The sequence below is a fragment of the Cryptomeria japonica genome, chromosome 7 (assembly GCF_030272615.1).
Source record: "Cryptomeria japonica chromosome 7, Sugi_1.0, whole genome shotgun sequence".
NCBI lineage: Eukaryota > Viridiplantae > Streptophyta > Pinopsida > Cupressales > Cupressaceae > Cryptomeria > Cryptomeria japonica.
The window spans coordinates 620,091,270-620,235,448 of record NC_081411.1 but is presented as its reverse complement, the minus strand read 5'-3'; the positions used below and the strand labels follow the sequence as shown (position 1 = coordinate 620,235,448).

General features: G+C 37.4%; 1 protein-coding gene across 4 annotated transcripts; it reads left to right on the top strand.

Annotated features, from left to right (window-relative positions):
• Nucleotides 1-24,359: 24,359 nt before the first annotated feature.
• LOC131035841 (meiotically up-regulated gene 184 protein) lies at nucleotides 24,360-142,335 on the top strand. 4 transcript variants are annotated; one of them, XM_057967584.2, is made up of 8 exons: nucleotides 24,361-24,820; nucleotides 25,082-25,133; nucleotides 28,128-28,201; nucleotides 28,370-28,644; nucleotides 28,763-28,822; nucleotides 100,847-100,898; nucleotides 101,019-101,086; nucleotides 140,805-142,335. In XM_057967584.2, exons 4-8 carry the CDS (start codon nucleotides 28,399-28,401, stop codon nucleotides 141,648-141,650), a joined length of 1,272 nt encoding a protein of 423 aa, XP_057823567.2. In that variant the 5' UTR covers nucleotides 24,361-24,820; nucleotides 25,082-25,133; nucleotides 28,128-28,201; nucleotides 28,370-28,398; the 3' UTR covers nucleotides 141,651-142,335. The 4 variants fall into 4 exon arrangements, with proteins under 4 accessions (XP_057823568.2, XP_057823567.2, XP_057823571.2 ...); XM_057967585.2 differs by lacking the exon at nucleotides 25,082-25,133 and having other exon boundaries at nucleotides 24,360-24,820; XM_057967588.2 differs by lacking the exon at nucleotides 28,763-28,822 and having other exon boundaries at nucleotides 24,363-24,820; nucleotides 140,805-142,332.
• The last annotated feature ends 1,844 nt before the right edge of the window (nucleotides 142,336-144,179 follow it).

The window sequence follows — 144,179 nt, the reverse complement described above, 5'->3', positions numbered from 1 at the left end:
GTATAAGGTGGTCAGAAACCCTAGCTTGAATTGATGCACAGTGAATGTTGAAATTCACATTTCAATTTAGAGGTGGTGTTTTCTTTTCATGATACTAGTGTTATTCTTTCATGCATAAGCATTATAAATCAAAATCACCATTGGAAATATTGTTAAAATTTAGATTTCATTTTAAGCACATTAGAAGAAAAACTTTGCAAAAAAATAAGAAATAATGAACACCATTATCATTCTTGCATAACTATCAGACAATTGTTGTAAAAGATCCAAGATGTCGCAAGCTATGTATATGTATTTATTTATATGTTGAATGTGTACAAGTATATGTATATATTTATGACCCTTAACATTGTATTGAAAAATTTCAAAATGGGTCTTCAATTTTTTTTTTAAATGGTCTTGACAAAAAGAAATGAACTTGTTTCAGGCACAAAGCGGTAGGGAGCCATTATCATCAAGTTTGAAGGCTATCTCCTCCATCATCCTCGTCCTCAATGTCTTCATCCATCTCCAACACAACCCTCTTAGTTGGCAGGTTGTTGTCACTATCCAACTCCCATTTGTCCACCAAGAACCAAAAATCCTCCAACCATCCCACATTGAAGTCGTTCACGTCTCTAGTCGCCTTTTTGGGAATGCATATGCATGGGTGAAATGGTCTCGATGATCTCCAATTGAGAAGACCCTAAAATTGGCCACAAAAAGAAACTATGGCACCACTGCATCCTTCTCCACATATGCTTTCAGATTACTTGTAGTGGGGATGCCAACCCCATACTGTGCCACTATCAGAACCTCGTCTAGCCCATTAGTATATTCATTTCCAAACAATCTCAGTCATCCTTGTAATTTTGTCTTTTGGTGCCTCCAAGTCAAGGAAGGGGCCCACAAAGTGAGATATAATGTCAGTATTCACCCGGTAGTAGTCCTTATTGACCATAAAATCCCCTCCTAAGATCACTTGACAACAACAAGCACTAAGTCATTTTCAATGTTAATTAAGCATTTCAACTACAAGTCTATGATTAATCCTAGGAACGTTCATTGTGCCTTACTAACAGTTAGCCTAATTGGGGTGTCCATCTCTACTTAAGCTTGCAAATTATATTGATACTCCTTACTACACATGTTTAATTGCTAAGTTTGGAATGACTTAATTAGCAAGGTAATTGCCTTTTACCAACAATTCTTGCCCTAGTGCACATGCAAACAACTATGCCTTTGCATTTTGAGGTGAGTGATCATGCATTGGAACAAGTTTTGAGGCGCTAGGATGGTGCACTTATACACTCCATATTCAATAAGTTTTAAATTTTAAATCTCTTTACATGACAATGAGGATTATAAAAAGGTACCTTGCATTTTCAAGTTAAGTAAAACATTAATGCATTTATTTCTCCTATTTATAACATGAGATTTGGCTCAATTTTACTTAAGCTTCTAATTGTCATGTCAGGGATTCTCATACCACTGCTAGTAATCTTGTACCGTTGCTAGTCACATTGTTGGTTTGTGGGTGACGTCCATAGGTTCACTCATATAACACATTTAATATTTCCTTAATGTGAAATATTGTAGGAGCATGTGACCTCTTTCAGTGAAAAATCTAAAGGTTATCATCACTCCCACTTTGGTTTCCAACCTAGCAACCTAGTTTTATTATCGATGGAATTAAGATTAAAAATGAATGAGAAAAAGCTCCAAGGACATAATGTACAAGTTAAATCATTCTATACCCAAATGACGTGAATAACTCTATTGGGGCTATGGATGCCCGACTAGCAATAAAGCTATGTTCATAGAAAACTAAAGCGATATCCTTGCCAGTGCTATGGATTGCTATTTGCCATCAAGGCTCTATCTAATTAGCTATGAGGAATAACCCAATTATGTAGCTTGATGCAAACATGTCTTCTTCTTTGTTTCACCTTGTAGAAGGGGTAAATAATGAAACACAATGCACACATGAATGATGGGACCCCCACATCTAGTTTCTTGACTCTCTGTGGTATAGATTCCTAATGTGGTGAATCGTTATCTTTGATAGATTATTTCAAATGTTTTTCTATAAATTAAAGTCCTTAATGCATTAGTTTCTTATTTTTCTCCTAAAGGCAAGAATCTTTTGTATTGGTCCTTAATGAGCTTTAGGTCATTTGGCTGGAATTGGGACATCATTTTATCCCCTACTGAGATTGTTGGAATTCGCTACCAAATGTGTTTTCCCATTATCTCAAGCTGGTCATCTCATTTTGTGGTCCCTCGTGTTGATAGTTCCGAATGTTTTTAACATGTACACCTTGTGTCATCTCACGCGTGTTTTTGAAAAATGTGGTGATCTTCTTTGAAGAAAGTTTTCTCTAATCTCCTCCCCACCTAAAAAAAATTGGTTTGTATCTGTAGGCACTAAAAAATGGTTAATGCTTGTGGTGTCATACTTTAACATGTTTGTGTTACCTTCTTTTAGGTTTTCGCATTTTACTAACACTTCCTCTATGTTGCACATTTGATCTTTATCATTTGTTAACATTGTGTCATTCTTCTACATTCTTTTACTATTTGATCCTATTTTCTTGAATTTGAATTAGGTCTTCTCGATGTCAATCTCAATTGTCGTTTCATGATTATGATCAACTTTTAATGTTAATCAATCATCATTTATCATTTTCCATCATTATCAATTTCTATCAATCTTGATCGATTCATTATCGATCCATATCAATTATCAATTATCAATCATCACTTATCATTATCAATCTTTGAAAATTTTCATCAATCATTGTCAATTTTGATTGATTTGTCATTGGTCCCTATCATTATCAATTTGCTTAATTTTTGGTCCTTATCAATCGTTTTGTTGATCATGTTCATTATCATCGTTGTTAATCATGTCAATCCTATCATGTCATCATTTAACCCAATTCATTTTTCATTCTACTTAGGATTTAATAATTCTTCAATTATTTTTCCTTTATCCTAACTAATTTGTTTTAGGATTTATGAATTAGTTCATTATCGTAATTCCCTTTTTCCTATTTTGCAATTAAATATTATTTATTTAGTTGCCTAATTATGAGATTTGTGGGAAGGGAGAAATTAATAAATAAATAATTATTAATTTATCCCCCACTTCTTCTCCTCTTTATTAGCTTCTCTCCTTTTTTTTAGCTTCCCTCCTCTTTTCTAACCTTCCACTTTCCTCATTTTCGAATAGCAATTTTCCCTCCACAATTCACTTATTTTGTCATAAATTGACATAGAAATTTGTCATATTCCTTGCATAGAAATTTGTCATAATTTTGTCATAATCATGTCAATTTTGAGTTCAATTGCCTCTTTCAAATTTCTCATTCCAATTTGATGCCTTAATCAATTTCTCTATAAATTGAGTCCATTTCTTCATCAATTTTGGAACCATATTTTGAGTATCCTTACACTGTCACTTTCAAATACATCTTCTTGCAATCCAACTTTGTTTTTAATCACTTGCATTTGTAGGTGGCATCCACAAATTTGAAGGTGAAAGAAAAACAATGAAAGTCAATTGAAAGAGATGCTTTTGTTGGTTTGCATGTTTAATTTACATCTTATCTTCAAATCTTCTATTAAGTGTGATAAGACTTTATTTTCATTGCATTGTTAGGTTTATGATTCCCTAACCATTATGATTTGATGCCTATGCCTATTTCCTGCCTCACAGTATCTATAGGTTGCATCTTTCATGTCTATTATGCTTTAAAACATGAAACAAGAGCTAGGTTTATTAGGCTGAAGCTTAATTTAAATGATTGACATTCTAACTTTTGCAAGATTTGTCTGCAGATTTCATGAAGCTAAACTAAAGGAGTGAGCAAAGTAAACAATATAGACAAAGCTATAGACTAACTACCAATGGTTGTTGTTTTAAGAGAAAGCATCACATTAGTCTAATGCTTAATACTGCTCAAGTCATCGATGACAATCAATCTACAAAATTTGAAATGAGTCGACAAAGACAATCCAAAAACGTGTTTTGTCCATCCTCCACAAGCGAAGGTCCCTTGTGAGTTGCCAAAATTTGTATATTCTATCCACAACTAGATTGGGCCGAGCTTCGATTTCAACAATCATGGTTCCACACTTTCTTTTTGTTTTACTCCATACGTGCGGCTGATAATCTTCTCATTTACATAAATACTCGTAGGCTTGCAATAAAAATTTCCCACGCCCTCCTCAAAGAGTCCACAATTCAAGCAAACAAATGGTGAAACGCTACACATGGGGGCTTCATGGGGAATCAAAGCAAGGAACAAAGGGGAGCCCTCAAGAATCCCATTGGCATACCATGTGTTCCTTCCTATTTTCGAAAATGCTTCATCTTGCTTATAACATTCACGTTGAAAGTAAGACATGTGTAGGCTTCATGAAAGTTTAAGGTTAAGCCAAAAAATATCACCCGAGAATCCCCGCCAAGATATCGTGTGTTTAGAGCACATGTGGGCCTCACTAGCTTATATGAAACTTTTAGGCACCGACAAAAAGATGCCACTTGTCAAGCAAGCGAGGAATTCAAATAACCTTGAGCACAAGGGGAAACATTGGCATACTATTGTTCGATGAAAGAAGAAATGAATATAGACATTGTGTGACCAAAGTAAGAAGAAGATGCTAAAAATAGAGAAGAAAACTCCATACCAAATGATTTTAAGAAATTATGAGACATCCAGGTGGTGCTCATGCCATATGGTTGAGAAGGGGCAATAATGCAAAAATCCTTCATGCGCAGAAGCAGTTGCAATGACCATCATGATAATATTGACATGCGGTAGATGTGTAGACAATACGTGATAGTGTAAAAATCTTCTCTGTTAGGGGAAAACAATTCTATTTAAACTCGTGGGCATTCTGTATTAGGGAGGATAATTTTTATTCTGATGTTCGATTCTAATTTCAAAAATTAGTCATTCAAACTTTGAATCCTCTAAACACGAAATGAATAGTATTTTTCAGAGCTTGGTAGATTGCGTCTAGATCATACCTTAGCATGTTTATTCTTAGATAAGGCATGGGGTTGTGCCTTTGCTTGCCTTTTACTTGTCTTGTTTAAGTTAGCATACTCTATGTCGTTTTGATTACTAAATAATTACTACATGCTCATTTAAGCTTTCCCATTCCTTGATAAACCTGTGAATTATGGATCATGTGAGATTTTTCACTCTTCCATTTTCCTCAGGTCTATAATTAGACTATGCTCTTTGAAAATAAATTTTAAAAATGGTTAATTATTATGAAAATCGCAAAGGATTTAGCTACTTCTATCAAGCCCTGATAGATGCTTTCCATGGGAGGATTTGAATGTTATTCCTTATGTTTGTGTAACTTAACACATTTTTCATTTTCCTCTTGATAATCAAGGGTTGTATTGTTATGTGCTCATTTTACGGAACCGATATTTCCTTATGATTTTCATAAAAGGAGGTTTCGAAGGGTTGTAGGAGCTTTGCATTGGTTGTCTTTCATGTTTCACCTCTTTCCCTTTCCATTCTCCAAAAATGAAGAGTCGACTTCTAAAATATTGAAGGTTGTTTCACAAAATGCAATCAAGTCCTAGGTCCCATGTCTATGAAACTTTCTTATTGCCCTTGGTAAGGTGCAAGCCTTTTAGGGATCAATAGTTGGTTTGTGAGTATAATTTTCTAAAAGGAGTTAAAAATCTTTGATCATATCAACAATTGGGATCTAAGGTTTAATTAATTGTACATGGGGGCCAAATCCCCTCGTCTCAAGGGCTTGGATCCCCTAATTCCTTCTAGACTAGGGGTTACACCATATAGACTAAGTGCTTACCATTGATCCCTAGAGCACCACCTCTATTAAAATTTCATGCCCATCCTTAGTCATTTTGAGCATTGTTACTTCAACTGTCTACTCCTTTTGCTTGAGCCAAGCTCTGCCCTCCATCCATTGTCCCTCAACCCAAGCTAGGGTTGTAATTCTTTGGTCATCCAAATAATGTCAACAACCCTTTTTAATTGCATAATGGGATAGTTTTTTGGGAGGTATAACTTAGACACACATTATCAAATTTTCACATACAAATAGGTGTTTGAAAGTTGGTTCCACATATTTTACAACCATCTATTTAGTTTTTCTTGATTTTTCTCAAGTACTTATTGTCATGCCTGTGAAGTGTGATACCTATAGCTGCAACACAAAACACTCAATAGATCATTGCAAGCATGGTTAGCAAATTTAAAACAAATAAAGATAAAACCATGGCTAATTGGTCTATCGCCTCTTAATAAATGCGAGTGTAGATTTGCTCTTAGATCTGGATAAGCAAATTCCAGTGACTTGACTACACCTAGATGGAGGATTTAAGATGATAATGATGCATTTAAGCTAGAAAATATAATGATTAAGCTACATGATTCAACAATTATGCTAGAAAATAAGCTAGATCTAAGATGCAATTGCCTATAATAACAATGCTCAAATGATATGCTAAGAGATATATGCCTATAATAACAATGCCTGAAATGCAAATGAGATGGGATGATTATTGCTCCAAAATGGGGTCTATTTATAAGATTTCCAAGGCCAGGGGTGAGGTGGCAGGAATCAACGGTCAAGATTAAGTCTGAAGATATCAATGGTGAAATTGGAGGAGGTTGAAAAAGAGGTTGGATGAAAGGGAACATTTTCCATCTCTATGGTGACAAGTGTCAAGAAGCTTCTAGAGAGGTTGGATGGAAGGGAACATTTGCCATCTCTATGGTGACAAGTGTCAAAAAGCTTTGCTCATGAGAGGGCAAGTGTCTAAGGAAAGGGGACATGTGGCCCAAGAATGCCATGTGTCTCAAGGGAAGAGTAGGTTTAATTAAATGCAGGGTTAGATGGAAGGGATTAGGTTTAGAAGGGGTTGGGCAAGGTGGTTAGAAGTTAGGAGACATGTGGGTAATTTGAATTTTAAAATTTAAATAAGACTAATTAATTCTCAACAACTCATAAATTGATTTGTTTTAATTAATTAGGGGATTAGAAGAATTAATTGAAGATGGGGGAGAATTAATTAATTTGAATTAATTAATCAAAGGGGATTATGAAAATGAACCTATTAAATAAATCCTTAGATTTATTAATAAGTAGATGAAAGGGGGAATTTAATCAAATTGCTTAGTGAATTCAATTAAATTGGGAAGGGGGATTAATTAAATAATTGCTTATTTAATTAATTATCTTCAGACCATTTTTAGGTGTATACATTTTGCCCCTCTTTGAAGTGAGGTGTGATGACGCGTTGATTCAAAGAAGAATCTCATTTTGATGATGATATTGGTTCTATAGGATGCCCCAGCTCTTGATTGATAGATTGCGGTACGATGATGCCCCCTCGGGAGATCAATTGAGATAATTGATCTTTGGAGTTTTGCGATTTTTTGCGAAATTGATATTTCGATTAGAAATGATTTGATTTATGCAACTGTGGCTGATGAAAGTGTGATTTCTACGATCACGGTGATGTGGTTCTTGATTATTGATAAATCTTGATTGATTAGATTGATAAGATCGAGATTCAGTCCGGTTTCAAGAATGACACCTCCTATATAAGACAAATATAATCAAAGCGTTTGGTTTCAGGAATGATATAACTTGTATAAGACATGATCATAATGTCTGGTTTCAGGAAAGATATATCCTGTATAAGACATGATAGAGTTGATTAGATTTGATTGATAGAATTGATAAGACTGATTGGATAAAGAACTGTCAATTTGTTGATATCAAGTTGTAGAAAGATTTAGATATGGTGATATTGATTCCGTTGAGAGGATAGCATAAGATTTTCGTTGGGTCGACAATATCTGAAGAGATATGAGTCATCAGTCTGATTGCGTATACACTTATGATGATACCTTGATGATTCCTGCGATAGATTTAACCTTGGATAAAAGGAGCATGTAGGATCCCATACAAGAATGAAATGCAAGCTAAATGCAAATGCAAATGCAAAGCTACGACCGGACCAGTCACTGGAATATTGCGTTTTGTCATCATTGAGCTTTTTAAAATGTGGGAAGTGAGTGCAAACATCGATGGTCTAATCAAACCATGATGACCTGAGCACAACTTTCTTGGATTTTGATATGGTAAGTTAACACAAGCATCGAGGTATAATTGAACCGAGATGACTTGAGTGTTGCTTGCATAAAACAGGTAGTATTAATCATTTCAATACGCAAATTGGAAATGTCTTCGATGATACTCCGATGATTATATCCTAAGACAAATTTGCACATATTAATGATTAATTTTCAGACAACAACCAAAAAAATATCATGTTTCTTCCTTGTTCCTCTAGTCAAAGACATCCTGGAGTCACTCATAAATCATGATAGCGAAAATCAATATAGAAAAAAAAAGTTGAACAATCATGTTAAAATCATTATCCAAAAGATGTCATTCATGCATTTAGACTGACTCTGTGATAGTTTGATGGTTGATAAGTTGATCTCGTGTTCAATGTTGGATATGTCTCAGTTTTCACTTGATAAGAGTTGTCTAACCGTTTGTTCTACATGTCTGATTAAGCTCAAAATGATCAAGAATTTTGTCCCCAGCTAAATGCAGGATTTTGCCCCAAGCCTAGAAACAAAGTCATTCTGATATACCCAATGATCCAAACCATGGTGAGAGATTAACTAGGATGTCTGCATATGTACAAGGCTTTATTATGCATATGAACAACGCTAATGAAAAAGAATGCAAGCGGAAAGATGCATGAACTAATAGATGGAAGAGCTAGCGGATAGATAGCGCCTGTTTGCCAGGTTTTCACCATCTGTTTTATTGCACTTTTTCTCATATTTGATTTGATTTTTATTTTTTTTTCATTGTTTTTTGGTTTTTCTGCTTTTTCACTAGTTTTTGGATTTTTCTGCTTTTTCACCGTTTTTTGATTTTTTTGCTTTTTCAAACATAGAATTTCTTCAGATGCATGTTATTGATGGGTTCTTCAAGCTAATCTTCGTCTTGTGTTGATAGCTGATATGCTCCAGACCCAAATATTATTGTGACCACAAATGGACCTAACCAGTTTGGTTCAAACTTTCCTTTCTTTTCTTGATCTGCCTGGTTGTGTGGATTTTCTTTTAGTACTAGTTCTCCAACTTGAAAGACGCGGGGTTTGACCCTATGATTATAGCTCCAACACATTCTTTGTTGATATACTTTTAAATGATCAAAGGCATTTTGTCTTCGTTCATGGATCAGTTCTAACTCTTGCAGTCTAGATACTCGTTGTTCTTCATCTGGTATGAGACCTTTTAATGATACTTGTAGAAAAGGTATCTCTACTTCTATTGGCAGTATTGCTTATGATCCATAAATAAGAGAGAAAGGTGTGGCCCCTGTTGGTGTGCGGATACTAGTACGGTAGGCCCATAAAGTAGGGTTCAATTGAATATGCTAATCTTTGCCAACATCGTTCACTGTCTTTTTGAGAATTTTCAAAATAATTTTGTTTGATGCTTCTGCTTGTCCATTTCCTTGTGGATAGTAGGGTGTGGAGAATCTGTGTTGGATCTTGAATTTCTCACATAGTTCTTATACATCTTGATTCTTGAACGGTTGCCCATTATCATTGATAATGGTCATTAGTATTCCGTAGCGACAGATGATGTAATTCAAGATAAATGCAACAATTTGTTTTCCTTTGATATTTGTGAGAGGTACTGCCTCTATCCATTTTGTGAAATATTTTGTAGCTACAAGGATGAATTTTTGACCATTAGATGAAGAAGGATTTATCTTTCCTACTAGACCACGACCCCATTGATAGAAAGGCCAAGATGTTGCTAAAGCATAAAGTTCTTGTGTTGCTGCATGAATCAAATTCCCATGGATCTGACATTGTTTGCATGTTCTAGCTATCTGAAAAGAATCTTGTTCCATAGTTGGCCAATAATAGCCCAAGCGTATGAGTTCTTTTGAAAGGGTAAGACCACTTGAATGAGTGCCACAAATATTGTTATCGACTTCATGTAAGGCCCTCTCATATTCTTCTTGTTTGAGACATTTTAAAAGAGTACCGTCTAGACCTCGTTTAAACAGGGTATCTGTGACAAGAGTAAAATGGGAGGATTGGCGAATAAAGTTTCTCTTTTGATTTTTTGATAAGTCGGGAGGTAGGGTGTTATCTTTCAGGTATGTGTAAGTTTGGTCGTAACATGAGGAATCATGCACCACAAGGTGACAGATAGTTTGGGAATTAGGACAATTATGAGTAGGGTAAAACAACTCTTCCACCAAGAGTTCATAACATTGTTGATTTTCCTGTGTCTAAAGTAGATAAGAAAGTGTAGCCATGGCATCTGCTGCTTTGTTGTCATTCCTTGGAATCTACTGGAAAGTTATTTCTACAAAGTATTTCTTGATATCATCAACCATCTTTTTATAAGGCATTAATTTTTCGTCCTTTGTTTGATAGTCATCATTAATTTGATTGATGACGAGCTGAGAGTCTCCAAAGACTTGAAGTTGTGTAATGTTCCATTCTATAGCCATTTTGATACCTATTACCAAAGCTTCATACTCTGTTGTGTTGTTGGTGCATGGAAAGCTTAATTTGTATGCTTTTGGAATTGTGTGACCTTGTGGTGTGATGAATAGAATACCTACTCCTGATCCATGTTGTGTATATGAACCATCAAAGTATAATTCTCATGTTTTTGTGGTGACTGTTAGGATATCAGCATCTAGAAATTCAATCTGTAAAGGATGATCCTCTTGAAGTGGTGCCTCAGCTAGTTGGTCTGCAATGACTTGTCCTTTGATAGCTTTTCTGTCAACATACTCAATATCAAACTCACTCAGGATCATGATCCATTTTGCTAGTCGTCCTGTTAATGTTGCCTTGCTGAGTAAATATTTCAGAGGATTGATTTTAGCTATTAACTTTATGGAGTGAGATAGCAAATAGTGTCGTAATTTTTGAGAAGCAAAAACTACCACCAAGTATGATTTTTCTGTTGGTGAATAGTTGATCTCGTATCCTACTAATGTTTTGCTGATGTAGTAGATGGCTCATTCTTTTCCTTCATTATCCTGTTGTGTGAGCAAAAATCCTAATGATGCTTCAGTGGTTGATACATAGAGTAACAATGGTTTTCCTGGAATTGGTGACATTAGGATGGGTGGTTGCATGAGATAAGCCTTGATCTTGTTGAATGCGTCCTCACATTGATGGTCCCACTTGAAATGAACATTTTTGTGCAATAGATGAGTAAATGGTTGACATTTATCTGCTTGTTGAGCAGCAAATCTTCTGATTGATTGGAGTCTTCCTTGGAGTGATCTTAGTTGACTTATATTCTTGGGAGATGCCATTTCCATGATTGCTTTTACCTTAGCTGGATCCACTTCAATACCTCTAGCTGAAACAATGTATCCCAATAGCTTGCCTGAAGACACCAAAGGCACATTTCTCAGGATTTAGCCGTAGCTTGTATTGTTCTAACCTGTCAAAGATCTTTTCAAGTATCTCTATATGTTCTTCTTTGTTGTATGATTTAGCCAAGATGTCATCCACATAGTCTTCCATGAATGTATGCATCATGTCATGAAATATAGTTGTCATAGCTCTTTGATATGTAGCACTTGCGTTCTTTAATCCAAAAGGCATGACATTCCAACAAAAAGTACCCCACGGACATGTGAAAGCTATCTTTTCTTGGTCTTCGGGTGCTATTTTGATCTGATTGTATATGAAGAAATCATCCATTAAATAGAACATGGAGTGTCCAACAGTTAAATCTACAATGATGTCGATGTTGGGCAAAGGAAAGTCATCCTTTGGACATGCGTTATTAAGATCTTTGAAGTCTGTACATATTCTGATGCCTTTATCTAGTTTTGAAACATGAACGATGTTGGATACCCATTGAGGATATGCTACAGGTCTGATGAATCCTACATCTAATAATTTCTTTAGTTATGCTTTGACCAGGAGAGCGATATGAGGATGCATTTTCCTTAACTTTTGTTTGACTGGTTTGGCTCCTCGACTAACATTCAAGTGATGTATAATAAGCTCTGGATCCAACCTTGGCATGTCTACATATGACCAGGCGAAATTGATTTGCCGTCGTTTGAATAATTCTATATATTGTTGCATTTCTTCTTCTGATAGAGAAGTTGCTAGATGAAGAATCTTTGGTTGCTCTGTTGTGCCAATGTTAACTACCTCTATTGATTCGATCAAAATGGATGACCTTTCTTGATAGTGCTCAGGTAAAGTGTCAAATCTCCCATCTTTCGGCACCTCGAGGAGGTTTTCACCATTAGATGCGTCCTTTCTTTTTACTTTTTCCTGATCTAATGTTGCCAAGAAATGGTTTTCAGCATTAGACCTGATATTATTTTCGTTATTTTCACTTTTGCGACTAGGAGATTTGGCACCCACTTGACTGGAAGATGCGTTGTTGAAATTCCTGGTGAGAGTTGTTATGGGTTCAATTGCGTTAAGACATACAGATATAGCATGTTCATTCGGAAAGGAATCAATGGCAGTATGTCCTTCATTTTACCAATCAATAAGCTCAAGGTGGAGTAGAGGTAAGGGATCTTCAGGTTGAGATGTTTCAAAGGTTTCAAGGGGCATGATATATGTATCAAAGTTTTCAATATGTATGTCGATGTCTAGAACGGTACTCTCATCAAAATGACCTCGCATAAGAAACTCTTGATTGTCCTCGGTTAAGTCCAAGTCAACGAAATGTGATTCTAATTCAAGTGAACTATTTCCTGACGTTTGTCCTGCATACGTGTGAACTACATCGACTCCTACATCTCCTTCAAAGCAATTTTCTTTAGCTGATTCTTCAGAGTGATATGAATCCCATTCCCATTCATTATAATCTATATCACTTGCAGCTTGCAATCAACAGATTTGTTCATATAGTATTTGACTTGTTTCTTCAACTTTTCTTGTTATATCTTTTCTTCTTTCATATTCAACTTCTTCAGGATTGAGTTCTGATTCCATTATCAATCATTTTTCCAAAACTTTGATTTCCTTGCATTTTTAAGTAATAACTCATTTGATCATTTAAGTTGTCGATGAATATGTCCATCTTTTCATACTCTGGCACTGTATGAGGATACCGCGAAGCTAATCGTCTCCATCGTTGCAAAAATGTCATGAAAGGTTCTCCAGCCTTTTGTTCGGCATTACATAGGTCTAGCATTGTTACTTCATGTTGTATGTTGTAAGAGTATTGTGAAACAAACTTATCCACCAATTCTGAGAATGATCTGATTCCACGTGGAAGTTTGGAGAACCATTCCATAGCTAATCCAGTTAAGCTTTTTGGAAATAATCTCATCAAGTAGGTATCCTCATGTGCAAACTCCATACTCATTGTGCAAAATTCTCGCATATGATCTTTAGGGTCAATGCTTCCATCATATTTTTCGTATCTAGGAGTTTCAAAACATATAGGAAATGGTATCATGTTTAGATTTCTGTCGAATGGATAAGGACAAATTTCTTAAAGTGAGTATCTTCTAACATTTCCTCTTTGCATATCTTGAATTTGTGTTTGCAACTTGTTAGTAGTTGTTGTGTGAGAGTTATGACAGGATTATCAACATGATTTGTTCTTGCATAACCATGATTTTGTATTCTAGGAGGATCTTGATCTCGTCTTGTTTCATCTCTAGTCCTTCTTGTATCTTCGTTAGATTGAATGTTATTCAGAATTTCTAGTTCATCTCTTTTGGGAATGTAAGTTTCTTCATTGGTTCTAGTATTATTAGGAATTGATGTGTCATTTATTTTGAGACCAAAAATATCCTCATATTGTTCGTTATTAGGGGGAGGATCACTTTTCTTTGGTGTCAATTTGTTCACATCAAAATCTTGGGGAAGTGTAGCACCAGATTTTGCTAACATTAGGAAATATTTTTCTTTTTCTCCCTCCAATAATTTCTGCATAAACTTATCGAATTGAGGATCATTTTTTATGTCTCTGATATTTTGTTATGTTATTTCTCCTTCAACATGTATTTCATGTTCATGTTCCATGGTTATATGCTCTTCAGTTGTTTCCAATGTTTCAATTTTTCGTCTCTGCGATTTTTTCGTCTCTGAGCTCTGGTTAAAACGAGCATACATGTGTGTTATTTTGCTAGGATTCGATTGTCCAAAAAGTTATTTTAATAAGTGATCAATTGTCAATGTAAATGTGATAGCGCGATATGACATGAAAAGATAGTTCAAGTGTTTTAAAGATTTGCAAGTTTTTCGATCTTCGGTTCTGGAGTGCAATGATGATGATTTGATAAAAACCAAGTCCAATAGGAATGATATATCCTACGATTTGGGACAAGATTATCCTGACCAAACATTTCAATTTTGTGATAGATGTTAGAATATTTAATCTTTTCTTGGCTTAGGTTTATTTGTATTTAGTTTAGGATATTCCTTTGGAATTCCTACATGTAATTTGTCCTCTAGTACATGTGTGAGGACAAGTCATTTCTTTTATTTTCCTTTATTAAGGAATATTAGATTTCCTCCATAAGAGGATGTGGACACATGGCACACACATTTTATGAATGGTGGCATTCATAGATTTGGGAGTTACTTTGTAACTCCTCTCCTCATCTCTATTTAAGAGATGTCTCCTCTCTCATTTCTTCTTAATAATATTATTGTAAAGAGCTTCTCTCTCTCTCTCTCTCTCTCTCTCTCTCTCTCTCTCTCTCTCTCTCTCTCTCTCATTTTAAGCATTGCCTCATTCATAATATCACAAGGGGTTTTTCTTTTTTTTTCCCCTTTCAAAAGTTCTTGTGCCTCCTTCTTCACATTTGGATGATTGCTCCCAGGTTTTTGCATTTCTCTTGGTAACATTTACTTCATCAATAAACTTACTTGGATTTTGTTTTTATTTCCTTTCTCTTGTATTTCCTTTCAATAGAGGATGATAGATCCTGATGAGAAACTATGTTTGAGTGATCAGTTTATCAAATAGGGTGATAATGCACTTTGAGATGTTTAGATCTTGAACTTGTTGAGGGTGAGCACTTGAAAATATTGAGGTGTTTATGTTCTAAAGTCTAATTTCGACGGAGGATAACTTGACCAAGTGTTAGTGAACAAATTTTGCTCTTTGCATTCAAATGATTAATTTTAGGACTCTGTTACCTTCTTTTAAGAACAAATAGTTCACTGAACAGTTGGGTCGGCGTTTGTTCAATCACCTCCCTCTGAATTTTTTCCTAGGTACAACTCCCTATCTAGATTTTTCATAAAGTATGTTTTTGTTTTTTTATATTTATATCCAAAATGAAAGCTTTTAACCAGAAAGCGTATAAGGCCGCCTATATCATTCTTGGATGAAAGGCTATAACTTTCTTCATATCTCATAAATAACGGAAACTATCTTCTTAATTTTCAAAGTATGTAATTACAGTAACTGAAACAAAGTTCAATATACTTCTTCCAAATAAAGATGAACAGATTTAGGGAAAATGAATGCACCCACAAACATGAATCTTTTCCAGAGTAAACAACACATTCAAAGGAAAGAACATCAGAGGGATAATGAAAAACTGCAATGAAATAATCAAATACTATTTCCTGATCGGATGAACATATGCAAAGACAAGTTATCCATTCGGATTCAAAATTCACAGATCTTTCTTCTCCCCAAAAACAATATCACCAGATTTCATATATATATCTTTATGTAATCAAAGACATAACGATATATCTGCTAATCTTTTTCCACCACAGATTTCAACCATCTAATTCCTCCTTTGATTAGGAATGAGAAAATATAAAAACAAACACACGTTCCAGTTTTCTTTAAAATTAGTTACTAAAAATCTAACCCTTCTACCATCGATTCTACTTAATTTATAGTATAAACAGGGGGGTCTCCTTGAAAACCCGACCACTCCCCGATAAAACAGTTACGAAACCAACAGAAAGTATTTTGGGACAGTTGTCCCGAAGTTTTTGCATAACTATGAAAAATGTTTTGTTTTTAAAAATAAATAAAACAAGCCCAAAGTGGATGCATTATGTTATATCTCATCATCACCCTCTTCTCCATCTTCGCAAGCGTCATGAGCAGCCGTGAGTTCTTGGATCATTGATTGGCTTGGGATTTTCATTGCATTAAGCTTTGCCTTTGCCACCTCTTTATTCCACCTGTGTTGCACCATTTTCTCTGAGTGCTTCGGCAGCTGATCATTCCCAATGAATACCATTGATTCGATCCTAGCCACTTTGGTTATATCCTCCGGCGTGAAACTACTCCTAACTCTGATCTTCTCCATATTCAACTAGAACGACTTGACTACTTCCTGTGTACTTGCCCCGTAGATTCCTAGTTCCCAGTCATAATCAGGATTAACCACTTTATTATCTTTGACAATACTGCTCTGCAAATCCCGGAGTTCATAGACGGAGGTTTTCGCATCCGCAATTACCGACTGAAAGGTGAGCACCCGCCACATGATAGTTTCCTTAAGCACGAAAAGTTGGCATTCATCAGATACTAGCTTGATTGAATGTTTAGTCATAAATCTTGCAGTTCCGTACTCTTCGATTTTGGTAAACAAAGGCAGGACATTTTGCCATTTGTGCTCTTCCTTCTCCCATGGTACAAGTTGATTTTGGATTTCGGAAATCAAGCCCTGTACCTCATCACACAACTTCCCGGAGTCGGTAATGTATTTTTCACCATCTTTGATTACTTGTTCAATCCATTTTTCAACTGCTTCAGCTATGCTCTTAGCCCGTTGAACTTGATCCATCAACTTCCTATTTTTCGAAGAAGTTGGGTCAAAATTCTCAGTGGCATGGGATATTGGCATTGCTCCAAGGCAACTGATGCTCTCGATGAACTGAGCCAAAACACTTATCTGTCTTTTAAGTTCTCTTTTCTCCCGTCCATCCTTCTCTGACCGAGTAAGCATCTTCTTCGCCGACACTTGAAAAAAATGGTTATCTGTATCCCTGCTCATCTTTCCCAATTCTATTTTTGTTATTTCAAAATCATCAGAACCGGCCTCTTTGTTCTCATCTCTCGGTTTGTAAGAAGCAATTTCCGTTGTCCACTTACCAGTTTCCTCGTCATTGTTTAGGTGCGCGGTGGTCTTGAACCTCTTTGGCTTTGGATTCTTCTCAGAGTACTTGGCAACCATCTCCTGAATTGGAATGGTCACAGGAAGAGAGCTCCTTTTCTTGTTCATTGAGGTTGTTAACCATTTAGGAGTCGCAGCAGAATGAGAAGTTCCTTCAATCATTTTTGGGGGTGGTGTCATTGCTACAGTCACCGTTTGAGAGTCTAGAGCACAAGCAACTTCACCATCCAAATCTTCAATTTCAAAGATCTGAGCTTCAAGTACGGCATCTTTGGCTCCCATATCCTTGACCTGATCCATCCTCTTCTGGGTGACACTACGTGATCGAGTATGCCGAGGGGTACTGAAATCCAAAGTTGGGCTAGGTCTGCGTCTAGGTTGAGCCGACTTGATTTCCTTACTTGCACGAACAGGAGCACTGTTAGAAGGACGTTTTGGTGAAGACATACTTCTCGTAGAAAGAGGCTTGGCATCTGGCTTCATTGCTTTCTTCTTGGTCACCCATGCCACTGTTTTGTCCAGAACTCATTCGGTTCTCGATTGAATGTCATCATTTTTGTCTTCATCCCAATTAATTGGGGGCATTTCAGTCTCTGCATGAGCTAAATACCCTGGTTCAAACAGTTCAAGATAATCTTCTTCAAGCCCTTTAATATCTATCTTTATTTGCAGAGAAATAACCTGTTCCAGCACCAGTCTCATATTTTCTCTTTTGAAGACTTCAAGTTCATCTGAACAGTCTTCCCAGAAATCTTCTAACTGTGGTGTGGGAAGGTAAGGCATTAAACCAAGGCTCCGAGAAAATCCTTTGTTGTCAAACCCTTTTCTTTCAACATACAGAGAGAAATTAAAATTTCGAAGGTCCGCTCCTATACTTAGTGCATCAAACCCTTTTCTTTCAGCATACAGAGAGAAATTAAAATTTTGAAGGTCCGCTCCTATACTTAGTGCATCAGACATTGAATTACAGGATGACACTCCCAAATGTATTGGAAAATGACCTTCCCACTTGTCCTTTGGCTATGCTTTCTTGACCATGGAAGTCAGTTGTCTGCATAATTCTGCTAGGACAAAACAATCAAAACAGAAATGCGGAAGCTTGAAGGGTTCCTCTTCAAAGCCTCCCACTCGTATATAGCAAAAGCGTGGAAACTGGATGTAAAAGCTTCTGAACTTCTTAATCAAAGCCTGCACCTCATCTGAAATCCGTTTGGCTTTTGTACCTTTCAGTTCATGACACATATCGCCCAGGAATGCATTATGTACCCTTCTGAAATCTTGTAGGGCATTGTCCTTTTGTAGCATTGGATAAAACTCATACACTGGAACATCTTCCTCAGCGGGCTGCTTGGGTATGCCGGTTAACTCCTTAACACAGGCCAGACAATACAAAAGATACGAGGACATGAAATTTTTTTGTTGAAATTGCTTGGCTAGACTCAACTGCTCTTTCATCGAATCAACGATTAACTCCGCCCAATCCAGATATTGTTTTCCTTCTAGAACTAATTGTACGTAGCAATATATCCAATCATCAAAGCTATAAGCTTCGACAGAACCTCTAGCTCGATGTAACAGAAGCATTACATCATGGATATGCGACAACATGTGGTTCTTGTTAGGATTTTTAGGCAGTCTAGAACCAACTCTATCCGCATTGAACTCACTAATTGACTGAGCAGGGGAGAAATTAGAAAATTGATAATCTGGTATTTTGAACACTGAAGCAATCACTTCACGGTTAATGGCGAGAAGGGTTTCGTCGTTATCCCTTTTGATGGTTTCAGATACAGGGTCGTATCTGGCAATACACTCTCGAACAAGCTCTGGACAAGGGATTGCCGGAGGAAAGGCTGCAGCTTCTAAAAGTCCCCTACTCAAAATCTCTATACAGAAAGACTTATCAACACCCCTGAACACCCTTTCTTTCAAATCTTCAAGGTTCTCACCCTTGAGGTCAGTATCACTAACTATGGCTTCTATGGACGCCATGCTAAAGACGTTTCCAAACAAGTGCAGGGTGGACTTCATGATTTGTAAACAAGAAACCCAAACTTGATTGCAATGAAACAAAACCTCTGTATGAGAGAAAATGCAAGGGAAAACACTGGAGAGAATAAGGGAAAAACTCACCTTCACAGCTGTATAATCGGACGACGGCTATCGGCAAGAAAAACTCCTATCCAGGGACAATATAAACACAAATCCAGCAGCAAGAGCAAATGCAAAACACAAATGATTTTCATACCTTATAAAGAAAGGTAATAATGTAGACACATTAAATGCAATGATTTCACAATTTCATTCCGAACGCGGCAAATTGATAGATTAGACCCCTGCACGCATGCATTGAATGCATGGCCGTGTACTTTAAGAAACTGCCAGTTCCCGCAACATTCACTTACTTTGAAAAAACCAAAGAACGACATCACTTTACAATATGGTTCTGTCTGTCCGTATTTAGCAATAAATGCACTTCCCGAAACATTTGAAACCGCGGGACCCACCAGCATCGAACCTGTGTGAACATCTTAAACCAACTTCTTGAGTGTTCAAGTAGTTCAAGATGTACGTTGCGTCAAACTGTTGACCACTTTGCTGTGTTGAACACATTGAACATATTTGAGCCCTTTGAACTTAGTTCAATAGGTTCAATACAAATATTATGTCACCGAACAAGAAAAACTTTATTAAAGAGCCGCTGCAAAAACTTTAGAGAAAATGTTATTACGAAGAACCTTTTCTGAACACTTCGGAACCTATTGAACCTAAATGAACATCTTGAACCTAGTTCAGAATGATTCGACGTGTTCAAGGAGTACAACGAATTGTCCAAACTTGAATGAAAATGACTAGAGAAAGGACTTGAGACCGCATTTAAAGACTTGAACCAAGGTAATATGGTATGAACTAGGACTCCAACATAAAAAGGAAATTATGACCCATTCTCGGAATGAAGAATAAATGACGCGGTAACACCAAGCGAACCAAGAATATAATCCAAGCACATAATGACAGAGAACAGGCGTTTATGATTATTGCAAATTGATCAAGCAAAAATAACAGATCTAAAAAAGGCATGCAGGACACAACTCTGGATTGGCAGAAATAGAGACTTGTACGACAAACTATACAACCCCAAACGACAAGAGATACAAGGCCATACGACAAACTAGGATTTTCATGTGAAAAGAACAGACTCGTACGACAAACTTTTCTGAACCATACGATAAAACAGATTCCTCATACGACAAAGAATACTAAGCAATACGACAAATCACCAATTTGTACGACAAACTTTTTTGAACCATACGACAAGATAAATGCCTCGTACGACAGAGAAAAATGTGTTTGTTTGGTCGAATTTTGATCATTGAAGTCTGATGTTTTGCTTATGTTTTCCAGTTTTAGATGTCGGATTTTTTGATTTAGGGATGAATACACAAAAAACACGCGATATGATAAGTGACCTCAACCATGCTAAACCCTAAGGAAGTTGGCTAAGAGAGAAAACCTTTGCTTGCAAGCTTAGGTACACACCCAATAGCTAATCAGAATACGGTCGCTGAGTCTCACACAATGGATTCTCAATGCCGTATTATTCGACTCCAAACGCTAATGGGGGCGCGATATGGAAATTGTCTTGGGAGAGTTACTATCTCTCTTGCACAAAGATTATCACCCTTTCGGAGGTGAATCGGGTAGCTTCTAATTTAACCGACACTACTAAGGGATCCGTTCGACGCGTCGGGGTATAATACTCAGTTAAGAGGTCTCCCAGCCTTGAAAACCAAGGTGTGCTATACCCGAAGGTACGAAGGAGAGCTATTCCCGAGCACTGCCGTTGACTTGATTTTCATAAAATCACATTTATTTTATAGTGGGTTGGATTACTTGGCGTTAGCCGTTCCCACTTAGGTCGTTCCCCTCTCACCGACGTTAATGGCTAAGAGTTATTAGCTCCTTGGGAGGGCAGGCCCGCTAAAGATATGCACTAATGAAAGTAAAAGATGAGTCTAGCTTTCTGATCACCTAAGAAAGGTGAGAGCATACTCGCCTATCATCAAAAACACAAAATACATGATTGTTCATTCCTTTAGCAAAAGACAAGTGTGCCTAGAAAGATTAAAGAAATACACAAAGTTTTGTTGAATTCTTCTTAGACAACTTGCAAAATAGATCCATTAGTAATCATGATGTGTTTGGTTGAAATAAGTCTTTGGCTAGTGTATCTTCGACAATCGTCGTGCAAAACTAGTTAGACTGCCAAAAAGCTCATAAACAAATCAGGGTTAGCATTAATAATGATCGGATTAAAATCTGAAAACCCTAAAATGCAGTCTATTTAAGAAAAAAGAAGCAGAAAGTCGTACGACACGCTTTACCAGCTCGTACGACGAAACTTTAGATCTCGTGAGAATGCAGAAATAGGTTTGTACGACATAGAAATTAGCTAATACGAGTAAAGAATGACTATCGCCCCAACTCATAAAGGAGTTCGTACGAAATTCTGAACCAGACCCGAGCAGAGATGAATGCTGATGAAGCTTGAGAGGCCAAAAATGATAATTTCGGTCCCATGGTGGGCGCCAAAATGTCGTGCCTGTGAAGTGTGATACCTACAGCTGCAATACAAAACACTCAATAGATCATTGCAAACATGGTTAGCAAATTTAAAACAAATAAAGATAAAACCATTGCTAATTGATCTATCACCTCCTAATAAATGCGAGTGTAGATTTGCTCTCAGATCTGGATAAGCAAATTCCAGTGACTTGACTACACCTAGATGGAGGATTTAAGATGATAGTGATGCATTTAAGCTAGAAAAGATAATGATTAAGCTACATGATTCAACAATTATGCTAGAAAATAAGCTAGATCTAATATGCAATTGCCTATAATAACAATGCTCAAATGATATGCTAAGAGATATATGCCTATAATAACAATGCCTGAAATGCAAATGAGATGGGATGATTATAGCTCCAAAATGGGGTCTATTTATAGGATTTCCAAGGCCAGGGGTGAGGTGGCAGGAATCAACAATCAAGATTAAGTCTGAAGATATCAATGGTGAAATTGGAGGAGGTTGGAAAAGAGGTTAGATGAAAGGGAACATTTGCCATCTCTATGGTGACAAGTGTCAAAAAGATTTGCTCATGAGAGAGCAAGTGTCTAAGGAAAGGGGACATGTGGCCCAAGAATGCCATGTGTCTCAAGGGAAGAGTAGGTTTAATTAAACGCAGGTTAGATGGAAGGGGTTAGGTTAGGTGGTTAGAAGTTAGGAGACATGTGGGTAATTTGAATTTTAAAATTCAAATAAGACTAATTAATTCTCAACAACTCATAAATTGATTTGTTTTAATTAATTAGGGGATTAGAAGAATTAATTGAAGATTGGGGGAGAATTAATTAATCAAAGGGGATCATGAAAATGAACCTATTAAATAAATCCTTAGATTTATTAATAAGTAGATGAAAGGGGGAATTTAATCAAATTGTTTAGTGAATTCAATTAAATTGGGAAGGGGGAATTAATTAAATAATTGCTTATTTAATTAATTATCTTCAAACTATTTTTAGGTGTATACACTTATTATTTTAATTTGAAGTTACTTTTTGGTTTTGAATTGTACTTTAGATATATCACAAAATGTGGGTTGATTTTTTTGTACTGAGGGTTCCAATTTCACATTTATTTTATCTCTAGTCTATATATGAGGAGTCTATTATTGTACAATCATGACTTTTCAACTTATCCTTTTATAATCACTTTGAATAAAGGGAACTATGAGACTTAGCAAGATGACATCCTAAAACATCTCAGGTGGCTTGATCTCTTACCCTACCTCTATGGAATTAACAATCCATGTTCTAAGACAAAATTAATCAAAGATATACATGAATTGTAGGGCTAGAAGATAGTAATAAAACATAATATGATAGATTTAGAATTTGATGTGAATGAAGAGATAACCTAAGGATATACTCTAGGTGGTGTAACTATGTCAAGGTTCACCAATTATGTGTGAAAAAACAAACACTTTCTATAAGTGATCTAGATATAATCAATTAATCAATTAATATGCATAAAAAAATAACATCTAATAAAAGAGTTGAGTAGCTAAGAAACTGAAGAATGATTAGGGTGCTTACTATTTCTTATTAGATGGAAGTATCAAATTTAATGATGACAATGATGCATTGCACTAAATATTAGAATCAATAGTTAGGTTGTGAATATGTGAGCAAAGCATAGTGAAATAATTGTTTAAATTAGTGTTGTTGTGTACATATGGCCATGTTGTGTGACCTACTTCTAGATAGGATTGTTTAATGTGTATCAGTCCCAATGGTGCAACCTAGTCCATTATAGACACAACCTTATGAGATCTATTCACCTTCAAGTCATAACCTACTTTTAAAAAGAGGTGTTGAAAAGAATAGTGGGGGTTGTTGAGGTGAGAGTAAAAAGTTATAAATTTGTCTTAATAAAAACTCAATCCTTAGATGAGGATACAAGTTCACAATCACACCAAACATGTGATGAATTTGCATTGATGTAATGATGTACATATTGTACTACCTAGGCATGGAAACATAGCTCTTGAATGTGTATGAGTTGAATGATACTACAATTCTATCTTGTTACTTCATGTTTGGTTATATCATAGAAATGTTTATAAAGATACATACTTAGTCACTTAATTCAATTTTTTTGGCATATAGGTTAGCATACAACTAGTTTTTAGAAGGGTTAGCCGTGAGTAGGAAATTTAAATTTTGGAGGTATATTGAGTTGTGCCACATGACTTATCCTAGGTAGAAAAAGGTTGTAAATGGGGGTTGGCTCAAACTAGGGGAATCTACAACAATGGCAAGCATATTGGGCTCTAGGGAGGAGTCATTTTGTTTGTCAAATAAGATCAAATTGAGCACTATAACAATATATATATGATGTGTGAAAAACAATATAAAACTAAGATGTAAATATATAGGATATGCATTTTTGTCCCCTCCTAATTTAACAAGCAAGATTTTAAGCCACCAAAATTTAAACATGTGTTTATTTAATTTTACATTAAGCAATTATAAGAACTTGAAAATTCTATGGAAGTCAAAACATCTTAATTAATTTAATTGTGACAAACTAACCTCAACTTATTTTAAATTAATTAAGATTGAATTATGTTAGAATAATGCTCCAAACGACTTTAGCAAACACCCGAATCCGCCACTGTTAATCAGCTTGTGCTCTATCTGTATAATCAGATCGGAAAACCCTTCCAAAAAAATAGAAAGATTGACATTAAAATACAGGTATTCAAGTTTTATAATTAGATCTTGATTCGCTCACTTCTCGAAGTAGAAAGATTGACATTAAAATACAGTATTCAAGTTTTATAATTAGATCTTGGTTCGCTCACTTTTCAAAGACTTTCCAAAAGTGTTTCTTCGGGGAGCTACAAACTAGCTGAACTGGGCTCATACAAAATAGTTCCTTCCTTTCGTACATCATCAATGTACGTGAAAACCAGAGAAAAAGATCTCAATTACAGATTCTGCATGGAAGAAATGTGGTTGGTTCTGAAGATTTTGAGGTCCGCATTTGGGGAAATGCTCAGATTTTTCGAAGAGAGAAACCAACTTGTTTCCTGGCACAGAGCTCCATATCTTAAAGGTGCAAGCTTAAAGCAATTGTATTTCTTCATGGTTTTCAATAAAATAATTTGAAACTATTCATGGTTCTCAGTATAATGTAGAAAATGATCCATGGTTTTATCTTATATCACAATTATTTTCCCATATCAAATTATCCAGTCTTTTGAGAATGACAGTTCATCTGGATCCTAGAAAATTTGTTTCGTTAAAAAAATATAAATTTCAAATTGTAGATTAAAAATCTGTTAAAGATTTTATGTGAGTACCCTTGTTTTCACAGGTTGGTGTGCTTCTTCTAACTTTCTGTGAAGTTAGTGGGATCTTCATTTCAGGTAATTCAGAATTTTGCTTTAGAATTTAATAACTTGTTAAATAAATTGAGAACCCTACTCTAGTTTTTTCAGAATGATGATAAGTACTAATCTTTATAAAGGAGGTGCACCTTTTTTTCTTTCATTTGGGTTGTACATGCTTTATTGCTCCCCAAAGTCCTGCAATCACCGGACAAATTGCTTGTTCCTTTGTCAGTGAGTTTTCTCTAGATGCTTTTTGGAAAAATAATTTGTGTCGAGCTTTGCAAGGCTATCTCTTGGGCAATGAATTTTTTTTGTGCAATTTTGAGTTTACTGGTATTTATAATGAACATGAGGTTTACACAGTCCATCAGAATGAATGCAACGCTTCTAACACAGGTTTTTCCTAAGCGTTTCATTTATTCACTTTTGTTTGTTTATCTTTGAGGAAAAATAAATAATGTTGATGGAGATTTTATGCTTTGAATCAAAACCAAGTTTCTTCTAGTGGGCTTAGTTTCTGTTCTCTCTGGAAAACAATATTTTTCGATTTTATTGATGGCATCATAATTTTTGAAATTCACTTGTTTTCTTTAAAAAAAAATTACTTTCTCCACTTGCAAAAATGAATGGGTCATTTGTTAGTTTGAAGCAAGATGTTTGAAGCAGGTTCACGTAGTTTCTTTTGGTGGAACCCACCTAGGCATTACGTTACCTTTGTGATGGCTTCTGACAATTTCGGAAAGAAAAAGTAAAGAATCGTGAAGAGACTTCACTTTGATTTCCAATGAAAACCAATTTTCTCTTAGTGGGCTTAACTAATAGTCTTTTTGTCATCTGATAGACTTTCTTAGATTTGGGAATTCAATTGCATTTTTTTGCACATATTAATGTCTTTCTATTATTTATGGAGCTAAGTGTTTGAGTCAGTTTGACATGGTTCCTTGTAGTTGAAACTCGAATCTGCCTAGGCACTGATTTCTTTCGCTATAAGTTCTGACAATTCAAGGAAGAGCTGCTGTTCTTTTCCTTTATTCATCTATTCCATGCCCACTTTGAGTTAGTGCAAATGATCCAAAGATGAAGCCTTTGGTTTGCATATGAAATGACAAATATCCTGTCACATGTGATAAGGCTGTCTGCTATTGATTTTATTTTGAAGATAAGATGCCAAGCTTTTATGATGATAATTTTCCACTTTGATGATGGGAGTTGCATCATATTATAACTAGAATTGACTGATCAAAGTTTTGAGGTTTCCGAAGTCCACAATAATGATCAAAGGCTTCTTGAAAGACCCAACGTATGAAATTTAAAAACAAACGATTTTAGAGTTTCACAGATTAACATTATATCATGCATTTGGATACCACCGTGTAAAGTTTTTGATTCCAATGTTTCAAGTTTTCTTCAAGAACCCTCTTTTGGGAATATACAAGATCACCAATTTTGTTTTTTGGATGCCTTTATTTTTTCTTAAGTACAAGATGTTAAGGTAGGTAGTAGAATTTGAAGATGATCAATGCCATATGTTTGGAATCTTGATGAAAAATTAATTGTTCCTGTTGTTCATATTACTATTGTTTTTTTTTTAATATTATTATTATTGTTATTGTTATTTTACTCTCATGTTGTTGATCAGCCATCCCCATTGGTCATCTCTATTGATATTGTTATCATGTTGCACTATTTTTATTGCTTCCCTCTAGTGCCTTTTCCTACACTGGTCTTCTCTGTCCAACACTTTTTCTTTGTCAATTGAAATTTCATTCCTTGTTGCAGATTTTTCCACTCTATCATGGTTAATATCTATTAATACTTCTTGATTGTCATTTGGATGGATCTACCTGTTTCCCCAATATATGATCTTCCACATGAACATTCTATGATATGCATTCCAATGCTCTTTTTTGGACCACATCCATCCTTTGCCAACCTTAACTGGTTTTTTAGTATATTATTGCGTACGAAAGTGGCCTATAACATTTTCTATTCAAATTATTTGCTGTTTGTTTGTGGTTTCCCTTATATATGGTGGATAAGCCCATAAATGTTTGATGTTGATAATCTTCTTTTCATTTGTTCTTTGGATATTGAAACACCTTGTTAATCTTTTTTCATTTTTTTCTAATACCCATTCATTTTTACTTTTTAGTACCTTCATAAGTGTTCTTTATCCAATTAAAAATGTTCTTCATCAAAGGTACTTAATGCTCTTGTAGCCAATTTTTTCAGCATGACATCTTTTGTGCAGAATGATGGTGTAAGCCTGCTGGTGGGCGTAGGTCTGTTTGCCTCTTTTTCTTGTAAACTTGTTTGAATGGTTCCGTATATTTCTACTGGAATGTACATCCAAAAATGGTACAGAACCATTTTCTTCTAATTCCATGGTGAACTCAGTGTGGCGAACTATTTAGCTGCATGATAAAATCATCAATGGAATTCTTACCATTATATTTGTATCATCTATAGATCTCTTTCACCATATCGGATTTAAAGGGTAAAATTCAAGTGCTCTCTTTCCATAGTCCTCCATGAATAGGTTTGCTACAATTGGAGATAAGGGAGAACCCATTGTTATTCACTCAGTTTTCTCACATATTGCACCTTAAAAGCTAAAAAATATTGAATTGATACACAATTTAACCAATTTCATAGTTTTGTTGTCAGTTATCTGGGCAATGATTACTGTTGCTTTCTTTGTGTAGAGTGAAACAACATCAATGCTAATAAATTTAAAAAGATTGAAGTTTCAGATAATCTTATATGATTCATCATCAAGATGTAGACTATGCAGACTTGTTCTCTCTTGGGGCAAAGGATCAGTTGTTGGCCTTTGTAGCTGTCATTAGATAAGAATTTTCATGTATCTTTGTTGCTCATTTGTGACATTTTTTCATGTTCTTTATTATTCTAATGTAAGTTGCATTGTTTTAAAAAAACAATGCTATTTTTGCAACATCAACTGTTTCAGCTTTCAATAGAAGCTTTCTTCACTGAACCATGGATAATGCTGCATTTTCTGATTCCCAGATGGGCAGATCCAACTCTATATTAACAGTGAGGGAGACTGTTGACGTTGACAGGATGAAGACATCGTTCTAGTTGTAAGACCAAATCCTATTTATTTTCTATCACTGTCCTGATTTATGCTTCCTAAGAAAAATGAGTTCACATACTCTCCTTCGTTCTTTTTAATTTAGTTTATCAATATGTAAGTGCAATTTTGTTTGCTTGTGCTTGTGCATGATTTCTAGTTATTCTGATTTTTGTAGGTCCCATATGTTGTGTTAGTCTTAATTTCATGGGAGAAGACTCTTGTGAAGAAGAATTGCAGAGAAAGTTGGAGTTTGATCAAGCCAGTGATCGTTTGGAGAAAGGGCAGTATGAGAGTTCTTTACTGCTATTGCAGAATCTTGGTCAACATGGTTATAAAGATGTTGCTGAGCTTGTGGCTGTGGCTGAGGTTTGGTTGGCCGCAACGAGGAGATCTTGTTTATGTACAACTTTGTATCAGGGCAAGAACCTTGACTGGTACCTTATTTTGAAGGTAATATGTCTTTTCTCATTTCTAATTAATAAAATTTTGCCTTTCAATATAAACAATTATGTATCTGTTTTTTGAGACACTGATGAGATGACTTTTAATGTCCTTTTGGGCAAAATAGTCTATAGGACCTACCAAAGCGCACCTACCGATTTACAAGATCTTTTCTTTGAGTCATCAGGTTTATAATTGACGCTTCAAGCTTTGATTTAAGATTTCATGTACTAGGTTATGATTTAAAATTCTTTGGTAACTTTGCTAATATTGTTGTATAGTGGGCAGATTAAAAGTAAATGCTTTCATTCTTTGTTTCGTTTGAATTTTACATCTTGCAGAGTATTTGTTTGTAATGTTTTTTGGGTAGGTACATCTATCAGTTTCACTGTCTAATTCATGTAAGCTGGTAAAATTACTCTAACTGATGAAAGCACATGGAAGTCATGGTAGTATATTTTCTGATTGATATCAAATCCATCAATGACAATAAGATTATCAATGCCACTTTTTTGATGCCTTTCTTCTTATTTCACATTTGTTTACAAACGTTATGGTCGGTGGAAGAAGAATTTTCTTTTTTTCTCTGTATTTTCCCTTGTTCTTACTCCCATTCTTTTTGTTTTTCACCACTTTCTGTTTTGTTCAGTATAAGGTCACAAATATGATCATTTTATATTCCTTCTTTCCTTAGCCATCTTTATTTTTACTTATTAACATCATTTGTTGCTGATAGTGTGAGGATTCCTTTTGGACACCAATCAGATAGATTTATATTCATATGCACACAAAAATACTCAAATCATAACATAGGAATAGCTACACTCTTTAGATGTTTGAAGTCTTAACAAAATATTTATCAAGTTATGAGCTACAAGAAACATCTTTCCTGGGATTCAATCTTGACAAAGGTTATGAAATTGTATCTACTTCACTGCCATCTTGAATTGTTAGAGGCCATTCTACGCTTTTTTCTTGTGATAGGTTAATACTTAATAAAGGCTTCTCTAGGGGCCTTCTCCTAAGAAAGAAAAGCTTCATACATGATCAGCTGGAAAAACAGGAAAATTTCTAAACAGTCATGAGGTTACAAAACCAATCCACCCAGCTTGAAGCAAATGGAGCCAGCATAGAAATTAAAACAACCCACAATACCCAAAATCGGCCCTCCTCAATGGCCATATCAACAAGAGGGACCTGGAGCCAAATCCTCCTTGGAAGACACCTAAACACAAGGCTCCGGGGAGGTTCTACAAAGTTCAAATAGCACAAGAAAGCAAGGCATTGGTGCCTAAATAGGAGACATAGGCCACAGTATTGTCCATACACCATTACCAAGGTGCACTATAATGCACTTGAACTCAACTTGCGATCCTATCTTGGGTTACATCCATTATGTAATATAAATGCTACAATTACTTTGGCCTTATCTCTTGCCACTGTTGGACGCATTAGATGTTGTTGAATAGTTACAAAGCAACAATTGAACCTTGGCACTGCCACTTTAGTTTATACAAATCAATCATTGAGATGTTGGTCAAGAAGATGAGGAATCAGCAAATTCCAGTATTAGTGAAGGCAGCACAATTTATGGATTAGGGAAAGTGGTTCTCCAAAGACCAAATTCATCAAAAGCTCCCTCATTTGGGGCCCATTGATTCTCAAGGAGGGACAAATGATTAGGGATCCAAGTGGAAGTTTGGGGTAGATCGCTGAAAATCTTTTTTTTTTTTTTTGCTTTCTTCAACATTTTTGTATTTTGTGTTTTTGAGGCCCTTTTGAAAGGAATTTGGTGATGTGATATTTAACATCGTTGCTAGATTCCTTTTGAACATATATAACTTTATAAGAAGATTAAAGAATAAAGAATTACATCTTTCTTGTAAAGTCACTTTACATCCTGTCTTCTTAAGGAAGTTTATTGTAGTCAACTTATACATTAATGTTGCCTTGCATCCTACCTACCTTCACAATAAAATCGACCAAGTGTAAAAGCATTCAAAAATTTTTACTTGAAGGGTAACCTTATCACGTGGCATGGTACTTAAACTTCTAATTATCTTTTGTTTGAACTAGTTTATGGAAAAATTGTGTTAGTTTTTTTAATGTAAAATAAAAATGTGAGCACAGTGTAATTTCAAGAAGCTACTTCAAACACATTTCGGAGTGTGAAAACTCGTTGTCTATTATATTAATTATCTTGTAAATCACTTTATATGCTTCTTTGCAGTGAGGTAACAAAGGAACAATACTCCACTATAATCAAACACCAAATAATAATGAAAATAAATCTTAGAAGGATACACACGTGGTGTGAGACTCTGAAGAGAGTTTGACATGACCACAGGGATAGTAGTGTCAACAAGGCTCTCTTGACAAAGTCATAGGAGCTAGGAATAAACTCAACATTATTACCTATAGATGTATTTATACAAAGTGAAGGAGATTAGACCATTGATGCTGACCCGACACCACTGCAATTGCAAAAAAAATTCTGCCAAAGGATGTTGAATGCCAATTTCACTCACAGATGTGGGTGAATGTGAAGGTAGCACATTTCATCATTAACAGTTGAAGTCACAAGAACATGATATCTGCTGAAACTATCAAGAGGTTGAACCGACAAAGAACTCATGTACATCTATATTCTATTGGATGGATGAGTTAGGGTAAAGGCATTTGTGTCAATCAACAATGTCATTTGTTCTACGTAGTTAAAGATTTAGTTTGCAAGGTAGTACTCTTAGACCTTTGTGATGTTTTGCTTTGACAACCTTACATGCAAAAATGTCATGGTGTTTAAGAGGCTAGACCTTAGAGTGTCATGATCAAAATTTGCAATATAAAATATAGGATACGAAAAGTGGCTTCCTATGAAGCCCACATCTTTAATTAGTGGGAAGCAGTGTCAATGCATGATTGCCTAAATTGGCACATTTGTCCTACTCATGATAAGATTTGATGAAAGACAAAAGATTGCGGCTACCCCTTATGCTAAAATATCAACTTTGATAGCATAACAAAAGCAAATGGACTAGATGCAATTAGGGTACAAAGATGTATTGCTAGGTGAAACATTTGATTGATCTTGCCCATGGCACACCACTATCCATGGTTACCAGACTTGAAAAACCTAATAAATTCATAGATTTTTAAGGATCTAAAACTTGTTTCGTGCACCCTTTAATAAATAAACCTTAAAGACACAATGACATCATCAAATAGAAGCTAATTTGATCACATACACAAGTATACACCGATCACATAAGTATAAACACAAATTTTAGCTAAAGGAAATAACACACTTAGATATATAAATATTTTTAAATGTATACAAAACTCACGTAATATGAAATCCATGGCATTAAAAAAAATATAAAAACTATAATTATAAGTCTATGGCTCAAAGGAGGTTGCATTGCTCATCCCAACATCACGATAAGTCATGCACTGACGTCTACGATAGGTCCTAGATGATGATGTAGCCATGATGATGTAGCCATGATATTTGCTTGTGTCTTTGTGATGTCCCCATACAGACAATCCACTAGTTCAATCACCTACATCTACACTATGAGCATCTACAGCAGCAAGACCATACACACGATAAGTATTTGATCGATTCCATGAGACGTTATAAGTGATGTGGCTGAGATAGAAGAACAACAATGAAGATATAATAATAATTAAAAGAAGAAGCACTAATCGGGGTGACATCGATTAAGGGATAACAATAATCATTAGTATATTGAAGAGATGCGATCTGTGGAAATACACACGGTTAGGGGAAGACATGTCTCTTACACATTCAAAAGATGTGACCATTTGATTTGCAAGGTATAAGTGGGACATCAATCACACTTCATCAAGGATGATTAGAAAACGTTGATATTTTATTTATCCTTTACTGGATCTGTTCGTTTGAGCATAAGCCTTTGGCCTACTCCGGTTGCATAGATCAAAAGAAAATATCAGAGACAACATCATTGTTGCAAGTGCAAATCGTCTACATCAGAAACATCAAGAATATAACTACACACCTGAAACAGCAACATACAGATGCCAGCGATATTAGCATTGTATATATATATACATTTTATATACTCAAGTGTTAGATCAGAAATAACAATTCATCGCTCTAGTTGATAGAAGGGCATATATAGTATATTTTCCATTGTTAAATTAGAGAAGGCTAACATCCGATTGAATATCAAGTTCATCTTGCATAATTACTATCAGACATATCAGATATAGCAGAGATAATCTCATCAAAGTGAATTGCACTAAGTGCCGATAAATAGATCACATCATTTGGTATACATGTAATTGTTCAATCAGAGTTAGCATTAATCAACACATAATCTCTCTCTCTCTCTCTCTCTCTATATATATATATATATATATATATAGTCCCTTGCATGATATTATTGTTGCATATATTATATCAATTATATAATTTGAAGTGTTATCAAAGATCAATTCCATAGTAATAATTGAGATTTAAAGGAAAGAAGTCTCTTGTAATTGATTTTGTAAGACAGTAGTCCCAAATTCACAAGTTATCCTAAAAAGGGGACATTACAGTGGTATCAAAGCATGATCCTGTCATCCTGCAGGGTAAAAAGATAAATCGAGAGTAACACTTTCATAATTACAAACATCATTGATTCTATTAGACATAGCAACATTGGCAAGAAGTTCATTACATGGTTCATCATCACACTTGCAAGAGCAATTGGAGCCAGTTGCAGATTGGAAGAAGATCATTAGCGTATTTACCAAAGACTACATTAGAGAGAACTATCTTTAAGAATGTATAGAGAATTAATTAAACCACCTAAAGAGTTAATAATGCATATGAGATAAGAGTAAAAGTCAGAATGAACAGGGTGAATAACTCAGAAAGAGGTCCATCATAGAACATTTAGAGCCTTAAAGGGCCTTAACTTAAAGAGATAAGCAATGCAGTCTCAGCAACCAAGAAAGAGGGAAGTGAGAATGGATGTTAAGCTAAGGGCCGCCAAGTAGATACTTGGTGTAGGAATGGCTCAATAAAGACCCCATTCCTTCCCAAAGAGTAGAAAGAGGAAAGTTAGAATGTGGACAGCAAACTTGAGCTGCCAAGTAGAGCAAGTAAGTCTCTTAGGCTTGGTGTAGAAATGGCTCAAATTTGGCTTCTCAACTTTCCCAAAGAAGGGGATGAGAATGGCACAAAGGCTGACCTGAGCCGCCAAGCAAAGCAAGTAAGTCTCTTAAGCTTGGTGTAGAAATGGCTCAAAGGAAGTCCCCATTCCTTCCGAGCAAGAGTAATGTAGGGAATGAGAATTGCATAAAGGCTGACTTGAGCCGCCAAGCAGAGAAAGTAAGTCTCTTAGGCTTGGTGTAGAAATGGCTCAAGGAAAGTCCCCATTCCTTCCAAGAATAAAGAAATGTAGAGGAATTATGACACAAAGAAGGTCAATCCTCTCTAAGTATAAGGGCTCAAGGAAGCCAATATGGGGCATCATGGCTCAAGGAAGCCAACACCCTAGACGAGTAGGATGACAAAAAGAAGGTCAATCCTCTCTAAGAATAAGGGCTCAAGGAAGCCAAATGTGGGCAGCTTGACTCAAGGAAGTCAACACCCTTAGTAAGAAGGATGACTCAAAGAAAGTCAGTCTATTTCATTCAGATAGAGATGGCTCAAGGAAGTCAGTCTCTCTCAAAATTGGATAGAGATTGCTCAAGGAAGCCAATCTCCTTCAAGTGGACTGAATGGCTCAAGGAAGCAGGTCCCTCTCAAGTTGGGCAATAGCTCAAAGAAAGCTAGTCCCTCCCAAGTTGGATAGAGATGGCTCAAGGAAGCCAATCTCTCTCAAATGGGGCATAATGGCTCATGGACGCCAGACCCTCTAAGTTGCCATAGATGTAATGAAAAATAAGTAGAAATTTTTTCTACCATTTATCATTACTTTAATTTATATGATTATATGTTTGTTACTACTAATCTATGTGCAGGTCCATCCAAGAAAGAAGAGAAGGAGGAAGGAACCATACAAGCATATTGAAGAAGTAGAAGTTTGAACATAGTATTTAGTTGATTTATGCTTGGCATTTGATTAGTATTTCTTTGTCTAACCTCAAGATAAATATGCATCTGTGTCTTTGTATATGTTCATATATTGTGCAGGAACTACTTACAAGATATTGTTTGATTCAAAACCAAGACTGCATTACTAAAGAGAGATTTATATGGCTATATGTAATCCTCCTAAAAGGAACGGTACAAAAAAATCAATCTAGATAAAGGCCCTCTTCCACTCATCAGGGAGGCAAAATCTATTTTACAAGGTTATAAAATTCATCGCAAGATTGTGAAATTGCTTGAGGACAAGCAAATTCAAGAGGGGGAGACTGTGATGCCCCCATACAGACAATCCACTAGTTCAATCACCTACATCTACACTATGAGCATCTACAGCAGCAAGACCATACACACGATAAGTATTTGATCGATTCCATGAGACGTTATAAGTGATGTGGCTGAGATAGAAGAACAACAATGAAGATATAATAATAATTAAAAGAAGAAGCACTCATCGGGGTGACATTGATTAAGGGATAACAATAATCATTAGTATATTGAAGAGATGCAATCTGTGGAAATACACACGGTTAGGGGAAGACATGTCTCTTATACATTCAAAAGATGTGACCATTTGATTTGCAAGGTATAAGTGGGACATCGATCACACTTCATCAAGGATGATTAGAAAATGTTGATATTTTATTTATCCTTTATTGGATCTGTTCGTTTGAGCATAAGCCTTTGGCCTACTCTGGTTGCATAGATCAAAAGAAAATATCAGAGACAACATCATTGTTGCAAGTGCAAATCGTCTACATCAGAAACATCAAGAATATAACTACACACCTGAAACGGCAACATACAGATACCAACACCCTAGTGGGGTTGAGGGGCAACGCCCCTCACGGGGTTTGAGGGCAGCAGCCCTGGTGTGTGCCCTGTTGTGATACAAGGTGAGGTCAAGGGGTGGAGCCTCCACTAGCCCAAATGAAGACCTTCAAAACCACACAGGCCTTCATGGCACACATCATTTTCATGTTTTTTAAAATCCTAGATGGGCATGTCATAAACCAAACAAGCATTGAAATTTTGTAATTTTTTTTTAATTAGAATTGCCGAGTCTCTAGGTCAAGACTTGCCAAGACTCGACGAGTCTAGCGAGTCTCTAGACTCAAAAAATTTGTGAAAGACGTGAAGGCTGAGACTCCCAAACTCAGTCAACCTAGCTCACCTCGGACTTGTTGAGACTTGAGAGTCCAGGCGAGTCTAGTTACTCCACTATCAAAATAGATCACTATACAAGCAATCAGTTTTAGATAATGATGAGATCAAGTGACAACTTCATAGATTAATTCAAAAAGAACATGTTTGACCAAGTGCCTCATCTTGTGGAAGTTCGATTATATTAGCCAAAAAGAAAATTGGGTAGTGGAGACTCTACATTGACTGTTGTGCCCTAAGCAAGACCACAATGAATAATTGGTGAAAGGGGCAATTCTTTTTAGCAAATAAAAGAGGTCTATGTAACTACATAAAGAGGTTGAGAAAGGAAAAAGAAAAATCAAAAGTTGCTAAGGAGCAAGAACTGAAGGAAATGTTCTTGAATGAGAAAATTCCCCTTAACACAAGAAGGGAGGATGACAACCAAAATGAGCTTAAAAGATAGAAACTTTGCTTTTCATGCAAGCAACCTTGGGAGTTAAGCCACAAATGCCAAGGCAGAGGTGAAATGATGTTAAAAGTAGAATCAAAATCAGAGGTACTACAAGCTATAGAGGTTGAAGGTGAAAATCCTATTCCATTGGTTGCAAGTGAGCTCTCATAGTGGGAAAATATTCTTTTTGATGAAGTTGAGGAATCAACATGCATGTTAAAGATAAAATAATTGAAGAGAAAGTTTTGATGATTCTTATCGATGTCTAAAATACACTTATTGACACAGAAAAAGAATGAGTCTTTTTCATATGAAGTGTGTTTACAAAGTAGCGGTGTTGATGAGTATGAATGTGTGAATAGTGTTGACTCTTGTCCCACTAATCTTCATTCTAAAAGTAGACACTTTGATGATTTTTTTCATAAGAAGGATAGTAGCGGCAAGGAATACATAGATCCCTTATATTAAGTTACGACCAACTTTCTTTGAGAAGCAGAAATTGTAGAAGTCACCACTCTTGATAGAGTATATATATTATAAACCCATTATACAAAGCAGAAATTGGTGAGGAATCCATAGCCTCAAAATTACACCAACAAAATGTATATCTTAATTAAATCAAGGTAAAAATTAAAAATATCACCCGTTGATTGCATTAGTGAGAAAGATGCTCTTGTTCTATACACACCCATCAATCTTCGAATGATTGAATCTATGCCATTAAATTGAAATTTGCAGGATATCTGTTAAAATGAAGGTGAGAACAATGATGGAGTTGGTTTATCAAAGGCTTCATTCAATACTATAACATGCTAAAATTTAAATGAAACATTTGTACAATATATAACTTGGAAACACGAAACTAGCCATTACAAATATAACCGTTAGCATGATCAATTTCAAACTTAACATAAAAGGAAGATAATTTAAAAAAAACAAAAAACAAAAAAACAAAACAAAAGATAACAATAACTAGAAGTAATTACATTGAACTAAATCAAACATATACGTAAAATAAGGAAATAAACAACATTGCATTAAATACAAGAGAGAGGGTTTAGAGAGTAGATTTCAACTAATGCTAACATTCTGAACTTCATAACTTTGTCATGATACCAGTGAGGAGGGAAAGTATCATTAGGGCGCTTTTCCGCCCAACCACGGACTATCTAGTCCCCCATGCCATATCCAATTGGATTGGCCCGACCCTTCCCAAGGAGGTAATGAGAAGAGGAACTCAATGCCATCTAAGACTTGGTGTTAGGACTTACACGCATTAGTCGGTCATACACTAAGGGTAATTCGCTACAAGTATGACGCTTCTGACTAGAGATGTATCTGGTACTAATGATCAGACGAATGCATGCTTTACGCAGCACCACCTTGGCCAAGGTTTTACATTGCAAGCACAAATTAATGCGCTATCAATGATCACACCCTTCTCGGCATGGCTTAAGGTCAGATGAGTTCGACTGAACTCATATAGGAACTATGACCATATGTATGTTTAATTCTCTTTGGTTATCAGCTCTAGTACTTTAAAAGTTACTTTTTATTTCTCCTCATTAAAGATTGCAATGATTTGTGATGGTTCAATTAAATCCTTAGCATGAGAAAATTGAGCATAAGAACCACCAGTTGTACCTCCAACTCGTAAGTATGGAATATAAACCTTGCTTGACATGACTCTGCCGTCCTAGGCATCTTGACATTAATCTCTCAATGGTGATGCTAGCTGCATCGAAAGTACAACGGTGCCCTTCTACCCTCTTTCTTCCTAGGCTAGGGCATTAGTTAATTTCATTAACTAGCGATGGTAATCACAATTAGAAAGATCGTCTGATACTACTGTTTAATGTATTTTAGTCTTAGATAAACTTGGAATGCTCATTTAAGAGGTAAGGAATCTTCTTATTCAGGTTAAGGAAGACCACCCTTCCTTATTGTTGACGTGTATTTTGTACACCATCATACACAGAATAAAATACCTAAAGGCATCTTATCCTCTCTTGAATAAAGTCTCTAACTGCTGAAGATTCGCATGAAGGATCAGTTAGGATGACTCCAATGTTCTGGTTAGTAGGGTCTCTACGTGTGGATAAGCTCCAGCGGTATGATGTGATTTGCTGTGTTCTTAAGGGGCCTTACACTCCGAAAGTCTTACTAAACTAAAGAAGCTTTTCAAAAATAACAAAAGGATAGGGTTTGCAAGAGGTCTAACCTAATCTAACCCTAAGAATGACTTCATGTGGACAGGACTTGGCAAGATTCTACCAACTTCAATTTCGCCATAAAATAACAACTCAATTGAAATTGATGCGATCTTCTAAGGTAACAAATGATTTTCAACGCATCAAAGATCAAAGACACTACCACGAAGGTACATATCCAAGATACAATAATGATTGAAGGTTAAGTGATTCAAATATCTCCAGTCGACCACGCAAGGCGTTCCTACAATCAGCAAGAAGCTAGTGGTTTGGATTACGAATCCTACCAAAGATCAAGTCTCACACTATGTCCTTCAAATTAACACACTACTTTGATTGAGCATGATTCAAATGAATTGAACAACCATGAAGATAACCAAGAAAGTTGCAACAAAACACCATAACTTCAATATTTCATTGATTTCAAAGTCATCATGTACAACAATTGCTTGAATTCCTTTCCTCAAACTCAATCTTGCTACAAAAGTAAAATTGCTTCTAACTCTAATCTCTCTAATACATCAAACTTTCTCTCTAATCTCTTAACTATCTCTATTACAAATGAAATGAAAATGAGGGTATAAATAGCATCCTCAATTACAATGAATGGTCCAGATTGAAAGCAGATCAACGGTCAAGATCATGACACCTAAACCCTAATTAGGGTTTGTTACAAATAGCCTCCTTTTATTGCACAACATTAAATGCATAGCCAATTATAAATTTGGCACGAAAATCTAGGAGACATAGACCAATGACAATTAGGGTGCCATGTCATCTATAACAACCTCTCATCTAGAATCTTATTTCCTTTCCAATGCTCCTTTTTAGCATATGCAATGAATCTTGATACGATTCCCTCGATCTCAGCAATTGGAATCTCAGGAAGATTCTTCATTCTTTCTTCCAAGTGGATGACCTGATCAAATGCATCTAGAAGAGCTGCGTCCCATGTAAGTTCAAGTTCCTTAGTCTTTTCGATCAGGAGCATGGTAGCAAACATCTGGTCCTGTTGCTCATCTGTGATATTGACGTCCTTGCAAAAGATGACCTTGATTCTATCTTCCAATTCTTGCAAATCCACATCTGTCTCAACTTCGATCCTCCTGCCAAGAATGGTACGAAGTACCTCAAATACTCTATCCTGGATCGGGTTGATCACCTCCTCAACATGACTGCATCTAGTACTGATGTCCTCAAAGAGAACTTCCTTCATCTGGAGTAAGGTTGACCACTGAAGTAAACTGTGAGGTCCTCCATCTATAATCTTTTCCTGCGCTAAGACCTTCCTTGATGTTTGTCTAATTACCTTCAAGACAGGAATGATAACATCCTTGGTATGAGCAAAAGCGGCTACCGTTATCATCAAATTGTGGATGATCTCAAGAACCTGAATAGCCCTATGAATAGTCTTCATCATCCTTGTTGCAAATTCTATGGCAACTGTATGAGATTTATCCATCCAAGTACTCATACGCTGGACCATACTCCTGAATCTCTCTGCCTCACCAATTGATTGAAGGGGAAGTGCCTGTATAGGTGATCTTGCTGGATCCTGACGTCCCAAAGGCTGATTGAGATGGCTGAAATATGTTCTCCATGCACCGACCTCCCTCTCGAGCTTTCTACTCTTCTCCATTTCTTCCCTAAGCTTGTCCTTCAATGCCTCAAAGGAATCTGTGGCATCATCTAGTGTCTGCTCGGCTGTGGATGGACCTAGCTCAAATGTCTCTACATCATATTCCTCTGCTAGAATCTCCCCTTCATACTTGTCCACCGCCGGTGTAGCTATCTGTAATTTTCTGGATCCAGTCTCATCTCTAATCATCTTGGACATCTTGGTAGCCTTTCTCTTCTCTGTCACTTCCTGGGAATGTCCAACAAGGCTCTCTAAATCAATCACATTGTCTTCGTCCTCGATCACAATCACCTTCGTTAATCTTTCCTTCAACCAGTCTGGGATGGCTGATCTTGTCTCTTTGACCTGTATTTCCTTATGCAATATTTCTTCTTCTTTGTGAGGAGATGTTACCTCGTCATTGTTCTTGTCTTCATGTAACTCACAATCTTGGAGAGATCCACTTGGCGACCCTTGAGGTACCTGTCCTTCTTTATCATTCTGAACCATCGACTCCATGGATTCTTCCACTTGAAGTGTCCTCTTCTCTGGTCTAGAAGAAGTACCGGATGAACGATCTCGGTTGGCCTCTTGTTTCTTCTTGGAAGATTCTCTCTTTCCAGGTCTTTCTTTCCTCTTCGAGCCTCTTGGATGGAGATCGCCTTCACTTGCACTTCGAAGGTTGCCTTCATTTGCATTTCTGGGATTAGGATTACCTTCGCTTACACTAGCTCCACCTTCGGCTGGTTTCTCTTCCAAAGTGAAAGTCATAGCTATGCCTTGCTCTCTCAACTTCTGATGCTGCACATCAACCCATCTGCGAGTACAAGACAAGACCGGAGCCATCAAAGCATCTAGATCCACGACCTCGGGCTCATTCCAATCTAACCTTACTGATTTGCTTTCTCGATCATAGGATGACTGGAGATGTCTGCCACTGTCCTGTGCTTGGTCGGCCACTCTGTAAATCTTGCATTTCCTAATGAAATCCAAAGGCAATCTAGAATGCATCTTTCGTTTCACTTCAAGATCATCTAAGAGATTCATCATAAAATCTTCAATTTGGTACTCATGCTTAAACTTCCTACCGACTGTCTCTTCTAAATATCCATGTGGATCAAAGCTCTCCCTCAAAGCAAAGAATGAAAAAGAATACAAAGCTAACTCCTTCTCTGCGTCATCCATGGCTAAAGCATTAGGACATACCTCAACTGAATTGCCCAAAATGATAGGTACCGGAACTCCATTTCCATGTCTATGTCTGAATGCCTTCGCATAAGCTGCCAACTGTCTTGTTACCTCAAGTAACACAATTCTGTCTGTCAGATATCTCGGCAACATGTATGGAGGTGAAGGACATCCATGAACTCTGATATAAGTAAACTTCGGAAATTGGATAAACCAAGCGCCGTACCTCTTTACTAGTTCCTGTGCATCCTGAGATAATCTGTTGTGAATCCCACCTTGCAATGTCCTTGTGATGTTCATCATGAAGGTATCATTAACTAACTTGTAGTTGCTTCCTGGCGGATGATGCAAGTGAACATAGGAATCACACACTCTGACCTCGCCGGGTCCTCTTCCAATCACTCCTCTGTGAGGTAGTCCTGCATACTCGAAGCTCCTGATCAAGGCATAGATGACGTATGAACTCATGTGGAAGGACTTGGTAGCTTTGAGTCTCCTCAACTGTACGTCCAAGCAATGGCTAATCATTCTAGCCCAATGAATTGTTCCTTTACCCTGAACTATCACCTGGATGAAGTAGAACATCCACTTTTCAAAGTAAAAAGCTTGAGGGGCTCCTGTGACTCGGTTGAGCATTGTAATCAAATCTCTGTACTCCTCCTGGAAATTAATCCTGTGTGGTGTGTTCGGTACCTTGCTCAGGCGAGGACGACTCTTGAGTAACCAGTTCTTGTTAATGATGCTTAGGCAAGCATCTGGATCATCTTCATACATTGACCTGGCTCCTTCTATGCTCTTGTAAATCATATCTCTGTGCTCTGGAAGATGGAAAGCTTCACTTATAGCTTCCTCTGAAAGATAAGCTAAAGTGTTTCCTTCCTTGACACGATCGTTCTGGATTGAGGATCATAATGACGAGCACACTCGATCATCAACTCATGACACTGTACTGCTGGAGGGAAGCCGGCCGCCTTAATGATGCCACTTTCAATTATCCTCCAGGCGACAGGTGATGGCTTGCCAATGTAAGGGACATCTCGAAACTTCTTCGTGCTGAAGTTGCCCAAGTTAGTATCTCCAATGTTGCTCCACTTAGACACGATCTTGGTCTCCACTTCTTCGGTCTTTTGATCTTCCTTTATGAGAGCTGGACGACTGGTGGATGCTCCCGCCTTAGGGGTCGCCATACCTACACAACATTTCATAATAAGTAACTAGATATTGCAATGCATAACATAGATTAGATTAATATTAGGAAACTTCATGATAAGTCCTTGAGTTATCATTTCCTAAATAACGATTAAGCAACTGGAATTCAAAATTTCAAAAATTCAAAACTTGAGCTATGACGATCAACAATTCAAAATTAAAACAATAAAACCATATCGCCATACCTCACTTGAGAGCTAACTCTAGAACGCAAAACAAATGGAATTCGCCTAGGCAAAATTAACGTTAGAAGGCTTCAACGTGATCTTCAAACAAACATCCTTCTTATCAACTTTGCCACCCTTGGAGTCTTTGATGTATTCTTCAATGTCTTTCGCCTTAATTCAAACTTCATGTTCGCACTCCTTAGATGATGTTCACGCCTTCCTTTGATGAAATTCGCACCTTGAACACCACTCGCACCTCCTCTTGAATGATAATTTCGCACCACCTTTGGATACTCGAAATCGCACTTGAATGTGGATGATAAAATGATAATGTGAAAATGAAAATCTTCACCACCCTTTATAAGCGCTCACACCACAATTACCTTGAGGCCGACTTGGTAAAAATAAGGTAATTAAAACGATTTTTAAATAAATAATAAGGCCGACCTTTCAATCCAAGCGCTCCATTTGATTTTTAATTAATTAATAATTAATTATTAAATGCCTTTGTTTTTTAATTTAACAAATTCGATTTTTTTACAAGGCAAAAATAATTAATTAATATCTTGCGCAAATTTTAAATGCTATTTTAATTGAATTTTTTAATTTATCGAATTTAGCATTTAAAATAAATTCAAAAAAAATGTTTGCTTTGGCGCCAAAATTTGAAGATGAAAAAATACAAACCTCATCGCCCTAGTCCCTGACTGAGGGACAGGAGCGATCTATCAACTTGGTCTTGATTCTTGCTTTTTTGACGTTAAAAGTCTCCATCCTTACGTTGAAACTGGCGTTTTTGCTATGAATTTCGAACTTGGGTGACTTGTCTTTGCAAATGAGTGCCTCTTGAGGTGATATCGCTCTGGTCCCTTGGAGAGGGACAGGAGCGATCCCTATGTTCTTACTTGAAATTCTTCGTTCTTGATTTTAACTCCTCGTTCATTACCTTTCAAACGGCGTTTTAAACCCTTTGCAACTTTGTTTTGACATGATCTTCGAAGGATAACAAGTGTTTTAGCAAATATTGCCCTGGTCCCTTGGTGAGGGACAGGAGCGATCCTGGTGTTTCTCTCCTTGATCTCGCTTCTTTAATCACCCATCCTCTTTATATGGCAAGCAATGACATAGTTTCTCCATTCCACGCTTGTTTCGCTTGACTTCTACAAGGCATATTCGTTATTTGGAAGATTATCGCCCTGGTCCCTTGATGAGGGACAGGAGCGATCTCCATGTTCTAGTCAAAACTCGCCATCTTTCAACCTTTGTTCTTCGTTCATTGCTTCCTAAATGATGTCCTTGATCTTGCCTATCCTTGCCTTGTCTTGATTTTGAAGGAAAATGAAGGATTTAATGAAAATCGCTCTCGTCCTTGCCTGAAGGACAGGAGCGATATAGCTTCCTTGGCTCAATTGATAGTCATTTGACGTTTGAAACCTTTGTATATCATCTTCTTAAGACACCTTAGACCTTTTACCACCTCGCACAACCTTGACTTAACGTGATTTTTGAGAGATTTGGCCAATATGGTAAATATCGCTCTGGTCCCTGACTGAGGGACAGTAGCGAACTTCAATGTCCTGGGCTCATGCTTGCTTTTAGCAACTTGCCATTACTTTCATCGTGTAAAATGAAGTCCTTTGATCCTTCTTGGTCGCTTAATACTTGTTAAACTTTCAAAATCTAGGCCTTTATGAAAATTTCGCTCTGGTCCCTGACTGAGGGATAGGAGCGAACTGGGTGTCTTGGTGTAATTCCTTCAACATTGGCGACTTTGGATACTTCGTTCTTCATTGAGATGCCTTGAAACGTCCTCACCACCTTGTACTTCGTCTTGGAGTGTCTTGAACTTGGAGGAAAGGCAATATAACCATCATATCGCCCTGGTCCCTGACCGAGGGACAGGAGCGATCTTGCTCTTGTAGGCTTCATCTCACTTTGCTAACTTCAAAAATTATCTTCAATGGTCTTGTAGTGCTCCGTTTCACTCACCTTTGGCTTGGAAATCATTCAAACTTGGCAAGAAATTCGTCTAAGGCAAAGATCGCTCTGGTCCCTGACTGAGGGACAGGAGCGAACTTGGGCATCTGGGTTTATTAGGTGTCTTGCAATCTTCAATATGTATTCAACGGATTCATTTCACCCTCCTTTCTTGCCTCAAACCTAAAACTTGCTCAATCTTCACCCAAATTTTGCCTTATGAGGAATTTCGCTCTGGTCCCTGGGAGAGGGACGGGAGCTATCACTGTGTTCGCCCTGGTCCCTGACTGAGGGACATGAGCGATTTTACATTTTGGTTCATTTTTCCTCTTGTTCGCGTTTCCAAATTATATTCAATTGATGAAATGTATCTCCTTTGACCTCTTCAAACCGTCAAGTTGTTAAAATCCTGCAAGGATGAGGTGATGTTTGATTTTAAGCTCCGGTCCTTCACTGAGGGACAGGAGCGATTTTGCTTCCTGAGGCATTTCTGTGTTCGTGAAATTCTTCAATTTATATTCAACGGAAAGATCACGCCTTTCTCTACTACTTCCATTCGAAAAATCATCTTGATCCTGCAGAGATAGTAAGATTTTTGAAAACGAGCTCCGGTCCTTCACTGAGGGACAGGAGCGATTTTACTCCTACAGGCCAAAATATCATGATTTCACAAGTTTAATCACTTCACAAGGCAAAAACAAATCATTCCCCATGCCCAGGATCAGAAATCAAAAAACTCAAAATTTGGGTCAAAATTAGTCAATTGAATAAAATTCACATTTTCATCATCAACACTTAGACAAATTAAGACTCTGCACTCAAAATTCCAATTGAAAATAGACCATTCTGGCGAATTCATTCCATTCAAAATTGCATCCTACAAAAGGAAGCTTAAAAAGCTCTCAAGACTGACTGGACTCTGGCCTGAAAAGACAGTAACGGAAACCCTAAGGCTTGACCCTAAATCCAGACAACTGACGAACTACCAAAACCCTAAAAAGCAAAGCGAAAGGCGAGCAAAACCGAGCAAAAAGAGGGGGTCCCCATTTTAAATGGGGCGATGTGTGAAATGGTCACAACACTTATCTGTGAGGTAAGTTATAAATCTTTACTAATTCACCCTGTTGTTTATCACTTAATAACTTTGCTGATATATACTTAGCGGTGCATGTTTATGTACATGTACAAGGGTACACATGTACAAATACTTCCACATACACGTTAAGTCTAACCAGTTATAAACCATACTGGTATATACTTACCGGTATATGTCAAAGTACATGTACAAGTATACACCTATACCGCACCTTCACATGTACGTTAATTATTTTCAGATGCCTCAGATTTAGAGCTTAGTTTACTTTAAACAAACTTAACGACTGCCCTATTCGAGGGTTTCTAAATAAATTAACTCCAATTCCAAGAAGAATGCTGCTGCAGCCTAAAGATTACAATAGTGAGAGTATATTCTACAACTAGACATAGCGAAGAATGTTTAACTAGAAGTTCCATAAAAGAACTCAGAAATTAACATAATATCCCAAATTTCATGATGGAGCAGAGATTCTGTGGATAAGATTTTTATTTCAGTACATAGTTAAACTCAATGAAACATGTAAATCTAACACATAGACTTGCAGTTTGTCTTTACACAAATATATCTACATTTAGAGATATATATACACACTTAAAAGGGTTTATTAATATATATATGAACGTGGACCTGCTATTTACTGTTTTAATGCCAATTATACTTGCTATACTTGTTGAAGAATTTATACCTCCTAACTGGTGTGGCATAACAGTAGTATTCCCACCATAGGGGTATTTGGGTAAATCATAGAAAATGCATACTCGAGCTGTACATACAGCTATAAATGTATATATATATGTTTTATATAACATACAGAAAGAAGAACTGGTTAAAATCTTTCAAACCCTTCTTAAATTTTAAACTCAGAAATAATTTTGGAAATAATAGCAGAAAATCAGAAGTGCAGATTCTTTTATCCTCCCCCATTTTACATCAGACTTGCAAAGACCGATGTATAGGTTTTTATACACACATATTTATATATACCCTTATGTATATACAAATATATACGTATATAAACCTATTACATCTTCTCATAGTAAAAGAAAATACAGTCACAACTATAAAAACCCTTCTTCATCGGTTATGAGCAGATTTAGAAGAATAAAATTTACTTTCTATATTTCTTTCAGTAAAACCAAATATCTAACACTTGATACCATAACACAAATTGATATATCTCAGTATTCCATTTACTTCCATTCCCATGTCACTATACTTTGAAATTTAAGAAGCAATGAAGGAATATTAACCAAAATCGCAGGGTTTGGTATGATTACATGACCTGTAAAAGGAAGAAAAATGTCTGGAATGTATTCTTGTAACCTATCCCTTGTCAAACCCTCGGTTCTGGAAATGCACAGCAGAAGAAAAGAAATTCGCAAAGCATAACCCTTATTTCCACGACTGCCAGGAGTATGAAAGAATGAATCCTTCTTTTACCATATTGTTTAAGTATGTGAAAAACGTTTTCCCTTGTTGTTAAACGCCTTATTACCAGGTGGTTTTCATGAAATAACCAGGAAGAGTCGCGTGAAAATCATTGCATTCCCTCACGCGTTCAACATTTTGGCTTCTTGAAGAAGCTTTTCGGCACACAAAAATAATGCCCGTGAAAAATATCTTCCCTCTATTCTTCATATCATATGAAGTTTTAATCATAAATTAAGTCTCTCACTTTCTTTTAAATGCCCGATAGAAAATTATGACTTTTCATATCGATAAAAGGATTACTTCAAATTCATTTATACCTCCAAATAAATCAAGGTTAGGCGATAATAGTGTTTTATATGCCTATCATTTAAAAAAAAAACAAAAACTTTCTATAACTTGGCCGATAAAATATATCATTTCCAAGTGATATACAAATTCAATGAATCACGCCATGAAGGGGGTTGAAATATTTGTTTTATTATCTTGCTATGTGCCACTTAATACACTTTGTGGCCTAGATAAAAGTTTTCAAATTTATTATATGACAAGGCATCCCCTTTAATTTTATTTACTTGTCTTATTGAAATTGCCAAATAAAGTTGTCTCGATATTAATTTATTTATTAAAATAAACCTTGTCTTTGCAAAATAATTAATTGTGATTTAAATATACATATTCATATATATGACTTATATATCTTATGTATAGTTGACTGCGGGAGCACGCATACGGTCATGTGTACGTACTCTCGTACCCATGTATTTACATGAGATATATATATTTGATATATATATATATATATACATATATATAAATATATATACGATATAAACATTAGTCACTGCAAAATTTGATTAATAATTAATAAAATAATTAATTAATGATATTTAATAATAATAATGTATAACCGTGAAAAGCAACAAAACCTAGGGTTGTGAACTCTAAAATTTATGCGCGGACCATCTTGGTTACCTGACGCAATGGCTAACAAGGTTTGACAAGTCAACATAAGTTTACTTGACTTAGGTTAGGGTTTTCAAACGGCATTGAGTTCTTTCTTTCCCTTACCTCCCGACCTGATGATACTTTGCCTCCCTTCGTGGAGGACAACGGTCTCCTGCACACACTTAGCCAATGAAATCAGTTAGATCCAAATTTTGTCTTGTTCTGACAATTCATAATTCATTGACAAAGGTAAAACATTATATCACAATGTTGACTGTAAATTCATGAAATCATCATTATAAGCATAATTGTCATCATTCACATATGCATAATCATCTGAACATATTCGTCAATTAAAGCATTAAGAAAACTAGGGTGCATCCATTCCATTTAAACATGAAAACTAGGGCACGTTAAACATCTTGCAAGTATATCATAATTGCACTAGGGTAAACATGTATCAGGGCATAGATACTGCATATTAACAACTAGGGCACAAGTGGGATGTAATATATCCTTCCCGTTTTGAATCATGGTCCTAGATGATTTTAAGTATCATTTAAAACAAATATGAACATAATATTGTTTATCCAACATTAAAAACAAAATAAGTTTAGTCATTAAAAACATTGAACAGATTGGGGAAATGCGGATGGATTTCATTATAATCCTCCCAAGTGGCATTGTCCTTAGTGTACTGGTCCCACTGGACCTTGCACTGAGTAACTTCTTTGTTACATAAGCGCTGCTTATGTACCTCGAACACCCTGATTGGCTCGATCATGGACACCCCTGGGTCCTATACCTGCAAGGAGTTCCAGTCAATCATATGTGCAAAAACTGAAACATACTTTTTCAAATACGAAACATGAAATACATCATGCAACCGTGCAAGAGCTGGTGGTAGAGCAATTTTGTAAGCAATTGGGTTAATGATTTCCAGCACTTCAAAAGGTCCAACATATCGTGGAGCTAATTTGGTGGACTTTCCAAATTTTATGCTAGTTTTGTTTGGTTTCACCCGTAGAAGCACTTTCTCTCCCACTACAAACTGTTTGGGAATACGCCTTGCATCTGCATAGCTTTTCTGCCAATCGTTAGCTTCTGCTAACCTTTTTCTGATCAACTTAACTTGGTCCTCATTTCTGAGAGCATTTCTGGGCCGAGGGTTATCCTATCTTCCAACTTATCCCAGCTGACAGGAGTTCTACACCTCCCATATAGTGCTTCGAAGGGTGCCATCTTAATGGATGACTAGTAAGAATTGTTATAGGCAAATTCGACCAATGGAAGGTATTCCTCCCATTTGTACTATTGATCCATGCAATACATTCGCAAAAGGTCTTCTAAAACCTGGTTGACTCTTTCTGTCTGACCATCTGTTTCAGGGTGATAGGCTGAACTAATGTTCAATTGAGTTCCTAAGGTTGCAAAAAGAGTTTGCCAAAATTAGGATGTCATTCTAACATCCCTATCAGAGATTATTTTCTTTGGTACTCCATGTAACCGAAATATCTCTTGCAAGAATTTATAAGCTTTGGTAGGTGCTCCATCAGATAAGTTGCCTGGTATAAAGTGAGCCACTTTGGTTAGTCTATCCACCACTACTAGAATGGCATTATGTTTATTTTTGGACATGGGCAATCCTTGGACAAAGTCCATGTTGATTATTTGCCATTTTCAGTTAGGTACTGTGTTAGGTTGTAACAACTCTGCTGGGTGTTGATGTTCAGCCTTAACTCGCTGGCACTCAAAATAGCTGGCCACAAATCTTGCGGTGTCCTTTTTCATTCCTTTCCAGAAATATAAAGGTTTGATGTCAGCAAGTAGTTTGGTTACTCCCGGATGTCTAGAGTAAGGTGTAGAGTGTACTTCTTTCAACACCAATTTTCTCAACTCGATGGACTCAGGTATATACATCCTACCTTGGTATCTTAATAGTCCATTTGTTTCAAATTGGAAACCTTCATACCTTGGATCCTGGGAATCTATTTGTAGAGCTTCTTTTGTTGATTTTAAAATCTTAGATTAACAGTAAGAACAAAAATCAGAATTGTATCTTTGATAATGTTAATTTCCAGCTTATATTAACCTGTAGGTTAAATGATTAATAATGAACATTTAAACAAACATAGTAGAAGTTGAATGCATGAAACAACATAGACACATAATACAAGTTACCCTGGGAAACCTCCCTCTTGGAGGAAAAACCCAGCATGAAGTGATCTTCAGATTTAATTATAAATTAGATGTAACATTATGAGTACAACACTTATCTCTTAGGGCTGATGAAGATGATCAAACAACAATCTGTTTTATGCTCCTTTGATGGCTAGGTCTGCACACAAGATAGTCTTAGATTTGCACTTTTATCCGCACCAGATCTGCACTTTTGGTGCACTTTAGGTCTGCACCAAATCTGCACTTTAGTCGCACCTCAAGTCTGCACCAAGTTGCACACCGATCTGCCCTTCATCCTTGCATCCGCACTTGCTTGCACTGCACTCTCTGTGCATTGATTTGCATTGCACCAGCCTGCACCAAGGTGTGCATCAAGTGCACATCCATCTGCACTTCTTCACACCTGGGCTGCTCCAAGTGCATACACAGTTCGCACCTTTGGAAGATGAGATTTGTGCTCCAAGTGCACACACAGTTCACACCCTTAGAAGGATAATCTCACACCTTTTCTGGATAACTTTGCACCTACTAGCTGAGATAATTCGCACATATGACTGAAGAAGTTCGCATAGAGCAGAGAGGTATTTCACCTTGATGAATAGTATTAATGACTCGCAATTGTTGCTTGTATATATATGCAAGATGTGAGACCCATCTTTTGGGTCGGCTCAATAACTTTTGGGGCCAAACAATATTTTAGTTTACACGCCACATATGGGTCCTATCTTTGGCGCCTAAGTTACATGTTAAATGATAGGACTTTGGGTCCATACGTTTGACTAGGTGTGGCCTTTTGTTTTGGACATAATACAATAAGGATAGGGTCCAGCCCTATAAAGATTCACATAATATTGGAATAGGGCCCAACCCTATTTATAATGAATTCTAATGTTGCCTTTGGCAATTAGAATTCACCTTTTATTTTGCTTCCTAGTTACAAACAAATCAACATCTTTTACCTGTTGGTAGAATCAATCCCCTCCTAACAACTGTAGGACACGGTTCTTGAAATTTGTATGCACTGCAGTGATGGCATTGATATGGCGTCTACAACTCAATACGTGTGCCACTCGGTTTTCTTTACCCTTGATGTAGCTGATCTCAAAATCGTAATCCGAGATTAGTTCTAACCTTCGTCTTTGCCGTGTATTAAGATTGGGTTGAGTGAAAATATATTTCAACCCTTGGTGATCTAACCGAAGCTTGAATGGCTTGCCTAGCAAATAGTGACGCCACATTTGTAGAGGATACACTATTGCTGTGAGCTCTAGATCATGCGGTGCATAGTTTTGCTCATAATTTTTGAGCTTCCTGGACTCATAGGCAATTACTTGTCCTCTTTGCATCAGGACTCCACCCAGTCCTTCCCCTGAAGCATCAGTCACTACTAAGAATTGGTCATCTGGATCTAACACTTTTAGAATTGGTGCCATGGTCAATTTCTCTTTAAGAAGTTCAAAAGCCACCTGGCATTTTTATGACAATTCAAATCTTTTGCCCTTCCTTTGCAATGATGTGATGGGGTGTGCAATGCGCGAAAAGTTCATTATGAACTTCCTGTAATACCCAGCTAACCCCATGAAGCTTCTAACTTCATGCACATTCCTTGTAGTTGGCCACTCAGAAGTAGCTTTAATCTTGGCCGGGGTCTATTGCTATTCCCTTGGCTGAAATAATATGCCCTAGGTATTGTACTTCCTTTTGGAAGAAAGTACACTTGGATAATTTTCCATATAACTTGATTTCTCGCAAGCATTGCAAAATAAACTGCAAATGCTGCAGGTGTTCTTTCTCATTCTTGGAGTATATTAAAATGTCATCTAAGAACACCAAGACAAATTTGTCGAGGCAGTCGTGGAATACTTTGTTCATTAAATTCATGAAAGCAATCGGGGCATTGGTGAGTCCAAATGGTAGAACAGTGAACTCGTAATGCCCATAACGAGTTCTGAAAGCAATTTTATGGATATCCTCATCCTTTAACCTCAACTAATGGTACTCTGATTGCAAATCGATCTTGGAGAAGACTGCTGCTCCACGCATTTGATCAAATAAATCATCAATGCGAGGTAGAGGATACTTGTTTCGGATGGTCAGTGTATTCAACATCCTGTAATCTATGCAAAGTCGGAGAGTCCCATCTTTCTTTTTGACAAAGATTATTGGTGCCCCCCAAGGCGACACACTAGGTCTTATCAATCCTTTATCCAGAAGTTCCTGGAGCTGGGCCTTTAACTCCATTAACTCGACCGTTGTCATACGGTAAGGAGCTTTGGATACAAGAGCTACCCTTGGTATTAATTCAATGGAGAAATCGAATATCTTTTTTGGCAGTAAACCAAGTAGTTCCTCTGAAAATACATCCCGAAAATCTTGGAGGCAAGGGTATTTCACTTCGAAAGGCTCTTCTAGTTCCACATCCTCACCAAACTCCTCTGCATGATGATTACAATTCTCATACATCATCATATCATCCTGATATTGGACATCCTTTGCTTCATTAATTTCTTCCATTTTTACTGCAAATACCTGACATCCTTTCTTTTGCTACACCTCAACTACATGGCAGAAAGTTGTCGCAATCTGATTTCCCGTTGGATTCCTTGCAAAGATACCTTGTTGCCATAGTCATCCTGACACTCCACTAACTTGTCAAAACAATTGACCTTTGCCCTATGCTGTCCCAACCACTTCATACCTAAAATGACATCATACGTGCCTAGTGGTGCTACAAACAGGTCAACTTTGGTGGTGAAGTTCAGAAATTCTACTCTTGCCCCAAACAGGCATTGCTCTACCTGATCTCTTGACTGGTTGGCATATTCTACTGTCCATGAGTTAGCCGTATAACCAACTCTCCTAGGAAACTTACTAAGTAGTTTTGGTGAAATAACATTCTTAGCTGCTCTTGTATCAATGAGTATAGTAATAGGGATACCGTATAATGTACCTGGAGTCTCCACTGGGGTGAACTGATACTCAGCTTGACAGTTATCAACCGCTGCATGAATTCTCTGTTGGAATATTGCCTGCTGAGGTGGCAGTGGGTTTCTCTGTTGTTGCCCTCTTTGTGGTTTAGTGGGGCATTGGTTGGCATAATGGTCACCACCACAATTAAAGCAACCTCTTGGTGGTCCTTTCTTTCCTGATTTGTTGTTATTTTCACCATTGTCCCTCTTGGGTTTGTCGAAACCTTTTCTATCCCCTCGGTTCTGCTGACCTCCTTTGTACCCCTTGTTGTTCTTATTGTTGACCCCATATTTATCTCCCTTCTTCTTGAAGTTTCGAGAAGACTGTACCCAATTGTTCTTTTTCCTGTTTCTATCTCTTATGGAATCATCCTTACGGAGTTTCTGTCTTTGTCTAACTGCTTTTTCATAGTCTTCATCCATAGTGGTAGGGGCTAGAACATCTTTTGAACCTCCTATACAGTTATTTAAACCCATGATAAACTTTCTGATCTTATATTTCTCGTCTACCTAAAAGTGAGGTACATACTTCAGGAGTCGGGTGAATTTTTCCTAGTATGCATGAACAAAAATTTCTCCTTGCTTTAAGTCCTGAAAGTCTGTCAGCTTTTGCTCGAAAAATAACTGGGGCAGCCACCTTTGCCTAAACACCTCCACAAATTTGCTCCAAGTTATATTGTCTGATTTTAGGCCAAGTTTGGTCTTTTTGTTTTCCCACCAACTGGCAGCTTCTACGGTTAGTTGATAGGCTCCCCAAACAGCCTTCATGTTCTCAGTATAATCTCTGATCTCAAAGTACTTTTCCATGCTCGTAAGCCAGGCTTCAGCGACATCTCCTCTTTCAAACCCATCATACTGTGGAGGTTTAACTTTCTTCATATCATCCGATATGACCCCCATAAGTTGTTTATCCTTACGGTTTTGGTTGTGGGTTTGTGTTTCTTGGAAACCACTTTGACGAGTGTCCTCCTATTCAGTATGTTTGTCTCTGAATTGAGACTCATATTCAACATTGGGTGTTTTTGTGTGACCACTTGCTCTCTACTCCAAGACTTGGAGCCTGTTTTGTGTGTTTTGAACCATTTGAATGAGTTTATCTAATTTATCATTTGATGTTTCTGGACCTCCGGATTCTCCCCCACCTTCCTAGTGATGAGACATGTTATAGTTTTCTTGTTAAACTTGGTATTTCAGAATATGAAGTTTAGTTTTCTATCTAATTCCATCAATAAGAGTATGAAATGAAAACATAAATTTTACCATCTAACTATCCACACACACACACATATATATATATATCATGTAAAATGTTATCTGAAATTGTTGTCAAAAGTAAGGGTGGTTTTATTTCAATATATACAATGTAACCCTATCAAAGAGTTCTCTCAAAAATAGTTTGGGGTTAGTTTTCATTATATACAAGTAAGGCTCTCTCTCTAAGAGCTACTTTCCAATTCTGTGACGGGCTCTTCTTGCCCAGAAAAATTGGAAAAGGGTACCAATCGGAAACCGGGTCTAGATATCCGAACCTTCTTTGGTTTCTCAGGTTCGGAATGGATGACAATTGTCTTATATTTCATCTCTTCAGTTGCGGTTTTAACCAATTTCGGTGCTTTGTTAGATAATAATTTAGTTCGTATTGTTGCCTTCCTAGCAGTAGTCCAGGGTTGTCTTTCCGTGACAATCCTTTTTAGGGCATCAACTAGGGTCTCGTCATCAAACGACATAGAGCAGTATGAGTAATCATACTTGTGATTGATTACCTTCCACAGTTGAAGGTAAACTGGGTCATGTGCTTGTTTTCGTTTCGTTGTGTGAAACATCCTGGACAATGCCAAAATATTTTGTTTCAGTTTTCTTAATCTAAGTTTTTTTTGTTTGCTGATGTGGTGAGCCCTAGGTTCAGTGTCGAACCCGGTGCTCTGATACCATGTGTCACATGCTAAAATTTAAATGAAACATTTGTACAATATATAGCTTGGAAAAACGAAACTAGCCGTTACAAATATAATCGTTAGCATGATCAATTTCAAACTTAACATAAGAGGAAGAGAATTTAAAAAAAAACAAAAAAACAAAAAACAAAAGATAACAATAACTGGAAGTAATTACATTGAACTAAATCAAACATATACGTAAAATAAGGAAATAAACAACATTGCATTAAATACAAGAGAGAGAGGGTTTAGAGAGTACATTTCACTTGATGCTAACATTCTAAACTTCATAATTTTGTCATGATTCCAGTGAGGAGGGAAAGTATCATTAGGGCGCTTTTCCGCCCAACCACGGATTATCTAGTCCCTCGTGCCATATCCAACTGGATTGGCCCGACCCTTCGCAGGGAGGTAACGAGAAGAGGAACTCAATGCCATCTAAGACTTGGTGTTAGGATCTACACGCATTAGTCGGTCATACACTAAAGGTAACTCCCTACTAGTATGACGCTTCTGACTAGAGGTGTATCTGGTACTAATGATCAGACGAATGCATGCTTTACGTAGCACCACCTTGGCCAAGGTTTTACATTGCAAGCACAAATTAATGCACTGTCAATGATCACACCCTTCTCGGCATGGCTTAAGGTCAGATGAGTTCGACTGAACTCATATAGGAACTATGACCATATGTATGTTTAATTTTCTTTGGTTATCAGCTCTAGTACTTTAAAAGTTGCTGTTTATTTCTGCTCATTAAAGATTGCAATGATTTGTGATGGTTCAATTAAATCCTTAGCATGAGAAAATTGAGCATAAGAACCGCCAGTTGTACGTCCAACTCGTAAGTATGGAATATAAACCTTGCTTGACATGACTCTGCCATCCTAGGCATCTTGACAGTAATCTCTCAATGGTGATGCTAGCTGCATCGAAAGTACAACGGTGCCCTTCTACCCTCTTTCTTCCTAGGCTAGGGCATTAGTTAAATTTCATTAACTAGCGATGGTAATCACAATTAGAAAGATCGTCTGATACTACTGTTTAATGTATTTCAGTCTTAGATAAATTTGGAATGCTCATTTAAGAGGTAAGGAATCTTCTTATTCAGGTTAAGGAAGAGCACCCTTCCTTATCTGTGAGGTAAGTTATAAATCTTTACTAATTCACCCTGTTGTTTATCAGTTAATAACTATGCTGATATATACTTACTGGTGCATGTTTATGTACATGTACAAGGGTACACATGTACAAATACTTCCACATACACGTTAAGTACAACCAGTTATAAACCATACTGGTATATACTTACCGATATGTGTCAAAGTACATGTACAAGTATACACCTGTACCCGCACCTTCACATGTACGTTAATTATTTTCAGATGCCTCAGATTTAGAGCTTAGTTTACTTTAAACAAACTTAACGACTACCCTATTCGAGGGTTTCTAAATAAATTAACTCCAATTCCAAGAAGACTGCTGCTGTAGCCTAAAGATTACAATAGTGAGAGTATATTCTACAACTAGACATAGCGAAGAATGTTTAACCAGAAGTTCCATAAAAGAACTCAGAAATTTACATTATATCCCAAATTTCATAATGGAGCAGAGATTCCGTGGATAAGATTTTTATTTCAGTATATAGTTCAACTCAGTGAAACATGTAAATCTAACACATAGACCTGCAATTTGTCTTTACACAAATATATCTACATTTAGAGATATATATACACACTTAAAGGTTTATTAATATATCTATGAACATGGACCTGCTATTTACTGTTTTAATACCAATTATACTTGTTGAAGAATTTATACCTCCTAACCGGTATGGCATAACAACAGTATTCTCACCATAGGGGTATTTGGGTAAATCATAGAAAATGCATACTCGAGCTGTACATACAACTGTAAATGTGTATATATATATGTTTTATATAAGAGACAGAAAGAAGAACTGGTTAAAATCTCTCACCCTTCTTAAATTTTAAACTCAGAAATAATTCTGGAAATAATAACAGAAAATCAGAAGTGCAGGTTCTTTTATCCTTTCCCATTTTACATCAGACTTGCAGAGACCGATGTATAGGTTTTTATACACATATTTATATATACCCTTATGTATATACAAATATATACGTATATAAACCTTTTACATCTTCTCATAGTAAAAGAAAATACAGTCACAACTATAAAAACCCTTCTTCATCGGTTATGAGCAGATTTAGAAGAATAAAATTTACTTCCTATATTTCTCAGTAAAACCAAATATCTAACACTTGATACCTGTTGTGACCATTTCACACATCGCCCCATTAGAATGGGGACCCCCTCTTTTTGCGTTTGTTTTGCTTTCTCTCTGCTTGTTCTTGTCTCTGCTTTTAGGGTTTGAGTGAGTGAGTTGTCTGTCTGGGCTAGGGCTAAACCTTAGGGGTTCTTTTTTGGCATCATTCAAGCTAAGTCCAGTCAAATTTTGGAAAATTGTTAGATATCTCCTTGAGGAATTGAGATTGATGGAATGAGGTAAACCTTTCAGGAGAGCCAAATTGGTTAGGTCAGTGGAGTCAAATAGGTCTCAGGTTAGGTCTTGATTAAAAGAAGGGTTTTTAGGGTAAGGTCCAGTTTGTTTCCAAGTCAGAGTCAGTTGAGCATGGTCGGTGAGGAAAGTGAGTCTAGTGGGCTAAGTTAAATAGGTAAAGAAATAGATCAAGAGCCTAATAATGTCAAATTCGCTCCTGACCCTTGCCGAGGGTCCAAGACGAAATTCTTTGTAGATTGGATTTCCTTCACAATTTTGACTAAGTGTTGACATGTTCCAAGAAGATTTTGTGTGTTCTTGCCTGGAGAGGTTTTGATCAATTTTTGGAGAGCAAGATGATGCCTGAAATATAAAATTCGCTCCCGACCCTTGCTGAGGGTCCAGGGCGAACTTCATCCTAAACACAATTTCTTGTTTTTTGATGGATTTGCTAACTAGTTCCTGGCCTTGAAAATGACCTGACTCTGCCTTGTGAAGTGGTTTGAGACTTAAATTTTGAACAGTTTAGCCTAAAATGAGGATTTCGCTCCTGACCCTCTCTGAGGGTCCAGGGCGAAATTTTGATTTTCCTCATTTTGCAATGAAAAAAGACCAAGTTTTGAACATGAATGGAAAATGAACGACTCCCTCCACCCGCCTGAAAGAGTTTTATCTTGAAATGATGAAGGAGTTGTCCTAAAACCTCAAAATCGCTCCTGACCCTTGCTGAGGGTCCAGGGCGAAATTTTCCATTAGAGTCATTTCTGGCCTTGTTTGGTAAAATTGAGATATCAAAGGTATGATGAATGGTGAAATGATCATGGTGAAGCCTCCAAACTTGTTTGAAGATGAAGAGATGAAGGAGTTTTGCCCAGGAAAGGTAATTTCGCTCTTGACCCTTGCTGAGGGTCTAGAGCGAAATTCTTTATAAACACATTTTTTGACCTTTTTTTGGGCATGAAAACCTATTCGTAGCACAATACAAGATGACATCTTCCTTAGCAAAGAGGTTTTAAGATGAAAAGGTGAAGCATTTTGGTCACAATTGCAAAGTTCGCTCCTGACCCTCTTTGAAGGTCCAGGGTGAAATTCTCAAAAACACATTTTTCTTGCAAGTCAAAATGATTTTTATGATTGGAATGGATGTAAGGAGGTATGTTTTACCCATTGAAGATAATTTGGATGGCCAACAAAGAAGCAATCAAGCCAAGTAGGGAAAATCGCTCCTAACCCTTGTTGAGGGCCCAGGGCGAAAAACCTAACATTGGACCTTTTTGTCCAAGTTTGAACGAAGCTGAGCCTAGGCATGAGTTTGCAATGATGTTTGAATTGCCTTGAAGTGAAGAAGGATTGTTGAAAGTGGAAATTTTGAAGGCAATTATCAAAATCGCTCCTGACCCTTGGAGAGGGTCCAGAGCGAATTTCCAAGGTTCTCTCCTTTTTTTGTTGAATTAAGACAAAATCTTGCTTGGATAGGAGAAGGACGTGATGTGTTATGCCTTAGAGGTGATTTGAAGTCAAAGGAATGAAGGGATATGCTTAAAATTCAAAAGTCGCTCTTGACCCTTGGAGAGGGTCCAGGGCGAAAATCATGAAACCTACCTATTTCTTTGAAGATTTTGCTAAGGCAAGGATGCACTAAGGTAAAGATGCCCTTTGAGATCATGATGAATAGTGGTTTGCTTCCAAACTTGATGATTCTAGGCCAAGAGAAGAAAAATCGCTCCTGACCCTTGGAGAGGGTCCAGGGCGAAAATTTGAAAACCTCTCATTTTACCTTGCAAAAACAAGACAAATTTGGATGGAGTGGATAAGGAAAGACATTACCTAGTGATGAATAAAAGTTTCAATGAAAAATGACGATGGCTTGAGCCTAATTTGCAAAAATCGCTCCTGACCCTTGCTGAGGGTCCAGGGCGAAAAACTTGGAAAGAGGATTTTCTTGCTTAGTTTGGAGGCATAAACATGATCTTGCTTGGTGAAGAAGTTTTTTTAGACAAGGAAATGAGGATTTTTAGTCAAATTTGACAAATCGCTCTTGACCCTTGCTGAGGGTCCAGGGCGAAAAACACCAAAAACACACTTTTTCTCCTAAGTTGGATAGAGCTAAGACTGGAATTCAGTGAGAAGACCTATTTGAGATGTCTTGAAGAGATTTCGAACTTTGAAAAATGCCAATTTTGAGCCAAATTAGGAAAATTGCTCCTGACCCTTGTTGAGGGTCCAGGGCGAAATTCCTCTAAAAGCATTATTTCCTTCAAGATTTTTGGTGAAGTAACTTGGTGGCGCAAGGAAATGGATCTTGGAAATGGCGTTGAGAGTTCAATAATCAAAGCTAGGGTGGATTACAACCTAAAATGAAAAAATCTCTCTTGACCCTTGGAGAGGGTCCAGGGCGAAATCCATATTTCCACCTAAATTCCTCATGCAAAATACCAAAATTTGAAATGCAAGACCTTAACGGATATGAATTTACCCTCCAGGAGATTTTAGAGTCAAGATATAAAATAGTCAAGGCTAAAATTTGCAAAATCGCTCTTGACCCTTGGAGAGGGTCCAGGGCGAAATCATTTGCAAGCTTCATTAAAACCTTGATCAAGAAATTGATATTCTCTAGTTTGCACTAAATCGCCAAAATTGTTAAATTTGAGACATGTGGGAAATTAAATTTAAATTCACATTAATTTAAAAGCATTTTGCATTTAATAAATTAATTTTAAGCCTTGAAAAAAAATCGAAATTTTACTTTGGAGGCATCTAAAACTAATTTTTTTTAAAATTAAAATTTATTAATGAGCGCTCAAGGCATTATTGTGCCTTTATTTTGCAAGTCGGCCACCCTTTTTGGAGATTTTATTTATTTTTTTACCCCTTTTTTGCCAAGTCGGCCTTGAAGGGAGTAGGGTGAGCGCTCTATATAATGGAGGAGTGTTGCTTTGCATTTCAAATCATTCAATCATTCCTTCTAAGTGCGAAATTGAAGAGCAAATTGGAGGAGCGAAATATAGCTTGTTTGGAGCGAATTTCTACTAAGTGTTGAAGGCTAAGGAGGGTGGAATTTATTCTTTTGAAGCTAGAGGAGGCGCAATTCATCCAAGAGAGGACTATAATCTAGGCCTTGTCCCTCAAAGTCTAGTTTTCTTTCATCATTTTTTGAATATTCAAGAGGAGGTATGGCGAAATTATCTTAACATCCTTGTTCAAGACTTGATTTTTGGACGCTTTTTTTAGAAAAGTCTAAGTGTTGATTAGTTAATTAGGAAATGATAACTCTAGATTTATCATGAAGTTTCCTAATTAATATCTTAAATCTTCCTTTTAAGTCTTATTTTCTACCCTTTAATGCCCAGGACTAATTTTGAAATGTTGTGTAGGTATCAAGATGGCGACTCCAAAGGCAGGAGCATCTACTAGTCGCCCAGCTCTCATCAAGGAAGATCAAAAGAATGACGAATTGGAGACCAGGATCGTGTCCAAATGGAGTAATATCGGAGACACCAACTTGGGAAACTTTAATGTGAAGAAGTTTCGAGAGGTCCCCTACATTGGCAAGCCATCACCTGTTGCGAAGAAGATAATTGAAAGTGGCATCATCAAGGCGGCAAGATTCCCTCCAGCAGTCAAGTGTCATGAGCTGATGATCGAGTGTGCCTGCCACTATGACTCACAATCAAGGTTGATCGTATCCAAGGAAGGGAACACCTTAGCTTACCTTTCAGAGGAAGCTATAAGTGAAGCTCTTCATCTTCCAGAGCATAAAGATATGATTTAAAAAAGCTTAGAAGGAGCCAGGTCAATCTATGAAGATGATCCCGATACTTGTCTGAATCTCATCAATAAGAATTGGTTGCTCAAAAGTCGGCCTCGCTTGAACAAGATTCCCAATACACCGCATAGGATCGACTTCCAGGAGGAATACAGAGATTTGATAACTTTGCTCAATCAAGTTACAGGGGCTCCTCAAGCCTTCTACTTCGAAAAGTGGATGTTCTTCTTCATTCAAGTGATAGTCCAAGGAAAAGGAATGCTTCATTGGGCCAGAATTATTAGCAATAGTCTGGACGTGCAGTTAAGAAGGCTAAGACCTACCAAATCATTCCACATGAGCTCATATGTTATATATGCCTTAATCAGGAGCTTCGAGTATGCAGGGCTACCTCACAGAGGAGTGATCGGAAGAGGACCCAGAGAAGTGAGAGTTTGTGACTCTTATGTTCATTTGCATCATCCGCCTAGAAGTGACTACAAGTTAGTCAATGATACCTTCCCGATGAACATCACTAGGATATTGCAAGGTGGGATTCATAATCGACTATCTCTGGATGCACAAGAGCTTGTGAAGAAGTATGGTGCATGGTTCATTTAGTTTCAAAAGTTTACATACATTAGAGTTCATGGGTGTCCATCACTTCTCCACATGTTGCCGTGGTATCCGACAGACAGGATAGTACTACTTGAGGTGACTAGACAATTGGTAGCTTATGCAAAGGTATCCAGACACAAGCATGGAAATGGGATTCCCGTGCCCATCATACTAGGGAATTCACTTGAAGTATGTCCTAACACTCAAGCCTCGAAAGATGCAGAGAAGGAATTATCTTTATATTCATTCACATCCTTTGCTTTGCGGGAGAATTTTGACCCTCACGGTTATATGGAGGAGACAATCGATAAGAAGTACAAACATGAGTTTCAGGTGGAGGACTTTTGGATGAATCTCCCAAGTGATTTAGAGGTTAAAAGAAAGATGCATTCCAGGCTACCCTTAGATCTCATTAGGAAATGCAAAGTTTATAGAGTAGCTGATCAAGCTCAGGATAATGGTAGACATCTCCAGTCGTCTTATGACAAAGAAGACAAAGCAGTGAAGATAGATTGGAATGAGCCTGAGGTTTTAGATTTGAGAGTTTTGATGGCTCCTGTTTTATCATGTACTCGCAGATGGGTGGATGTACAGCATCAAAAATTGACAGAGCAGAATGTGTCAATGACTTTTACTTTGGAGGCAAGACCAGAAGAAGGAGAAGCAAGCGTGAGTAAGAACACTTCCCATCCTAGAGGTGCAAAGAGGAAAGAAAGACCTGAGAAAAGGGAATCTTCCAAGAGGAAGCAAGAGGCCAATCGTGATCACCCATCAAGCACATCTTCTCGACATGAAAAGAGGGCAAGCCAAGGGGAAGGTCAAGGGAAGATGGTACCTGAAGTTGATGAATCTATGAAATCTATCGTACAAAATGACAAGCTAGAAAAGGGACAGACACCTCAACATTCATCAGGTCAATCTCCCCAAGTTGATGAGCTACATGAAGAGAAGAATGATGATGAAGCGACATCTCCTCTCCGAGAAGATGAACCATTGCCTAAAGAGATACAAGTAAGAGAGACAAGATCTGCCATTCCGGATTGGTTAAAAGAGAGACTGACAAGAGTGATTGTGGTTGAAGAGGAAGAAGATGTATTTGATTTAGAAAGCCTCATAGGAAATTCTCAAGAGGTAATGGAAAAGAAGAAGGCCACAAAGATGTCCAAGGTAATAAGAGATGAAACGGGATCCAGGAAATTGCAAATTGCTACACCAATGGTGGACAAGTATGAGGATGAGATTCTTGCAGATGAGTATGACTTAGAGACATTCGAGCTTGGTCCACTTACCACCGAACAAGGGATGGAAGAGGCAACCGATTCATTTGAAGCACTTAAAGACAAACTTAAAGAAGAAATGGAAAAGAATAGGAAGCTTGAGAGAGAGGTCAGTGCTTGGAGAGGCTATTTTAGTCATCTCAATCATCCCTTGAGACGTCAGGATCCAACAGTATCTCCTTTACAAGCACTTCCTCTTGAATCAGTTGGCGAAGCAGAAAGGGTCAAGAGCTTGGTTCAGCTTATGAGCTCTTGGATTGATAAATCCCACACGGTAGCCGTTGAATTTGCAACAAGAATGATGAAGACAATTCACCGAGCTATCCAGGTCCTTGAGATTGTCCATAATCTAATGATAACTGTAGCTGCTTTCACTCACGCTAGAGATGTTATCATTCCTGTCCTGCAAGTAATAAGACAAACACCAAGACGGATCCTTGCACAAGAAAAGATAATGGATGGAGGAACTCATAACCTCCTACAGTGGTCAGCTCTGCTCCAGATGAAAGAGGTCCTTTTTGAAGACATCAGCACCAAATGCAGTCAAGTTGAAGGTATCATCCATCCAATTCAAGATAAGGTGTTCGAGGTGTTGTGTACCATTCTTGGTAGGTGGATTGAGATTGAGATAGATGTGGACATCCAAGAGTTGGAGGAGAGAGTCAAGGTCATCTTTTGTAAAGAGGAGAACGTCATCACAGATGAGCAACGAGACCTGATGTTCACTACCATGTTCCTGATTGAGAAGATCAAAGAACTTGAACCTGGATGGGAGACAACTCTTCTCACTGCTTTTGATCAGGTCATTCACTTGGAAGAACGAATGAAGAATCTTCCTGAGATTCCCATTGCTGAGATTGAGGGAATTGTGTCCAGATTCGTTGGATATGCTAAAAAGGAGCATAGGAAAGGGAACAAAATTCTAGATGAAAAGTTGTTATAGGATGATGTGGCAGCTTATTTCCCATTGGTCTATGTTTCCTCGATATTTGTGCCAATTAAATATTTGGCTATGCATTTAATCATGTTCATCTAAATGGGGACCTTTTTGTAACAAACCCTAATTAGGGTTTAGGTGTCAAAATCTTAGCCGTTGATCTTCTTTCGATCTGGGCCATTCATTGTATTTGAGGATGCTATATATACCCTCACTCATTTTCATTTTAATGGTAGTTAAAAGTTAGAGAAGAGAGAGAGCTTAGAGAAGAAAGTTATTGTGTAGCAAGATTGAGTAATGAAGAAAGAATTTTGAACAATTGTTGTCTATTTGGCTTTGAGATCAATAAAATATTGAAGTTATGGTGTTTTATTGCAGTACTTGTGGCTATCTTCATGATTGTTTATCTTCTTGAATCATAGTAGTATTTAAGTTTAAGTTTGAAGGACTAAGTGTTGTGCTTGATCTTTGGTAAGATTCATGTTCCAAACCACTAGCTTCTTACTGATTGTAAGGACGCCTTGTGTGGTCAACTGGAGATATTGAGATTGCTTAAACATTCAATCGTTGTTGAAATATTGATATGTATCTTTATGATAGTATCTATATCCTTGATGATTTGAAAATCACTAATCACCTTAGAAGATCGCATCAATTCCAGTAGAGTTGTAATTCCTTGGCAATACTGAAATTGGTAGAATCTTACCAAGTCCAACTTACATTGAGTCATTCTTAGGATTAGATTAGCATTCATCTCTTGAAACCCTTATCTTTTGCTATTTTTGAGAATCTGTTAGTATTAGGAAAATCCTGTTCCTGCAGTCAAACGAGAGTAACGCGGACCAACTTTCTCAGAAAGTGCGTAAGACCCCTTGAAGAAACAGCATTTACAACGACCACTGGTGCTTATCCACACGTAGAGATCCTACAACGAAGAACCTTGAAGTCACCCTGATTGATCCTTTTCGCGATATCTTCAGCATTCAGAGGCTTTAATCAAGAGAGGATAAGGTACCATTTGGGTATTTTATTCTGTGTTTGGTTGTGTACAAAATACACGTCAACAATACCATAACACAAATTGATATATCTCAGTATTCCATTTACTTCCATTCCCATGTCATTATACTTTGAAATTTAAGAAGCAATGAAGGATTATTAACCAAAATTGTAGGGTTTGGTATGATTACATGACCTGTAAAAGGAAGAAAAATGTCTGGAATGTATTCTTGTAACCTATCCCTTGTCAAACCCTCGGTTTTGGAAACGCACAGCAGAAGAAAAGAAATTCGCAGAGCATAACCCTTATTTCCACGGCTGCCAGGAGTATGAAAGAATGAATCCTTCTTTTACCATATTGTTTAAGTATGTGAAAAACGTTTTCCCTTGTTGTTGAATGCCCTAATTCCAAGCGGTTTTCATGAAACAACCAGGAAGAGTCACGCGAAAATCATTGCATTCCCTCACACATTCAGCATTTTGGCTTGTTGAAGAAGCTTCTTGGCACACAAAAATAATGCCCATGAAAAATATCTTCCCTCTATTCTTCATATCATATGAAGTATTAATCATAAATTAAGTCTCTCACTTACTTTTAAATGCCCAATAGAAAATAATGACTTTTCATATCGATAAAAGGATTACTTCAAATTCATTTATACCTCCAAATAAATCAAGGTTAGGCGATAATAGTGTTTTATATGCCTATCGTTTTGTTTTAAAAAAAATAAACTTTGCATAACTTGGCCGATAAAATATATCATTTCCAAGTGATATACAAGTTCAATGAATCACGCCATGAAGGGGGTTGAAATATTTGTTTTGATTATCTTGCTATGTGCCACTTAATACACTTTGTGGCCTAGATAAAAGTTTTCAAATTTATCATATGACAAGGCATCCCCTTTAATTTTATTTACTTGTCTTATTGAAATTGCCAAATAAAGTTGGATAGATATTAATTATACAAGTTCAATGAATCATGCCATGAAGGGGGTTGAAATATTTGTTTTGATTATCTTGCTATGTGCCACTTAATACACTTTGTGGCCTAGATGAAAGTTTTCAAATTTATTATATGACAAGGCAGCTCCTTTAATTTTATTTACTTGTCTTATTGAAATTGCCAAATAAAGTTGGATAGATATTAATTAATTTATTAAAATAAACCTTGTCTTTGCAAAATAATTAATTGTGATTTAAATATACATATTCATATATTTATATATATATGACTTATATATCTTATGTATACTTGACTGCGGGAGCATGTATATGGTCGTGTATACATACTCTCGTACCCATGTATATGTATACGTGTTGACGTGTATTTTGTACACAATCAAACACAGAATAAAATACCCAAGGGTATCTTATCCTCTCTTAAATAAAGCCTCTGATTGCTGAAGATGTCGCAAAAAAGGATCAATCAGGATGACTCCAAGGTTCTTTGATGTAGGGTCTCTACGTGTGGATAAGCACCAGTGGTCGTTGTGAATGCTGTTTCGTCAAGGGGCCTTACGTTTCCGAATTGTAGGAACAAAATTTCCTAAAACTAACAAGTTCTCAAAAGGATCAAAAGGTAGGGTTTGCAAGAGATGAATTCTAATCTAATCCTAAGAATGATTCAATGTAGGCTAGACTTGGTAAGATTCTACCAATTTTAGTATTGCCAAGGAATAACAACTCTACTGAAGTTGATGCAATCTTCTAAGGTGACCAATGATTTTTTCAATTCATCAAGAATCATAGACACTACCATGAAGGTACGTATCAATAGTTCAATAATGATTGAAGGTTTAAGCAATCCAAATATCTCCAGTTGACCACACAAGACGTCCTTACAATCAGCAAGAAGCTAGTGGTTTGGAACGTGAATCTCACCAAAGATCAAGCTCAACACTTAGTCCTTCAAATTTAAATACTACTTCAACCAAGAATGATTCAAGAAAGTAAGCAACCATGAAAGTAGCCACAAGAATTGCAATAAAACACCATAATTTCAATATTTTATTGATCTCAAAGCCAAAATAGACAACAATTGCTTGAAATTCTTTCTTCAATGCTCAATCTTGCTACAAAATAACTTCTAACTATCAGACTCTAATATCTATTTCTCCTCTTAATCTCTAATTACAAAATGAAAATGAGTGAGGGTATATATAGCATCCTCAATTACAATGAACGACCTAGATCAAAAGAAGATCAATGGCTGAGATTCTGACACCTAAACCCTAATTAGGGTTTATTACAAAAAGTTCCCCTTTTATTGAACAATATTAAATGCATAGCCAAATATTTAATTGGCACAAAAATCTAAGAAACATAGACCAATGATAATTAAGGTGCCACATCATCTACAACAACCTCTCTTCTAGAACCTTGTTCCCTTTCCAATGCTCTTTCTTAGCATATGCAATGAATCTGGACACAATTCCTTCAATCTTAGCAATAGGAATCTCGGGAAGATTCCTCATCAATTCCTCCAAGTGGATAACTTGATCGAAAGCCTTGAGAAGAGCTGCATCCCATCCAGGTTCGAGTTCCTTGATTTTCTCAATCAGGAGCATAGTAGTTAACATTTGATCTCTTTGCTCATCTGTGATAACATTCTCATCTTTGCAAAAGATGACCTTGACCTTCTCTTCCAACTCTTGAAGATTCACATCTGTCTCATCTTCAATCCTTCTGCCAAGAATAGAACATAACACCCCAAACACCTTGTCCTGAATTGGATGGATGACCTCCTCAACTTGATTGCATTTGGTGCTGATGTCTTCGAAAAGAACTTCCTTCATCTGGAGTAAAGTTGACCACTAGAGTAGATTATGAGCTCCTCCATCCATTATCTTTTCTTGTGCTAGGATCTTCCTTGGTGTTTGCCTGATTACTTGTAGAACAGGAATGATAACATCTCTAGTGTGGGCAAAGGCGGCTACTGTTATTATTAGGTTGTGGATGATCTCAAGGACCTGGATAGCTCGATGGGTGGTCTGCATCATTCTTGTTGCGAATTCAACGGCTACGGTATGGGACTTGTCAATCCAAGAGCTCATAAGCTGAACCAAGCTCTTAACTCTTTCTGCCTCGCCAACTGATTCAAGGGGAAGTGCTTGCACAGGAGACACTGCTGGATCCTGACGTCCCAAAGGCTGATTGAGATGGCTAAAGTAGCCTCTCCAAGCACCGACCTCTCGCTCAAGCTTTCTATTCTTTTCCATTTCTTCTTTAAGCTTGTCTTTAAGTGCCTCAAATGAATCGGTTGCCTCATCCAGTGTCTGCTCAGCGGTGAGTGGACCAAGTTCAAATGTTTCTACATCATACTCCTCTGCAAGGATTTCGCCTTCATATTTGTCCACTGCTGGTGTAGCTATCTGCAACTTCCTGGACCCTGTCTCATCTCTGATCATCTTGGACATCTTGGTAGCCTTCCTCTTTTCTGTCACTCCCTGAGAATTTCCTACAAGGCTCTCTAAGTCAATTACATTATCTTCATCTTCGATCACAATCACCCTTGCTAGCCTCTCCTTCAACCAATCTAGAATGGCGGATCTTGTCTCTCTAACTTGTATCTCTTTAGGCAAAGGTTCTTCTTCTCGGAGAGGAGATGTCACTTCATCATTATTTTTGTCTTCATGTAGCTCATTAACTTGAGGAGATTGACTTGATGAACGTTGAGATGCTTGTCCTTCTTCGTGTTTATCATTCTGTACCATCGATTCCATAGATTCCTCGACTTCAGGTACCCTCTTCTCTTGTCCTACATCCTGACTTGTCCTTTTTTCATGTTGAGAAGATGTACCGGATGAGCGATCTCGATTGGCCTCTTGCTTCCTCTTGGAGGGTTCCCTTTTCTCAGGTCTTTCTTTCCTCTTTGCGCCTCTAGGATGAGGATTGCCTTCACTCGCGCTTCTGGGATGAGGATTGCCTTCACTTACACTTGCTCCTCCTTCTCCTGGCTTTTCCTCCAAAGTAAAAGTTATCGGTACGTTCTGATCTCTCAACTTTTGATGTTGTATATCTACCCATTTGCGAGTATATGACAAAACTGGAGCCATCAAAGCTTTTAAGTCCAAAGCCTCAGGCTCGTTCCAATCTATCTTCATTGCTTTGTCTTCTCGGTCATAAGATGATTGGAGATGTCTCCCACTGTCCTGAGCTTGATCAGCCACTCTGTAAACTTTGCACCTCCTGATGAAATCTAAAGGCAATTTGGAATGCATCTTTCTTTTTACTTCTAGATCACTTGAGAGATTCATCTAAAAGTCCTCTACCTGACATTCATGCCTGTACTTTCTACCAACTGTCTCTTCTATATACCCATAAGGATCAAAATTCTCCCTCCAAGCAAAGAATGAAAATGAATACAAGGCTAACTCCCTTTCTGCATCATCCAAGGCTAGAGCATTAGGACATACCTCAACTGAATTCCCTAGTATGATAGGCACAGGAATTCTATTTCCATGCCTGTGTCTGAATGTCTTCGCATAAGCCGCCAACTGCCTAGTCACCTCAAGTAGCACTATCCTGTCTGTCGGATATCTTGGCAACATATAGGGAGGTGAAGGACACCCATGAACTCTAATATATGTAAACTTTTGGAATTGGATGAACCAAACACCATACCTCTTTACAAGCTCTTGTGCATCTTGAGATAACCGATTGTGAATCCCGCCCTGCAATATCCTAGTGATGTTCATTGTGAAGGTATCATTGACTATCTTGTAGTCACTTCCTGGTGGGTGATGCAAATGAACATAAGATTCACAAACTTTGACTTCCTTGGGCCCTCTTCCGATCACTCCTCTGTGAGGTAGTCCTGCATATTCGAAACTCCTAATCAAGGCATATATGATGTACGAGCTCATGTGGAATGACTTGGTAGCCTTTAGTCTTCTCAACTGCACGTCCAAGCAATGGCTAATAATTCTAGCCCAATGAATTGTTCCTTTTCCTTGAACTATCACTTGGATGAAGTAGAACATCCACTTCTCAAAATAGAAGGCTTGAGGAGCCCCTGTAACTCGATTGAGCAAAGTTATCAAATCTCTGTACTCCTCCTGGAAGTCGATCCTATGTGGTGTGTTGGGAATCTTGCTCAAGCGAGGACGACTTTTGAGTAACCAATTCTTATTGATGATGCTCAAGCAAGTGTCTGGATCATCTTCATACATGGACCTAGCTCCTTCTAAGCTTTTGTAAATCATATCTTTATGTTCTGGAAGATGGAGAGCCTCACTTATAGCCTCTTCTGAAAGGTAAGCCAAAGTGTTCCCTTCCTTGGACACGATTGATCTTGATTGTGGGTCATAATGGCGGGCACACTCGATCATCAGCTCATGGCACTGGATTGCTGGAGGGAAACCGACCGCCTTGATGATGCCACTTTCAATTATTCTCTTTGCGACAGGTGATGGTTTTCCAATGTAAGGGACCTCTCGAAACTTCTTCACACTGAAGTTTCCCAAGTTGGTATCTCCAATGTTGCTCCACTTTGACACGATCTTGGTCTCCAATTCTTCATTCCTCTGATCTTCCTTCATGAGAGCTGGACGACTAGTGGATGCTCCTGCCTTTGGGGTTGCCATCCTGACACCTACACAACATTTCATAATGAGCAATATATTTTTCAATGTAGAAATATAGATTAGAAAGGAAGATTAAGCTTTTAATTAGGAAACTTCATGATAAATCTTTGAGTTATCATTTCCTAATTAACTATGCAATTTCAAAAAAACTTGAAGTTCAAAATTCAAAATTTCAACATTGGGACAAAGGTGATCACGCCATACCTCCACTTTGAAAATTAATTCTAAGAAATGATGCAAAAAAAGGAGAATTTGCTAGGCGAAAGATATATCGAAGTCCTCCCTTTAGCAAAATGTGCTTCCTCTAGTCTTCACAAGCATCAATTCCACCACCACTAGCCTCCAACAAAGTTCGCTCCAGCTAGACCAGATTTCGCACTTCTTCCTAGCTTCTCCAAATCGCACTTGATACAATGAATGAATGATTGATTAAAATCGCTCAACACACCCCTATTATATAGGCGCTCACCACTTCATTTTCCCATAGGCCGACTTGGTGAAAATAGGCCAAAATAAACAAAAATTAATAAAAGAAGAAGGCCGACTTAATTAAGCAATAAAAATGATAACTCAAGCGCTCTATCTTTTAATTTTAATTTAATAATAATAAATTTCAAATGCCTCAATTAATAATTAAAAAAAATGATTTTCCAAGGCTTAAAATTAATTATTAAATGCTATGCGCTTTTCATTAAATGCCAATTTAATTGAAATTTTTAAAAAAAATATTTCGAAGTCTTAGTGAATTTGGCATCTAATGCGATTGGGAGGATATTGGTGCCCAAGCATGGTAAAACAATGAATGTTAATAACCTCGCTCTGGTCCCTTGGAGAGGGACAGAGCGCTCTTTCATTTCAAGCCTCGCATTCCTTGCTTTCACGTTCAAAATTTCAACCTAGGTGTCCAAAATGGCATTTTTTATAGGAGTCTCGAGTTCAATTTACTCGATCCTTAGGAGGAGCGTACCTTAGGACATTTTCGCCCTGGTCCCTTGGTGAGGGACAGGAGCGCCTTTTGTCTTTTGTCCTTGATCCTTATCTTCCAAATTGCCAATTCATGTTGTGGGGCTAGCAATGATCCCTTTCGTCCCTTCAGTGCATGTCCAACTCGTTTTTTGCAAGGCAAAATTGATGTTCTAGAGATTTTCGCCCTGGTCCTCCAGTGAAGGACAGGAGCGCCTTTTGCATTTGGCCTAGGATCATCAAGTTTTTAGAGTCAAACCTTTGTTCATCATGATTTAGAAGACCTTTCCAATCTCGCATCACCTTGTCTTGGTGTGTTTTTGGAGGGACATTATTGGTTTTACAAAAATCGCCCTGGTCCTCCAGTGAAGGACAGGAGCGCCTTCTAGTTCATTACACAAACTTTTGTCCTCATCAACCTCCAATTGCCCTCAAGGCGTAAAACATCATTCCCCACTCCTTCTTGAGTCTTGGAAACAAAAAATAGCATTTCAAAATGTTAGGCAAATAGGCATATGTGGGGATTTTGCCCTGGTCCCTTGGAGAGGGACAGGAGCGCTCTTTCCAATTGTCGTCGAAGTTTGTGGTCCTTGCAACTCCATTTCACCCCGAAGCACTTCAAGTATCATTCCAAACTTGTGCCTTGGCCTAGGTTCGTCCCAATTTGGAGAGAAGAGATAGTCCTTTAGATCTTTCGCCCTAGTCCCCTGGAGAGGGACAGGAGTGATTTTGCAATTATGAACTTATCTGTGCTTTGCTAGCCTTCGAAATTATCTTCAATGGACCAATTACGCCCTCTTTCATTCATTTCAAATACGAAACTTGCCTTACCTTTTCAAGAGATTTGCCTTGTTAGAAAATCGCTCTGGTTCTTTGGTGAGGTACAGGAGCGATTGTTGCCTTTTGGGTTGATTCCCTCCTTTGTGGCCCACTCAAATTATATTCAACGGACAGAACACGCTTCCCTTGGCCTCTTCAAATCGTAAAATCACTTTAATCTTGCAAGGATAATGTAAATTTGAAACTCAAGCTCCGGTCCTTCAGTGAGGGACAGGAGCGAATTTTGCCCTCTAGGACAAATCTTTTCGCTTTTCATCTCGAAATCTCTTTGCTCGGGAAGATATCATCCTGTTACAAGCTATGAACAAGAGTTCAAGTCCGAAAAAGGTCCAAAAAGGTATGTGTAAAGAAAATCGCTCTGGTCCTTCAGGGAAGGACAGGGGCGAATTCTTCCTAAACCTTCAAATTTCATCATTTTTAAACCTTCAAAAATCCTTAAAATCGTCAAGTCACGTCCAATTAGCTCCCCTGGAGACCCTGCACAAAACAAATTAAAAAAAGTCGGAGACCAAAATGCACTAAAAAACATTTTCGCCTTGGTCCCTGGGAGAGGGACAGGAGCAATTTTACCCTTTCTAAGCTAAAATATCCACAATTTAGATCTTCAATCATTTCACAAGGCATAATTAGGTCATCTTTAAGGCCGAGAACCAGTTAGCAAGCCTTCGCAAACAAGAAATTGCACTTAGAATGAAATTCGCCCTGAGCCTCCAGTGAAGGACAGGAGCGATTTCTCTGTTTCAGGCATCATCTCGCCTCCAAAATTTGATCAAAACTTACCTAGGCAAGAATATACAATTCCATCTTCAAAATGCTAACACTTAGACAAAATTTGAATTTTCCCTCAAAAAACCCTGACTAGACCTAACCTGAGACATATCTGACTTCCTGACAGGCTCATCTTATTTCAAAAATCGCAATCTTCGGGAGGATGCGTAATAACCTTCAAAATTTGACTGTACTCGGCTTGAAAATATCCAAAAGAAACCCCTAAGGCTTAACCCTAGCCCAGACAACTCACTCACTCACTCAAAACCCTAAAAGCAGAGAGAAGAACAGGCAAAACAAACGCAAAAAGAGGGGGTCCCCATTTTAATGGGGCAATGTGTGAAATGGTCACAACATCTGGCGACACCACTGAGAAATGTTGGTAAACATTTGGGAATCAATCTTTCTTGAAGAAAACTCAGAGAACCTCCCTCAATAAAACAAAGAGTTAAACAACACTTACAAGAAGAGACCTTCATATTGAGACCAAGTATCAAGTCCACAGTTACCCATGTGTGTGCAAATGAGTTAATTCCCCTCGACAAGACAATCATGATCCTCCAGGTTCCCCTGTGATAAGCTACGTAGTTTATCTGAACTCCAAAAGCATCCTGGATAGAGCCTCGCTACCAGTCAGCCGTCCATAGTCCCGACGAGGTTATCGCCGCAAGCTCACGAATATTGCTCCATTGCCAGTCAGGCGTCTATAGCCCCGATGGAGTTATTCGTATAGTCCCTTTAGCCAATTCGATATTTTCTTTTCGGCTCATTTTCTTTTCCTTTTGATTTTTTTTTTTTTTTCATTTTCTCATTTTCTCTTGGATACTGCTTTTTAGTTCCATCAATTCTTTTGGCTCGTGAGCAGTGAAGCTTCACTAGGGTTTGAGGATTACGGTGGTGCTGAAGTCAGATTTTAGATTTTTCACCGATCACAGCTTTGCCTGGAAACCACAACAACTCGGAGATTATAAGCGTGAAAAAATATAATAACTGAAGGACAATAATATCTAAGTTCAATAAGCTAATCTTGCTTCATTGCAAATACGGCTTGACTCAAAGTTTTATTAAAAGAAACCCCTTTGTATTTCCAAAAGATCTCATAATTGCTCAAATGCAACCAACAACCTAGCGAGAAGTCAGAGTGCTTCATGACAAAATCGCCCAATTTCAAATCGATATCCCTCAGGACAAACAACTAACCTAAGACAAGACACCTAAACTAAGACCCAAAAAGCAAAGCGAAAAGCAAACAAAAACAAACCAGACAAACGAAAAACGAAAGCAAACTAAACTAGCTATGTACAAGGGAAGGCCCTTTGCATCCTAAGACTGGAAATAATGTTTGAGATACCTCCCATTGACAGGCAATGGGACATCTTCTCCGGTTAAAGTCTTCAAACTGAATGCATTTTCTCCCAAAATCTCTGAAATTTGATAAGGGCCTTTCCAAAGTTTATCAAACTTGTCATGCTCTCCCCTTTTCTCGTGTGCTTTATCCCAGTACAAGACAAGATCTGAAATACGGAATGCCTTGACTCTAGCTTGTCGATCGAACCATCTTTTCACAACTCCTTGATGTTTTGCAAAATTTTCCAACGCTTGATCTCTCTTTTCCTCAAGATTCATTAACTGTGTTAATCGGGCTTGAACAGCATCAGTGTCTTCCATGTATTCCTGAATAAATCTCAAGGTCGGGATCCTGAGTTGCATGGGGAAAACTGGGTCTTGGCCATAAACCAGAAAGTAAGGTGAAATTCCTAATGCGTTCTTGGTCCTTATTCTGTCTGCCCAGAGGGCAAATCTCAATTGGGTATGCCATTCTCTCGGACTTCTTTCTAGCAGCTTCTTGATAACACTGAGTAGGTTCTTATTAGTTGACTCAGCTAACCCATTACCCTGAGGATAATAATTTGATGAAAATTTGAGGGTTATTCCATACTCAAAAGCCCAATTTGAAAATCTCAATGATGTGAAGGCGGAGCCATTGTCGCAAACCAATGCATAAGGACATCCAAACCTCGTGATAATGTTCTCTTCTAGGAATTTAATTACGGCTTCGGTAGTACATACCTTGAGTGCTTGTGCCTCTGACCATCTGGTACAATAATCAGTAGCTGTGATGATATACCTGTGTTGTGCCGAAGACGCGGGGTTGATGACACCAATAAAATCCATTCCCCATTTGGCAAATGGTCTTGCTTCGATCACTGGGTTCAATGGCATGGTAGGATTTCTTTCTTTGAAAGCTGTGACTTGGCATGTGTGGCAAGTCCTGATATGATTAAATGTGTCTTTGAAAAGCGTAGGCCAGTAATATCCTGCTCTCAGGATCTGATGAGCTGTAGCGAGGTTGGCCCCATGTCCGGTCCCAAACTTGGAATGAAAATGTTCAATTATTTGTTTGGCCTCTTCTTTGCCAACGCATCTTAGATATATCCCCTCGTGATTCCTGCGATATAGAACGGATCCTTGAAGCATATAATGTTGACACTTTATTCTTAGTGCTCTTTTCTGTGTAGGTGTCATGCGGGCAGGGCACTTGTTGTTGAGTAGGTATGTTACAATTTCTTTGTACCATTCATCAGGGGTGACATCCTCTAATTCATAAACTTGCTGGATTAATCCGGGTCCGTCAATTGCCAATGTCTGTGCCAAAGCTTGTCCTCGAACAAGTTTCATAGGCTGTATTTCAATATCAAACTCTTGGATAATGGTGACCCACTTGCCCCTTCTTTCTCCTAGTTCATTTTGCATGAGGAGGGTCTTGACTGCTGCATCTGGCACTATTGCATAAATTTTGGCCCTTAAGAGGTAATGTCTGAATTTTTTAACGGCCTTGACCAGTGCGTATGCTTGTTTTTCAATGTTGGGATATTTGAGTTTTGCATCTTTCAGTGGGGTGCTCATGAATGCAATTGGATTCTCGTCCCTTTCTTCACTTCTCTGGGTGAGAATAGCGGCACAAGTGTAGTCAGAAGCGAAGGAATACAGGTAGAAGGGTTTGAGGTAATCAGGACTGATCAATACTGGCGCTTCTGCGATTGCCGTCTTTATCTCCTCGAATGCCCTCTTGGCTTGTGGCGACCATTCGATCTTTGCATCCTTCTTCAACATTTCGTTCAAAGGTCTGACTATCTCAGCAAATCCAGTGATAAATTTTCTGACAAAGTTGATCTTGCCGAAGAATGATTTGAGTTCTTTCTTACTAGCTGACAAATTGATAGTAGATATAGCTTTTACTCTTTCAGGATCGATGGAGATTCCTCTTTCTGAAATGACATGTCCTAAAAGCTTTCCTTCTGTCACCCCAAATATGCATTTCTTTGGGTTGAGAGATACACCATATCTTTTGCACCTTTGGAAGACTCTTCTTAAGTCATCCACATGATCTTCTCTTTTTCTGGAGAAAACTGTGATGTCATCCATATATATAATAATGCATTTTCCAATTAAATCTCTAAAGGCGATATCCATGGCTCTCTGGAATGTGGCCCCGGCATTGATAAGTCCAAAAGGCATTCTTTTATATGCAAATGTTCCCCACTTGGTAGTAAAAGCGGTCTTTAGTCGATCTTCAGGCTTGACCAAAACTTGATTATATCCTGAATATCCATCCAGAAAAGACATCATCTGCGACCCATTGACAATCTGCAACACTTCATCCAACGACGGTAGTGGATAATTGTCCTTTTTTGAAGCTTGGTTGAGATTTCTAAAATCAACACATAATTTGATCTCTCCACTCTTTTTTCTGACAGGAACCAGGTTGGCGACCCACGTCGAATGCCTTACTGGGAAGATGATTTTGGCTGAGAGCAGCTTCTTAACTTCTTGATATATTAGGGGTTCCAATAAAGGATTAACCGGCCTCTGTCTCTGCCTAAATGGTTTGCTTCCTGGCTTCAAGGGGATGGTATGAGTGATAATTGCAGTGTCATAAGTCTTGAGATCTTCATAACTCCACGCGATGACATCTGGGAAATCTCCCATATTTTTCAAGATTCCATTTCTTTTAGCTGTAGTGCAGGACTTTCCAATGAACACATTCCTAACTTGTATATCATCACCTATGTTGATTGTGTCGCACATGTTTCCTTCCATACTGTGGCTTTTCATCTCTTTCAGTTTGTCGGGATCAAAGATTCTTTCTAACTCCACCATACCTTTTGGAATAGTGTTTGTCTTCAAATTCAAAACCCCTTCAGCATCCAATTCTGCTCCCTCCACTTCTTCTTCATTAATGATTTGAGCTAGGAAGACATCCGTGTTGGTCAAGAAATCCAGTATGTGCTTGTCATCTTCGAAAACTTGAAAATTGGTGATGTTATCCGGGACTGAAGGTACTGATGTTAATTCTACCGTAAACTTCTTTAATCCTTCCATCGCTAACGGTATCAAAGAGCTGGCAGCTTGTGCAAGGGAATTAGCCACTTGATTTTGATGCCTGTATATAGATTTGATGTTGAAGGCCTCGAAACTCTCGATGAGGTCTTAAACTCGATTTCGGTATCTGGTCAACCTTTTGTCATGGCAGACATACTGTCTCCTGATTTGCCTTATAGCTATTTCTGAATCTCCATACACTTGCAGTATTTTTGCTTTCTTTCTGATAGCCATCAGTAACCCATGAATCAAGGATTCATATTCAGCTACATTATTGGTGCAAGGAAATTGTAATCTATGAGCGGCAAGATAAGTCTCCCCTATTGGGCTAATTAATTCGTAGCCTGCTCCAGATCCTTGTTTGGACTTAGATCCATCGAACCTTAGTGTCCATATTACATTCTCTTGGCCTTCCGTTCCTTGGTCCTCCTGGCTTTCGGTTGATGTGTCCGATAGAATTTCGTCTTTTGAGGAGCTTTCATCTTCTAAATGTTCCATTTTTTCCACAATCAATGTTTGTGGGACTCTTTTGTATACTTGCTCTAATGCAGTCTGACACAAAGCACAGGATAGTTCTGAATGGACAGCATTATGTATCCTACACCAGTTGGGAAGGAGCAGATCTCGAACAGATGTCAGGTTACCAAGTTGCATACTTTGTTGTATGTTTCTATGTATGAACTTTCTGAAATTTTCAAACATTCCGTCATCTTCTTGGTCGGATCCTTGGTCACTTTCCACAACAATTTTTGTAGATTCCATCACCTCTTGCTGACCATCTTTGTCTTGCAGGTTTTGTATCATCAGGACCTCTCCCACTTTAGGCTTGTATGTCCCTAGATCTGATTCTAAGAACAGGACTTCATTATCTTCCCCATACTCAGTTATCATAAGTCTCAATCTTGGAGTACTGTCGATTTTGATTTGATTTGGGACTTCTCTCCATGGTAGCTACATATGTGCAAAGTCAGTTGACACATACCCATTCAACTTTCGTGACCAATCTCTACTCAGAAGCATCCCATATGAATCAGGAATATCCATGACTGATATGTCTATGAAATTTTGAACCCTTGGGTCCGCAGCCAATTGCATGTGGATATTGTTCAATTCCCCCATGACTGGAACTTCTGTCTTGTCTAGCTGAGTGACTTTTCTTTTGGTAGGAGCAGGAGTTATTCCTAGTCTCTGACAGACAGCTAGGGGCATCACATTACTAGAAGCTCCTGAATCATAAAGGCAATTGTGTAGTAATTTCCCAAAAATTCTGACTGATAGCAGGAATGGGGCCGGTTCATCTTTTCCTTGGGAAAGGACTGAGGAATCCCCACAAAGATGTCCAAGGTAATAAGAGATGAAACGGGATCCAGGAAATTGCAAATTGCTACACCAATGGTGGACAAGTATGAGGATGAGATTCTTGCAGATGAGTATGACTTAGAGACATTCGAGCTTGGTCCACTTACCACCGAACAAGGGATGGAAGAGGCAACCGATTCATTTGAAGCACTTAAAGACAAACTTAAAGAAGAAATGGAAAAGAATAGGAAGCTTGAGAGAGAGGTCAGTGCTTGGAGAGGCTATTTTAGTCATCTCAATCATCCCTTGAGACGTCAGGATCCAACAGTATCTCCTTTACAAGCACTTCCTCTTGAATCAGTTGGCGAAGTAGAAAGGGTCAAGAGCTTGGTTCAGCTTATGAGCTCTTGGATTGATAAATCCCACACGGTAGCCGTTGAATTTGCAACAAGAATGATGAAGACAATTCACTGAGCTATCCAGGTCCTTGAGATTGTCCATAATCTAATGATAACTGTAGCTGCTTTCACTCACGCTAGAGATGTTATCATTCCTGTCCTGCAAGTAATAAGACAAACACCAAGACGGATCCTTGCACAAGAAAAGATAATGGATGGAGGAACTCATAACCTCCTACAGTGGTCAGCTCTGCTCCAGATGAAAGAGGTCCTTTTTGAAGACATCAGCACCAAATGCAGTCAAGTTGAAGGTATCATCCATCCAATTCAAGATAAGGTGTTCGAGGTGTTGTGTACCATTCTTGGTAGGTGGATTGAGATTGAGATAGATGTGGACATCCAAGAGTTGGAGGAGAGAGTCAAGGTCATCTTTTGTAAAGAGGAGAACGTCATCACAGATGAGCAACGAGACCTGATGTTCACTACCATGTTCCTGATTGAGAAGATCAAAGAACTTGAACCTGGATGAGAGACAACTCTTCTCACTGCTTTTGATCAGGTCATTCACTTGGAAGAACGAATGAAGAATCTTCTTGAGATTCCCATTGCTGAGATTGAGGGAATTGTGTCCAGATTCGTTGGATATGCTAAAAAGGAGCATAGGAAAGGGAACAAAATTCTAGATGAAAAGTTGTTATAGGATGATGTGGCAGCTTATTTCCCATTGGTCTATGTTTCTTCGATATTTGTGCCAATTAAATATTTGGCTATGCATTTAATAATGTTCATCTAAATGGGGACCTTTTTGTAACAAACCCGGGTTTAGGTGTCAAAATCTTAGCCGTTGATCTTCTTTCGATCTGGGCCATTCATTGTATTTGAGGATGCTATATATACCCTCACTCATTTTCATTTTAATGGTAGTTAGAAGTTAGAGAAGAGAGAGAGCTTAGAGAAGAAAGTTATTGTGTAGCAAGATTGAGTAATGAAGAAAGAATTTTGAACAATTGTTGTCTATTTGGCTTTGAGATCAATAAAATATTGAAGTTATGGTGTTTTATTGTAGTACTTGTGGCTATCTTCATGATTGTTTATCTTCTTGAATCATAGTAGTATTTAAGTTTAAGTTTGAAGGACTAAGTGTTGTGCTTGATCTTTGGTGAGATTCATGTTCCAAACCACTAGCTTCTTACTGATTGTAAGGACGCCTTGTGTGGTCAATTGGAGATATTGAGATTGCTTAAACATTCAATCGTTGTTGAAATATTGATATGTATCTTTATGATAGTATCTATATCCTTGATGATTTGAAAATCACTAATCACCTTAGAAGATCGCATCAATTCCAGTAGAGTTGTAATTCCTTGGCAATACTTAAATTGGTAGAATCTTACCAAGTCCAGCTTACATTGAGTCATTCTTAGGATTAGATTAGCATTCATCTCTTGAAACCCTTATCTTTTGCTATTTTTGAGAATTTGTTAGTATTAGGAAATCCCTGTTCCTGTAGTCAAACGAGAGTAACACGGACCAACTTTCTCAGAAAGTGCGTAAGACCCCTTGAAGAAATAGCATTTACAACGACCATTGGTGCTTATCCACACGTAGAGATCCTTCAACGAAGAACCTTGAAGTCACCCTGATTGATCCTTTTCGCGATATCTTCAGCATTCAGAGGCTTTAATCAAGAGAGGATAAGGTACCATTTGGGTATTTTATTCTGTGTTTGGTTGTGTACAAAATACACGTCAACAATACCATAACACAAATTGATATATCTCAGTATTCCATTTACTTCCATTCCCATGTCATTATACTTTGAAATTTAAGAAGCAATGAAGGATTATTAACCAAAATCGCAGGGTTTGGTATGATTGCATGACCTGTAAAAGGAAGAAAAATGTCTGGAATGTATTCTTGTAACCTATCCCTTGTCAAACCCTCGGTTTTGGAAACGCACAGCAGAAGAAAAGAAATTCGCAGAGCATAACCCTTATTTCCACGGCTGCCAGGAGTATGAAAGAATGAATCCTTCTTTTACCATATTGTTTAAGTATGTGAAAAATGTTTTCCCTTCTTGTTGAATGCCCTAATTCCAAGCGGTTTTCATGAAACAACCAGGAAGAATCACGCGAAAATCATTGCATTCCCTCACACATTCAGCATTTTGGCTTGTTGAAGAAGCTTCTTGGCATACAAAAATAATGCCCGTGAAAAATATCTTCCCTCTATTCTTCATATCATATGAAGTATTAATCATAAATGAAGTCTCTCACTTACTTTTAAATGCTCGATAGAAAATAATGACTTTTCATATCGATAAAAGGATTACTTCAAATTCATTGATACCTCCAAATAAATCAAGGTTAGGCGATAATAGTGTTTTATATGCCTATCGTTTTGTTTTTTTAAAAACAAACTTTGCATAACTTGGCCGATAAAATATATCATTTCCAAGTGATATACAAGTTCAATGAATCACGCCATGAAGGGGGTTGAAATATTTGTTTTGATTATCTTGCTATGTGCCACTTAATACACTTTGTGGCCTAGATAAAAGTTTTCAAATTTATCATATGACAAGGCATCCCCTTTAATTTTATTTACTTGTCTTACTGAAATTGCCAAATAAAGTTGGATAGATATTAATTATACAAGTTCAATGAATCATGCCATGAAGGGGGTTGAAATATTTGTTTTGATTATCTTGCTATGTGCCACTTAATACACTTTGTGGCCTAGATGAAAGTTTTCAAATTTATTATATGACAAGGCATCTCCTTTAATTTTATTTACTTGTCTTATTGAAATTGCCAAATAAAGTTGGATAGATATTAATTAATTTATTAAAATAAACCTTGTCTTTGCAAAATAATTAATTGTGATTTAAATATACATATTCATATATTTATATATATATGACTTATATATCTTATGTATACTTGACTGCGGGAGCATGTATACGGTCGTGTATACATACTCTCGTAGCCATGTATATGTATACGGTTATGTATACGTATTCTCGTACCGATGTATTTACATAAGATATATCAATTTGATATAAACATTAGTCACTGCAAAATTTGATTAATAATTAGTAAAATAATTAATTAATGATATTTAATAATAATAATTCATAACCCCAAAAAGCAACAAGACCTAGGGTTATGAACCCTAAAATTTCTGCACGGACCATCTAGGTTCCTGATGCAATGGCTAACAAGGTTTGACAAGGTCAACATAAGTTTACTTGACTTAGGTTAGGGTTTTTAGACGGCGTTGAGTTCTTTCTTTCCCTTACCTCCTGACCTGATGATACATTGCCTCCCTTCGCGGAGGATGACGGTCTCTTGCACACACTTGCCAATGAAATCAGTTAGATCGAAATCTTGTTTTGTTCTGACAATTCATAATTCATTGACAAAGGTAAAAAATTATATCACAATGTTAACTGTAAATTCATGAAATCATCATTATAAGCATAATTGTCATCATTCACATATGCATAATCATCTGAACATATTCGTCAATTAAAGCTTTAAGAAAACTAGGGTACATTCATTCCATTTAAACATGAAAATTAGGGCACGTTAAACATCTTGCAAGTATATCATAATTGCACTAGGGTAAACATGTATCAGGGCATAAATACTGCTTATTAACAACTAGGGTACAAGTGGGATGTAACAAATACTTTATTCAATAAAGGTAGACATGCACTCTAAGCAGTCCTATGGGTTTAGATGAGAAAATCAAGAAGCTTATGAGGTGGTGTCTTAGGATGACCTTTTTGAAAGACATGCACTGAATAAGAGTGCCTCAATGAATACTAATGTTGGTTGTCAATTTGCTGAAATTTTTAGACAAGCAATTGATGATAAGAAAATTGACTATCTCCATTATTATAGCTTAAGTCATGAAGGTATGGATTCTAGCAAAGAATTGATACTCTTGCAAGGATTTTGTCATTATAAGATGTGTCGAGAAATGGTTAAAGCTACTATTTCCAGCCAAGATTACTCAATTTCTTTCACTTAAGTTAGTCTTGTTACCTATTTTTCACTTCTAGTTGAAAAATAGGTTAAGTTATGCTTGTTTTTACAAAATGGAGTAAAGTACATATTACTTCTGCTATTTTGCATTCCAACTGCACGAAGGAAGAATCAACTAAAGATTACATTTTAATGCTTCTAGTTTGTAATAGGAAGAGAGAGAGACATCTCATTTCAAAAAGAGAAGTATTTTTATTGATATTCAAACATGCGTCCCACACAAAGAGCCGTGAGACTAGCTACATACATCAGGTGCAGGAAGGAAATACACAGACATGTATACATAAGTACAAAAAATAAAGAGAGCATGTTGAGAATGGAACTAGTCATTGCCTGAATGATTGGAACGGCTGGAGTAGACTCGATGTTGCCTTTGTCTTGTTGCTTCGTCTTGGTCTGTATCTGCTTTCCTTCTGGTATCTGCAAGAGAGTTAAAATATGCAATGCGTTAGAACATTTCGTTCTAAGCAATGGCTGACTACATTCCTAACATGTGTACTAATGCATGCATATATATATAGTCCCCACATGCATCAGATGCATATAATTAGCATCACAGAGGGGTCTCAGAAAAGCAAATATTAGATCGAAGGAAAATCACCATACATATGCATATTATTGCTAACATGTTTGCTTCATGTGCAGGATTAGGAAAAGAACATCTTGCTGGTCATAAACTTCACAAATGAGTGGGGGTAAATGAGGCTCCCACAAGGGTTGAGCCCAACTCATATAAATTCAACAAGGGCACGCGGTCGTATCGCAGAAGGTGAGTTTTGCGTTTTAAAAGGGCTAGAAGAGTTATAGCAGTTGGCAGCAGTAGGGGGAGTTTTGTGATGGTAATAACTCCTATGTGAGACGAACTCTTCAAACATCAAGCAAAAAGGAGGCCTCAAAGATCTAAGCCCTGAGGATGTTGTTTTTGCATTAAGCTCTAGATCATCGTGAATACTTTGTCACTCCCCTATATAGCAGCCCTAAGCATGAATGAAGCTAAAACCAGCAGAAGCAAAGGAGTTTCAGTATTAAATAAGGCACTAAAATGAGTGTAACAGTCCATTTAAGTTGAGACAGTCATGCACCAGCAAGAGTCATGGGGTGGAGTCCTGATCTAGGTAGCGTATGGAGTGCAGTCCTAAGGCATTATTTGTTTTGAAAGCGATAATCAGGTTGCAGCACTTCAAGGATATCTGACATAGGAGCTAAGGATTGCAGCCCTTCGCTCAGCTTTATAGACCAAAGGTAGCAATCAGATCACGACATTTATAGTGGCCAAGATTAAAAAGAGTCAAGGTATATCATGTTACTCACAGACCAGCTAATGAGCACCTTCAAGGCACAATGATGATTTACATGAGTACGCCTCATAATAGTGACAAGCATGCCTAAAGATACGCAATGAACTGGTAAAATTTGAATTTGAGATCACAAAGAGGGTCTTTTATGAAGCATGGAGAAGGGACATAACAGTGAGTACATTTATACAATGGAGGCGTGGCCATAGAGCCTAATAGTTAAAAGAGATATAAGCCATAGATGCAAAGATGACCGTCACCACAAAGCTGACAGCCTGAAAGGCCAAATGCACAGTAAACAGATTATTGACAGCAGGAAGTGCTATGAAACAAGAAAGAAAGCAATACATACAGACAGTCATATTGAAATGTAAGATGCAAATTTTTGATAAAAGCCCTAGGTGAAATCTTTTGGATTACATCATCTTTTTCATTTCAAATCAAGCTAGAGTTCGTTTGGCACATAAATGCATGAGATAGTTCACTAATCACTCAGTCACAGTGATGTAAGAGCAGATTCAAAATAGAGTGCAGTTAAAGAGGAAATGATTAGCTACAGTCATATGGGACTGTTAAAACAGTCAAGTAAGAGCAGCAGTCCAGAAAGAGAACAGACTAATGACGGTCAATTTTCAGAATGCAGATCGATTTTTGTTTGTAATATAGTGATGAAGCAAACCTGAGGCAGCCGATTTAGAGGTAAAATATGTGAAGTATCCCCAGAAATCCGCCCAGTTTTCAGAAGATGAATGATTTTGTAAACAGTTTCAGGCATAGTACAAGTTTAGAAAAGCGAAGGGAGGGTTTATAATTTTTTCCACCATTTTCATGTTCTCATAATTGTTCAAAAATCGAACTGCTATGTAAACAATTCTGAGAAATGTGCACCCATGGTGGCCAAAAAGGTAAACCAAAAAAGCAGTGCCCAGTAGTATGCAACTGAAAAACCAAATACAGTCGCAGAGGAATTATCCTTTTCATTCATGGTTCTGAGTTTTGCTAAGAAGGAAAAAGGAAAATACAGGGGTTTCAACTTTAAATTCATAACAAAATTGCCAGAATATGACTGCACATTATGGCGTGTAGATTCGTTTATATGGTTCCAGATTGGGGGTTGTTATGACCATTTCACACATCGCCCCATTAAAATGGGGACCCCCTCTTTTTGCTTTTGTTTTGCCTGTTCTTCTCTCTGCTTTTAGGGTTTTGAGTAAGTGATTGAGTTGTCTAGACTAGGGTTAGGCCTTAGGGGTTTCTTTTGGATATTTTCAAGCCGAGTCCAGTCAGATTTTGAAGATTATTAAGCATCCTCCCGAAGATTGCAAATTTTGAAATAGGATGAGCCTGTCAGGAAGTCAGGTATGTCTCAGGTTAGGTCTAATCAGGATTTTGAGGCAAATTCAAGCTATGTCTAAGTGTTAGCATTTTGATGATGGAATTGTACATTTTTTGTCTGGATAAATTTTGACCAAATTTTTGAAGGCTTGCTAACTGGTCCTTGGCCTTGAAGATGACCTAACCCTGCTTGGTGAAGTGATTGAAGACCTAAATTGTGGTTATTTTGGCTTATAAAGGTGAAATCGCTCCTATCCCTCTCCCAGGGACCAAGGCGAAAATGTTGTTTAGTGCGTATTTGTCTCTAACTTCCTTCAATTGTTTTGTGCAGGGTCTCCAGGGGAGATGATTGGACGTGAGTTGAAGATTTTGAGGATTTTGAAGATTTGAAAATAATGAAGTTTGAAGGATTAAGACAAATCGCTCCTGTCCTCCACTGAAGGACCAGGGCGAAATGATTTATTTTGGTCATTTTTTGGCCTTGGTTGATCAAATTGAAGCATTAAGGACACAATGAAGGATGAAATGAGCATAATGGAGTATCTAGACTTAGTTAAAAGCAATGAAAGGTTGAACTTTTTGTCTAGCAAGATGAATTCGCTCCTGTCCCTCACCAAGGGACCAGAGCGATTTTCTTTGTACACACCTTCTTGGACCTTTTCTGGACTTGGGCTCTCGTTCATGGATTACAAAAAGATGATATCTTCCCCAGCAAAGGAAATTTGAGATGAAAAGTGAAAAGATTTGGCCTTGAAACCAAAAGGCGCTCCTGTCCCTCACTGAAGGACCGGAGCTTGAATTCCAAATTTGCATTATCCTTGCAAGATTTAAGTGATTTTACGATTTGAAGAGGTCAAGGGAAGTATGTGTTGCCCGTTGAATATAACTTGAGTAGGCCACAAAGAAGAGAATCGACCCAAATGGCAATAGGCGCTCCTGACCCTCTCCAAGGGACCAGAGCGATTTTCTCACAAGACAAATTTTTGGCAAAGGTAAAGCAAGTTTCAAGTTTGGGATGAATGAAGGAAGGCATAATCGGTCCATTGAAGATAATTTTGAAAGTTGGCAAAACATAAGTGAGCTCATAATTGCCAAGGCGCTCCTGTCCCTCAGCAAGGGACCAGGGCGAAAAATACATTAACAAGCCTTCCTCCTCAAATTGGGACGAATCCAGGTCAAGACACAAGATTGTAATGACATTTAAAAGTGCTTCAAGGGGGAATGAAGTTGCAAAGGCCACAAAATTCGATGAAAATTAGCCAAGGCGCTCTTGTCCCTCTCCAAGGGACCAGAGCGAAATCTTCAAGTACGCGTAAACACTTAACTTTTGAAATACTATTTCTTGTTTCCAAGACTCAAGATAGAATGGAGAATCATGTTTTATGCCTTGAGGGTAATTGGAGGTCGACGTGGTCAAGAATTCGTACAATAGACTAAAAGGCGCCCCTGTCCTTCACTGAAGGACCAAGGCGATTTTTATAAAATCATCAAATCCCCTCCAGAATCACGCCAAGACAAGGTTGTACAAGGTGAGAAATATCTTTCGAAAGATGATGAACAAGTAATTGCCCCCAAGAATCGACAATCTTAGGCTCAAATGTAAAAATCGCTCTTGTCCTTCACTGGAGGACCAGGGCGAAAATCTTTGGAGAGTCTATTTTGCCTTGAGAAAACGAGTTGAGCATGCACTGAAGGAACGAATGAAGATCATTGTTTACCTCCAAACTTGAATTGGCGATTTGAAAGACAAAGACCAAGGACAAAGGGTGAGATCGCTCCTGTCCCTCACCAAGGGACCAGGGCGAAAATGCTTTAAGGCAAGCTCCTTCCAAAGATCGAATAAATCAAACTCCAAGTTCCAAATGAAAACGCCATTTTGGACGTCCAGTAAGAGATTTTGAACGTGAAAACAAGGAATACAAGGCCAAAAATGAAAAGGCGCTCCTGCCCCTATCCAAGGGACCAGAGCGAGGTTATTAACAAATTGATATTTTTACCATGCCTAGACGCCAATGTCCTCCAAATCACATTAAATGCCAATTTCGCTAAAACTCCAAAATATTTAAAAAATTAAATTGACATTTAATAAGAGCACATAGCATTTAATAATTAATTTTTGAACCTCTAAAAAAAATCAAAATTTTTAATTATAAAGGCATTTAAAATTAATTATTATTAAATGAAAATTCGAAATGGGAGCGCTTAAGGTATCACTTTAATGTTTTGGGGCAAGTCGGCCTTCTCCTTTTATTAATTTTTGTTTATTTTTGGTTCTATTTTACCAAGTCGGCCTATGGATAATGAAATGGTGAGCGCCTATATAAGAGAGGTGTGTTGAGCGATTTTAATCCATCATTCACTCATTCATTCAAAGTGCGATTTGGAGAAGCAAGGAAGGTGTGAAATCTAGTCTAAGTTGGAGCGAATTTTGTTGAAGACTAAGGTGGTGGAGTTGATGCTCGTGAGGACTAAAAGAGAGGCGCATTTTGCTAAAGGGAGTCTTGATCTACATTTTTTGCCTAGCAAATTTACCTTATTTTGCATCGTTTTTTAGAGTTAATTCTCAAGAGGAGGTATGGCGAGATTATCCTAGTCTCAATGTTGAAATTTTGAATTTTGAATTTCAAATTGCGTAGTTAAATTTAGGAAATGATAATTCAAAGATTTATCATGAAGTTTCCTAAATGTTTAAATTGCAAAATATATTACTCATTATGAAATGTTGTGTAGGTGTCAAGATGGCGACCCCAAAGGCAAGAGCATCCACTAGTTGTCCAGCTCTCATGAAGGAAGATCAAAGGAATGAAGAATTGGAGACCAAGATTGTGTCAAAATGGAGCAACATTGGAGATACCAACTTGGGAAACTTCAGTGTGAAGAAGTTTCGAGAGGTCCCTTACATTGGAAAGCCATCACCTGTCGCAAGGAGAATAATTGAAAGTGGCATTATCAAGGCGGCCAGTTTCCCTCCAGCAGTCCAGTGCCATGAGCTGATGATCGAGTGCGCCCGCCATTATAACCCACAATCAAGATCAATCGTGTCCAAGGAGGGAAACACTTTGGCTTACCTTTCAGAAGAGGCTATCAGTGAAGCTCTCCATTTACCAGGACATAAAGATATGATTTACAAAAGCTTGGAAGGGGCTAGGTCCATGTACGAAGATGATCCAGACACTTGCTTGAGCATTATCAATAAGAATTGGTTACTCAAAAGTCGTCCTCGCCTGAGCAAGATTCCCAACACACCACATAGGATCGACTTCCAGGAGGAGTACAGAGATTTGATAACTTTACTCAATCGAGTTACAGGGGCTCCTCAAGCCTTCTATTTTGAGAAGTGGATGTTCTACTTCATCCAAGTGATAGTTCAAGGAAAAGGAACAATTCATTGGGCTAGAATTATTAGCCATTGCTTGGACGGGCAGTTAAAAAGGCTAAAGGCTACCAAATCCTTCCACATGAGCTCATACATCATAGATGCCTTGATCAGGAGTTTTGAATATGCAGGATTACCTCACAGAGGAGTGATCGGAAGAGGGCCCGGAGAAGTCAGAGTTTGTGATTCTTATGTCCATTTGCATCATCCACCTGGAAGTGACTACAAGTTAGTCAATGATACCTTCACGATGAACATCACCAGGACATTGCAAGGCGGGATTCACAATCAGCTATCTCAAGATGCACAGGAGCTTGTGAAAAGGTATGGTGCTTGGTTTATCCAATTCCAGAAGTTTACATATATTAGAGTTCATGGGTGTCCTTCACCTCCATATATGTTGCCAAGATATCCAACAGATAGGATAGTGTTACTTGAGGTGATTAGGCAGTTGGCAGCTTATGCAAAGGCATTCAGACACAGGCATGGAAATGGAATTCCTGTACCTATCATACTAGGGAATTCAGTTGAGGTATGTCCTAATGCTCTAGCCATGGATGACGCAGAGAAGGAGTTGGCCTTATATTCATTTTCATTCTTTGCCTTGAGAGAGAATTTTGATCCTTATGGATATATAGAAGAAACAGTTGGTAGAAAGTACAAGCACGAATTTCAGATAGAGGACTTTTTGATGAATCTCACAGATGATTTAGAAGTGAAAAGAAAGATGCATTCCAGGTTACCTTTAGATCTCATCAGGAAATGCAAAGTTTACAGAGTGGCTGATCAAGCTCAGGACAGTGGCAGACATCTCCAATCATCTTATGACCGAGAAGACAAAGCAGTGAAGATAGATTGGAATGAACATGAGGTTTTTGACTTAAAAGCTTTGATGGCTCCAGTTTTGTCTTGTACTCGCAGATGGGTTGATGTGCAACATCAAAAGTTGAGAGAACAGAACATACCTATGACTTTTACTTTGGAGGAAAGACCAGGGGAAGGAGGAGCAAGTGTAAGTGAAGGTAATCCTCATCCTAGAAGCACAAGTGGAGGTAATCTTCGAAGCGCAAGTGAAGGCAATCCCCATCCTAGAGGTGTGAAGAGAAAAGAAAGACTTGAGAAAAGAGAACCCTCCAAGAAGAAACAAGAGGCCAATCGAGATCGCTCATCCGATACATCTTCTCGACATGAAAAAAGGACAAGTCAGAATGTAGGACAAGAGAAGAGGGTACCTGAAGTTGAGGAATCTATGGAATCAATGGTACAGAATGATACACACGAAGAAGGGCAGGCGTCTCAACGTTCATCAAGTCAATCTCCTCAAGATAATGAGCTACATGAAGACAAGAATAATGATGAAGTGACATCTCCTCTCCGAGAAGAAGAACCATTGCCTAAAGAGATACAAGTTAGAGAGACAAGGTCCGCCATTCCAGATTGGTTGAAGGAGAGGCTAACAAGGGTGAGTGTGATCGAAGATGAAGATAATGTAATTGACTTAGAGAACCTTGTAGGAAATTCTCAGGGAGTAACAGAAAGGAAGAAGGCCACCAAGATGTCCAAGATGATCAGAGATGAGACAGGGTCCAGGAAGTTGTAGATAGCTACACCGGCAGTAGACAAGTATGAAGGTGAAATCCTTGCAGAAGAGTATGATGTAGAAACATTTGAGCTTGGTCCACTCACAGCCGAGTAGACACTGGATGAGGCAACTGATTCATTTGAGGCACTTAAAGACAAGCTTAAAGAAGAAATAGAAAAGAATAGAAAGCTTGAGCGAGAGGTCGGTGCTTGGAGAGGCTACTTTAGCCATCTCAATCAGCCTTTGGGACGTCAGGATCCAGCAGTATCTCCTGTGCAAGCACTTCCCCTTGAATCAGTTGGCAAGGCAGAGAGAGTTAAGAGCTTGGTTCAGCTTATGAGCTCTTGGATTGACAAATCCCATACCGTAGCCGTTGAATTCGCAACAAGAATGATGCAGACCACCCATCGAGCTATCCAGATCCTTGAGATCATTCACAACCTAATGATAACAGTAGCCGCCTTTGCCCACACTAGAGATGTTATCATTCCTGTTCTGCAAGTAATCAGGCAAACACCAAGGAAAATCCTAGCACAAGAAAAGATAATGGATGGAGGAGCTCATAATTTACTCCAATGGTCAACTCTACTTCAGATGAAGGAAGTTCTTTTCGAAGACATTAGTACCAAGTGCAATCAAGTTGAGGAGGTCATCCATCCAATTCAAGACAATGTGTTTGAGGTGTTATGTTCTATTCTTGGCAGGAGGATTGAAGATGAGACAGATGTGAATCTTCAAGAGTTGGAGGAGAAGGTCAAGGTCATCTTTTGCAAAGATGAGAATGTTATCATAGATGAGCAAAGGGATCAAATGTTCGCTACTATGCTCCTGATTGAGAAAATCAAAGAACTCGAGCCTGGATGGGATGCAGCTCTTCTCAAGGCTTTCGATCAGGTCATCCATTTGGAGGAACGAATGAGGAATCTTCTCGAGATTCCTATTACTGAGATTGAAGGAATTGTGTCTAGATTCGTTGCATATGCTAAGAAGGAGCATTGGAAAGGGAACAAGGTTCTAGAAGAGAGGTTGTTATAGATGATGTGGCACCTTAATTATCATTGGTCTATGTTTCCTAGATTTTTGTGCCAATTAAATATTTGGCTATGCATTTAATATTGTTCAATAAAAGGGGAACTTTTTGTAATAAACCCTAATTAGGGTTTAGGTGTCAGAATCTCAGTCGTTGATCTTCTTTTGATCTGGGCCGTTCATTGTAATTGAGGATGCTATATATACCCTCATTCATTTTCATTTTGTCATATTAGAAAATTAGAATTAGAGATTAGAAGATAGTAAGTTAGAAATTAGAAGATTAGAGCTTTTTGGAGAGAAGAAAGCTATTTTGTAGCAAGATTGAGCATTGAAGAGAGAATTTCAAGCAATTGTTGTCTATTTTGGCTTTGAGATCAATAAAATATTGAAGTTATGGTGTTTTATTGCAATCCTTGTGGCTACTTTCATGGTTACTTTCTTGAATCATTTTTGGTCGAAGTAGTATTTAAATTTGAAGGACTAAGTGTTGAGCTTGATCTTTGGTGAGATTCACGTTCCAAACCACTAGCTTCTTACTGATTGTAAGAACGGCTTGTGTGGTCAACTGGAGATATTTGGATTACTTAAACCTCCAATCATCATTGAACTATTGATATGTACCTTCATGGTAGTGTCTACGATCCTTGATGAATTGGAAAATCATTAGTCACCTTAGAAGATCGCATCAATTTCAATTGAGTTGTTATGTTTTGGCAATATTGAAATTGGTAGAATCTTACCAAGTCTAGCCTACATTGAGTCATTCTTAGGGTTAGATTAGAATTCATCCCTTGCAAACCCTACCTTTTGATCTTTATGAGAACTTGTTAGTTTTAGGAAATCCTGTTCCTACAATACGGAAACGTAAGGCCCCTTGATGAAACAGCATTCACAACGACCACTGGTGCTTATCCACACGTAGAGACCCTACATCAAAGAACCTTGGAGTCATCCTGATTGATCTTTTTTTGCGACATCTTCAGCAATCAGAGGCTTTATTCAAGAGAGGATAAGGTACCCTTGGGTATTTTATTCTGTGTTTGATTGTGTACAAAATACACGTCAACAGGGGTAATCAGAGAGATCTTTTAGTGCAAGAGATCTTATTTCTTTTTAGTTTTATGGGCGAATTTTTCGAAAAATCACTTTCAGAAAGGAGCATTTTTTTTGCAAAATAAATTGAAATATATTTCAGTCATAGCAGTCCTATATTTTCAGAGGTAGCTTTTAGAAAAAGAAATTCTGTTAATAGAGTCGACTTTCAGAATCAAAGTAAAGTATGCACTTGAAATCTACAAACCCTTTCTACAATTTCTAAAAAAGCCTCGGAATGTGGCAAAACCCCATGGTGGCCAGACAATTCTCAGAAGATCGCGCCCTGCAGCAAAAAAAAACGAACAAAATTCACGCCCAGTTTTTTGCTAATGGCGAAGGGATGTGCGAAAATCAGTCCACGATTAGCCCAGTATGTGCCCAGAATCGGCAAAGGTGAAGAAAAGAGACACGCTGACACCCAAAAATGGCGGAAATCTGCAGGAAATCGTCACAAATGCCCTTCATTTCGACCTCCAAACCCTCATGGCGGCCTCTTCAGTTTCCAGCACAGGATGTGAAAGTATCGAATGGAGAGGAATGAATAGTTTTAGGGTTTCAATTACCCTATATACATCGATGATTACATTGGCATCTTTTTGCCTTTGTTTTATTTTTCTTTCTCCATCTCTAGTGGCCTCGTGAAATGCCTTGGGAAGTCATTTAAATGACTTATATGATCCCTTGTAAGAAAATTTGTTAAGTGAATTATAAATGTCACTTAATAATTTATTTTTTCATAAAATTAATATTTATTAAGTGACATTTATAATTCACTTAATAAATTTTCTTTTTTATGAATAGTCTAGGCATAGGTTTTTACAATAAATAAAACAAATATCTATTAAAATGATTTAAAGTTTATTAATTAATGCTTTTGTTTTATTTTATTTATATATTTAAAGTCAAAAATTTTATAAATAGAGTAAGAAAAAGGTTATTTACTAAAGTGGCAAATTTCATCACTTTATTAAATGTGTTTTCTTATCACATTTATAAAATTTTAATAAATAAGAAATGATAAATTATTTGTTAAGGTGAATTTAATCACTTTAATTAATAACCTTATTATTCTCATATTAATAAATTTTGACTTTAAATATAAAAATAAAATTAAACAAATGTTCAAATTAAGTAATGATATTTTTTAAAATCACTTTAACAGATATTTATTTTCATTTATTGTAAGGTCAAAGAGACCTTTTTGGCATTAATGAGGGCTTGCAGACTTGTCAGGAGATATTTTAGGGCCATTTATGATGCAATTAAGAGCTTTTATGGTAGCAACTTCGGTTGGCTTGACTTTGGTTCAAGTGTGTTCCCTTTCAGACCTGTTTGAGGGCTTGAAAAGTGGATTTTTTGGTTCTGCTCGCCCAAGAGGAAGTGGAATTTATTATTCATTATCTGCGTTTTGGAAAGCATATATACTACCTTCCTTCTTCATTGTAAGGGTTGTTCTTCTTCATTCATCTTTTTAGTAGACTGTAATTTCTGAGTTCTCTCTGCAGGAAGGAATGTTTTTGCAACACATTTTCAGGAATAACAGAGCATTGTAATAACTTTGAGCAGTGACAAGCAGTCCATGCCTTCCCATATTCTTTTGTCATTATGAGTACTTGGTGTTTATGCAGGTTTTTGTGATAGTCTTGTCCTTTAAACTGTATTTTCATGAGGGTACCTTATGCAAAAGCATAATTATTTGCAGGTTATAAGTTGTGAGTGAAATAACAATCTTAGGTTGTGAGAAGTGTTTTTCTCTTCTAAGGACTATGATTTTAACCTTCTTATAAATTATTTATGCAAGGGTTATGATCAACTGGGTTGTGTAGGTGAGTATTGTTACTGTCATATTGTTTATTATTTGCTGTTCTTTCTCAAGATATTCAGTTTGGTGCATCACCTGTTAGATAGTAGGCTCATTTTTATGTTTTCCTTCTCTTTTCTCAACAAAATCATCAAGGTAGTCAGAATTAGGTGATAGCCAGTTAAGAACCAGCTTTCTTTGGAGGTTCACTCCAAGTTTTAGGCAACCCACAGGCCTAGGAGGGTTCCCATGTGTCACAAGCCTGCTGAGTTGATAGCTTAGCAAACAGGGGTGCAGGTTCAAGTGATACCAAGTCTATGGAAAAGAAAATGAGATTTGAGTAATGCTTTGAACACCCGATATTAAAGTTTGAGGTGGGGCTTGCATTGGGTCCTCTTTTGATGCCTGATGTTGTTGGTTTCTTCATGATTCATGGTGCTGACCAGGAAGAGTGCAAGTGAATTCTTAGGGCTGTGGAGGATGATGAATTGAAAGAGTTAATGGATAGCCTAACCGTTGATGATTAAGATGGAGAAGTGCAACTTCTCATGGTAAAAAGTCAAAAAATGATGATTTAGAATCTTCCTTAGGTGGTTAACTCGAGTGGAGCATATGAGAAACCAGCAGCATAAAAATCACATCACCTTAGGCACGCAGATCATTTGCACAAAGGAAAAGATATCTCAGTAACTATAGAAGGTCATGTTGCATCTATGAGTAATTTTCCTTGGGAAATGGTAGTGCAGCTTCCCATGGAAAAAAGTCAGAACTCGATGATTCTGAATCTTCCTTAGGTGGTTAACTCAAGTGGAGCATTTGAGAAATCGGCAGCATCAAAATCATATCAGCTCAAGTATGCAGATTATTCACACAAAGAAAAAGATATCTCAGTAAGTATAGAAGGTCATGTTGCATCTATGAGTAATTTTCCTTCCGTTTATAAAAAACTTCCAAGATCTTAAAAAAAGACAAGAAATGTCATTTTGCCAATGTTGCACAGAGGCCTAAAGAGCTACAGGTAATAGAAGAGAAATAGGTGCAAGTTCTTATTGAGTTGGATAGCACAAAAAGGATCCTTGAAGAGCTAACTGTAAGTTTGAAGAAGGCTTAGAAGAAAAATGAAGGGAATGTTGTTGGGACTAAACATACAAAAACCCATGTAGATTTTCAAGTAGTAAAGAATACTTTATAAAGGTTGAAATCGGAATTTCTGCATTTGATTAAAGGCAGAGAGAGATTTGTTCATAGATTTGCAGAGATGGCCATAAATGCATCTAAGGAAAAAGTTGATGATTGAGCTTAAATCAACCAAGGACTCCTTATAAAAGATGCAAATGGCTCTTCTAGAGGCAAAATAATGGCTGGATTTTATAGAAAATCTCAAAGGTCAAGAGAATGAAGCCAGAGCTAAGGAAATTAAGTAGGTAATTGAGGACCTTGACAAGCTTCAAGAGGATTTTGATGTAGAATAGTTTCTAGGATTACTAGAAGTTGCAAGTATAGAGTTGGACTTAATTGATATGGTAGGCAATGAACAAAAGGTCAACGAATAAAGTCGCTTGAGGATAACACAATTAGTGGGGAATCAGAAATGATGATTCTAGAGGACAACTGCACATAATTCTGTTAACATGAAGAATGATTTGAACAAAAAAATGAGAATAATTTTTAATCTTTTTCTAGTTTCAATTGGGCTGTTGATAACCCACTCTTTAAGATGAATGTAGGGGCATCTCTTGGTTTAGAGTTTCCAACTTGTGATACTATTATAATAGCATGGTGGAAGCCACCTTTGAGGATTGGGAATTGGGGTACTTCCTGTTCAAGATTTTCACAAGGATTGAGGATTGGGAATTGCAAATTCCCAAGATTGCTTGGGCTAAGTAAAAATCCATATGATGATTTTTATGTGAAGGAAAAAAGGAATGCAATTTTCAATGTCTCTTCAAATGCCCATTCCTTATTCTATTTCTACCATGTTTGGTGACTAGAAGGGTTTTAGCAAGACAAAAAATGCCAAGAGTACATTTGTTGCTAACATCTTAGTCAAAGTGTGAGGATGATAAGCATGCGAGAGAAATGGTTCCATTGGGTACAAAGACAAAATCTATTTTATATTTGATCCTAAGATGAAACAAAAGTTTTTGAAACCCTTGCATGATACACCCATGGTGAGATACTATAAATCCTACACTATTTGTAGATATATAAGAGAGATTACATGGAGGTGTGTTGAGGAGGATCTCAAACACATCAAAGACTAAATCATCTATTAATAGAATGTAGTTAAGCAAGTCTTTTTGGGAAGTTTATTGTAGCCATGGCTTATACCCCAACAAGACTGGGAAAGTGTGCTCATGGACTTCGTCACAAGAATTCCCAAGTTTTTTTTTTGTGTAGCGACAAGGTCTCTTTTAGAACTAGTTATTTCTTTCAAATAAATAGACAAGTAGAGTTAGTGAATATGTGGATGGAAATAGACTTGAGAAATGCTACCTCATATCATCAAGCAACATGTATGAAATGGTTGTATCTTAGCGATCGCTACTTTAATAGCACTCATCAAGTACTCACTAGTATGTTTCCACTTAAGGCATTGTGTTTGTGGTGCATTAATGTTCATTGGTTTGGTGTTCATAGAAAGTAGAGTGCCATTCATATGGAGATGTCACAATAGTATTCATAGTATACTTGGTCATATTGGAGCTTTCAAGAATGGGAAAAATAATATTTTGTGGGTGGTAGTTGATGGCCAAATATATATGATGCTTGGAAAGTAGTAAACTTCCAAATGATGTAGTCACTTTTGGAAGCATAACAATTAGAATTTTCCAAGGATGATTCATAGCAATAAAAATTGCAAAGAGTTTTAGTTAGAAAGAGATGGAGACTTTAATTTGCATTGCTTAAGGCCAAACAATTTTTGGGAAGGGTTAACTTGTTATGTCCCCTTTTCAATAAATTTGTGTTTGTGGACCAAAGCCCTAATCCCCATTTCCAATGTCCTTTGCTTGTGCTTTAAATATAGACAAACTGATTGAGAAACATGAAATTAGTTTATAAATTTGCTTGATGTTGTGTATTTCTTTCATTTTTCCTCCAGTGGCTTGATGATGGAAAATTGCAGAAAATGTCAAAGAATGAATGATTCATTGTTCTCTATTTCATTGGATTCAAAATGTGCATACTAGGTGGCATTCATGCTTTTGATGAATATATTCAGTTTCTTGTATAAGGGCTTCTTATACATTTAATTTCTGTTGAACACACCGCAAGATTGAGAGGGGGGGGGGGTGCTGAATCAGTCCGGCCCTCAAAACACTTCACTTCTGATTTATTAAACTTCAACACACTTAACTTATTACTGTAATTATGAAACATGAAAGCACAAAGCACAACATACACATGAACACCAGATTTACATGGAAAACCCTAAACAGGGAAAAACCACGGTGAGAATCACACTCACAATATGAATAATTGATTACAATGTTTAGGTTCAAGGCCAAGGAGATCATTGCCCCTGAAAGGGCATGCAAGACTAAGGCACACAACCTTAGGGCAAGATACAAAGGACTTGCAGTATTGAGACTCATTGTCTTAGGGCAAGATACAAATGAATGCACTAATTGCCAAATGCAACACACATTCCAGCAAGTGGAGATAATCAATGAACTGAAATGAACAAGATCTCCTGATCATGTAATTGTCCTTGAACCATTGTGTCAAGCGACCAATATCATGGCAAACATATCTCAAATCAAACATCGTCTCAAAGCTCTTCACAACTGTCTTTCATACTTTTGCTACACCAAACCTGCTTGCGCATCATTCACATCCACTTCACATCGATTTACGTACATCCCATACTCAACTCATACATTTACACTCATATATATACAATATAATTCATTGAAACCCTAGTTGAGGGTCGGCCGCAGACAAAATAAACAATATTACATAAATTCATTCACTCGGACCTATAATATCCATTGTGGTCCACTCTAGGAGATAGAGGGGACCTAAACACATCACAACACTTCCTTTCCAAACGATTCCAACGAACCGCACACACTAATACATCCTCCAAAGTCAGCACCAAATGAAACGTGTAGATAGACAATGTAGCATGCCAACCAGTTGGCCCAAAAACATCTTCCAATGCACAAAACTCAATGTGGATCTACACATGCCACAGCGAGACCTATATCAATATCCAAACTCAACCATTAAGGTAGATTTGGACCAAAAAAGCATGATCCATATAGGATACACCACCTCAATCAATTGAAAACCAACCCGACTAACAACACAAAACTTAGAACACCATAACTTCACTTTCCAATCAAATCATCACCAAATATTGAATTGGAACACTGCACAAACCAAATGAACATGTCCTCGAAGCCGCAACACTTGAATCCACAAATTAGAGAACTGTCTAGCATTCTCTAGACCAATTCTAACAAATAGCCATACTATAAAAAACAACAACTCTACCATTTGAGCAACAGAGGAATTGTAATTTGATATTACAATATACATAAATCATAAACATTATATCTAGAACCGCATTCCATAATCTTCGCATACCAGATGAATGCAAAGCATTCCCCCATTAGGACATTAAATACTCTTTCCTACATACATATTGTTTCTTGCATATTGAAACTTCCACTACACCAATCTTCCGGAAACACCTCAACAATACCATTAGACCACTCAAGAACATTAGAACACACACTTCTGGACCAACAACACATAGTGACTTTAATGACAACACCAAACGGGTTGACATCAATGACAACACAACACATAAACTCAAGTTTCCAACAAGTTCATTTTAAATTTCGGTAGGGCTTTCAATAGTATAAAATATGTTTCTTGTGAATGCTACTTATTTTTATTAGAATATTTGCAGATATACTTGATAAGGTGCCATTCTGACTCGAACTTTTTAGTTGACCTGTGGGCCCAACTTTATGTCTTGAAATAATATTTTCAAAATTAGTTACTTCCTTTCAACTAACATAATCACTTTAGGTTTGCATCCAGTTATTTGAGTTGCAAAAATTTAATTGCAAATTGCTTGTGAGTGCTAACAACCTAACATGTATGGCAAGGGGTTTTATAAATTGTTAAATTCTCCAGTAAATGCCTTCCAATACAACCTTTGACCCCTTTACATGATAGAATGTAACTGAACCTCAGTTTCAAGTTGTATCTATTGTTTTTGGAATCTATCTTCAAAATGTCAGTCTATTTTAATTCTGAGTATGTTTTCTCATTAAGAGGATTACAAAGTCAAATAAGTTTTTCATTAAGTAGGTCATGAAATATTTCTCTCATCAATTTTCTGGTAAGACATTAATGAAATAATCTTTATAAACTATAATGCTAATTCGAGGAATGTGCTTCTTGATGAATGAGTGCCACACATAAACATAAACACATTGCAAACTAATTTTTTTAGCAAATGGTATCATCTAAGTTCGCTTTCAATTTAGTTACAAGCACATTTATATGCAGGGTTATCTTTAGAAGTTATACAAGTGCTTCATACAACAAATAATAAAGTAATAAAATTTGCTTAGTTTTTCAATTTCTAACCTCAGTTATTATTTTGACTTAAAATCTAATGAGGATTTTCACAAACAGGTAGAAGAGAATGATGGCATCAACGTGATTAGAAGAAGATATCGCCAACTTGGTATGGCTATGTACCAGATATAGTTCCATATCACATAGTTGTATGTTGTATTGGTGGTTGATGCTTCACTATACTATATGTTGTACTTTAAGCATTTGATAGTCATTTGTGTATATGCAGCATTGTTATTGCATCCAGATAAAAACAAGCATCCAAAAGCAGAGGGTGCATTTAAGCTTGTGTCTGAGGTATTTAAAAGATTTACCTGATTACACATTAATCAAAGAAACATATATATCTATGTCAATTTATTTTATTTTCTTGCTTCAATTAGCATGATAGTGTGTACAACATCAAACTCTATTGTTTAAGGATACAACCATACTGCTTGGATAGTCCTTGCTGCTTTTAAACAAGCATCCAAAAGAAGAGGGTGCATTTAAGCTTGTTTCTGAGCTATTTAAATTTTTTACTAGATTACACATTAAAAAAAAAATCTCTATCACTATGTTAATTTGTTTTATTTGCTTGCTTTGATCACTATGATAGTGCATACAACATCAAGCTCAATTGTTTGAGAGAACCTTACTGCTTGGATTTTCCTTGTTGTTTTTGTAGGTATATATAATTAACCTTTCAAGAGCCTCAATTTTACATTTCTAAAGTCGAGTCACTTTGCTGTAGGATTAAAATTGTTCTACAGAAGTCGATTTTAAATATTCTCTAGCACTGCAGGACCAATTCAAGCTAGTAACCAGGATAGGCATCTACATGAGAATATTGTCCTGATTGTTATGGATTTCTCATACATATCTTCAACTATTATCTGCTTGAGAATTATTCTTATCTCAAGGTGTATGCATCCCACAGCCATAGTTGTTGCAGCTGAGAAATCTTCTTTTGAGCTTCAGAAGTATTAATATTGTAGATAGATTAAATGACTGACTTGAATTGCAGTAAATTCCGGGACATGAATTAGTTGACTATAAAACAACACCTTTTTTTCCAACAAAAGAAAGCTTAGACCTTAAAATTGATTAAGAATTGTCACTTAGAGCATGCCTGGAATTAAGTAATGATTTTTTCAAAACATTTAAGGAATGCTTTTCTAAACAACACAAGGGAAATATTAATGGAATAAATTACAAGAGCTTTCATCCATAATTTGAGAAGAAATGTCATATGATTGTCATGCTTCTCAATTGCAATCCAAGTTGGGGGAGCAACAAGATGAGCTTGAGCCCTGTAATTGACATCTACTGTATAATTTCTTTTTGTTAGGCCCTCTGAAATTACAGTATTTTATGTAGTATAAAACAATTATAACAGGGACAATGAAATGGCTTCCTTTCCATGCCAAGTCAAACTAGAAGCGAAAGCACATGATACTGGCCCCCGCAATCAATATGTGTACAATACTTCCTATTATCATGAAGCTAGAAAAAAAAATGAATATTAGCTTATCCAAAAACACCTGGAGTACTATATTATAATTGTAGATTGATTTACTACCTTGAAAGTTGGACTTACATCCTATGTATCAAATTAAAAATATTTCAATTCTTGCTACTCAATATCGTTTGGAAATCATAAATTCTTCTTGGCTGGTTAGCATGGAATACAAATCCACTTAATGTTATAGCATGTTAAATAACAGGTTCATTGAACCCATAGAAGCATCACATTCCAAAAACTTGCGATTAACCCATAGGAATCACCACCTGCCCTCATTTGCTGTGCCATTTCCCAAGTTTTTCAAATAGTGTTTCTGAAGTATATATATGTATATATAGATTTCCTTTTTTTACTCATTTTGCACTTTGGAGAAGAAAAATAATGGCATAGGAAGATTAGAAATTTTTATTTTAAAGTTAAGGCTATGGCTATCTAACTTTTCAACTTTAACTTTGAATAGATTAACTTTTGAATTAAAATTTCAAACACTAATGAAGTTTTTTTTCCATTGTTCCACACATAGTTGGTAGACTTGAACTTGGCAAAGACTTGGGAAAAACTTGGCAAAAAACATGGCAATTTTAAAACACATTTTTTTTGCAAAACTCAATGACAAAATATGTCCAATGAGTCTATAAATGAGTAAAAAAGTTTTTCTATTAAATTTGATTCATTTGAATGCAAATTAAGTACAAAATCACGTCATGCGGAATCTTGATACAATAGTTAGTTGGCAGCTATTATGAATTTATGATGATTGCCTTTGAAGATCATCATCATAATTCATAAATTGCATATTACAACAGTTTCAAGTGAAAACTTGGGGAGAGGTTCTAAACCTTGCACTCTGTTGCAGCTCTTCGCTCGACATTTAAGGCTGTGTTTGTGGCTTTGACTCAACCAAATCAATGACCTCCTCTAATTTGTTGTCTACCTTTCTAGTGCAAAGTTGAAGGTTGTATTGTTTTTCATAATAATAATGACATTTGAATCTTTGATACTGATAGTATGATAATTCATTATTTATCAATGATATTATGCTAGTGATAAAGATAATTGTCTAAGTTGTTGATTTTGGTCTCCACTCCCAAATCCCCTCATTGTAATCAAATTTCTTATATGAGAAGAGATTCCAATAACTAGTGGGGGTCTAGGAGTGGAGACCCTAATGGGTTGAGGGTCATGGAGGTCTACAGGCAACACCCCTTGGGGTTTGGGGACTATTCCCCCAGTGGGGTTGTGTAATATACCACCCCGTTTGTCTGATGCAAATTTGATTTTTCTTTTCTTTTTGAAAGTCTTTTTTTCTGATTTTTTTTTAGATTTGGATTGTTTGCAAATTGGAAATGAACGCAATAAAGAGATATGACTGCTGGAAAGGAAAGGAACAAAGACAATTGCAAGCAATAACAATTTTTGATATTTATTTGATAAGAGGGCTGGCTACATACCCCTAACAGAAAATATAGGTCTAATACAAAATATGGATCAGCAAATAAGTCACCAATGGCTTGTGGAAACACCATCGAACACCTCCATTAAGTCTGATCCAGCTTATTGTCTGATTCCCAGGTCTGTTCCACCACAAAGAGGCCTGAAAGCCCTAGTTTCCAGCTAGGGTTTGGCTGGAAATGATCATTAGATGGTATGGTTAGCTGGAAATTAAAGTATTGCTGATATGTGCTGAAAGGAGACCCCGATCTGCAATAATACCTTCAAGTCTGCAACACCATCTCAAATAGAAACCCTGTGATGCCTGCAAATGCTCTCCAAAATGCTGATAACTTGCAGGAAAATGGATATTTATGACCCTTGGAGTGTCTTTCACCTCTGTAGGCCACTGAATTGTGAAGGGATTTCATCCTCCACAATGGATCTAATCAGAAACTTCTCCAAGCTGCTGCTGTTCTCCAAAATCAGACTTCAAGAATGAATGAAATGAACCCTCAGAAGTTACTTTTATTCTCCCTCCGAAGACTCACTTTATTTTTCCCTCCAAAACTCACTTTATTTTCCCTCCTTGCTGATCGGACTTTTTCAAGTCCCCTTTTATTCTTATTAAGTTGTTTTTAAAACAACTTATTTGAGCCTCCCTAGGCATCATGACCCATGGTGGTCCCCTTATTAGTTACTTTATTAAAATAATATAAAGCAACTTTATTAAATCAATACTTTTTTATGATTATTTAAATTTTCAGATTTTTTCACTGAAATCACATCCGATCACCCCCAAACTGAAACCTGATGGTGCCACTGGTACTCAGAATGATGATTGGGCATAATGCTCCAACTACCAATCTCTCCTAAAAATTAGGGATCCTCCTTAAATACTAAGGAACTGCCCCTAATCATTGAAATTCACTCCACTAGATCCTTGACAATTCTCTGCGACATCTTGGTGTGTCCACTGGTGACTACCAGTTTGCTCCTAAAAAATATGAACCTCCCTAAAATTTAGGAGACAGTTCCCGAACAACCGGGGATGCTCCTAGTGTCTCCTTCTATGCTTCCCCAAGCTCCAATGAACTAACAATCACTCCCTAAAATAGGAAATTGGCTCAAGACTCCAGAATTGATTCATATGCCTCCCCAAAACCTCCTGTGCCATTGTGTGAGTCCCCTATCCACTGTATTAGCCTACGAGAACTCTTATCAATAGGCTAATCCTGCTAGAGCACTCTTGTCTTAGGAAGGGAACATGACAGGTTGAGGGGTAGCACCCCTTGCAAGGTCCAGGTCATGCATTCCCTGTTGTGATACATGGCAGGTTTGAGGGGCAGCACCCCTACCACCAAGCTTAAATTAAGGCCTTTGAAACCACACAAAACTTGATGTCGCACACTATTTTCACAATTTTATCACTTAAGGGAGGAATTAGGTATTTGACACATTTTTGTTTATAAAATGTTTAAAAAAAATGATTTATTCTTTGTTTGGCCTGGGACTTGCCAAGTTAATGGCATTACTCACTGAGTTTTTGAAGAAAATTGGCAAGTACCTGCCAAAAAATCAATGAAAATTTCTACGAGTTTTTTGGTGAACTACTCGCTAGACACTAAATCTGGTGAGCACCTGCTGAGTTTGCCAACTATGGACTTCCACAAAGTTTTATAATAGGAGGATAATGGGACTCGTTTAAGGATGGGAGACTTGTTGTGACGTTTTCACACATTGCCCCATTGCAAATGGAGACCCCCTACTTTTTAGGCCCTTCCGGTCTTTTGGCTTTGTTTTTTGGGTTTTTTTCACAGCAATCTCTACTTTGCAGGTGTTCAGGGGTCAAATTGATTAAGTTTGCTTTTCGTTTGAGCAAATTTGGTTAAGTCTAGGGCTTGTTTTGTCAATATTAGGGTTTCTTCCTTTTGTCCTAGATTTTAGGGGTTTTTGTTAGGGTTTTGAAGAAACTAAACATACGACTGGAATCAGGACCCTTTAAGGAACCTCCCAGTAAAATTTGAGCCAAAACGGAGAAACTTTCTATTTTTAGAAAGTTCCTATTTTTTAGGGATTTTAATGTCCCAGAATGTCGTCATTTTGCCAAAAATCAAACTTACTATTTTGCCAAAAATCAAACTTACTATTTTTAGTATGTGTCCTATCTAGGGATCTAACGCTGACGTTTTAAAGGTTTCTATTTTTGGAAAGTTTGTTTTGACAAGACCATTTGGGCAAGGTGACAAAGATCAAGCATTCACAACTACTTCTAATTCCAGAAAGTCAGAAAGCAGACAGGGAGAGTCAGAAAATAGTTGAGTGCTGGAAGCCCATTCTTGAAATGGAAAGCTCGGGAAATTTGTCTCTGTCTGGAAAATCATCCCAAATTCTTATATGGTGGCCTGATCCGGAAGGGGCTCAAAATCCATCCAAGTCCGGAAGAAGCTTGAAAAGATGAATTCCTCCTCCACAGTGAAATTCTGCCCAATTCCTCAGCTGGGCGCCAAAATGGAAGTCTCATGGAGGATTCACAATTCAATGGAATTCCTCCTCCACAGTGAAATTCTGCCCAAAACCTATGCAGGGCGCCAAAATGGAGGGGTCATGGAGGATTCAGCATTTGACAAAATTCCTCCTTCATCAAGTTTAGTGCCCAAGCCATGATCAAAGTGCCAAAAGAGAGGGGTCATGGAGAAATCAAAAGTTGATGAATTCCTTGATGGATGCAAAATAGCGCCCAAGGTGAGATTAAGGCGCCAAACAAGAGAGATGAAGGAAAATGAAAGAACAATGAAAATCCATGACCCAAGCAAATTAGCACCCAAGCACAGGATGGGGTGCCAAATCCATGAAGGCATGGAAGAATGCAAAATGAAGGAATTCCTTGACCAAGTCAAAACGTCGCCTAGGAACAAAGGAGGGCGCCAAAGTAGTATGCTCATGGACAATAGACAAATGATGAAATCCTCCTCCATGTTGAATTTCCGCCCAACACTTAGGGATGGCGCTAAGAAGGGGTAATGAAGGAAAATCCTCCAAATCATGAATTCCTTGGACAACTCAAAAATCTGCCCATGGAGGTCATAGGGTGCTAGATTCAAGGGATGATGGATAATTCAAACGAAGTATGAATTCCTCCTTCAGTGTGAAATTCCGCCCATGTATATGAAAGGGCGCCAAAATGCCTGGGCTTTGGAAAATGTGTAAAGGATGAATTCCTTCATCAAGCCAGTTCAACGCCCAAGTTCAAAGACAGGAAAGGAAGGTTTAAATGATGATGAAATTTCTACTCCAAGATGATTTCACGCTCAAAAGATATCGGAAGAGTCCCATGGTCAAGGATGAAATGATGAATTCCACCATGCAAAATGAATTCCATGCCCAAGCCGGAAAACTAAAGAAATTTGTCTAAGGCATGAAAGTTCAAGGTTCAAGAAGGAAACTTCAAGAATTAAAAAAATTCCTTCCTTGAGGAGGAATTGCATCCAAGGTGAAGAATTCCAGAAAGTGGAAAAATAGACTAAGTGTTGGAAATTCCTTCCTTCAAGACAAGCCAGTTCAACGCCCAAGTTCAAAGACAGGAAAGGAAGGTTTAAATGATGATGAAATTTCTACTCCAAGATGATTTCACGCTCAAAAGATATCGGAAGAGTCCCATGGTCAAGGATGAAATGATGAATTCCACCATGCAAAATGAATTCCATGCCCAAGCCGGAAAACTGAAGAAATTTATCTAAGGCATGAAAGTTCAAGGTTCAAGAAGGAAACTTCAAGAATTAAAAAAATTCCTTCCTCGAGGAGGAATTGCATCCAAGGTGAAGAATTCCAGAAAGTGGAAAAATAGACTAAGTGTTGGAAATTCCTTCCTTCAAGACAAGCCAGTTCAACGCCCAAGTTCAAAGACAGGAAAGGAAGGTTTAAATGATGATGAAATTTCTACTCCAAGATGATTTCACGCTCAAAAGATATCGGAAGAGTCCCATGGTCAAGGATGAAATGATGAATTCCACCATGCAAAATGAATTCCATGCCCAAGCCGGAAAACTGAAGAAATTTGTCTAAGGCATGAAAGTTCAAGGTTCAAGAAGGAAACTTCAAGAATTAAAAAAATTCCTTCCTCGAGGAGGAATTGCATCCAAGGTGAAGAATTCCAGAAAGTGGAAAAATAGACTAAGTGTTGGAAATTCCTTCCTTCAAGACAAGCCAGTTCAACGCCCAAGTTCAAAGACAGGAAAGGAAGGTTTAAATGATGATGAAATTTCTACTCCAAGATGATTTCACGCTCAAAAGATATCGGAAGAGTCCCATGGTCAAGGATGAAATGATGAATTCCACCATGCAAAATGAATTCCATGCCCAAGCCGGAAAACTGAAGAAATTTGTCTAAGGCATGAAAGTTCAAGGTTCAAGAAGGAAACTTCAAGAATTAAAAAAATTCCTTCCTCGAGGAGGAATTGCATCCAAGGTGAAGAATTCCAGAAAGTGGAAAAATAGACTAAGTGTTGGAAATTCCTTCCTTCAAGACAAGCCAGTTCAACGCCCAAGTTCAAAGACAGGAAAGGAAGGTTTAAATGATGATGAAATTTCTACTCCAAGATGATTTCACGCTCAAAAGATATCGGAAGAGTCCCATGGTCAAGGATGAAATGATGAATTCCACCATGCAAAATGAATTCCATGCCCAAGCCGGAAAACTGAAGAAATTTGTCTAAGGCATGAAAGTTCAAGGTTCAAGAAGGAAACTTCAAGAATTAAAAAAATTCCTTCCTCGAGGAGGAATTGCATCCAAGGTGAAGAATTCCAGAAAGTGGAAAAATAGACTAAGTGTTGGAAATTCCTTCCTTCAAGACAAGCCAGTTCAACGCCCAAGTTCAAAGACAGGAAAGGAAGGTTTAAATGATGATGAAATTTCTACTCCAAGATGATTTCACGCTCAAAAGATATCGGAAGAGTCCCATGGTCAAGGATGAAATGATGAATTCCACCATGCAAAATGAATTCCATGCCCAAGCCGGAAAACTGAAGAAATTTGTCTAAGGCATGAAAGTTCAAGGTTCAAGAAGGAAACTTCAAGAATTAAAAAAATTCCTTCCTCGAGGAGGAATTGCATCCAAGGTGAAGAATTCCAGAAAGTGGAAAAATAGACTAAGTGTTGGAAATTCCTTCCTTCAAGACATAATTCCAAGCAAGGATGAAATCACACCCAAGGATGAATTGAAGATAAAATTTGGCTAAGGCATGAAGAATTTCCTTCCTCAGGGGTAAGGAACAAATTTCTTTCCAAAGGAGAATTCCTTCACAACATGAAATCACACCCAAGGATGAATTGAAGATACGATTTCTAAGGCAAGGAAGGAATCAGGGTTGAACTGAATAAGAAATTTCCCCCCTAGGGAAAAATTTGAAAAATCCATTCTCGGGCATCAAATCACACCCAAATTTCAATTTTTTTTATAGATTTGGACTCGTAGGAGAATTTTCTTCCTCCTAGACTTGAAACCCTAATTTGTGCAAAATTCCTAAAAAATAGGTGATGGTGAAAATTGATGGAAACCCTTCTCCAAGCAAAGAAAGTTGAAGAGACTTCAAGAAAATTCTTCCCGAATCAAATTTTCTCTCTCCAACAATTCTAGATGTGCAGGAGTGGATATACAACGGCGGGGTCCACTTGCATGGCGAGGATCTAGTGGCAGTAGACTGGCGCATTCATTACCAGAATATTTGACCAAATGGCGACCTGGTCATTGCATGTTGAATTTATGGCAGATTCCTTCTGCATGCAGCCGTCCCGTTCAGGAGATGATGGTGCAATTATGGCATCATGGGCGATTTTTGCATGAGGGTACATTCATTGCATAGTGGGCACTTTTTAAATTTAATGGTTAATTAATGCTTTATGGGTTCCATTTTTGGCATGATTGTAATTAATTGTATATGGGCTTTATGGGGTATTTTTGCTGATTCCCACCTTGTTGCATCTTGAGTGGAGAATCTTTTGGGAAATCCCTAATTAGGGTTTTGCATGTAGCTGGGGCTTGAAGCCTATATAAAGGGGTGACCCCCCTCATTTGTAACAGGAGGGAGACTTGAATGAAATTGTTGCGATAAGTTTTGAGATAATAACAGTGAAACATTGTTCTCTGATGGTGTCCACTTAAGTTATTTTTTCAAGACTTGCATGGTTTCACCTTCCTCACTTAGAGTAGAAATAGTATAGTGCTTTGATTTCAATGGAGAATGTAATGGTGTTTGATGAATTTCCATGGTTCATACTTTTTGCATCTTGCTGATTGTAAGTTGTAGTGTAAAGTTAGCCTGAACCCCCTAAATCTGTGCTAAGTTCGATTGTGGATGGTCGTTTGGAATGCACCGTTTTTGGGTATTCAAATGTACTTTCTCGATTTGAAAATCCTCTAGCATCCCCAGAAGATTGCACCGGTTCTTGCGGAGTTGTAGTTGATCTTGGCGAAGCAGAGCTTGGTTTATTTGGAATTTGTCCACCAGAGCACTATTCATTGTTATCACTGCCCTTAGGAGTAGATTTAGATCCTTCTAAACCCTTTCCCTTTTACTTTCAGTTCATTTTAGTCCGTTCGAAGTAGCAGCATCGCAGATTCGCTATATCCGATGATGGAGTTCCAGCCACAACAAAGAAGTGAAAGAACGATGCAAACGTAAGGCCCCTTGGATTACCAGCAATCACATCAGCCAACTGAGTCACGTCCGTAGCATAAAGGAACCTTGGAGTCGATTGTCACATCAGCCAACTGAGTCACGTCCGTAGCATAAAGGAACCTTGGAGTCGATTGTTTGAACTTCTTGCAATCTTAGCATGCAATCGCACTTTGATCAAGAGAGAGTGAAGTGACCGTTAGGCAACTTTATTCTGTGTTCGATGCTGTCATAAAAAACACGTCAACAAGACCAAGGATCTTGATTTGGTTACAACTGTTGGTGGGTGTTTGGGGAGGAGCCCCTAATAGGGTTGAGGGGCAATGCCCCTTGTGGGGGCTTGGGGATTGTGTTCCTTGTAGGCTTGAGGGATAGAACCTTTGGCGCTTTCTTTGTGCGTGCCATTTTCATACTTTTATCACTATGTTTTCTCCAACATAAGTCCCAACTTTTTCAATTTTTCTAACCAAATCTTCATTCTTTAGAGAACTGATAATGAAGGTGAAGAATCTGATTGGTCTAAACAATAAGGGATATGCAATTTTTATGCATATTTTGAGTGTTTAGGGTGTGGGTGTGGCCCATTAAATTGTTAGGATTAAAGTTAGTGGCTCAAATTTCAAGAAAATGCTTGATTAAAAAGTTTTGAAGTACTAGTGTGGGGAGTGATTGCAAGTTTTTGAGACGTTTGAGGGTTGTGGCCAAGTTTCTTGAGGGTCTTGAGGACAACCTCCCAACGTCATCTTAGGGGGAATGCTCTAGAAACATTCCTTCTTTGGGCAAGACATCTCGAAGACATCACTTTCCTGGTAGTGGTGGTGGGTGCATGATAAAGGGATGTTTCTTTGGAGTCATGTTGTCTCGGGGATGTCTCCATCTTTGGAAATGCATTTTAACATAAACCCTTTTAGGCAAGATAAATTTTTTGCATTTAAAAATCATATTTTTTTCATTTAAAAATCATATTTTTTTAACATATTATGTTTATATCTAAACTCTATGCACCATATTAGACATGAAATAATAAAATCAAAATTTTTGCTATTTTACAAATATAATATTCATTTTTTTGTTACCCAAGTTTTTGCTGAGTTTTTCCTGTTTTAAAATTGGGTATTTGGATTTTATTTAGACCTTTACTGAGTTTTTCCTGTGTAAATGGAATGTTATTTTGATTGAACGTGGGTTTGGGCTGTCCAATCTGAATTGCTAAACTCTTTGCTGAACAATCTTTAGTCTCCTGTATGACATGTATATGTTGGATTACTACTCTCAATATCTATGCTTTCATTATGACTGTTGTAGTAATGTGGAGAAATGATTTTGGTGTTCCTAAATCATTATTAGAGCATGCATAATGAATGAAATGGATTCGATGTAGAGATTCTCTAGGGATTGCCTTCTTGCTACCCAACATATCACATAGAAATTATAATTCTTGTATAGTTAGTGGGAATATAATCTCACTTAGCATTATAGAATATGAAAACAATGCTTACATAGAAATGGACTTTTATCAAAATTCTAGCATTCATGGTTCATTGTAGGTTTTATTGAACAGGTCCCCATTTTGGAGCTGTTTGCTGACAAAATATTAAATGACACAGATATGCTGATTACTTCTCTTTCTTTGATTGTCTATGCTGTCATTTTCACTGCTGTACTAAATTGGAGAAATAGCTTCATTAAAAGATAAGTAAAATGCAGTGTTTCTCCAAGTTTCAGAGACAGATTTTGGGATTAATTTTTGTTTTCTGGATTTTGGGAATGGTTGGGGGATGGCAGTAGAAGCCAACTAAAATAATATATAAAATATTTATTTGAAAATTATTAAAATACAAATAAATAAAAAATACCTAAAAATGACATAAACTAGCCAAAAGAAGCTGAAATTCCAAAGAGTAAGTACAATAACAATTCACCGATTCCATAAGCTATTTTATCAATCTAATATCTAATAGAGTGATAATCATAGACTAATACAAAACATGATTTATATTGAAAGGTGGCAAAAAACAAATGTTTTATAATGCATAATACATAGGTACATTGAGCAACAAACCCAAAAATCAGATTTATTGTTAGATTGATATCTCAGTAACTGTTCCTCTTCTCTTTTGCCTCTTCCACTTCTTTTTTGGTCCCTTGGTGAATGTAAGACAGTATGATGCCACGCTGGCCCCATTCATCCACCACTCCTGCCACCCCCTCTTAAGGTTTTGTTCATTTTAAAATGTTTTAAACTTTTTCTTTTGTTTTAATGTGTCATCCTAAAGTCTCAAGGATGTTTCGAGGGAATAGTGACAAACATTTAGGGGATGCCAGGAAGTCCCCAAAAAGACTGCGTAAAGGGAGGACGTCTCCAAAACTTTAATCATCATATCATTATATAGTATTCTGACAACTATATAACAGGACTAACTCAATGGGAACCAACAATAAAGAGGTGAAGGCTTCACATGTTCTAGGTCCCAGGATTGTGGTCTTTTCAGCTTTAGAGGGAGCCTGACATTTCAGCTTCAGAGAGAGCCTCACATTTCAGATTCAGAAGGCGCCTGTCATTTCATTAGAGGCAACCTTGGACGAGGAGGTTAGAAGGTTGATATCAGGGAGCCACATCATCATGAAAATTTTGTTAATGCATTTTTCTCTGTGATGGAGAAATTTGAGGTGAAAGCCCTTGTAATGTATTTTTCTCTATGATGGAGAAATTTGAGGTGCAAGCCCTTGTTAATGCATTCTTCTCTGCTAGAGAAGTTTGACGTGAAAGTCCTTGTTCCACACTCTGGGAGTAGCCATGGTGGATGTCATGTTGAGAGATTCCATGACAACATCACGTTGAGTGACTCCGTGATGAGAGCTTGTGTTTATTTCACTCATGGGAGTAGCCGTGGTGAACATCATGTTGAGTGAATCCATGATGCTATCACGTTGAGAGAATCCATGATAAAATGTTGCTTTTTACACATATGCGTGTAGCCATTGTGTTTGTCATGTTGAGAGACTCCATGACTTGAAAATCAGAAAATAATATCTACTTTGCTAAGAGGGAGTGTTAATGTTTGCGTATGCTTTAGGAGATTTTATTTATTTCTCCGATGGTTGTCTTTCTGTTTTGCTGTTCCTTATTTCTTGTTCGGCGATTAGCTGGAAGTATTTCGTCTCCGATCTGTATGTGAGCTGGCAGCAGTTACTTCTTTGTGGATTTCTTCCGTTGAAGTTCTTTGGCTCTTTGTGTATGTCGGTTGTGTAATTGACATCTTCTTTTGGTGCTTGGCCTTCCGTCTTTCTTCTTCGTGAGCTATATTGGGTCGTGTTATGTGTTATATATATGCCGAGGGATGTGAAGTTTAGTGTGATCGATATTCTGATGTATTTGATGATTATCGATGAAAAGCTCAGGACTTTGCTGCTGTGACCTTGCATCATCTTCAATCTTCTAATATAATTATTATGTTCAACTGAGATCATCTGTGTGAGGATTTGATCTCTTAAGTTTTGTATACAATTTGTGCATTTAATAAAATATTTTTTGTGTGGCTAGGTTTTTCACCCTCAGGTGGAGGGTTTTCCCAAGATAAATTCTGTGTATTTTGTTCTTGTGAGATTTTCTAAGTTTCAGATTTCTGTGTCTTATGTTTCTGGTTCTAACATTAACAAAGGTTAGAATACTTTTTGCATTTAATCTCAATATGGATATAGCACTAATGATTGTTAGAAGACTACAGTTGTAATAGTCTTTATTTTAATTAAAAATGTAATCTCCTCTACTAGGAGGCTGCCAATTTCCCATAATCAACACCTAATATTATCATGCCTTAAATTGATTTATTAAACTAGATAACCATATTTATTCATTGTACGATTGATAGTGGCTATATTCAAGCCCCAATTCTTACTTCCTTTCCAATACTCTACCCTAAATGGGGATTTACTTGTCTAGGGCACAATGACACCACCCCCATAATTGGGCCCAGGTTTCAGGAACATCCATCCAGACCACACTTGGGGCTCTCCTAGTTTTGGATGGATTTACTCCGTCTCTCCCTAACAGCACCATGCCTCTCCTTATGGGGGGCAATAGAAATGATTAAGTAATTGGGCTATGAGTACACTAATTTCTAATGTATAATGAATATACGAGTACACTAACTTCTAATGTATTATGAATATATATGAAATTAAGTATGACTGTCAAACATATTGCAGTCTATATTAAATTATTAATATTAATATTAAATTCTGCATAAGAACATTACCAGGCTTCATATATTAAGCATACATATTAAGCACATCCCCATGCATACCACCAAGAACAAGGCTGTTACTGCCTGTAACTTAATAACGGTTCTCATCTGATCTGATTGATGGTGATGTCACTGGATGCTTTTGATTCCTTTCCTTTATATCTCTGAATGTGAGGGAGAGGTCACACCTCTTCATCATGTATGCCATTTGGCAAGATACACACCCTTTCATCATTAGCACCCTTTGAAAGAGTACAACTCTTCATTATTTCTGCCCTTTGAAAGGGACACGACCTTTCACATTCAGATCTGCACTTTTTATTTAAATCAGATCTACACTTCTGCTGATTCTGAAATTATCCCCCCTTCAAATGAGTTCTCTTCTCCCTTTTATACCTCATATTTGGGGGAGTCAAAACTTATCATTTCATGCCTTTGGACCATTCATTAATTATATTCTTTTATTAAAAAAAAATAATTTTTTTTAATTTTAATTTTATTACTATTATTCATATTAAATTATATTTCAAAGTGGGGACATTACAAAAAACTATAAGCCTGCTTCACATCTACAATCTTTGGAATCCCTTTACCGCCTCAAAACTACTCTCCTTTCACCTCCTTCCTCTTTGTCTCGCTGGCATTCACAATCAGGCTGGGATTAAAGCCCCAATGCTATCAAAAATAGGTCCCAGTAGAAAAGACATATTATAATGCTGCAATTTACTAGGTGTCCAAGTAACCAATCAATCAGGCATGTATCAAGATTCAAAACACCCATCATTCTGGTACACTGAAACTGTTTCAGAAAACCTCCTTAGAAATATAATAACAAGGTACTAAGAGTTATGATTTTTAAATTTTTTGAAATATACCAACTAGCCTATGGTAAATCACTTTCATAAATGAAAATTCACCACATCCCATAATATAGAAAATTAGCCACAAAAGTATATTTGTATCCCCTTGAGTATTTTCAAACCCCTTATAAATTCTTATACTACCTTTTGAAAGTAGTATTTCTACTATATCAATTCTGTTATGAAGAAGCTTTACAAGGATATTGACATTTATACCCGTCATTTTTCAATTAGATGAAAGCAGATTTGTCTACAAGGGTGGTTATGGAACAGTCTTTTGACCATTTATGCTTTTTTGCTAATTGTAACTTGGGTAAGGGACCCAAGACCTGCAAAAAATAGCATCTAAGCATCGGATTCTGATAGCCACAGAGGCTTGTCAGACCAATATGAAAAAGTGAGAACACTTCAAAAAGAGATGCCATTCCCTATTCCAGGCCATTGCATCCACACAAACCAAAAATCTACTGTCATTTGACCACTATTTTATTTAGAAAATACTTAGGTCTATGTTCTAGAGTTTACCATGGGAGAGAAGAAATTACTCTGGCCCTATTCCAGGCTTAAGCTAGCAGTATCTTTGGTAGGGATGGCAAATTAGCAGGCCATCCTGAACCCCATTTCAACAAAATTTTACACACAAACTTAATTTTAAATCTCATTAACATTATCCATTCATTGGATTCAAACACGCAGCACAATCCTCCACACATGCTTCCACGATAGTTCCAAATTCAAGGAAGCAGCAGTTTCTTTCATTTTCTCAGAAATTCTTACCAGGTTCTGGTTTAGCCAGTTGAAGTGATCCTTAATGGTTTGCTTCAGCCGTTTTCCTTTCTTTTGATGCCTGCAATATCTTCATGAATCAGAAATGAGCTTGTTGCAGTTGACAACATTGAAGCACAGGTGAGGTGCTGTATCACATCAAATACATTTTGTTTGCCAATCAGCTGCCTAGGGTCCTGTTGATTTGTTTTTTATGCACAGTCTAACACAAAATAAAATACCCAAAAGCATGTTATCCTCTCTTGAACAAAGTTACTCAAATGCTGAAGATTCGCCAAAGGATCACTTGAGATGACTCCAAGGTTCATGAATGTAGGGTCACGACGTGTGGATAAGCATAGTGGTTTGATGTGATAATGCTGGAATCACAAGGGGACTTATGTTGAATCGTTGAATACTTGAATTGTTGGAACTTAGATTCTATCTACTTGCTTGGAAAATAAAGAAAGAGCAAAAGGCATGGGGTTTAGGGAGTCTACACTACTCCTAAGAATGTAAGAGGAGTGAATGATTTGATGGAATCCTACTGGGCGAGGTCTCACCATCAAATTGAACAATTTGACAGAAGCTTAGTGTAATCTTCTAAGGGATAATTCAAAGATACTCAAATCATTACCGTCAAACATTGATTACCATTCAAGTTAATGCATAAACAATGGACATATAACAATTTGAAGTTAAGCTTATAGCATTCCAGTTGACCACACAAGGCACACTTACAATTAGTAAGAGGCTAGTGGTATGGACTAAACGTATTCCACACAAATGCATTCAACAAATTCCTCCATTCAATTTAACCATCATGAAAGCAAATGAGAAGCATAAACCATGGGACTTGTTGAAATAACACATTTCACCATAACTTCAATGAAAAGACTATCTCCTTTACAAGTCTTAACAACAATTCCTCCTCCTAATCTATTCTAACTTCTAGCTTCTACTAAACTATTCTTGAGCTACTAACTATTCTATTTACTACTTTATTATATTCACTATTAACCTTTACAAATGAAGAGTTTGAGCCTTATATAGAGAACACATTACAATGAGTGGCCAAGATCAAAGCCCATCAACGACCAAGATTTTACAATGAAAACCCTAATTAGGGTTTGTTACAACAAACTCTATTCTGGCCAATGAAATAATTACAAGGCTTGGACACATGTCATCTTTAGAATACTCAACCAATAGATAGTGGGGGTAGGTGTATTGGAGTTTGTGCCCCCATGGGTGAGCTTGGTTCATTGAATTTGGACATGCTGATGTGGAACTTCTCTGATTGGTGGAATGATGACTAGGATGCCACCTCAATTTGCACTTGCAGACTTGATAGATTATTATGAAAGAATGTTGAGCAATATTTCTTGATACTCAACATTTCCAAGCTTGGTGATGGTGATAGATCATATTCCCCATTTGTATCATCTTTGATCAACTTTCTAGATTTGCTTATCACTTTTCCTTGATCACACTTGCTCTTCACTTGTAAACTTTGGGAATTCTTTATGATATCTTGCATTGATCTTGGACATCTTGATTCCTTCCTTGGATATTCCTCGTGATGTTTGGAATCCCTTGTGATTGCTTGTATCTCATCTTCATGTTAGAGAATTCACCTTGTTCTCTCCTTGATGATGTTTGATCTTGAAGTTCCTTGTCTTTGACTTGAAATCCTTGGTGTAGTTGTGAAATCCTTTGTTTCGAGCTTAGATTCCTCTTGTTATCCTTTGAAACTTCTTGCATCCTCCTTCTTGAATGTCATGCTTGCCTTGTGTTGCATCTCATCTTGATGTAATCTTGAATATGCTTCCTCACTCCTCGCTATGCATCTCATCTTGATGTAATTTTGAATCATATTGATGAAATAACAAAATTAACTGAATCAATACACCCCCCTATCACACCAAAATCTGGAAATGCATTTTGCTGTCCAGAAATATCTGATTCTGAGTCCGATTCTATGTTTTCCAGAGGTCTGATCATATTTGAAAGATGTGCTCAGCTATGCCTTCAAAAGTGGAATGAAAATCTTTTAAATTCATATCAAAATCATACAATGAAAATCGCCCTTTTTGAAAACGTCTTTTGATCAATGAAATGATCAAAATTGGTTATCCAAAATTGCTAAATTTGGATGTATTTCTCTGTATCTTGAGGTGCAGATCAGAATTCACTGATTTGTTTTGAAGGATGATGTTTGAAATGAAAATGAAGGCATCTCCTTATATGGTTGTTTAAATGCTAAAAGTCATCTCTTTTCACCCTAGGCCGACTTTCCTTTTGAAATGTTTTAATTCCCCTTTGTTGAGCGTTTTATCATGAAAGCCGACCTTATATTTTGAAATGTTTATGTACCTTTTCGTAACTTAGAATTTCATTTCTCTTTGTTTGCCTTCATAATTTGAATTAAAACTTTTATATCAAGTAGGCCCCTCTTTCATCCTTGCTAGCAGTAAGACTTATTATATGCCTTGTTTTGTCTTTGATAGAAAGTTCGCTCCCAAGATGGAGCAAAGGAAGTAAAATTCGCTTCAACTAAGGAGCAATGGAAGTGCTGTTCGCTCCTAAAATGGAGCAATGGAAGTCAACCTCGAATTACCATCCAACCTGCTCTTAGCTGCTTTTTCACCAACTTGTCACTTTTTTTTATCAATTATGCCTCAAGTTTCTCATCACTCCTATGTGAAGGCTCCAAATTATCATAAAAAATGCTTAAGGAAGGTTTTCGCTCTCAAGGAGGAGCAAAGGAAGGTGATTTCGCTCCAGATGAGGAGCAATGGAAGCACAATTCGCTCCTAGATGGGAGCAATGGAAATCTTTTCATACTTGACCAAAATTTTAACCACTTCCTCCTTTCCATCAACTCAAACCTTAAGTTCTAGTCAAAAAGCCATTAAATCTCATTCACCGGATGTCTTGAGGATGACTTCGTTCTTGTGAATGAGCAAAGGAAGCAAATTTTGTGCCCAAAGGAGAGAGTAGTGGAAGAGTTTTTCGCTCCAAAAGGGGAGCAATGGAAGTAGTTTTCGCTCTTGTCCAAGAGCAATGGAAGTTGTTACTTAGCTTGGTTTCACTCACTTGCTTTCCATTCATCAACTTATCTTTTGAGTACTTTGCCATCCATATCAAACCAACCTCAAAGAGGCTCTAAAATCAACTTCACTCCCAAGCCCAAGCAAAGGAAACCGAATTCGCTTCCATTGAGGAGCAATGGAAGTGAAAATCGCTCCAAATGAGGAGCAATGGAAATAGTCTCCATGTTGAAACTTAACTCCTTTTTACCCTTTTGCTTTCATTCCATCAACTCAAGTGCATCTAATTATCTTCATCTGAAGCCTTAGAAGCAAATTCGCTCTCATGGAAGAGCAAAGAAAGAGGATTTCGCTCCAGATGAGGAGCAATGGAAATGATTTTCGCTCCAAAATGGGAGCAAAGGAATTAGCCTTGTACTTAGTCAAATTCAGGTTGCTGATTTGAAATTGAGTTAATTGCTCGAACAAAGACATTATATGGTGACCAAAGAGAGTTTTAAACTTCTTAGAAGACTTGAGGAGGAAGTTCGCTCCTAAGAAGGAGCAATGGAAACAGATTTTGCTCCTAGGAAGGAGCGATGGAAGTGCAGCAAACTTACCATCCTCGGCTTTTCTATCAACTTCTTCATTAATTCATCCTTTCAATTGGTTTCATTGCATCCATTTCAGACCTCTAGAATGCCATGAGAGTCATGCTGGATGTCATAATAGCAAAGGAAGTCAAGTTCACTCCAACAAGAGAGCAAAGGAAGTCACAACATACTTAACCAACTTTTGAGATGGCTGAAATACCCCTTTACTTTGTTTTGCAAATTTTTCAGTTTTCAAACACCACAAACACTCTTTAAGGTTAGGAAATATAAACTCAATATTGCTGAAAGAGAACCCTTCCACTTTTTGATCACCAAGAGCCCAATGTGGGAAGGTGAGAGCATACAGTGAACAGGGGATTGTGTAATGTCCCCATCTTGCGAGCATCAGATTTTGTAAGAATTAGCTTATCATTTGACCCTCGTAGGCTAACAATTATTGATAGAGGGCCTCGTGTGGCAGTTACTTGGTGATTAGAGACATTACTCTTCAGCTGGATTCAGGTTTTGGCCTTTGCACAGGTTTTTTTGACTTAGATTGGCACACTTACTATTTATAGTAAGTCACTATTCAGGGTTTCTATTTTTAGACAGGCATCCAATCACATGGAGAACAGGGAGAGTCGACTCCTGGCTCAGACGGCTTAGCAATCAAACAAGTACATCAAGAGATATTAAAGTTTAAGTGACTTTAGTGATTTATTTAATATTTTAATATTATTATAAAGTTCTAAAGTAACTTTATAATAATAAAGTCACTTTAATATAATAAAGTGCGTTAAGTGAATAATTTAATGTGGGAATAAATCTTTTATCCCACATTGGCCAGGAAGGTGTTTGAGCTCTCTTAAGGAAAGAATAAAGGGAAAGGCAAGAGTTCATTCTCGGCATCCAGTTGATGAATAGTTTTTTGATTGATTTTTATTGTGGAGCCTAGGGCTTTCGCAATTTTCTTCTTTGATCATAGGAAACGGAAACTTCCTATTGATAGCAATTTTGAAGGTGTGAAATAACACCTGAATTATTGCGGTTGTGGGAAAGAATACTTCAGTTCTTTCATTTGTGCAAATTGGTGGAGTTTTCTACAAGGGTTTGAAGTTTATTGTTGAAAAACATTTATAGTTGGTTGTGAATCATCCTTCTTTGGCACATGGAGTTATATCATTCTTGTTGGGAGAGATTATCAACAAATTATTCAAGGTTTTAAGAGCAGATTGCAAGTTTGTTCTTGCTGCTACAGTGCGCGTGAACAGTGCGCTACAGTGCCGTGAATAGTGCTCATGAACAGTGCCGTCAACAGTGCTCATGAACAGTGCGCTACAGTAGTTTGAGTTCTATAGAAGGGGATTTAGAAAGGTTGAACAGCTATATATATTTGACAAGGGATTTGCATATGAGGAGAATCAAACCAATATATCAAGGCAGCCATTGAAATACCAGGTTTTCTATCTATGGTCATTGTATTAGAAAATCATTACTTCATTGCATCATTTTCTATTATGATTATATCATGAAATATTTGGAGGTTGCATATGTTTAATGGAAATATAATTTGCATATTCCACATTCATGGTAACATTCAACGTTGATCAGCCATTTAGCTTTCATGCCAATTGTTTGCTTAAATGCCTAATGGCTGTAGGTGTACTTTGGGATGCATGACAAGTGTTTGTCTTAATGTCAACTAGCTGTACTAGTTAATTTCAGTCATTACATATGTGTGGAAAGGTCTAAAACAACTAGTATATCATTTCTATAACAACTTTGCATTGTTAGAAGCTTTCCATAACTTCATTTGCAGCCTACAAACCCAAAGAAGACAAATAAAGAATTCACTACAGCGGCTTCAAACATTGTATGCCAAATGTTTGACAATATTCCTTGGTGTTCATAGAAGCAAAACAGGGTCAGATTTTACAAGGGATATTACAAACAAAGGCAGAAAATGGTGGTTGGTTAGAGTCCACCAGGTGTGGGTTCTTACAGTGGTATCAGAGCGGTTTCCTGCCAACCTGTTGGGTGATGGTTGCATTCAATTGGTGGGAAAATCATCCGTGTACAAATCAGTTTTGATTTGGTTTTCAGTTGGGTAGTGAAAATGGGCTACATGACAACATTGTTCAGCGATAAACAGGCATTGAAAGAACTTGAACAATCACAATACAAGCTCAGCCGAGAGTTGTTGCGTTTAGAGCAAACGCTTCCAAAGTTTGGGTTGCCTAAAAGATTCAATTCACTTCCTACCAACAAAGGTCGAACACCACAAAACAAAGAAGAAGTGATTAGCATGTTTAAGGAGTATAGCACTCTTCCTCAAAAAATTAAGAAGGAACTTCCTTTCATGAGTTACATGGATTTGCACCCGAGTCTTTGCCATAAGACAGAGTTTGCAAGGAAGAAATATCACACTATAGGTCATGAATTGTTTACACATGAAATGGATAGAGAATCTACACATAAGGATGATAAAACTCTTCATCAAAATGATTTGGTATCTTCAAATTCCTATGAAGTATGCAGAAATTTATATGATGAATTTGATAGACATGCTGATTTGATTCAAGAAGACACTAGCACAGCTTTGGGTAATGATTTATCTACATCATCCTTGCAAGAGGTGACTCAAGAAGTTTCTAATATAGAGGCTACTTCTGATTTTCATGACAGCGATGATGAAACCTTGCATGAGCATGAGACAACAGTGTTTTCACATGTGCAAAATGATCCTATTGAATTGTCACATGAAAGTACTCAGAAATTGGGTACTAATGATGCATTGTATGTGGAGGATTCATGTCATGGTGAGTCTGATTTTCCAGATCAGACCTTTGAAAACAAGCTAGAAGATTCATATGTTGATACGGAATCCCAAGATCGTGCTTTGGATGGGCATGCAGTTACTTTGAGAGTGGAGGTGTGTGAAGATATTGTCATACCAGCAACTTCTACCTTATCAATTGAGCCAGCCTTTGAGGTACAAAGCAGCAGTACCTTAGATGTTGAGGTGTGCATGGATGAAAGCACACATGATGCTGCTTATCATGTAGTGAGTGATGACGAATCAGCCTCATATCATAGTGCATATTGTGAACCGGAAAACTTGTATGGGGGTCATAAGCTACAGAATCCTCATCATTTGGTTGGGCAACTAAAAGTGAATGACAATATGATTGCCACAACCATTGAGCATTTTGATGTTGCTCGTCAGATGTTGGCTACCTATGGTTGGAGTACTCCTTTGACAGATGAGCATGGTGATAGTGGTTTTTCCCTTGCAGAGATACATGCACTTCGAGAAGCAATTGGAATGATGAAACAAAATTACCTAAAACTACTTGCGGACAAGGATTTTCTTCTCGAGTGGGATTGCATTTGTTATGATGCATTGAAGGGAAAGGAGGAGCAGGTTGATGAGCTCACTCATGAGCTTGAGGTGACTATGGACTCATTGCAGAGTGCCGAGTTGGCTCTTCAAGAGTCACAGTTACAGATTGAGAAGCTTACCGAGGAGTTGAGTTTGGCACAGTCTCCACCAACTGCAGATATAGTACAGTTATATACAGAGGCAGTTGATGAGGATTTTATATCCACTGGTTGTAGTGAGGATGTGGTTACATCTATCATAGATATAGGTACGAAAGTTTCAGCTGGGATGAGTACCTTGGTTGAGAGCAGTAGAGAACCACTAGTTGCATCAAGTTCTCCTGAGGTCAGTACTGTGACAGTTGATGCAGGACAGTTTACTAGTAGCTCTTGTGTCACAATGATGGATTCTCTTGAGAGTTGTGTGGTAGTACACAACGCTACTCCGTCCTCACAGGGCATTTGCAGAGTGTCATCTAGTTGGGAGTATGGCTTCCATGTTGATTTGTTTCCATCTCCTGGAAACAAATCTGTCACTTCATCCCATGCAGTTGATTTTGGATGTCAGCTTGTTGTTTTTCAGAATCAAAGGGATCAGCTGCTCGATTCAAGTGTTGTTAGTGATGAGCCATTGACAGAGGTTGGAGCATTTTACCGCGACTACACAGTGAGGAGTGCTCATCATTTTTCTTTTGATCCACACACAGAGGACTTGATGATGCATCCGTGTGGATTGGCTCCGAGATGCCATCCTTTGTGGGATGGGTATTCATCATCTTCAGAAGATGGGATTAGCAGTTGCGAGCGCCCGACTCAGCAGTTTATGGGGGATTACTTGCAGGGACAGCTGTCAGTTATATATCATGTTGATATGTATCCAACAGGGTTTGCTACTTCTATGTCACAAAGTTTTCTTATGGGTACATGGTTACAGGATGACTATGGTGTCAGTGGGCATGATGGTTTGGTTAGTTATCACATCCATGGGTGTTTACCGAGAGCTGTAGAGAGATATTGTGTTATAGACGCTTCCAGATATTTTTATCTCTATATGGCGAATGGATGTGGGGTTCAGTTGTTTTCGGATCCAGGAGGCGACAGGTTTGGCACAGTGTATTGGATGGGTCCCATTGGTTTGCTTCACCACTTCTGGCATGGTGAAGTTGAGATCAGAGTAGCGCAGAGGAAGTCAGAGGGTATTAGGCTTGGCAGACTTCCATTCCGGGTTTGGGATCCAGGGATATTGTGCGCAACTATGTTTATGTTGGTGCTACAGGAGTCGGTTAAGGATGTGTGGGACATTTCACAATTCTTCTTCTAGGCCTCCCGAGGATTGGAGTTTCTTTGCAGTGGAGATTGCTTGGGGACAAGCAATTTCAGGGAGGGCGGACTGTAATGTCCCCATCTTGCGAGCATCAGAGTTTGTAAGAATTAGCTTATCATTTGACCCTCGTAGGCTAACAATTATTGATAGAGGGCCTCGTGTGGTAGTTACTTGGTGATTAGAGACATTACTCTTCAGCTGGATTCAGGTTTTGGCCTTTGCACAGGTTTTTTTGACTTAGATTGGCACACTTACTATTTATAGTAAGTCACTATTCAGGGTTTCTATTTTTAGACAGGCATCCAATCACATGGAGAACAGGGAGAGTCGACTCCTGGCTCAGATGGCTTAGCAATCAGACAAGTACATCAAGAGATATTAAAGTTGAAGTGACTTAAGTGATTTATTTAATATTTTAATATTATTATAAAGTTCTAAAGTAACTTTATAATAATAAAGTCACTTTAATATAATAAAGTGCGTTAAGTGAATAATTTAATGTGGGAATAAATCTTTTATCCCACATTGGCCAGGAAGGTGTTTGAGCTCTCTTAAGGAAAGAATAAAGGGAAAGGCAAGAGTTCATTCTCGGCATCCAGTTGATGAATAGTTTTTTGATTGATTTTTATTGTGGAGCCTAGGGCTTTCGCAATTTTCTTCTTTGATCATAGGAAACGGAAACTTCCTATTGATAGCAATTTTGAAGGTGTGAAATAACACCTGAATTATTGCAGTTGTGGGAAAGAATACTTCAGTTCTTTCATTTGTGCAAATTGGTGGAGTTTTCTACAAGGGTTTGAAGTTTATTGTTGAAAAACATTTATAGTTGGTTGTGAATCATCCTTCTTTGGCACATGGAGTTATATCATTCTTGTTGGGAGAGATTATCAACAAATTATTCAAGGTTTTAAGAGCAGATTGCAAGTTTGTTCTTGCTGCTACAGTGCGCGTGAACAGTGCGCTACAGTGCCGTGAATAGTGCTCATGAACAGTGCCGTCAACAGTGCTCATGAACAGTGCGCTACAGTAGTTTGAGTTCTATAGAAGGGGATTTAGAAAGGTTGAACAGCTATATATATTTGACAAGGGATTTGCATATGAGGAGAATCAAACCAATATATCAAGGCAGCCATTGAAATACCAGGTTTTCTATCTATGGTCATTGTATTAGAAAATCATTACTTCATTGCATCATTTTCTATTATGATTATATCATGAAATATTTGGAGGTTGCATATGTTTAATGGAAATATAATTTGCATATTCCACATTCATGGTAACATTCAACGTTGATCAGCCATTTAGCTTTCATGCCAATTGTTTGCTTAAATGCCTAATGGCTGTAGGTGTACTTTGGGATGCATGACAAGTGTTTGTCTTAATGTCAACTAGCTGTACTAGTTAATTTCAGTCATTACATATGTGTGGAAAGGTCTAAAACAACTAGTATATCATTTCTATAACAACTTTGCATTGTTAGAAGCTTTCCATAACTTCATTTGCAGCCTACAAACCCAAAGAAGACAAATAAAGAATTCACTACAGCGGCTTCAAACATTGTATGCCAAATGTTTGACAATATTCCTTGGTGTTCATAGAAGCAAAACAGGGTCAGATTTTACAAGGGATATTACAAACAAAGGCAGAAAATGGTGGTTGGTTAGAGTCCACCAGGTGTGGGTTCTTACAGATTGTTAGCTCCAATGATCAACTAAAATACAATGTAGGGCGGCAAGCCAGCCCCTTCCGCTTGTCCAGCGAGCAAGAAACACTAAGAAGAATCACTCAACCACTTTTTATCGGGAGGACAATCTACAATTCTGTAAACAAATCACTCTACCACTTATTTAGTGGGAAGACTGAAATATAACAACAATCTACTCAACCGCTTATTCAGCAAGAGGACAATGTACAATAAATAAGATAGGCGGCAAGCCAGCCTCTTCCACTTATTTAGTGGGAAATTAAGAGCAATTCACAATATAACTTGCTGTTAGTACTACTAATCAGCATTACAAAGGTAAATATAAATGGTACATCAAGTGTTAATAACAAGTCTAACAGCTGCAAATGATAATCAATTCCTTTCCCACAATACCAAAGAACTCACACTCCCAAAAATCACTCTACACTCCAAATTCTAAAATCTGATATACATAAACAGCAAGCTGGAAAACTCAGACCAGCAACACTAAACTCCACAAATTCACTCCTAACTCACTCATAACCCAACCAAATAACTTCAAAACACACTCAATGAACCCTATACATGAGGCGACTCAGATAGAGATGAGAAACAGCAACAAACACTGAGCAAACAATTAACACGCAACCGAGGGCACTCTCCAACATAGTACGGCTAGGGCATGAAGTTCGACTTGCTCTATTAAATCCAAATCAGCGAGAATAACCCAGGAAACCATCAATAGATGTCACCTAGACTCGAGAAAGACCAGGAGCCAGTACCCAGAATCAACAAAGATCCACACAGAGACTTATGAATAAATCACTCCTACAGCTACACTGACAAAACCAACAACATGCAACTCAAACACTCCACACCAAAATCAGAAAACATCAAACATAATCTCCTCAATGAACTCCATCTATTCTTCTGAGTAAAGAATAGTTTCATAGTCTCAACTAGTCGCTATCTTTCAAGCGAGCTAAGATTCAGCTAGGAGGTAAGCATTCCCCGAAGCAATCAATCAAAATTCTAGCAGCACTTTGTTGCAAATATTCATGGATGGATTCAAATGAAGGCCAAGGCACTTATTTATAACTTTCTCTCCCAAATCGAACTTCTCCTCCCTCCAATATGGGATTAAACAATGGCATTCAAATTTCCTTTAATTTACATTTCATTTCACTTCATTTCATTACCTCACCAAACTGCCCATATAATAAAATATTTTGTTTAGCAACAAATGTATTTTCTCCCTTTAGTGGCTGTCACTTTTGATGAACATTAGGCTTTATGAAATATCATTGATTTTGTCATAAAATTAAATTGTATTTTGATGCCCCACTATGAAGGTAAAATTTTTCGCCAAATAGACTTAGGATAAAAATATTATTCCTCTCCAAGTCATCCAAGTCTAAATAAAATAAATATAAGCCTTAACCATTAAAATATACCTTCTTCAATTACTGGCAACTGCCAATGTTGAGCTAAGGCCAAAGTACTGAACTGCATTGCTAAAAATAGCCATCTGAGATGGAACATAGGAACCTGCCAAAAATAGCACTGCCAAAAATAGTACTTATTATAAATAGCATACTGCTAAAATAGTAAGTGTTTCCAAAGTGATTTTAACCACATTTTGAGCAGTCGTCGCAACTTACTAAAAATAGTAAGTCCGGAAAAAGTCTTCAGATTGATTTGCATGTCATACCATCACGAAGCTCTCAGATTACCTAGAAAAATGAGTTGTTCTTGCCTCAACTTACTAAAAATAGTAAGTTTACCAAACTCCATTGATTGCTATGCATGTACCATCATTGCGAAGCTTTCTGAAAACCCAGAAGGAGTCCATAATTAAAATTATAAAACTCCAACATGCAAGCCACCAAAAATGCCAAAATATCCTCCTAGAAAATAGGAAACCCTAATTGTACCTCTGACTGACCAACGGGTCTCGGAATTGGCAAACAGTCCCCAAAACAAACTAGAGCGGAAAAGAGGACATTACAATTTTTGGTTCAAACATCAAATTCATTGCTTAAACAAAGGCATCATACTGCAATTCGTGATGAGCGAAGGCATTTTACCCCTCGTTTGCACTTTAGACAACTTGGCGGCTTTCTTGTGTTCATTTGGACTTAATATCCTTTGCCTGGATCATGTTTGATGCGGCAGCAATTAACCTTTGTTATGCACATACAGGTCAAAATTTTGGTGTTTTATGCACAAGTATCCAGCAACCTTCAAGGTCCTTGTACAAAATTTTCATCATAACTGAACTTTATCTCTTGTTAGCATAATCAAGTTAGCATTCTGAGCTTCATGTGCACAAGAATTTTGGTAATTTGACACCCAATTGCAAAAGGGAGGTGGTATTTGGGGCTTCATTAGCACAACTTGTCCTTAAGCAGACTCTAGGCTTTTAATTGCACTACCAAATCAGCCTTTAGATGCTTATTTGCACAACGTGATCAGCATTTGCAGGCTGGTTTGTACAAACACAATGACTTGTTGGGATTATAAGCCTTCTCCACACAACCAAAATCGGAATTTTAGCCCCAAATGCATATCAGCACATCGGCATTTTCGTCTTTACTGATAGCTTTGATCACGTGCCTTGTGAAGACCTTGAAGTGGTTGAACTATTTTTCATTGCATTGTAGAGTCCTTCGTCTCTCATACCATTTTTATTGAATGTTCTTCATCTATGCTTGTCTTTGTATGTTTTGATGTCCTTGTGGATTTCCTCATCGTAAAGCAACTCCTTGCATTGTTGAGATATCCTTACACCATTTCATTCTCATCTTCCTTGTAATGATTCCTGAAAAAAAAAACACTATGAATCATGATTGTCAATGCAAACAAATTATGATGGGGAAATCAGAAGCTTAGCCTTACACTCTAAATTCATTATGAAAAACTTTGAAAAGGATTCAAATCTGTAAACGATATTTTAGGTCTTTGAAATGCATCAAGCTTGCAAGAAAATTGCTCAGATTTATAAGTAAATTACTAGCTTTTTTCTTTCAGAACCATCTCCTCTTATCCTGTAACAACATCAACTTCTTTTCTTAATTCTTCATGCTTCAGACAGAGTTCTTCTGATTTGATCTGCCTCTGTAGGATTGAATGTGACTTTTCATCCTTATTCTGAGTCCTTCACTTTTATCTGAAATCTAATTTGTGATTCACACTTGCCTTTTTTCTCAAATGAGCTTCTTCGATTCTGAAATTCACACCGTGTTCTGATCAAATTTCTGCTTCTGTTTCACCTTACTTCAAAAATGGATTTGCACCCTTATATTGTTATTTACTTTTGCCCTTTTATACTCTGATTTTGAATTTGCTTTTATTTATTTTATTTGCATTTAAATCCCAAATGGTTTTGTCTAAGGGACACGTCTTTTATTTCAAGGGCCAGCTTCCTTATCATTAACTCCACACCTTGTAAGGAAATGGTTGTTGCCGGGAATAATCATTATGTTATGTTGTCATATTATGTTTATGTTGTCATTGGTAATAATGCGTTACGGCGGTCAGTTAGTTAGCTGACGGGTAGGTAGTTGGAGTCGCGACGGTTGTGTCGCACCCCTTCGGCTGTTATATATTGCACTACCTTTCCTTCTTAGAGAATCATCATGTTAGTCGTGTCAGATGTAATGTTATAAGCACTTATTGTACATGGACTGTGGAATTAATACAGAGGCTGGTTATTTAATATATTTCCATTATGTTCTGTGTATTTACTTTCTGCATTTAACCGTTTACCCGAGAGGGCAAACAATGGTGAGGTGGATGCTTTCTTTTTTCTTTCTTTTAAAAAAAAAATGTCTTAAAACTTTTAAATCTCCACCTTAGAGTTTGGTGGGGCCCAAGCAATGATGTGGCAAGGCATGTGGAGACTTCCATCTTTAAAGTTTGTGGGCCCAAACAATTATACGGTACAAATGGAGAAGAATATGAGGTGAAGTGGGATGTGGGAGTGAAGAGTGGTAGGGGAGGTGCCACGTGAGGAAGGGAAGAAGAGGATGTTGGGGGAAAGGGAGACATAAGGGATATGGATGTGGGGGATGTAGGAAGGGTAGGACATACGTGGGAGAAGGTAGATTTAGGATGTGGGAGGTATAAGGGGTGGTGAATGGTTAGGATATGGTGGGGAGTAAAGTGGAGTGGGAGGTATAAGGGGATAGTGGAAGGGTAAAGGGGGTAAACTAAGATGGGATGAGGGTTGGGTAGGGTGGTAGGTAAAGGGTAGTGGATGGGTATGCTAGGATGAGAAGAGGGTTAAGTAGGTGAAGGTATAGATGAAGGTAGAGGAAGGTAGAGGGGATGGAAGGTAAGGGAGATGGAAGTGGTAGTGGAGGTAAAGGTAAAGGTAAATCTAGAGGTAGTGGTAGTGGTAGGGGTAGGTTAGAATGTGGGATGAAAGTTTGGAAATATAAGGTAGGTTATGTAGAGGTTGGAAGGAAAGAAGTGAATGGGATGGAAGTGGGGGTAGGGTGGCAGATGAAGAAGATGGAGGGATAAGGGATGGAAGGGTGGAAGGGAAGTTGAGGGTGAATCGAAATAAATGGAAGGGGATGGGAGTGAAAGAGGGAAGGTGGAAATGGAAGGAAATGAAATGGTGAAATGGTGATGGCAATGGCGAGGGATGGAAATGGGTGTGATCAGGTTTGGGTACTGTTGGTGTCTGTTTTAACATCTACCAAACATTAGAATAAAATCCAAAGACACTCTTATCTTCTCTTGAAAAATCACCGCTTACGCTAATATCATATGTAATGGACACCCTAGAATGCCCAAAAACTAAACCAGCCGCTAATAGGAATTTGGTCAAACAGTTTGCAGCCAACTCCTTATTTCACCATTTAATGTTTAAACCCCTTATGGCTTCGGAAATGAAATGCTTGTTTGTTTTTATGTCTTTGCATAGATTTGAAATCACATAACATGAACAAGAAGGAAACTACAATAATATGCAAACTGAAGATTGAACTACTGCTGATAAGATGTTATTTTTAGAATCAATAAAATCAAATACATGGCAGATTATCAACTCACTAATTATTCCAGCATTATTGACATAATACTCCAGCAATCATTTTCAATCTTGCTGCTACAGTGACATGAATAGTACCCGCGTGAATAGTACCTGTGTGAATAGTACCTGCGTGAATAGTACCCGCGTGAATAGTGTTGCGGCAATATTAATTTGTCTTCAATATGTCCAATATCTTCATAAAATCATCTCCTCAAAATGGCATAAGCATCGGACAAGTAGGGAAGAAGATATGAACAAACATTAAATCTGCCTGTAGCTGGAAATGCACCCAATCTGCCTGATAATGAAGCTGATAGCAATGGATTCCAAAGGCCAAACCCCAGGGTAATGACGTCTAGAATGTCACAAGAGAGGATAGACATCCTCTAATGCCAAGAACGGATCTGCAACTCACACATACCAATTCTTCTCATATTCAACATGCTGAATGAAGCCACAAAAGCTTCCTTTTATTCTTTCTCCAAGGGACGACCCAACTCACTTGAGCAATGTGGGATAAAAGATGTGCAATATAAAACATATTAAAATATTCACTTATGTCTCCCTTGGGTGCCCCTTTGATTTGCACACATCCCCATAAAATAAATATTAAAGTAACTTTAATATTTTACAATTAAATTAAATGTTACTTTAATAACACTTCAGGCATTAAAATATATTAGCAATTGGACTCCGAATAGCGCGAGTGATAGCTCGTCGAAAAGCTCTTGCTGAGGAGTATTGAATCCAATCACCAAAACTAGCCTCCGTTGTGTCTTGCTGACTTACTAAAAATAGTAAGTATGCCTGAAACTAAGTAAATCAACTCCATTTTGGCCCAAACTAGAAATGACTAGGCCAAAACACTCCAGGATCCCCTTAAACCTTTCGTTAGCCCTCGGGACCATGTAGAGATAGGCTAACGCACATACACTTGGTCAACTGCTAAAGTGGGGACATTACATCATATGACGATTCCAAGGTTTCTTTTGTCAGGCCTTGACATGTGAATAAGCTCAATGGATGTTGTGATATGCTAGTAATACACAAAGGGACTTACGCTTGGAATGTTCAATTCAAAATGGAGGTTTAGACCAAAGTTCCCAGACTCGGACTCGACTCTGACTCGGCAAGGCTGACTCGGCTCGTGACTCGGCAATGACTCGGCAAAATAAGAAAACCTTTGAAATTTAGAGATTTTTAATGATTTAAAACTTGTTTCATACACCCATTATTGAATGAAGCTTAAAGACACTATAACATCATCAAATAGAAGCTAATTTGATCACATACATAAACATACATCCATCACATTCGTAGAAATGTAAATTGTAGTTGAAGGAATTAGAAAACATAGATATATAGAGTTATAAATGTTGTCCAATGTATATAAAATCCATGACTTCAAATGTTCCCAAACATATATGTAACTGTAAAGTGTAAACAAAAACAAGTCTATGGCTCAGGCTTTGGCTCAGCCTTGTCTATCTGCCTCCTAGAAAGGTGTCTAAGGTAGGTCCTGGATGATTGAGTAGCCATAGTCTCTGCCTGTGATGTGCCAGTTTGAGTAGCCATAGGTGTTGTGCTTGATTGTGCTCTATCCTCCTCCTCTGCCATAGCCACAACCTCAACCTTTCTGTCTGCCTGGTCAACCCACTCAATGTCCTCATCAGTGAAGACTGGATCGGTGGACTCAGTGATTGACAGTGTACTGAAGGTTGGGTGAGGACAGAAACGCTTGTTTAGTGGGGCCAAAAATTTATTTAGGTTTGCATAAATTATTCAGGATTCAAGGTTGAAGTGTTCAAATCAAAGTTCCCAGACTCGGACTCGGCTTTGACTCGGCTCCACTAAACGAGGGTTTTTTTTACTACACTTTATTAAGTGATGCCGGTCAGGTCACGACCCTCGGACTCGGCGAGTCAGGCGAGTCACGCCCCCTGACCCGTCCGAGCCCAGGTCAGGGTAACCGTGACCCGACAGGGGTCACTCGACCCGTTGACTCGCGTGACTCGCCGTGAGTCACGGAACTCTGGTTTAGACAATGAAGCTCTATCATTTGGGACTTGGATCATGGACTTCAAGAAAACTGGAAAGGAGATAAGGGTTCAGAAATTCTAACCTATTCCTAAGAATTCAAGAGATGACATTGACTAGGTGACTTCAATAACAACACTTTGCTTCCCCACACTTAGGACAACTACACAAAGTGAGTGCGATCTTCAAGGGATGTGCTTATGATTTTCATACTTATGAATAGTACCAACAGTTGAACAATATTACTCAAAGTAGAAGTTAAATCTCCACAAAATAAGCTCAGACTAACTTTACACAATGAACAAAAATCATTTGTTCATCAAAAGTATGAGCAGAAATTCACCATAAATCAATACTTATCAAATCTTGCATTCTTCTAACATACATGAAATGAAATCTAAACTATGATGAGGGATAAGAACCATGCAAATTCCAAAATAAAAGAGGTAATCACCATCAATTGGAACAATGTATTACTTATTACTTTGGCAATCATACGCAACAATTACTTATCTCAACATGTTTTGCAACATGTTCCCATAATTTACAAATGAGGGGTTGAGCTCAATTTATAGGATCCCCAATTACAATTCAATGGCTAGGATTGATTTTCAATCAACGGTCTAGATTACAAAATAAAACCCTAATTAGGGTTTGCTAAAACTAACTACTTGAGTGTACCTGTCCTTCTTGCTAAATATAAACCAATAATAAAATAGAAGGTTGTTGCATTGTGAAGTGTGCCTTCTAGAAGCTTCTGGATAAGTCGGGTTCGTTGAACTTGGACATGTTGACTTGGAACAATCTAACTGTTGAGTGTCCTCCTTGTATTCTCCAATTTGTGAAAAATTGCTTAAGTCTGGAAATTTGTTCGGAATAGTCTTCTTGCCACTATCTGATCTTGATTGGGAGTTTGTCTTTGACTCTTCAAGAGATGAAATCCTTCAAGAAGTTTGGAATTTCTTTCTATATTTTGCCAAGTCTGAAGACTTTTTTTCTTGATTCTTGGAAACCCCTGTGCCTATGCCACAATGGAGGAAATTGGAACTTTTATGTGAAGTATCTCCTATACTTAGCCAAATTTTGGCTAGTCAATTTTATTTTGTGGCACCTTCATTTGGATCCTTCAACACCTAGCCAAGATTTTGACCATTTCTATGCTCGGACACACTTTGCCTATGGATTTGCTTTCAATTCTGGATCTGGTTTGTGCTAAGTAGAACAAACTCCGCCCTTGGACAAGGATTTTATTCATCTTTTCCTTACCTTCCCTCTTTTTTCTTCTTCTTTCTTCCTGTTTCTCTTCCAACACTTGTCAAAATTTAATTCTTTTGGTTGTGGAAAATTCCATACTTACCCATTTTTTATGTTTCAAACTTTTATTTTTCAACCCGTTCGTTTGTTTGACCCTTGATTTCATGTGCTACTTTGTCAAATCTGTTTTTCCTAGCCATTTTTGTGTATTCGGCATGACAAGTCGATTGTCTTCATGTCTTATCCTTGAGCCATAGGCAAATTTTCATGTCTTGCTTAGGCATCTTCACATATTCCATTTATGCCTAGTCAACTTGGAATGTTTATTTTCTTCTAACCTTGTCCAAAGTTCTCTTTGCTTTTCTCTTTCAACCTTGTCTTCATGGCAGACTTGGAGTCTTTTATGCCAAGTCGGACTTGGCCAATGTTTTGCCAACTTCAACTTGCCTAAGTTGGACTTTGCCATCTTTTAATTCTTTCTTGCCAAAACCTTTTTCTTTTCTTCTTGGGTGGACTTGGAGGAAGCCTTGCAATATCTTTCTCCTAAATATGTCTTTTTCTTTGGCAGACTTGGAAGATGTTTGGTCATGTGCTCATGCTTTATTTGTTTTTCCAATGTTTGCTTTCTTTTGTGCCGAACTTTGAAGTGCTTTATCCATCCTAACCCATGGGTGGAGTTTACTTGACCTTAGGATTTTCCCCTTGACTGCAAATCGGAGTTTGATGTTCATTTGCCAACCTTTTTGTGCATGGGCGGGGTTTGAAGAAGCTTGGACATTGTCTTCTTCTTGGCGGACTTTGAAAGTCTCTTGCCAACTTTGTTTACTTTATCCTTTGCCACTTTGGCGGACTTGGACAATCTCTTTCCAAACTTGCCTTGCTTTTGGAGGGGGGACTTAGACAGCCTTATGCCAAGTTTGGGTGGGGTTCAAGAGTCTCATGCCAACCTTGATGTGTTTGATCATGGGTGGACTTCATGTGTTTGATGCCAAGGCGGACTTGGCTTAGCATTGGACAATTATTTCCTTGGTGGACTTCACATGTGCCTTGACATGTTTGTTCTGCTTAACCTCAAGTAGGAGTTTGTTTTAATCTTGCCATGAGTTTCTTAATTGAAGGTAGGAGTTTAGCAAGTGTCAAACAACTTGTTTGTGCATGACGCGGACTCTGAAGAGTCTTAGCCATCTTAGACAAGGCAAACCTTGGTGTGTCTTGGACATGCTTCCTCTTCATGCTGCCTTTGCCATCCTTCTTGACCTTGGCTAACTTGGAAGTTTGTGTGCCATTATTGAATGCGCTTAGGCTTTGACATGATTCCAAGCTAATCAAGCCTTGTTCCCTTATCATGGGCAAATTTTAACTTGGACAGCCATGTGCCATCTTCCATGCTTCTAGACAAGGCGAACTTCAACCTTTGTCTGCCTTAACCTGCAAAAACACTTGAAAATTCCATATTATTTTCAGATTTTAATTCTGATTTTTAATCCTCTTTTCTGAAAATTTCACTTTCTGCCTATCAAAAGGTTAAGTTTCTGCGAAAAAGTGGACTGAAAGTGAAGGATTTGGTCAAGAAATTGATAAAATTGAGAGAAATAAGACAGAAAGGTAAAAAAATTCAGTCGGATTGAATCTTTGAATTATTGAAATTTACCTTCGACTCCAAAATTCTGTCTTAAAATCTAAAAAAAGCACCTAATTTCTTGATTTCAACACTTAGAAGAATTTTATTTTGGAAAATTTCTCTTCAAAAATTCAAAATTCACAGATTTTGAGAGAAAACTTCTTCTCAATTGCTCTCCAAATTCTCAACCTGAATAATGAATTGTGAAAGTGAATGGTTGAAATTATATAGAATTTAGGATTTTTAAACTTAGAAGTTTTATTTTTTATTTTTATTTATTTTTAATTATTTATTATTTTTTTGTGTTTTTTGGTTTTAAGTCTTTCCAAAATGGAAAGTTTCTTTTCCTCTCAAAATTTTATCCTTTGCCAAAAAAGCAAAGAATCTTCTTGAATTTCTTGATTTATTTTTTTTGAAAATTTCCGAGTGTGGAATTTTCTCTTGAAAATAATTTTTTTAGTTTTGGAAAATAATTAAAATTTTTTATGTGACAAATTTATTTTCCAACTTGCTTTACACTTCCATGCCTTAGTTTATTTTTTATTTTTTATTTTTCTTCCAACATGGTCCAACCTCAAGTAGGAGTCTAACTAACTCTTGCCAAGAGTTAATTAACCATTGGTAGGAGTTTACCAAGTATCAGACATTTTTGCTTGATCATGAGGCGGACCTTGAAGACTGTTAGACATCCTTGTGTGTGAATGAGCTTAACCTCTAGTAGGAGTTTGATTCACCATTGCCATGAGTTCGTTAACCCTTGGTAGAAGTTTACCAAGTGTCGGACATTTTCACTTGGACAACTTCCCTATGCCTTGGCGGACCTTGATCATGCTTGGACATCTTCCATGCTTGACATTCTTGGGCAGACTTGGTTGATCATCTGCCATTTCACTTGTCTGATTCTGACCCTTGGCGGACTTGACTGATCATCTGCCATTTCCATTTTTTCAACTTAGGCGAAATTTTTAATGTGTCATACTTGATCAACAGTTCATTTAGAACAAAACCCTAATTAGGGTTTCCACTCTGCTTTTTGCACTTGGAGACCTAATTTTTGAAATCTGAGAACATGGGCACCGATCATATGGCTGATCTTCTGGAACAAAACCCTAATTAGCGTTTGCATTTTGCTTTTTAACCCTTTAAGACCAAATTTTCAAATTCTGAGAACATGAGTAGTAATAATATGGCCTAAAGATCAAAACCCTAATCTCAGATTAAAGCAAAAAAAGAAAACCCTTGCTTTTTATACTCAGAGGCAAAATTTCTCGAATCTGGAGACATGGGCAGGACTGAAATGACCTAAAGAACAAAACCCTAATCTAAAAAAAAAACAAAAATTTCGAAGCTCTGCTTTTTACCTAGAGACAAGATTTTCAAATTCTGAGAACATGGGCTGAGATTACTTGAGGAACAAAACTCATATGCCACTTTCAAAAAAGCAGAAAAAGCAAAAAAGTAAAAAATTCTAAAAATAGCAAGTTGTCAGAAATGACCCAAAGCAATTGCAATCCCTGTCCTTCAGACCTTCTAAGCACTTTGACAACATTCCTACATGACTTTGAGCATGATTTTTCAACTTGGCTTGGGATGAATTCTCAAAAACTCTAACTCCTCATTGTAAAAAGACTAGTGATTAGCAGTTGCGACGACAAAGCAAAACCCTAAAAAGCAAAAACAGGGGGGGTCCCCATTTGCAATGGGGCGATGTGTGAAATAGGTCACAATAGGTACCCATTGGTAGTGCTAGGAGAAGTGGAAGTGATTATGCCTTGGCTGGGCAAAGGAAGTGTTGAACCTCACTTCATCCTTGAGAGAGAGACTTGATCAGCTCCTGAGCAACTACAAACAAAAGGTTAACAACAAAGACTCGACAACAACCAACAACTAAGCTAAGACAACTAACCTAGAAAGCAAAAAAGTGGGGGTCCCCATTTGCAATGTGGCGATGTGTGAAAACGCCACAATAGGTCCATCAACAAGTCTGTCAATTCATCCTTCACTGCCATATGGGATTTTCCATCCATCTCCTTGGCCATTATCCATTCCTACATCATCCACATTCACATGTTGGAGTTCGTAATCTCCTTTGAAATGTTCTCCACAAAATCTGCAGATACAATAGCGGCTGTTAACTCTTCCTTTGCCTTTTCCTGCCCCTCTAGGTCTCCCTCTCTTCTCACCTTCTCCTTCCTCCCCTTCCTCCATGCTTTGGGCCAGTTTCTTTTTTTCTCTGCTGTGCACTATTCACCAAATATAAGATGTGCTTTTCTTAATATGCTATGTGACACGCTCTCCCCCATCTTTCTATATCAAAGGAAAGGATCTTGTCTAGATCTTTCTGCTGACTTCCACCTGTTGCACACATGTCAACTCGTCATTACTCTGCATGTTATACTCTGTCCTCTCACTTGCATGTGTAACATTATACTTCCTCGCTTCCAATCCATTTTATTATCAGGACTTTTGGACATTTATACTTATAGACTTATAGCTGCCAAAAATTACAAATTCTCCAGTTCATACACCAATTCCAATTAGAAATTTCCAGGCATCACACGCTATATGGAAAATACAGGAAAACCGTAAAGAAATGATATTTAAGAGATATCTAAGAAAACTCTTTTGTTATTGCTATATGACTCTCTTCTTTGGCCTAGAAATGCAGGTTTTTGTAACCAAACTCTTTTGTTCTTGCTATATGACTCTCTTCTTTGGCCTAGAAATGCAGGTTTTTGTAACCTGAGTTTTCTTCTCCAACATCTCATTCCCTATTGAACGATTCATGCCTAAATTAAATGCAATTTGATTTCTAACTTTAGGTGCATAGATGCCAAAAAAGATTTTTGAGCAATGAGAGAAAAATAACCCTCAACTAAAAAGTGTTAATAACGGGTTATGACTACCACAATGATAATAACTATAAGTGTGATATGAAGGAGGCTTTTAAGGCTCTTACATCCACCACAAGATTTACCAATCCTGGACAGGTTTTAGTGTGAAAGTCCCTGGGGTGATCAGTTAGCATCTTTGTTTTCTCTGGTAATAGTGTCACTTAAGAGTTGCTTGTGTGCTTTGCGTGTTCTGTTTGTTACTAAAGTACATAACAGAAAGGTCATATATGACTACTAATTGATTTTGGTCATGAGAGAGGACTAAATACAAGGTTAAAATCCTATAAAAATAAAAATATCTAGTCTTTAATACATCAAAACCATCATCATTGACTTATTGCTTCAAGAAGGTCAAGGTATTCAGGTTTGAATAGACAATTCCTTTTGAAAATGGGTTCAGTAGTTCATTGGTTGGTTGCAAGAAATTTTTCAAATCAATGTCATGAAGTGACAAACATTAAAAACTTCTGTCTAACCCCTAAACAAATTCAGAAAATTGTCACGTCCCATACTCTATGCCAAAGAAATGAGATGATTCAGTACCCCATATTTTAGAACTTGTGTGAAAAATAATTAATGTTTTAAACTCACATATCCATTTGAAAGAAATGAGATGACTTTTAAAATTTCGAATGAACAATGGTTGCCAATAATTTTTTGTATGTTACTCCTTACTTTGTGACAAGTGTTGGCTGCTTATTTCTTACTACACTAGTAAAACAGAGAAATGAGACTATTTGTGGCTGACAAGCTTATTAATATAAAAAACTGATTGTAAGCAAAATGTGAGGGCCCAAAGCCCTCAATCTCACATAAATTAGTATGTAGTAAACATAAACTCCTAGGATAATTGGCTTTCCTTAAATAATTATCATGCCCAATAACCATTGTTAAGGGGGTTACCTAAGCTTGGATACAAATTAATCCCCAACTGCCTATAGACTATACGTAAACTCAGGCCTTTGAATCTCATCCTAACAAGTTCTATGTTTGAGAATGCTTTTTTGCATGCATTCTCTATGGGTGTAGCATTAATAATTGTTATAGATTCCCATTTGTGATCATCTATGGTGTAATTGCAGCCATGCATGCAAGAGTTCATTCTATTTGAGTTTCTTCTTTCAAAGAATTATGTAAATTTCATCTTAAAGATAAAATGTGCTTACATGCAATCTGTAATCAATTAGAAAAAATAGCATGTGTTTGTATGCATTTATTACTCCTGAATGTTCCTTTTCTCTAGCATTTTCATGGTATGAATGTTGTTTCAGCTCTCATTATCAAACTCATATCGTGATTCTTGAGTGGAACTGTAGCTCACTATTGTTTACTTGCTCTCTGATGGCTTCATCTAAGAGCTATTTGTCAGCTAGAATCCATTTTCCATTGTGTAGTTTCCATAACTTATTTTATCTATTTATTGGCATGCATCATTGGCCATAACGAATTGGTTCCTCCATTTTGAAATCTGTAGAGCAATGGTTGGATTTTTGTTAGTTTTTCCACTTGCACATATTTTCACAAACTGGATCTGGAATTGAATGATAAAAGTAATCCTTTCATTTCAAAGGTTTTCTTATGCTGTTGAGGAAAAATGCATGTATGCTGTAGTTTTGGGAGTGGCATTTTTTTGACTAAATAAAAATGTACAACGATTTCTCAATATTTGCAGGCATATAGATTTCTTTCAGACAGAGATAAACGCATGCTGTTTGATGCTCATAGATCCAAAAATACCTGCAAAATTTGCTTGAAGAATTCTGGTGACCTCAATGGCAGTTGTGCATCCTCGGTTCTTGGGGAGGTTAAGCCAGTACAGAAGCTTTCAGAGTATTTTAAGTCATCAATTGACAAGAATGATCATCATAAGAAAAACAAGTCTGATGATGAGGAGCTCCAAACATTCCGTGAGAGGGCAAGAGCAAGAGTTGATGCCATGGCTTGGGCATGGAAAGAGAGACGGACTAAACTTAAGGAAGAATTGAAGGTCAAAGATGTCAAATTAAAGTGCAACAGCGCTGAAAAAATGGAAAACCCAATCTTTGAGACATACAAATATCATTCTCCTAGTTACATCCAGAAAACAGTGCAGTCTGATAAAGAGGGAAGCATTGAGATTCCAAGTGACAATGATTTTGATGATGGGTCTCCCCAGTTTGCATATGCCAGACATATCTCTATATCTAGGGCGAGCAAAGATTTCAAGCAAGAAAAACTAGAAATGACTAATTATAGAAAATCTACGGGCAGCTTTACCTGGAGCTACAATGAGAAACAGATCCCTTCGGAAACCACAAATAATTGTGCAATCATAGATCTCAAACGAACTCTCAATAAACAACCAACATGCGTCAGAGAGCGCAGTGAAACATCAAAAAACTTGAAGGGGTTGCTGCAAAAGCTGAGAAGCGATAGTAGAAATGTTCCACAGTACCATGGTTTTAAATTATGGAGGAGAACAGCAATTCATGGTATTAAAAACTCTTCTGTAGACTACAAATGTCCTGAAACCCCATAACCAGAAAACAAAGGAAACCTAGACTGGCAAGATAATATTTTGAAGTTTTTCTTACCTTAGCTGGAGAAAATGAGTATAGAGATAATCTAAGGAAACAGCTTGCAAAATAATCTGAATTAAACCTACCCAGGAACATTTACTGTAAACTCGAGAGACAGTAATCTGAGGAAGAAGAGTTTGTAAAGACTACAGAATATTTGAAAGTAGGATCAAAGAATCTAGTTCCAATTTTCAGAAATGGAAGCAGGCCAATGTTGGATAGGAAAGGGAAATGTTTTCTTGCATTTGGTTGGGGAGTGAGCATCTGAATGGGAGCTTAGGTGAGATCAGGCTCTTAAGCTACTTGGTGCTGTGTTTTTATGTTTAAAAACAATACCATGATTACCTTTTTTCAATCATATAAAATATGCAGAAGGCACTAAAACAAAGTTATAATATGGGGCCCTGAATCTGTTAAATATATTATAATTTTAATAAGAACAATTTCATGTTGACTGCTATTAAATTCAGTTTAAAATGGGAGCATGAAAATTTCCAAAAAAGATTAAATGGCATAATTGATTTGACAAACATTTTGCTAAATGCAGCACTTCATACGCACATTTGTACCGCTTGCCACTGAATGTGGAGTGTGCTTTCTTAACTTTGGTTGCTAAATTTTTTGTGGAATCCAAATCCACTAAATATAAATTGGGTAATTACTTATTTTCTCTATGCTTGGTGTAAACCTCTCTTCAAATTCTTAACATTTGCAAAAGTGTTTTCTAAGCTTGAACACAACATGAAATTTCCTGCAATGACGACATTCTTTATCTCAAAAAGGTATTGCAGATAGTCTCCTACCTTGGTGATACTAGATAGGATTATATTGCATTTTTATTGGACCATTGAGTTTAGATACTTTTATCCTAGATCGTTAGTTACATCTTGGTTTTTGACTTCAGGAATGGTTAAAATTTGCAGAAGTTGAATTGAAAATGCCAAGTAAAATATATTATTCTATTTTATAAGCAGAAATAGCCACTCGTTCTTTGACAGTTGGACTGAACATGCCATAAAATAAGTTATTCTAACTGACATGCAGAAACATGCAGATATTTTGTTTTTCATATTTCTCAAGCAAATTGGCATCCCACAGAAGGATCATTGAACCTTAGAATCCCAGTGTGAGAATAACAAAGATTAGGAACCCATTGAATGACTTAGCATACATTAACCTCACCACTGGTCTAATACCACGGAGACTAATTAGTTTATAGGGTTAAACAATGCCAAATAGAAGGTTAATTTTTGTTTACTTTTAAAATGAAATTTTGGTTTGGTACGTTTAATACAAACAGCTGTCTATCATTAGACAACAGTCTCCAATGTGGCGGGCCATCTTCTAGCATTAGGTGGCGTGACACATAACAAGTACGCTTCAATCTTCCGGGTTCTGGCACCTTAGCTAAATATAACTAAATTGTCATCCTGTGTAGCGCCCAAACTTTTGGGGAAAAACACAACAATTTTTTTTTAAAACGCTTAATTACTTGTGATTTACGTAATGTCTAGATGTGGTTGTTCTCTTAGTTCCTCTAGTTTGATAAGTGTCAACTTAATGAGATTTATAACGCGAGCGATTAAATGTTTTATTGAATCAAATCTAGAGGGGTAACATGACAGTAAATTAAACTAAACGGGGTAAATTCAACCCCTAAGTCATTACGCTAATTTTCCCTCATGAGGGGACAGCTCCTTAGAATTTAACTACATAGACTCCCTAGAGTAGACTTTAATATTTTAATTTGATTAATTAATTCGCTTAATATATAGGGTTAAGTACTTGAAATAATGCTCCACACACAATAGTTTTATTTACTCCTACATGTAATTTTTTTAATATACTCAATTTAGCTTAGGAATAATTGAAATATATCTAACATTGTTACGCTAACATTAAGGTTATTAATCATTTATTATTAAAACAATTCTGTAACCTACTATATTAATGTTAATACAAATTCATTATATTAATATTAATTAAATGAACAATTGTATTTATTGGCCCAAAAAGTCATTATAATATAATATCATTAATATTGTACCTCTTTGAACTAATATAAATCCTACGATTTAAAGTGCCCATTTATTCCTTTAATTTACATTACCCTATTACTACATTTACATTTGTATTTAAATGACCAAATAAATTCCCTTTATTTAAATTTGGGGACTCCTTCCCCCTTCTTTGTTTATAAAAAAGCTAACCTAATCTTTATTATTTTAAATATCCCCCTTTTAGGGTTTCTTATATCCACATGGGCTATTCTTACTTCCTTATTTTTCTTTTTTCTCTATCTTCTTTACCCTAATTCGGATTAGGGTTTCACCATGAAATATTTTCTTGGTGAATGTTTTTTTTGCAAGGCTTAATGTTACCATGATGGTCGATTTTTTTTGTTGTTGCAAGTTCGATGAAGGAGGCGACGACGGTTTTGTGTCTCACAGCGAGAAGGGACGTGGGAGGTGGACTGCCGTGGCGGCCAC

Coding starts and splice junctions, on each gene's coding strand:
- LOC131035841 (XM_057967585.2), top strand. CDS start 28,399: ATGGGAGAAGACTCTTGTGAAGAAGAATTGCAGAGAAAGTTGGAGTTT. Junction 28,645..28,762: donor ACTGGTACCTTATTTTGAAG/GTAATATGTCTT, acceptor TGGGCAAAATAG/TCTATAGGACCTACCAAAGC. Junction 100,899..101,018: donor AAGAAGATATCGCCAACTTG/GTATGGCTATGT, acceptor GTGTATATGCAG/CATTGTTATTGCATCCAGAT.